The sequence below is a fragment of the Bidens hawaiensis genome, unplaced genomic scaffold (assembly GCF_021521415.1).
Source record: "Bidens hawaiensis isolate Kalapana, Puna unplaced genomic scaffold, B.hawaiensis_p1.1 tig00005481_1, whole genome shotgun sequence".
Taxonomy (NCBI): domain Eukaryota; kingdom Viridiplantae; phylum Streptophyta; class Magnoliopsida; order Asterales; family Asteraceae; genus Bidens; species Bidens hawaiensis.
The window spans coordinates 1-102,325 of NW_027491350.1; the positions used below are offsets into that span (position 1 = coordinate 1).

Genomic DNA, 102,325 nt, shown 5'->3' on the forward strand with positions numbered 1-102,325 from the left:
CGGGTGGGTGTGGATTGTGATGATACCTTTAGCCCCGTTGTTAAACCGGCAACAATTCGCACCGTTTTGACATTAGCGGTGTCTAGGTCATGGGCTATTCACCAATTAGATGTTAAAAATGAGTTTTTACATGGGGATCTACAAGAAACTGTGTTTATGCATCAACCTCCGGGTTTTGTGGATCGCAACCATCCCAATCATGTATGTCGGTTAAAGAAAGCATTGTATGGGCTCAAACAAGCTCCACGTGCTTGGTACACTCGATTTTCTACATTCATCACCAGGCATGGTTTTCATAGGAGTACATGTGATCAGTCTCTTTTTGTGTATAATCATGGCTCGAATCAGGCATATCTTTTATTATATGTTGATGACATAGTATTAACCGCTTCTGATACGACGCTTCTGCATGCCATCATTGCTACCCTTTCAAGGGAATTTGCCATGACCGATCTCGGAAGTTTGCATCATTTTTCTTGGGATTACCGCCACACGGGACCAACACGGGTTATTTTTATCTCAGGCCACATATACTCGTGACATTATAGAAAGGGCCGGGATGACAAATTGCAAGCCATGCGCCACGCCTGTTGACACTACGGCTAAACTTAGTGCTTTCGATGGGGACTTGCTTCCGGGATGGCACCTTGTATCGGCATTAGCTGGCGCTTTGCAGTACCTCACATTTACGCGCCCTGATATTACATACGCGGTACAACAAATATGTCTTTTTATGCATGCTCCTCGGGATTCTCATTTTGGGTTTATGAAGTGTATTTTACGGTATCTCAGTTGCACTATTGACCATGGCTTGCGTATTTTTCCCTCCCCGGTTAACTCCTTGACGGCTTACTCCGATGCTGATTGGGGTGGGTGCCCAGACTCTCGTCGGTCCACATCTGGTTATTGTGTTTTTTTGGGCGGTAACCTTATCTCTTGGTCCTCTAAACGACAAGCCACCATTTCTCGCTCCAGTGCTGAAGCGGAATATCGGAGTGTTGCTAACGCCGTAGCTGAAACTACTTGGATTCGCAATTTATTGCTCGAGCTACATGTTCCCTTGACACGGGCATCGGTCGTTTATTGTGACAATGTCTCGGCGGTTTATTTACCCCATAATCCTGTTCAACATCAACATACAAAACATGTGGAGATTGATATACATTTTGTCCGCGAAAAGGTTCGCTTAGGACAGGTTCGTGTCCTTCATGTCCCATCTTCTTCTCAATATGCTGATATTTTCACGAAGGGATTGCCACGACACTATTTCAAGAATTCAGATCTAGTTTGAACGTCCGGTCATCGCACTCTCAAACTACGGGGGAGTATTGAACGATATATGTTCTAGAATATTCAAGATTTGTATTTGATTCATAATTATCTAGTTTCCTTGTATAGGTTAGTTTCCACCTCCATATATACTTGTATTCACGTAAAGGAAAGGGGGGATTCTATAGAAACCAACACTTAATTGCTAACATTCTTTTTTTTCAATTTTATAATACCACCCATAATAAGTAACCGAACTAATAACGCCCAAAAACCATAAAAACTCACTTTTAAAACCACTAAAACACAATTAATAAGGAAACTTAAAAACCCCTCAAAAATATTATCGTTATCCCATTATCACTCATATTGTCGTGTCTTATAACATTTTTTATATATATTATACAACAAAGCCAAAGTACTCAAGAGAGTCAAGAGTTAAGAGTGAGTAAATACGGTTGTACACTTGTACCTAAAGTCACCAACAATACAAGTTCCATCATGCAGAAACACTGACACCAAGTACTCCTGGTCCCACCTTTTCCAGCTTCAAGTCATAAGTATTTTGCTTTATACCAAGTTACGAACCTACGTAAAATCTTATCTCGATGTTACCACTACTACTGTTGTTTGTTTCGTACGTAGAAAACCAATCTTATAAAAAGCAAAAACAACCAACCCTAAAGCCATAACACCAACACTATGGGAACCATCCTTTACCAAACCCAAACTCCCAACATCATTCAAGACCTCAAAGTAACCATCCATGACACCATCACCATCATCCCGCCTCAACTCTATGTTTCTATCCAACATCGACCAAGCTCTCAACTTTAACGTTGAAACGGTTCATTTCTTTGTCGCCAACCTTCACTTCCCGCCCAAATTAGTGGCAGAAAAGCTTAAATCCGCCTTGAGTAAGGCGTTGGTGCCCTATGATTTCTTGGCTGGGAGGTTGCGGGTGAACCCTGACTCGCAACGGTTGGAGTTTGATTGTAATGGGGCCGGTGTTAAGTTCGTGGTGGGTTCGAGTGAGTTTGAGTTGGGTGAGATTGGTGACTTGGTGTATCCGAACCCGGGGTTTAGACAGTTGATTCAAAAGAGCTATGATGACGTGGCTATGCATGATCGACCCTTATGCATTTTCCAAGTATGTTTATATGCTTCTTAATTCCTATATATTACTTTTTTATAAACGAATAGGTTTATGACTATATATATTCTTTTTAATAATACGTGTTATTATGTTAACAACACGGGTTAATTACCATAATTCAAGATTAATGCTTGACTACATATATGGTTTTGAATATGAATATATCTGGGTAGTCAAAAACTTATGTTACTGGATTAGGAAATAAAGATTGTTCAAAGCATAATTATCATTGATTGTAAATAACATGGTGATGCCAACATAAACCAACCCTATGCTATGCACGTTCCAAGATCTCCAAATTTGGCCAAACCTAATAAAGAGGTTCATTAATGAGGCTTTCTGTTGTAGTGAAAGTGATTAAAGTTTAATATATTGCATTATTGTGATTATAACACTATCTTTATTTATCTACTAATTACCATGACTATTGTTAGTTTGTTACTACTACTACCTATTTAGTTATTATATTTATTTGTTTTCTCTCCACTTGCATGCTAGAGGTGTACTGTTTGAACTGTGCCTCAATCTTTTATTTGGTTTAATTTATACATATGGTGTTCGAGCCGGGGTATCCCCATAGGCAACATCTTCATTCTTCGAGATTAGGGCCGTCTTGTGGGTAAGCTAAATAAGGCAATGGCTTTAGGCCTCGCCTCCATCTTAAACAGGAGTTATGCATTATAAGATTTTGAAAGTTAAATTGTTTTAGAATCAGTTAAAAAGGATTGCTTCATATCTATTATCATTGCATATCATCATATTCTATAATTCTTGTATACTCTTTAGCGCTATGCGCATAAAGAAAAACAAAGATAAAGGCCAGCCATGTTAATCGAGATATAGCTACGGTTTGTTTACATCCCCTTTCCATACTCTGCTAATAGCTTTGCTATTAGTAGAATTTTTATCGGAGTATGTTGTGTTGCTGTGATTATGACACAAATATATAATTAATCATGAAACATTTGATTGGATTTTTTAGTTCTTATATGCTTTGCAAATTTACTTTTTGTTTTCTATAATTACGTAAAAAACTATCCACGATCGTGAAAAAATATAAATAAAAAATGGGTCTTGATGATTTATGAAATTAAAGCTTTTGTGAATGCTTAACACTGTTTTCTTTTTTCTTATCTATTTTTTTTTCTTTCAAGAGGAAAGATTTATCTAACATGAACATTTTCGTGTAAAATGATGAAAAGAATATATTGATATAACATATATAGATTTTTGTTAAATACTTTTATTAGAAGAACATTATTGATCTATTGGTAAAGAAAAACTTTTGAATATCTAGATGAAGGAGGAGGATGTCTTGGGTTGAAGCCGCACAGACAAAAAATTAATTCGCCGTTAAAGATGAAAAGCATTATTGATTAAGAAAGTTAGGAGATAAGTTAAGTGTTTATTAATAATGGACAATGGCCTTTAAAGAAAGGTATATACAACCGTACAATTAGGTCCGCCATAAATATAGCTTGACGAACAATGCATACATGATTAAATAGCTACCTGCCCAAATTAAGTGCCTTCACATGCATGAGCCAGCCAATTGTGTGAAACAATTTATTAATATTATATTCTTATTATCTTTTTTAGAAAAGGCTAACTCATAAGTTCACTAATCTGTTTCTAAATATACATATATCTTCTGTCCACCGAATTCTTTTATATTAATAAAAATAAATGAAATCTAGTAAGTACTAACAAAAATATATTTCTTTCGTTGCATGTATATAAATATTTTTAATTATTTCGAAAAGCTGATAAGAATGTTGGCGGCTCGACTCATGTAATGACTAATGACAAATCAATCATATTGTTATATGTTATATATCTAACACGTTCACTTGTTTCGGGCTTGGTTTGGTCTAAACATGATACATGTACGATCGCTTAACGATCATGATCATTGATACGATCACATAAAATTTGCACATATTATGGTTAGAACATACCCATGTAAAATTGCTAACAGTTATATGCATGTGGTGTAATGCAACAGTTGACATCCTTCAAGTGTGGTGGATTTGCAATAGGTGTGGCAACAATGAACAAACCATGCAACTTTTGATGGCTTAAGCTTCAAAACATTTCTTGAAAATATTGCTTCTTTAGCGGCTGATAAACCACTCGCCACCGTTCCCTGCAACGACCGCCACCTCTTGGCGACAAGATCACTGCCACAAATCCAATTCGACCACCCAGAGCTACTAAAAATCCCTGCCGGAGTAGATCTCCCTAATCCCACCGTCTTTGACTCCCCTGAAGGTCAACTTGACTTCAAGATCTTCAACTTGACCTCAAATGACATAGCCCATCTAAAATAGAAAGCCAAAGATGGGCCGGATTCACCCAATGCCAAAATAACCGGGTTCAATGTGGTTGCAGCCCATGTGTGGCGGTGCAAAGCTTTGTCATCAGGGTTAGAGTATGATCCTGAAAGAGTGTCCACTGTTCTATATGCAGTGGACATCCGGTCAAGATTGAACTTACCATCATCTTTAGCAGGCAATGCGGTTCTTAGTGCATATGCATCGGCTCGTTGCAAAGAGATTGAAGAAGCACCGTTGGTAAAACTAGTGGAACTAGTGACTGAAGGTGCCAAAAGAATGACGGCTGAGTATGCTCAATCGGTGATTGATTGGGGAGAGGTGAATAAAGGGTTTCCAAATGGAGAATTTCTTATATCTTCATGGTGGCGGTTAGGGTTTGCTGATGTGGCATACCCGTGGGGAAAACCGAGGTACAGTTGCCCCGTGGTTTATCATAGGAAAGATATAATATTACTCTTTCCGGATATTGTTGGCGCAAGTAACGACAACGAAGTGAATGTGTTGGTGGCTTTGCCTAGCAAAGAAATGGAAAAATTTGAAGCTTTGTTTCATAAGTTGTTGGCCTAATCACTTGGTGAATAGAAGTGCCTAAGTTTGATATTATTATGAAGCATATATAATGGAAGTACCTAAAAGAGTAATGTACTTCAATACATGACTATATCTATATGTTTTTAAGTAAACATTGAAGCTAAAGTCATGCATATAGTTGAGGTTTATCATGTGCTCTTTAGTGGGTGTTTGGCATCTTGAGATTGTTATTGTAAACTGCTTTTATTTGCATATTAAAGTAGTTATATTTGTGAGTAAAATATATTTTAGATAAAACAGATGATTAATTTTATTTTAACAAAATAAACAATTCTAGACAAGTTCAAGATTAAACTCGTTTCAAGCTATGATCTAAACTCAAGCTTGCCTCTTGAATGAGTTTTCAAGCTCAAACTCGACTTGCGCCTCACTCGCTTTATGTCTATTACATAATTACTTGTTTTATTGGCATACACATAATTATTTTATGATTAAATTTTTACATAATATTATTTATTTTAGTTTATCAAAACTTCTATAGTAATAACTTTTATTTGATTATATTTAATATACTAAATAAAACATATAAGAAGCTTAGGGTCAATGTTGACTACCAAATGAGCTCCAATATAAACCACTAACCAGAGTTCGGGCTCGAGCTTGTTTCATTTTAGCTTGATTTTAGATTTTAGCGAGTTAATCTTCAATAGTTGTAAACATAAATATTGCAAAACAAAATATAAACTCGCAAACCCAAAAGACGATATAATCCATGCAGGTTGACTTTTTACATGACTTGACCACGATATCATAGGCAACACAAAAACATACATGAAAACACCACTAACCATTGTTATATGTACTGCTCACTTGTTCTGCAGCTGGTGAGGTTTTGTCCATTGGTTGAGGAGAGTCTTGATTATGGCTTTGTGTTTTACCAGAAGGGGGCAGGCACCTTTTAGAGAAAAATGCAGTTATAGATTTTGTTCCTTTTGTAGTTTTCTCTGTTTTGCAACAAAACAGAAGGTCAAAGTTAGCACATAACCTACAAGTGCAATTAGCCAATTACATATATTATAGCTTAAAAGCACTCACTTAAAATGTATTTTTAATGCATTTACTTCAAGAAATTAGATTTTTTCAGTGTGATATTGAATTAATCTATTCAATGCTATACTTGATCTACCACTTGATTTAAGGAAATCTGCCGGTTAAAAGTGGCAAAATTTCTACCGCTAATTTATGAATAGATTAATTCAATATAACATTGAAAATTATTAACAAAGGAATCTTGAAAGAAAAGGGTTGAGACTAGAGAGAAATACAAAAAGACTCTAAATGCATAACAGAAATAATACAATTTCTGTAATTAAATTTCGACAAACTAGTTCTTAATAGTTAAAATGAAAAAAAAAAAGTTTCTGGTCAACCGATTTTGACCCAAGACCCAACCGAGTCACTTCTTTTAACTTTTAAATAAAGCTAAAGGCGGTGAGTACCTGGAGAAGATGATAAGCCAAATTTGTTTAGAATTTCTTTCTTCACCTGCAAAAATAGAATGATAATCAAGATTAATAATTACTATTCCTGTTTTTTATGCAGATTATTCATTTCTACCCATTATCACAAATTGTTAACAATTATTCACAAAATTACACTACTTTGTTAACATTGAAGAGTATGTTATTGATAATGCAGTTTCTAAAATCATACTTGCCTTAAGTACTTATTTTATAAAACTTTACTATGTCAACAATGAAACAAGTGACAATCAACAAAATAAAATAATTACAAACCTGCCATCGGTTATCAGCAAAAACAGATATTTCACGCACTTTACTTCCCAACTGACATTTTGGGATATTTGGAAACTTTAAACGCAAATTTTCCACCACTTTGTTAATCCCATGAGGGCAAGACTGAATGACAGAAACCTGAAATAATATTTTCATCAAAACAGTAATAAGGTAACAATTACAAGAGTTTAAAATAAACTGGTCCATTAAGTTCATAAATATGAACCATACAAATGACGGGTAGCAGGTAAAATACATAAAGTCTAGAAAAATAGCTAAAAGAAAATCGAGTCAAAAGATGCCCAAATGTACCAAACAATACATAGTAAAAAGGTAACCGTGGCATTATATATATATATATATATATATAGGGGAGGGTTCAAATGAAAACCCTTAGTTTGGTAAAACTATGAAAACTCCTTTTAACCAATCACATAATTTATAATTCTTTTTACTTTATTTTTGTATAAAGGGTATATTGGTAAATGGAAACACACTATTATGATAGGTTTAACGTGATTTTCTCAAATTTTTATCTCTCATATCAATAGCAGGTGATGGATTCATAGCCAAATCTCCAGCATGTCAAAATCAACCAAATTGTCACCGGTCAAAATCGTATAGCACACAATCGCCGTCTGTAAAAATCGTCCACCAAAGGTCAAGATCCGTTAAGTGGCAGATCTCGATGCAAGTTTGTTTGCTGGTGATATGAAATTGATTTATCCCAAAACTAGATATCTCATCTCATGTAGATGATTAGCCACCTACCAATTTCAAATGTCTTTGTTTTATTTTATTTTTTTTCCAGATATTAAATATTTTTTATGATCTTAAGCATTTAATTATGTATTTGTATTTTATAGTTTACTATCTACTTATAATTTATTCTATTTAAATTGGATATTAGCCTAAATATTTTGTTTGTGATGGATTGGATAAGGTTATCTAATACATACAAAATGATAAATAAGTTACGTATGTGTATCTTAGTAGTTTACACATATGTAACTCCGTAATTTAGTGTTTACATATGTATATCATTAAGTTACATATATGTATCTTAGTATGACCGATTCTAAAATGCAAATATACTACAGCTACATATATGTAAAAGTATAATAAACATGAGAGTACGTAGTTTTAGTATAATTACATATGTGTATATCATTAAGTTGCATATAATCTTAGTATGACCATTTCTAAAATGCAAATATACTATAGCTACATATATGTAAAAGTATATCTGAGCATGAGAGTATGTAGTTTTAGTATAATTACATATGTGTAACTACAATGCTACATATATGTATAATCACCATTAACTTGTTTTAGCATGTACAATGTCAAGTAAAAATAACAATAAAAAGAAAGACATAAAATGCTTCAACTATTTAAATAATAGGAAAATAGGATAAAAAATAGACTTGTGATAAATCGAGATAGAAAGCTGGAAATTTCCTTTATGAATTTTGCTATGTGGCTTTTGTAGCTTTTGATTTTCCAACTTTGTTTTTTCGTTTGGTTTCCAAATTTATGTTTAATTTTGTTACGGGATTTGAGTATCATTTTTCATTTTCAACCTATAATGTTAGTGAAGAAAATAATGAATAAGTAAAAGAAAAAAAATAATACAAGAGAGACTATGAGGATTTTAAGGAAAACATAGTTAAATAATTTTTTTAGTTACCTAATTTACCCTTTTTCCTGTTAATTAATCTCCTTTAACTTTGACTTAATTACCTAATTCCCATTACACATATCAACCGTTGATCTAATAAATAAATGGTTGAAATTGATTTAACTAGTTTTCTAGAAAACCATGGTTCTCATTTGAACCATCCTCTATATATATATATATATATATAGGATTGGGATCGTGCGAGAACCATTTGGAAATTGAGAACTTTGGAAACCATTTTGGACCAAAAAAAACCCTCCAAGAAAATAATAAAAATAATAAAAAAAGCAAAACGTTTATCTAGCATCCCGGTTTCATAATATATATATATATATATTCGGTTTTGATAAATTATGCATATATACATAATACTTATAAACACGTATATACATATATGCATGTTATTTATATACACATATGTACAATTAAGATACCTGATAATGTACATATATGTATATTAATATATGTATATTATGTAACTGGAAATTAAATGATAATATGCATATATGTATAATTTAGCAAAACCGAGATTTTTTTATGAAACCTACATGCTAGATAAACGTTTTGGTTTTTTTACTTTTTTAAAATTTTCATTTTTTTTTTGTTTTATAATATTTTTTTGAAGGGGCTTTTTTGGTCCAAAATGGTTCCTAAAGCTCTCAATTCCAAAAGGTGCTCTTAGGATCCTCACCCTATATATATGATTAACCTTTTATGCAACTTTGGCCAAGTGTGTTATTTGAAGTGAACATTAATGAAGAGGTAGGTCCCAGCAGGGCTCAGTTGGTCCCGCATGACTCACCTTGAACAGGGATGTCTGCGCAAAGACCATCTACTCCCGCAGGACCCACCATGCTCAGAGAAGCCTACGCGCAGTATGCAAGCTGCATACGCAGGGAAAAGCCTCCCAATGGTAAAGTAACCCGCCTGTTCCCGCAGTTGCGGATACAAGCCATCAGGGAAGGCTACCCGCACAGCATAGCTACACGCATAAGGCTTAACACTTACAAATATTCAGTGTCACCTGAAAGAATGAGCAGAGGCGGGAGGGGGAAAACTCCCGCCAAAATGGGCCAGTCTGTATGATGGAGGATCTTTTGCGTGATACCTGACGAGGTAAAGACAAAAGATCTGACCAAGAATGCGACAGCTCACTGACAGCAGCGTGGCAGACAGCACGCCACAGCACTGTGACCAATAGCCGCCGCCTGCCCACCAACTCCTGCCAGACCACGTGCCTAGCCTGCAGTGGGTAGAAGACGAAGAGTGCACGGCACGCCTGCTCTGTGTCAGCCGCTACCTATCCACCACTCACAGGTAGGGCACGTGCATAGGTTACAGTTGGTAGCGTGTTGGGCCGGCTAAACCCCTTGGAAACCCACCTTCGGCTATAAAAGACAGCAAATGGTATTATCATTTCATCATCTACTATCTCGTATAACTTACTTGATAATTGCTCTAATAGTATTCATATACTTTTATATTTAAAGAGCAATATAGACTGATTCTCACGCCGGAGGGTGGTCACAAGGAGGAACCCCCCCCTTCTCAGTGACGAGCTTACGGTGTCTGTTTTGCAGGTTCCTTGAAGTACAACTTACTCTGCTGGACCTAACCTTCGTGGGAAACATTACTTAGCCCCCAGATTACCCATAATCTGCCAGGGGCCACTTAGTGTTTCTTCATTGGCGCCATCCGTGCATAAAGCTAGAACTACATCTTTCTCCAGTTTTTCAAAACTTCCAAGATGACTAGAGAAATTCCGGTAACCGCAACCCCAGCCACTGGGGTAAACACCGGCAACACAATGTTTACAAACACTACCCCAGCCACCCAAGCTGGGGCAAGTGAAGTACATTTTACGAACACTACCCCAGTCACTCATGTAGGGGCAAGTGGAGTAAATATTCCACTGGGATTCACTGATGCCCAGCTGGAAAAACGAACTCGAGCCCCTCGCCAAACACTTGATCAAGTGAAGGCATGGGCCGAGGCACGTCAAAGAGAATTTCAGGCTGAGTTGGACGAACGCTTGCGTTCAGTCCAACAAGCTGAGGAATTCGGTAGTACTCGCCAGCACCTCAACATGAGTAGTGAGTACGAGTACTCAGACGCCGAGAGGGAAGACTCCGACACCGACGCGAACCCTCGCCATAGGGCGAAAGGGAAGCGTAAGGAAACGGATCCCCAGCCAAAAAGGAATTTTGGGGAAGCATTCCAACCAGTCACGGAAAAAAGCTCGCGTGACTTCTCCAAGGCCTTTAGACCTACTGCCACAAACGCAGGAAGGTCAAAATTTGCAAGGGACATTGCAGAAGCAATCGCCCCGAGGAGTGCCAAACAAATGTCCAATATTGGCACATACGATGGTATATCCGACCCAGATGACCATCTGAACAGGTTCATTGCGGGGGCAACCGTCAGTAACTGGACGGAACCCACGTGGTGCTACATGTTCCAGATGACTCTGGTAGGAGCAGCCAGAGCATGGTTCGACCGTTTACCGGTCCACCACATTTATGACTGGGCAGACTTCCAGAACAAGTTCAGTCAACAGTTTAGTCAACAGAGGAAGCACACTGAGGAGCAGTGGACGATCCTCAACTGTGTGAGAGAAGAGGATGAATCCTTACTGGACTTCATCACCCGCTTCAACTCCAAGAAGCTGAGTCTGGGCAACATCAGTGAAGACCTCGTTCGCGCCGCTTTCATTCAGGGCGCTGAATACCCAGAACTCATCCGCACTCTGACGGGTAAAGACGGCATGCCATCCACGTGGGATGCCATAATGACGGCAGCCAAGCGCTTTGCCGAAACGGAGAAACAGCTGGGAAGAGATCTCCCCCAGAATACAAACCTCTACACGCAGAGGACAAGGGAGAACAATGTGAGAACCGCCCGGCTAAACAAAAAGAGGCGGCAAGGTATTTGGCAGTCAAGGATAAACTTTGACACCCCCTCAAGCTCTCGCCCTCTGGTTGGCGGAAGGGACAACACGCACCCTTCGAACCGGAAAAACCGTTGGACGCCACTCACCAAGAGCGTCACGGAGATGTTTGCCACGGAAAAACTGCCATGGCCAAAAGCCCCAGCGATCCGACAGAAACCCAATGCGGATCAAAGCAAGTCTTGTGACTTCCATGGGACAAAGGGCCATAGCACTGAGGAGTGCACATCCTTGAGGGACATCGTCGAGACATTTGTCAAGGATGGGAGGCTCGCACACCTCGTGGCATCTATCAAGAAGGGAGGAAGGAACGACAACAGGTACAGGGGTAACGGACGAAAGCCCGTCGACATTAGCATCAACATGGTCCAGGGTAAGGTCAGAGGAAGAAAGAGACCGATAACCGAACCATGCGCATGGAAGGAAGCAGAAGTGCGCTTCCCGCGAGTGCCGGGAGGCCCAAACAAAGAAGGCCCCATTGTCATTAAAAGCCAGCTGGGGCACTACATCACCTCCCGCACCCTCGTTGACAATGGCGCATCGTCGACAGTGATGTACAGGCAGTTCTTCGACAAGCTCGACGATGAAGACAAGGAACGCCTGGAGACGGTCTACGCTTCAATGGAAGGGTTTGACGGCAGCATGAACACTCCCTTGGGCATCCTATCTTTCCCCGTCACTCTCACCGATGGGAATTATTCACGCACGGAGGATGTGGATTTTGTTGTAATGAAAAAACCACATCATACGTATGACATCCTATTCGGGAGAGACGGGATGGCAAGATTCAACGCCGTGGTATCCTCAGTCCACGGCATGATGGGATGGCCAACAACTGAAGGCGTAGCGATGATCACGGGCATTCCCCAGGTATGCATCGCATCTGTCTCCTCTAAACCCAAACCGAAGATGGCCAAACAAACCATCACTGAACTTGAACAGTGGGCATTCAATGGGAAATATCCCGATCAGGCCGTTACCATTGGCCCGACAATTGTTGATCCAACAAGCACCTTACTCAAGCGCTTACTGCAGCGAAACGCAGACATCTTCGCGTGGACACCAGCCGACATGACTGGTGTACCCCGGGGTAAGGCAGAGCATAAGCTCAAATGCGATCCGGCCGTTACGCCGATCGTACAAAAGCGCAGAGTAATGGGGCCCGAGCAAACCAACGCGTGCAGAACCCAAGTCAAGGAACTCCTTGATGCGGGCATCGTGCGCGTTAGCAAATATCAAACGTGGGTTGCAAATCCCGTAATGGTACCGAAGAATAACAAACAATGGCGCATGTGCATAGATTTCAAAGATTTGAATAAAGCATGCCCCAAAGATTGTTATCCGTTGCCAGAAATTGATCTCAAGGTGGATTCGGTGGCACCATTTCGCCTTAAATGCTTCTTGGATGCGTATAAGGGGTACCATCAAATCCACATGGCTGTAGATGACCAGGACAAAACCGCCTTTCGGACGCCCGATGGCACATTTTGTTATAAAATGATGCCATTCGGACTTAAGAACGCGGGATCCACGTACCAACGACTAATGGACAAAGAGTTTCACGCCCAAATTGGGAGAAACTTGGAAGTCTATATGGATGATTTGGTCATCAAAAGCCCCGAGCCAGAGGCGATGTTGAAAGACATTGAGGAAACTTTCAACACACTTAGAAAGATAAACATGAAGCTCAACCCGAGCAAGTGTTCATTTGGGGTGGAAGAAGGGAAGTTCTTGGGAGTCATTATTACTAAAGATGGCTTCAGAGCGAACCCTGAAAAGGTCGAAGCCATTGTCAAAATGGAATCACCTACCACCATAAAACAGGCTCAAACACTGAATGGACGACTAGTCGCGCTTAACCGCTTTTTGGCAAACCATGCGGATAGGTCGTTCCCATTTGTGTCAACGCTAAGAAATTGTTTAAAGAAAACGCACTTCCGCTGGACACCAGAAGCGGAAGCAGCTTTTCAGGAGATTCGATCACGCCTGATCGAACTCCCAACACTCACAGCACCACAAGCGGGGGAGGAGTTAATCCTATACCTCTCCGCAACAGATAGAGCAACCGGGGCAGTCCTGCTTGTAGAACGAAAAGGCATCCAGATGCCAATCTATTATGTTAGCCGCGTGCTGGCAGACGCGGAAACCCGGTACTCTACCCTGGAAAAACTGGTCTTGGCACTTATTCACGCTTCACGCAGGTTGAGACGATATTTCCAGGGTCACCCAATCACTATTCTCACCAACTTCAAACTCTCAAATGTTCTAGGCAAACCCGAGTTATCGGGACGTCTAGCCAAGTGGGCAATTGAATTGGGAGAATATGCGATTCAATACAAGCCGAGACCAGCCATTAAAGGCCAGGTCCTGGCTGATTTTATTGCAGAAGTCCCCGCTTCACGGGAGAAAGAGTGCCAGGAGGAGGTTCAACCCTCCCCAGCACACGAAATCAATGAGGTCTGGCGACTCTACACTGATGGAGCAGCTAGTAACGAGGGTTCAGGCGCAGGGTTAAAATTAACAAATCCAGCAGGCCAGGAATATACTTATGCTATTCGGCTGGATTTTCCAAGTACGAATAACGAGGCTGAATATGAAGCATTCCTGGCCGGATTGAGGATTGCGCGTAAAATGGGTGTAAAAAATTTGGAAGCCCATGTAGATTCCATGCTAGTGGCAAACCAAATAAACGGGACGTACACGGCTGTGAACGACACAATGGCCCTGTACCTTGCCCAGGCCAAAGCCATCATGCGCGATTTTAATGATTGTAAAGTGATACACGTCAAGCGCAGCGAAAACAAATCTGCGGATGCGTTAAGCAAGCTTGCATCACTGGCCTTCACCCACTTGGGAAAGGACATCCGCGTGGAACTCCTCGAAACACCATCAGTCCCGCACAAGGAAATCTGTGTCATCCAAACCGGTACAGAAACATGGATGACCCCAATAATAAAATACCTTGAAGCAGGAACGTTACCAGAGTCGAAGTCACAGGCAAGAAAACTACGCTGTAAAGCACTGAATTATCAGCTGGTCAATGACATCCTTTACAGACGTAACTTTCTTGGCCCATTGTTAAGATGCGTGGACAACCAAGATGCCGACTACCTCCTAAGGGAGGTTCACGAAGGCATCTGTGGAGTACACGCAGGCCCCCGCGCTGTGGTAGCCAAGCTAAACAACGCGGGATACTTCTGGCCGGGGATGCATATGGACGCGTTGGCATACATCAGAAAATGCAGATCTTGCCAGCTTTACGCACCCAACACGCATCGCCCGAAAAATGAACTTGTTCCTGTCACTTCCTCGTGGCCATTTCAGAAGTGGGCCATTGACGTGACAGGCCCATTTCCTACAGCAGCTGGGAATGTTCAGTTCCTAGTGGTAGCCATTGACTACTTCACCAAATGGATAGAAGCGAAACCTTTAGCCCAAACAACCGCAAAGCATATCAAAAAATTTATTTGGGAATTTATTATTTGTCGTTTTGGACTTCCACAGAATTTGGTAAGCGATAATGGCACCAACTTTGCTGACAAGAAGCTACAGCAGTGGCTGAAAGAACTTCAAATCACCCACACCTTTACCTCAGTGGCACACCCGCAAGGTAACGGTGAGGTGGAAAGAGCAAATAAGAGCATCGTCGAAGGCATAAAGAGAAGACTCTTGGAACATAGATCCGGTTGGGTGGACGAGCTTCCACACGTCCTTTGGGCAAACAGAACGCTGAAGAAGACCAGTACGGGAGAAACCCCGTTCAGTCTCACTTATGGCACTGAAGCCATGATCCCAGTCGAAATCGGTCTACCCTCACCAAGGGTCTTAATCCAACCAGAAGACAATGATGCGGAAAGACGGTTAGACCTTATGCTAACCGAAGAGCGCAGAGACTTAGCCGCCGTGCGTGAAGAAAACTACAAACGACAAATGCAAAAATACTACAACACGCGGGTAAAACTCTGCAATTTCAATAAAGGAGACTACATACTGCGTAACAACGAGGCTTCGAACCAACAACGCCCAGGAAAGTTGGCCCCGATTTGGGAAGGGCCATACGTTATCAAAGAAGTTCTGGGAAAGGGCGCATACCGGCTCGAAAGGCTCGATGGCACTCCCATCCCTAGAACATGGAATGGAGCTCAATTACGCAAATGTTATATGTAGATCAATTCCAACTTGTAAAGGCCTAGAGCCACTTCTAATGGAAATGATTCTCCTTTCATGATGTATTGATAGCTTGTAACCTATGAACTTCCCTTACGGGAAGAAGTAGTTGCGTGTGGAAGGCGGCAATACCCGCATAAACACAACGCCAAAATGTTAAAAAGTTCTAAGGAAAACCTACACGCAGGTCAGATGTAGGTAAAGTTTAGCCATCCTTGTAAGTGCAAGTGACGGTCTTACCCGCACAATCACAAACAAGGAAGCCAAACTTAACTTACCATCTACCACGTTAAAAGGTTAACTTATGAACACTTAAAAAAGGATAAGAAAAACCTACACGCAGGTCAGATATAGGTCTAAAGTTAAAGCCATCCTACTAAGTGCAAGTGACGGTTGCACCCGCACAATCACGAAAGAGGAAGCGAAAACTTTAGTCCATTATCAACCACGTTCAAAGGTTCAACTTAATGCCTTAGAAATTTCGAAAAGGAAAACCTACACGCAGGTCAGATAGAGGGTAAAGATTAGCCATCCTACCAAGTGCAAGTGACGGTTTTACCCGCACAATCACGAAGGAGGAGGCAAAACTTTAACCCATCATCAACCACGTTCAAAGGTCCTTATTCTAAACACTTGGAAAATTGCTAATTCAAACTAAGTATGCAAGTCATAAGTTTATAAAGCAAGGAACCCAAGGAAGGAAATAACAATCTTATACGCAAAAAGATTAATATTTCACAATCTATTACAAGAATGGCTGGGTAACTACCCGCCTAAAAGAAATCTATACAAAGCCAAGTCTATCCTAGCAGTGGGAAAAGATCTTCAGGATCAGGCTTCAGGGCCACCTCCGCTTGGACCAGCACCGTCAGAGCGCGGCTGCCCAAGGAAAGCCTTAAGGATGTTTAGCCCATCATCAGCAGCAGCAGCTTCATTCACCTTTTCCACCACTGGATGCGGGAAGGAAGCGTACTGGTTCACAGCTTGGTCATAAGCAGCTTCAGTATTAACATTGAATAAAGGGAAGTTGGAGGGCGGAAAGCCTCTCTCAGCAAACCCTAGACCAAGCAGGAAGCCAGTCTTCTCCCCATCCTCATGAGAAGCGTTGAGGGCTGCGCTCATCGCATCGTCATAAGAGGTCTCTGAAAGGACCCGACGCACAACCTACAAAAGAATACAAGTTAGAACATTTTCTAATTACGAGCGGAAAGCGTAAAGAAAAAGATAAAGATACCTGAGGCAACGCTTCTCGAAGCAGCCATTGGAGGGTAGCTTGACTTTCTTTGTAAGCACGTTCGGCTCCGCTTTTATCAAGGTTGGCAAGTTGAACTTCCTTGGCGGCAGCCTCTTCGACGCTTTTGAGTTTCCTTTCAGTACGGTCAAGCACCCCCCTCTGGTCAAGGATCTCCTGCAGCTTCTTGGCATCTTCCATTGCCAAGGCGTCATGAGCATGCTGAAGAGCCTTTAATTTGCATTTAAGCTGCTCATTCTCTTCGCGAAGCGGCTCAGCAACAGCTTCAGCCTTGGCAGCCCTCTCAGTTGAGTTTCGCGCAGTCTCCTTAGCCAGCCGAAGCTGTTCATTCACAGCTTGGGCAGCCTTGGAGCGGGCCTCGAGTCGCGCCTGGACCTCAACCTCGAGGGCCTTGAATGCCTTCTCCTTCTCGGCTGCGGCAGCGGCCAACTGCCGGTTCTCCTCCCGAAGAGCCCGCGCTTCAGATACATCTTTGGCGCGAGCTGCTTTTAACTTGTCGTTTTCACGACAAAGCAGCTCGACGCGGGGCTGCGTCCGGGCCTGGAGAACCCGAAGCTCATTGATTAGCCTACCCTCTTGGTAGCTAGCCATGGCTTCCCCCAACGCACCATGAGGAGCAGCGTGGCGAGCCCAGTCCACGCACTCCACAGGGGTACGAAGGGTTGTTCCTCGGCGTATGTTCCATCTTGGAACATACACTTCATTGGAATCCGACACTGCAAAAGAAACAAAGGCAGTTAGGAAAAGATGATAAAAATATACAAAGGAAAAAGAACCCTACGTACCTGTAGGGTCAATAACAGGCCGATAGCCGCCAAACCCATCACCTGAACCTAAAGGAAATCCATCCAACAGGTCAGGTAGACGGGAAGGTGGCATAGATCGGCGGGAAGCCCGGCGCGTACCTGATGGTCCGGCCATCGGTGCCGGTGGCGCAGGTATAGTGGCAGCCGCTGTGGTAGCCATTGTTGGCGCCACCTCCTCAGCAACAGTAACCGCCGGCTCCGTGAAAGATGCTGTAAAAATTGCACTCACGGCCGGCGGAGACAACTTCTCAGCTGGAACAGCCTCAGGAAGGCTGGAACCAGCGGAAGCAGGCACAGACGCCTGGGTCGACGCCTCGGGAAGGCTGACCGAGCCTTCCCTCATTGGCGGGGGAATACTTGCTCCAACTCCACCCTGGAATGCGTCAACATCCACACCTGCACAAGCAAAAGTGTTAGAAAAATTTATTTGAAACAACAAATCTAGACAAGAATTATGGGGGCACTTACGGGGTTTCTTGAGCTTGAACGTACGGACGAGCGGGGGCGAACCCGATGGAGCCGGCCTCTTGACACCGGTAACCGTCGTCGTCGCTGCCTCCCCGGAGGTAACAGCTACAGCCTCCGGAGCGGTGGTCTCCTCACCACCGGGCTCCCCCGCCACCTCTGCACTATCTGACTCCGAGTCAGATAGGACTACCGGGTCGGCCGTAGAGGCCACCTTCTCCTTGCCTTTCCCGACGGCAGCCTTTTTCTTCCGCACCAGTGGAGGACCTTCTGCGGATTCCTCAGAAGAAGAAATGTCAACTCCAGCAGCAGGCACAGCATTGAGAGGTTCAGGGTAGAAGATAGGCTTACCTGGCCGTCGGTGGCTCAGGATCTCTTGGCCTGGCGGGTAAACCTCCACGAACCGACCCGCGGTCTGCTCTAAGATGGGCAACTCGTTCTCGTCCAGAGCACGAGTACCCATCCGCGCGGGACCATCTTCCTCCCGCGGGTTCAGGAGCGACTGAAGATCGTTCCCCTCTGAAATCAACAAGAAAGTTAGAAAAAATCGAAGTCAGCAAAATGAAACAAGACGTACCATAAGGGACAGAGTTCGAACCATATTCAAGGACAATCGGAACCTTATCCGCATTCGCCGCCTTCCACACCCGGCTCATCCCCAGCATCACCATCGCCGACTCCGGAAAACGGAAAACCGGGGACTGGACCCGGGATATCTTCGAGAACCATTCCGCCTCCTCGTAGTTGAGGGCGGGAAGGTTCGGAAGCGCCTGGCCATTCTTGAACTTCATGGCGATGGGGATGGCGCGAGCGGATATGAAGAAGAACTCTCTTCTCCACGAGCGAAGACTCCGCTCGGTGGTACAAATCTTTAAACCCTTGATACGGGTTGTAAGAGTGTACCACCCCTGGATGCACCTCCAAGTGTAGAAGGTCATCAGACGGTCAACGAGGGGCTCAAGGCCCAGTATCCGGCACACCCACTCAAAGTGCCGGACCTTGGCAATGGCCATGGGGTGCACCTCTGTCAGGTGCACACCGTGCCTCTCCAGAACACGGTACACAAACTTTGTCAACGGAAACCTAAGGTTTCCGTAGACAAAGAATGCAGCATAAACCCCGATCTTGCCACTAGGGGCATCGTACACAGTATGGTGGGGTTCAGGAAACTCAGGCTCGAGAGACTCGAGCATGAACTTCCTGACAATATACTGGTACAGATCGACAGGAAGAGAGCACTGGCATTCGCCAGCAGTCTTCTGGTCATCAGCATCATGAGAAGGCATGGTGGAAGAAAGAAGAGATTTCAGAGTAATGCTTTACTGAAAAGAGAAATTCGCCGGAAATTACTGGAGAAGAAGAGATGAAAGTGGAAAGTGTGAATTGCAAATAACCCTCTCCCCCTTTATATAGTAATCGCAATTAATGCGATGAAATTAATACGGAAGAGAGAGAAGTCAAAGGTGCAATGAAACTATGACACGTGGCAAAGGCAAGCTGGCAACAGCTGTCAAAAGGACGTGTGCCAGAGATTTCGCGGCTACGCGCCCGGAATCCCGTGTCCACGCGCCTGAAAAAGCAACTGGAATGACCACATAATGTCATGTCGCCATAACTTCTGGCACGTCCTGACACAGTCAGAAGAAACCGTCGCACGACGTTTGAGGTATTGGGTTGTTATCCATCCACCAACTCTTCAAATTTCAAAATTTAAAAAATTTTTTGAAGACTAAGGTTCAAAAAAGTAAGCGGGAAAATACCCCTTACCTTGGCAAACAAGTAACCATAAGCCGGGTGTGGGTACAGTGTAAAGGCAAAACCCTTCACATACCTAACACCCGCAGGGAATTGAAGCCAAAATATTTGGCAACCAAGTAACCATAAGACGGGTGCGGGTACAGTGTAAAGGCAAAACCCTTCACATACCGAGCACCCGCAGGGAATGGACGCCAGGAATACCTTGGAAGTAAAGTAACCATAAGACGGATGCAGGTACAGTGTAAAGGCAAAACCCTTCACATACCTAGCACCCGCTGAGAATTGAAACCAGGAAGGATCTTCTGGGCAATGCTTGTGAAAACGGAAATAATATCCCCGCATAGCGGGAACATCGAGTACTACGTTGTTTGAGGCTCCAAGATGGAATTGGTGGTTTAAACATAATTGATCACTATGTTCAAAAAACTACCAGAACCACAGGGAGAATCCGCACAACTAAGACTCAATGCTCCTGACTTGCGAGGAGGTTACAGACCTACCCGCATCATACCCAAAGACCAAGCAGGAAACTCGGGAATTTCTGCAAGTGACAAGGACTTCCGCGGGAAGAACCCCCACGGAAAACCTTACAAAAACCCCTTTTCAAAACCCTTTGCTTATAAGTCCAAAAGTTCACCTCACTTTATTAGACATTCGTGAAAAGAACATTGGACTGGGGGGACTTGAAGAGGCAGGTCCCAGCAGGGCTCAGTTGGTCCCGCATGACTCACCTTGAACAGGGATGTCTGCGCAAAGACCATCTACTCCCGCAGGACCCACCATGCTCAGAGAAGCCTACGCGCAGTATGCAAGCTGCATACGCAGGGAAAAGCCTCCCAATGGTAAAGTAACCCGCCTGTTCCCGCAGTTGCGGATACAAGCCATCAGGGAAGGCTACCCGCACAGCATAGCTACACGCATAAGGCTTAACACTTACAAATATTCAGTGTCACCTGAAAGAATGAGCAGAGGCGGGAGGGGGAAAACTCCCGCCAAAATGGGCCAGTCTGTATGATGGAGGATCTTTTGCGTGATACCTGACGAGGTAAAGACAAAAGATCTGACCAAGAATGCGACAGCTCACTGACAGCAGCGTGGCAGACAGCACGCCACAGCACTGTGACCAATAGCCGCCGCCTGCCCACCAACTCCTGCCAGACCACGTGCCTAGCCTGCAGTGGGTAGAAGACGAAGAGTGCACGGCACGCCTGCTCTGTGTCAGCCGCTACCTATCCACCACTCACAGGTAGGGCACGTGCATAGGTTACAGTTGGTAGCGTGTTGGGCCGGCTAAACCCCTTGGAAACCCACCTTCGGCTATAAAAGACAGCAAATGGTATTATCATTTCATCATCTACTATCTCGTATAACTTACTTGATAATTGCTCTAATAGTATTCATATACTTTTATATTTAAAGAGCAATATAGACTGATTCTCACGCCGGAGGGTGGTCACAAGGAGGAACCCCCCCCTTCTCAGTGACGAGCTTACAGTGTCTGTTTTGCAGGTTCCTTGAAGTACAACTTACTCTGCTGGACCTAACCTTCATGGGAAACATTACTTAGCCCCCAGATTACCCATAATCTGCCAGGGGCCACTTAGTGTTTCTTCAATTAACCTTTTTGAAAACTTCTGAAAGTTTGTTGCCCTTTGTTAAATAAATAAAAAAGTAGGCCATCCCAAATAGAACTTTTACATAATTCGCCTCATTATGTATTAATATCATTATCACTAGATTTTATCCCCCGTATTACGGGGGTTGTTTTACATTATTCGTTTTTAATATTTATATATGTATATTTGGATTTTAATTTTATTTATTGTAAGAAAGTTAATAATTAATATACTTGAGGTTTGATGATGAAATGGTTTCACAAATAAATGATATGTTATAATCCGGTTTAAAAATCATCTGGGTTTGGTGATACCCATTACGCGTTTATTTTCTTTATCATAAAATTGTTTCTTAATTATAAATAATATCTTTTTTAAAATAAAATAGGATATTAACTTTTAGTATATTCCTATTTTATAGGATTTTTTCATATCAAATATTTGATGAGATTATTTTTTAATATAATGAGATGTTATAACCCGTTTAAGAGCTATCTGGGTTTGGTGAGACCTTTACCCGTGAATTCGGGTCAAATGCGTGAGAAGCCTTCATTTACAAATAAAGTAATCTGATGGCTTGAGAGAACGGTTGTTTTACATTTTTCGTTTTTCAATATTTATTTTTTGGATTTAATTTTCTTTATTGTAAGAAAGTTAATAATATACTTAGGGTTTGATGATGAAAGGGTTTCATAAATAAATGATATGTTATAACCCGTTTAAAAGCTATGTGGATTTGGTGACCCATGACCCGCTTATGTTTTTTACTATAAAATTGTTTATTAATTATAAATAATATCTTTTTCTTTTTAAATTGGATATTAAATTTTAGTATATTCCTATTTTGTAGGATTTTCATATCAAATAATTGGTAAGATTAATTTTTAATTCAATGAGATGTTATAACCCGTTTAAGAGCTATCTGGATTTTGGTAAGACCCATACCCATGATTTTGGGTTAAATCAATGAGAGGCCACCATTTAAAAATCATGAAATCTGGTGGCTTCCATAAAAGGGGGGAGCGACCACATCACGACACATAGGATTTTTGGGTTTTCGTTTATATATATTATAGATACAAAAAGAAACAAAATTTGGACAAAAGTATTATCCAAAATTTTGCCTCCTTTGGTTTATAATTAAATAAAACCAGCATGATCTCGTCACCTTTTTATGCAATTTTCCTTTTTTGTAACCGAATTGAAAACAATTTATATAAAAAAAACTAAATTTTTTTCCTTTTAGTTTAAATAAAACCAACACAATTGCATTACCTTTTTAGGCAATTTTCCCTTTTTTGTAACCCTATTGAAGACAAATTATAAATAAAAAAAATACAAAACTTGGGCAAAAAGTACTATCCCATTGTTTTCCTCAATTTAAATATAACCAACATAGTTAGATAACCTTTTTTGAAGACAGTTTATATTGAAAAAAACAGAACTTGTTTAAAAATTATCTAGGTCAACCTAATCCAACCTGCTTTGACTTCGGTCAACCCACCAATAATCATCTCCGATAGTTTAAATAAAACCGACATAATTAAGTTGCCTATTTATGCTATTTTCCCTTTCCCGTCACCGTATTGAAGACTAATTATATTAAAAGCCGCAAATTTTGGTCAAAAATTATTCGGGTCCACCTAATCCAACCAGTTTTGATCTGTTCAACCCATCTATTTTGCCGCCTATAATTCAAATTAAAATTTTCAGTTACTTACAAACTCGGGTAAATCTGAATCCGAGATGGTGGTGGGTCCACTTGCAACTGGCAGGACACTACTTTTGCTACTTGAAGGGCAGTCTTCTTGTATCTCTTCTTGCATATCATAACCTGCTATGATCTCAACAGATGGGCCGACAGGGAAAGCACGGATGCACAGAGCTTGCAAGCACATGTATTCAGTTTCTGATGTTGACTTTGACTTTTCATGCATCAGATTCGCAATTAGTACAGGCTTGTTTTTTCGAAGAGCGTGTTCAGTCAATGTGTTGAGGTGCTTGAACTGTTTAAATAATATTGAAAGCTCTTCGGTTTCCATTTGGTCACAATTAGGTGAAGTTTTTGCATCTTCGGTTATCTCACCATGATCCATTCTGTCAACTTCAACACCCTGCAACAAAATGAAACATATTAAATTGTACTAAAAAATAGTACGATTTATTTTTTTTTTCAAGTTTTTAACAAATTCTGGTTATTTATAACTAGATACATAAAACGACAAGAGAATATTGTTATAAAAGAAGATATGTCTAGTAAGATTGGAGAAACAGTTTCAGTTTTAATCAAAAGAAGGGGTAATTGAGCAATTTGACTAATTCCTTTACTGATCAGTTATGTTGCCAATAGTACGAATAATTACATAATCTAAAGCAGAATCGGACTAGCCTACGACAAATGACGACACAAGTTTTTTTAGAAACTATAATAATCATTAATATAGTATAAGATTCTTATTAAGTGAAACTATGAGAAAATAAAATCAATACTGATTTTATTTCAAATCATTAAACGGTCTTAATGGCACTTCAAAACATATAACATGCTACACATGAGAAGCAGACACGTATAAATTTTTTTTCCAGGTTTAATTGCAATTTAAAGAAAATTCGGCTCTTCAATTTATCTGAGGTCCTGATTAACATAAAAAATGAAGGCAAAAATACCTCATTTTCAGAAAGATATCCATCAGGTACAAAGAACCCATCTTCACTTTCATCTTCATCATCAGCTATTGATAAATTTTCATCATCTTCTTCCTTTTCACAGTCTGATAAACTTTCACCAGGTTCCTCCTATATCATCACACATAACAGGAAAGTCAGCATAACGAGTAAAAATAGGTTCGGAACAAAACGGGTCAGGTTTAGTACCTCAAATTGACCCATTCCTAAGTAAATGGATCAAAATCGCCAGCAGTAATTAGCATGTTGTTTTAAAAAAATTAATAAAATAATCCGTCATAAACACAATGCTAAAACAAAATGCTTAATGAATGATTATTAAACAACTGTTTATTTTAAGTATAAAAAAACTTATGTTTTGAAGATCAGTTTGTTAAAATGTTGCATAAACTTAATTTGATTTCCACAAAATGAGAAATAATGATCAAGTGGCAAAAACTTCTAAAAATACCTCTTCCCATTCTTCATCACTATCAATCTCATAATCAAGCTCTGGATCCTTAGCAAGAGGGCAACGAGCTCTAACAACTTCACTGAAAACAGATAAAGGCAAAATTAAACGCAATGATTTAATGGTTGAATAAAAAATATTAAACTAAATGAACAAATAAATTCAATACAAACATTCAATTTCTGTAATCACACAGATAAGTGACTAAATCATAAAGCTCATAAAGATAAGTAAAAATATATACTCGCAATAAACGATATACAAGTACATAACTGGAGCAGATCATTCGATACAAACAGATTTTAATTCTAAAATAAAACTGTGTACACCCTTCTTGTTTTAGTAAGAATGTCCATACGAAACTAGATTTTTTATAATTTAGAAAACAATTCAAAGGTGAGTAATATCAAAATCATATTTTTATCAATAGAATGTCCACCTCTTTTTGGGCCAATAGCCATAAAATGCAGGTCTGTGGCTCTTATCAAACTGTAGCAACTGTTTACACCGACTCAATTTCTGGCTACCAGAAACCGAACCATCTGAGTTTGCGTTATGCTTTAAGTCAGTTTCAAATTTGTCCACCACTGCGTCATCTTCACCCTTGCTGGTTAGTTTAAGCTCCTTGAACAAAACCGTTTTGGGGGCCCGCCTAACACCCCAATGTCTTCCGCTTCTAGAATGATCTAATTGATGCCAAGAATCCAAGTGATCTCTAAATTTTAAAAAGAAAACAAAGATTATAATAAAATCAAATATAATGACAAAAAGAATGTAAAAGAGAAAAAATAACTTACTTCCATAACTGGTTTGCATCAAACTCGCATTTCAATGAAAGAGCATAGTCCATTGACTGAATAACTGAATCAGATTCTTGTCGCTTAAGTGAAATGTTGGTAGCAGATTCTTTGACTGTTGACTGGTCAACCTGCAAAGGTGAATTGTTTTTACCCTTTTTAAGAAATTGCTCCAAGATTGAGGCTTGTTTTCGTAAAGCAAGTTGCTTTTTATGTTCGTTCTCTTCTTTTTCACGGCGCCCCGCTTCTTCTTGCTGCTTTTTTAACTGCTTTTTTATCTCATTTTCGCGGCGTTTTCCCTCTTTTTCTGCCTCGTCTTGTAAACGCTTCTGCTCTTTTTCCTGCATTCAAAATCAAAGCTGATCATCTAAAAGAAAAATAAAATTACTTATTTACTCTTCATTTTAACCTATATCAACAGACTTCTACTTCCATTTCGCAAGATGTTCTCCATTTTTTCAACAGAAACAAAATTTTATCATCTAATATACTAATTCCTTAAACAATCAATTATCTAAAAATCAAACTATTACAACATAAATGCATTTGAAACACGTCCGAACACCCCTTAAAAGATAAACAAGAACTTACATTGTGCAACTTTTCCTTCAAAATTTCTCGCTCCATTCTCGCCTTCTCTTTCTGAGTTTCACGTTTATTTTTCTCCAAATGTTTAGCATCTTCTTTCTCTTCTCGTTTCGCCTCTTTCTCAGAACTTTAACCATAAATAAAATGTAAAATTATTAACCAATAAAAACAACAGTAAACAAATAACCAACTAAAATTATATTAATACTTACACATCACCATTTTTCTGTTCCATTTTTTCAACTAGCAAGCGTATTCCGGCTTCATTTAACACTTTACTAAGCCTTTCGGATGCTTTCAGAACCTTTTGTACACCATCTGAAGTGCTCTGTGGCTTCATAAGTTCAGTTATAACAGCTGAAAATAAGTCAATTAATGTCATTAAACATTATGCAAATCAAGCATCATTTTTAAAGAGGTATTATTAGATATTCCCTGCGCTTATAATTTCTAATGTGTAGAATGTTATCAAGTAACGGGTCAAAACGGGTAACATTTAGTACGCTTCAAAACTGGCTGAACTGCAAAGATTTTTCCCCCTTTTTTCATAATAACAAATTGATGTGTTGAACATGGTTACCAAAAACTACATTATTACCCTATGAATCAATTTTTACTAAATACATTTAAAAGGTTGTGTGAATCAATATATCACTTTCTGAAAAAAAAATATTTACCCATTTGACCTCATATCACTTTTAGCTAGATTATTCGTATTTGAATCATTTGAAATCAAATAAAACCCAAATTGACCCATCAAATGAATCCAAAATGCATAAAAAATAGCATATTGAATCAAGACAATAACGGGAAAAAACAACAAAAAGCATTGAAGAAAATACCATAAAGATCTACTCGGAAATTATTCTGTCTTTGATCAGCATGGAAATAAAGAATGATTTGGAACCTTGATTAAATGCACAAAATTGTCGAATTCATTTTCATATCATGATCAGTATATGGGGTCAAGTTTTGACCATTAACTTATTAACAATGTAAAAAAGGTAAATGAATGAGCACTAACCAGAAACAGCATTTATCCTCTCGTGTATCTTTTTGCGACACGTGCGCCGAATTTTAAGCGCACCACGACAAGACTTTGGAAGCAACTTCAGATCTCTAGTCTACAAAGTCAACATTGGTCAACAAAGTTAGACCAACATAACATCATCATAAGATATCTAAACAAAAACAAGAAATATCAAGAGCCCAATAAATAGAAATCACATGCTACAAACATACTGAAACAGCCTAGGTAAATATCAACAATCAACATATAACTGGAATTGTAAATGTTTGACAAAAGTTAACTAGTTAAATCAACATATCATAAATTATTGACTTTTCACATAACAAAATAGACTGTGATTTGTGAATGCTTAAGAAAATAAGTAATCACATAAGTGATCACTGATAAACAATTTAGTATGAGATCATAAATTGAAGAACTTTCACCTACTGTCCTACCGAAATAGATTTTACATGTTAGGGACCGGTTAATTAAAATGCTTTATCTCTTAAATCATGTATCAAAACGCTGAATAAGCCATTTAAATTAGGAATCTCAAACAAACAATCACCGCATAACCAACCTAAACCTTCATACTCCAAACCACTCTAATTGAACCCTTCAAACAAATACAATAATAAAAATGTAGCATCAGACAGCCCATAAAACAACAAAAGATACTCAAAATCACTCTAATAATATTGAATTAATTAGCATTAAACAATGAAATCTACTTTATAGTTTATAGTTTATATATACCTCCCAGCACCAAAGGCAAGAAGGAGATTCATCCTCCAACACATCAGCATTCAAATTGTGAACTCCATAACACCACCTCTGACCAACAGCAATCGCAGTGTTCTTCACAGCAGCAGCTGTCATACTCATACATCCCTCTTTCTCTCTAATCCAATCCACCAGCTTCGATAACGGCAGACTACTCTCTTCCATCAAACACGCAATCATTTGATTACTCGAACAATTACCGATCTTAACTGAATCCACATTAATCAGCCGGTTCATTCTGCTACAACCTTCATGATAATACTCGATTAAACCGTCAATTTCTTCGCGTAAAACCCTAATTCTCGCCTCGCGTTCTTCTGAACTCAGTGTTAACTCGACTCGCTTCCTCTTCTTCGGTTTCTTTGGAACGTTGATCATCATTGCGTCAGCCATTTTTGCGAAACGTAAACCCTAATTTTTGAGAGTTTGATCAAAGTAAAGTGTATATGGAAGAGTGCATGCTTCCCGCGTTGATGACACCTATGGACACGAATCGGTGCGATGATGTCACTTGAGAACCGAGCTTAAACGAGCTCGAGACTAAAATAAAGTTCGGTTAAGTTTTAATGCGTAGAGATCGTTTAGGCTCACGAGCTGAATAAGATGTTTAACAGTTTAGTAGTCGTGGCCTATGTGGTTTACTATTCTATTATTGCTTACTGTAAGGAAATTAACATATGATTGTTTTACGTGGTTTTGACTCAGAATGACTCGTTGATAAATTGGAGTTTTCCTTTTTTTGCTACCATCGACTAGGATATGCTGTTACAGGAAGCCTTATTACTTTTGGTTTCATCGATTTCCGTTATTTCTTTAGTCCTCGTTGATTTTTTACCACCATTCTTAGTATCTATCACTTAAAATCGGATGTGTATTTGGTTATTTGGATTATGAAGACATCATTCGTCCATACAATCGGCCCTAGTTTAAGGAGGTTGATTGGGATGAGATGATCGACAAGGTACGTAGAATGGACGTATGGTATAATTTTAACCTAATTTGATACCTTTGTACTGTATTGATATAATTTTTTTTGAAAAATTCTCAAAATAGCCATTTTTAGAGAGAGAATCCCCAAAATAGCCCTTTTTTCCTTAAAATTTTTTAGAATTTGGACTTGGTAGACGCATTGGGAAAATATAATAATATAGAGGTAGCAGGCCAAATTTCGAAAGAAAGTGTGGTAGGAGACGAGATTTGGAGAAATAATGAAGGAAAAGTCTAAACTTTTTGTAACCTTTGAGCAAAAGTTCAGATTTTTTCAAAGCTTTTTTTTTTCAAAAAATCGTCTTGAGAGACTGTTTTTTTATGTTTCTTACCTTTGCCGTCCATATTTTCAAATTCTTGGAAAAATATATTTTTGACAATTATACCCCTGAACCACCACCACCTTGAACCACCACCTTGAACCACCACCATCGCCTACGCCGTCACACTAGAATTGTTTGGAACAATAGCATGTCTAACCAACTCTTTTCACAACATAAAAAACCCACTCTTTTCATTCCTTCTGTTCCTAACTCACCTTAAACAACAGCATGTCTAACCAACAAGACAAGCAACCTTTGAAAACACCCTACACCACGTCCGCCATCCCGGAGCATGATCAAGAACACAACTATGAAAACGACGATGTCTCGTCCACCGGCTGTTTCCGCCTCTTTTGTTGCTTTGACAACCACCACCCCTACCACCAGCCATCCGGGGATCTGATCAATCAAGACAGATGGTTCATGAAACGAGCTAAGAGCGTAAAGGAGTATTCGGTTGTGGTGGTGGTTCAGGGGTATAATTGTCAAAAATATATTTTTCCAAGAATTTGAAAATATGGACGGGAAAGGTAGGAAACATAAAAAAACAGTCTATCAAGACGGTTTTTTGAAAAAATCTGAACTTTTGCTCCAAGATTACAAAAATTTTGGACTTTCCCTTCATTATTTCTCCAAATCTCGTCTCCTACCACACTTTCTTTCGAAATTTGGTCTGCTACCCCTATATTATTATTTTTTCCCAGTGCGTCTACCAAGTTCAAATTCTAAAAAATTTTGAGTAAAAAATGGCTATTTTAGGGATACTCTCTCTAAAAGGGGCCATTTTGGGAATTTTCCCAATTTTTTTTCATTAAATGCGTGGAACATCGAAGAGTGGTTGGAGAAGGTGAGGGTAGCCCACAATAACCGGAGCAAGGAGTGCGAGAAGACGATCCCCATAAACATGTGGGTCGATTTTGGGTTAATAGCATCAAAATAGAATAGTACACGTTTATTTTTTAAATATAAAAATATAAATAATGTGTCTATTGAATATATTAATTACCAATATTATGTGGATTCATCTAGAAAGGATGTCCAGCTGGGGTATTGGCTTTTTCCAAAGGCAAAAACGTTTTCTATATGTTTTGCCTTAAATCCTAATGATAAATCATTGTTTTATATGATTATGTATTTGGGTATAGATAGATGTTTCTATTTTGTTGCATTAAACTGTAGGTCATCTATACCTAACGGTTGGAAGAGGCAGTGTCTTGTCACACATAGATTGATCTGGCCACCCTATGGGTTGTGAATAGCGGAGACATCCACTCCAAGGGCCATATTGCCACCACTGGCCCTTATGATACAATTACGTGAATGTTCGGGACATCAAGCACCAGAAGACTGTACATATTTGGTATCTTATTTTATTATAATCCGGGTTTTTAGATGGGCCCTTTATCGAATCATTTCTTTTTTCTAAGATGTGACCCAAGTTCGTTCTTACAGCTCAAATAATCTCTTCTAACATGTTTTCAGTAAGTACCATAGAATTAAATACACTTTGTTGAACTGTGTAATTAAAATACACATTTTTTTATTGCTATTATTTACGAATTAGAACAACGGTTTTTTTCCTAGTGGAATATTTCTTTTGTAAAATTATCTTCTGATTATATAAAGCCAGGTTAAGTTATTCTACAAAGGGAGACAAAAATAAAAAGGATGAGAAAGATTTATAGCGACACAAAAAAACCCCTTAAAAAATTAAAAATAAATAAATAAAAAATCATAACTCAAAATTTAATAAAAAAAGTAAAAACACAAAAATGTTTCCATCGTCTTCCTCGTTCTTGAAAAAAAAAACTCGAAAAAAAAACAATGTTAAGTGAAAAAGACCATTGTGTCTTTTTATTTATCATTATGTTTTGTGTTTATTTTCGTCATTGATTGTGTTTTTTTCCTTGACATTGTGCCTTTTTTTCTTGATATTGTGTTATATTTTATTCGTCATTGCGTTATATTTTACGACTTATTGTATCTTTTTTAGTTATAATTATGTCTTTTGTTCATTTTCGTCATTGTGTATTTTATCTCTGCATTGTCTTTTCAAAGTTTTTTTTGAAACGAGTGACGTGAAAATATTTTTGGTTTTTAATAGTTTTTTTTTTAATTTATATTTTGAGTTATAATTTTTTTTTATTAATTTTTGAATTTTTTTAAAGGTTTTTGTGTTGCAACAAATCCTTCTCACACTTTTCATTTTTATCTCCCTTTGTATTTTAACTTTAAAACTAAAGCAATTTTATGATATCCCATTTTATTTTCATTACAAATTAATTGTCATATTAATTGAATTTATAAAGCCCGTAGATACACAAACGATTAAAAAACAAAAAAAAATTTAACAATATACATGATAACACACCTTTTAGATTTATAAGATATAAATAATAATAAACAAAATTTTACAATTAATAAATCTTTAAAAATCTCTTTTAATACATCATTTAAAAACACAAATTTATTTGGAAATAGTGCTCTCCTATCACAGAAAATTAAAAAACTTAAAAAGGAACTATATAAAAAAAAATCCTAAAAGAACCTTGTTGGAAAATCCATTCAGTGTTTAGAAGAAATATGTACTGTGAAATTATTAGCCAGAGATAGGCTAACTAAATATGTAGGCAGTGTTATGTGATAATTTCCTAAGAACTTATCCAACGCATAAGTTCGTCGGCTAAGTTCCTGCTTTGTAGTAGCGTCAAAACTCTTAGATAAACTTGACTCACCTCTAAACTCAAAAGGAAGACGTTACCACACAACATCATTATTCACAAATTCAGACCATACAAGACACAAGGACAGTTTGTCCCAAAAGTTTAACCTGTTACTTTCAAACACACCTCATTGACAAACCGACTCTGAGTCCCCAACATCCTCACCAACATCTTCATCTCTCGTCACACTCATGCTCGTTGCTTCGGACCTTCTAGTAGTCTCAGCAGGGAACCCTTCACCATACCTCTTCTTGCCTCTATTTTGTCTCCATTGTTTAAGAATATCCAAACCCCGTCCATCTCCCGCACTAACCACCACTTCTGCCAGACCTTCCACCGTCTCATCTGAGGCCCCCAACCTTAGATAGCCGGACATATTTGTCAAGGTGGCTGGGAACAACATGGACCTAAAGAAACAAACGAAAACTAAAAGAAGCATGAGGTAAGTATACAACGATGTCCAAACACTAAACGTCCATTTCCAATTCCGAATCAGTCTTTTCATCCATGGCAGTTCAGAGCTCACAATTAACTTCGCTTCGTACACTTGTGGAAGAAATGGTGTCCCGGCCCTTGGAACTAAAGAAATCTTGATGAATTGTGTTCGGTGGTAGTACCGTTCTTTGTATTTTAGGAGTGGTACATTTACTGTTTGGGTCTCGCTTGTGATGCCTAGAAATAATGGAACCGCCATGACAAATGTCTGCATTAGTCGAACCGGATGGCTTCTGAATCGTAGCATGCATGGGCGGCTCGAGCTAGTTATAATATCACCGTTCATTGACAAAGATTCCGCAACTACCTAAAAGACGCCCGTTACACTTGAATCATCAATAACATTGTCACTTGATTATTGCAACCGGTAAAGATAATAACAATGAATATATGAAAGTTAATCGTGTAATAAACCCATCCATGAATCATAATCCACCATTTCTTAAGACATTATATTAAAACTTGAGATTTTGGTTTCTAAAAAGAAAACAGAATATGAGGGAGCACTAATTTCCACTCTACATAAACTGGCATAATACTATTTTTTTGATATATTGATTATTTTGCACATTTTACTAACGGGTATTTATCATATCAAATAAATTATTGGACTCATTAACACATGAAAGTTAGCTATATATGCAATTCTACAACATTTGAAACCTCAATTATTCACCCCTCATTCAACCTATGTTATATATATCATTCTCCATTCGTATTTTCAAATATATTTTTAATGCTAAAATTAAAAAAAAAAGATAAAGAAAATTAAACCAATAGAAATCTGCAGCCTAGCATGGAACGGAATGGAGGGGCGTTCCATTCCCTCACCATTCACATTCCGGCCACACAGGACTATTCTCTTCAATCTCTCACTAGTCGAGTATATCGCATAGCCTAGTATTGTAACAAACCCATCTATGAATCACAATTTATCATTTCATAAAGCATTCTATGAGGTTAATAAAACTTGAGATTTTGGTTTCTTGAAAAGACCATAAATATAAAGGACCACTAATTTCCACTTAAACTACATAAAACATGATAATCCTTTTATTGGATATATCGATTACTTTGTATATTTTAATAAGGGAATTTTATGTTATCTAATAAATTATTTGACACGTTCATTTTCTATATTACACATTTTAAATTTTATTTTCATTTATTTTACACAACTAATGGTTCATACCTGAAACATCCCAATGTCTCGATTATAATCCGATTCCGGCATAACGAAAACCAACCGAACATTACACGAATGTCCAACCGGCACACTCTTGCCCAGCTTATCATACTCTTCAATTCCAAAATCCAAAACAGCCGAAGGATGCGCCTCTCTATAATCAAAATACAATCTTTCTTGAAGATGCACCGGTTCTTCCACCAAGAACCTAACCAAACCCAGCCCCATGACCATGGACAACAACATCAAAGTCAACAAAGCCAAACACATGTAAGCAACACCAACTAACCCCACTGCTGCTTTCTTTAAGAGGATGCTGCTTGATCCATTCTCCGCCGTTGATGGGACGGAGAAGAGAGAGAGTAGCCAGGTTGATATGGGTTGGTGCTCCTGCGGTGGGCTCATTTTGGGAGTTTGTGAGCGGTGTGATGTGGTGTGGTGTGGTGTGGTGTGGTTAGAATTAGATAATGTGGGTATGTACAGGCAGCGATGTTATGAGGACTGGTGGCATGCTGTTGTTGAATTCATGGGACACGTGCTTCCTTCATGTTGCTTTTTAAAGCACACCTCAAATTTGTTTTATATTTATTGAATTGTGAGAAGTTTATACATTGGAAAAAATAAAATGAATTTGTTAAAAACAGAATTACAAAATTGAAATTACAAGAATGAAATTAAAACGAAGAAAAACTAAAGGTTATGTAAGTTTTAGGTTCTTTTAAATCTAATTCCTTGGATTTTAGTACTTGTATTTAAGGTTATTATCAATGAACAAATTACGAATGCGATAAATCAGTAAACTTAAAAAAAGTCGTATTGTAAAGCTTTTATTTTATGAGGTAAGTTTATTTCATATATTTGGTGTTTGAAACATTTGTTGAGTTTAATGTTGTATAACAAGGTCAATTGTGGTTTTGAACAACTTAGAAGGGTGGGTGGAAGCAAACGGGTTGGTTTTGAAATAAAAGTGGTCAAGATTCATGTTCAGGTGCAACATGGCCGTGCCAATATTCGGTTTAAAACCCACATTCGCCAACAGCAGTGCAACACGACCGTGTCAGTGTTTAACATGGCCGCGTTAGCCATCTGTCCGTATTGAATGAGAAAAGGAAGTCCTAATTAGCTAGACTGGACCATCGTTTGCTTCTTTTGCTATGAATCTTATATGTTATAACACTAGTTGGGATGTTTTGTCCTAGGTAATGTTCACAGACAACATCATGGATGATGATTAAGCGCTCGGGACAGATTGAGGAGACACATCTAAGAGTTTGAAGTTATACTACTATTTGTAAATTGTTTCTCAAGTATCGTCTAAAATTTAAAAGTATATGACTTAATGAATGAGTTAAGTAGACGATAGTTGATGTAACATATATATATAGTGATGCCATTTTAAAAAATAATTAAATAAATTTTTGGGACCATATTTTCCGCATTATAATAAGCATAAGAGCACTTTTGGAATTTAGGGAATTACAACCAAATAGCGACGACATGTCATTTTGAAGGTGATCTATGCCAAGAAAAACTAAAATAATACTAAGATAGAATTGTAATTTGCGTCTTTGTATTTTGATGGTGGGAGCAGGCTGCGTCCCTAAATAAAAGTTTGAACTGGTTGACTCCTTGTGGTTTTCGAAATGGATCATCCGTGTCCCTTCGAAAAAGTACTTGTAGTGACAATAAGTCGTCGCTATAATGTTTTCACTTAGCGCCTAACGTTTTGCCTTTCCCGCTGAATCTATGACGACGACATGCTGTCGCCATAGGTGGCAATAAAAATATTATTTGTACAAAATAGTGATAACAAGTAGTTCTGAAGGTGATTTATGCCAACGACTTGTTTTTGTTGTACTAAGGTCGGCCCGACAAGCTAAGCAAGTAAAGCTAGGACTTTAGGCCCCCAAAATTTTAAGGTCTCGTTTAAAATAATAATAACAATAAAAATATTATAAATGTTTATATTTACTTTAAAGTTATGAATGTTCATTTCCTGTGTTGTGGTGGTAAATGATTTGCGTTAGGTTCATGAAGAGTTAGACCCGTGCTAGAATCTCAGCAGCTTCAAACTCAATTATTTTTGGCCAAAAAATGTCCACCTTCATTACTGCTTCAAATTAGTTTATTTTTTTATATCTTTTCTTTCACTAGCAATCTAGAAATCTAAAATAGCATAGCTATTAGTCATTTTTTTTTCTTTTGATGATTATCTATTTCTCAATGCCTTATGCAATTTATTTATTTTTTGTTTGTGTTCTCTAAGTAATTTTCTTGCTAGCATTTGTATTATAAAGAAATAATTTTTTTTGGTACTTACACAAGTGTGTACTAAGGCATATTTGAATCAAATTATCAACCATAAATTAAAGTTGGATTTTTTTAACCAATTTACTTATATTTTGTAGTTGGGCATAAAAAGATGGATTTGAATTGTGTTTTATAGTTAACGGATCAATTTTTGTTAGTGAATCAAATACATTGAATAATTCAAAAGTTAATCGAATAAAGGCAATACAAAAGGCCTCATGATTTTTATTTCGCTTTAGGCCTCCTAAATGGTTGGGCCATCACTATGTTGTAGTACTTATAAGGTGGTCGTGTCTAGACTAGACTATTAATGCTAAAGACCTTGAGTCTCTAGACCAAGCCAACTTGATTTTATAAATCCAACAACCTTTAAACAGCTAGATGAGCAACGATCATAAATTGAGTTACTTGCAATAAGTAACTTTTTGTTCATTATTAATTAGTAATTATTTTTGGTAGGTAACTTATGTAAGTAATTAAATAAGATGTAGGAATAGTGACTTTTCTGTCTAAAACAAACAAATAAATGGATAAACCAAGATTGTGTCCGGTAGAAATAATCAATGGGCCATACATAGAAAATCCTTTTTGAGAAAAGCATGAAGATTCTTGCAACATCAACATGGAAGACAAATATATTAAGATGTGTTACATATACACTTGAGACCCATATTATGACACTTATAATACACTTTAATTTACAAAGTTATAAAGGTTTGAGTATAGTAGTATACCAAGAAACACAACCTACAAGCTGGATACGGTTGGTCATATTCCTCCTGCACATTGCCATGCAGATGTTGTAATCAGACATTTGTCTTGCCAAGCCAGAGATATGGCATTGCCTTCTTCTCTTTCGAAGGCGGTAAACCCTCCATTTTCACCACCATACTGAATCGGACAGTAAGGGCTATTGATTTTCAACAGGAGCTTCGCTTGAATGATGGTCTTTGAACTTAGACTCAACCCTTCAAATCCATGAGTTTCCATTCTTCCTTTCCATGGATCCATCTTTTCATAGTGTGGCAAACTGACGTCCTCATTATCAAAATCCATTAGCTGCTTTATCTCTTTGCCAAGATGGTTCTTCTCAATTGTAGCCTTTGTGGGCTGTCAAGAGGAAGAAAGTCATCCAGTGAATCAAACATGGCTGCATAATAATGCAAGAACTCGATGAATCTTGATAGAAATGTGCTTGGGCTGCGACCGCCTTCTTGTTCAATCAAAACTACGATCGAAGGGTTAAGCATGCATGTGGATCGTAACAAATCAGATATGCGTTTGAAGTTGCCCAAGGAATTTAAATAAAACACTAAGTTTACGACAAGCGTCTCGTTGTTCCTCTTCCGTATTGATTTCAATCCAAAATTTGATCTTAGGTTTCCTTGGAACTCAAAGCTTAGGTTCATAAAGGTTTTCGCAAAACCAGCAAGCCTTGCCTTAGTCTCTTCAAGTTCCATCAGGGTTTTTCCAAACCCTGTTATTCGAAGAGACACATGGTTTCCATTAGTGGCCTTGTCTGAAAGTGACTGCATTGGGGAAGGCCACTGGAAACCGTAGCCTACATCAAGATCAATCACATGTAATGCTTTATTATTATCGTTTTCTTCCCTTTCAAATGCTTCTAAGATCATTTGGTTCGCAGTAAAATGAGCAAACTGATAATATGGAGACACTTTGTAGAGTTCTATGTATGACAAGAATTCGTCTTCGGGTGTTGGTTCCTTCATTATCATCTCATGAAAGGGTGATCGATGTGTGAGAAGCCTTGCCACTAGTCCATCAGCAAAATAAGCTGCAACCCTTTGCACTGAATCACCATTTAAAGATACATTTTCATACAGTTCCCTTAAATTCTCGATTGCTGAATCGAGTTTGTTCTCTTCAAGGGAAGTAGCGGACATGAGCAATAAATGGATCAAATGAAGCCCTTGTCCATCTTCGCCAGTGGGCGCCGCTTCTCTTCTTGTGTTTCCTTTTTTCAACATCATTTCTCTTGTCTCTAAAAGATTAAACATCTTTCCTTCAGAGAGTCCATTTATATCCAGCGACTTAAAACTTTGCCTTCTCTTTCTTTTCAGCTTTCTCTCGCGACCAGAATCGATCATGATTGCTAGCCCAAAACTTCAAAGACTATCCTCTTCTAAGGCTTCCATCAAGCGCGCTATATGGGTAAAACAGAGATATGGAGATAAACGCCCTGCTTGCGGTGCGCGCATATAATGTATATATGTGTGAACCCTCGGGTGGGCAAAAGTAAAATTGCACTAATTTTGACGTTATTTTACTAATCTCGTGAAAATAACGTTAAAAGTGGCGGAAGGTTAATCAGGCATCATGTGGTGGCGTTGATAGCCGAAAGACAAGGGCACATGCACCGATCAGCCGGTGTCCCGATGATTGAGTGCTATGTGCCTTATGTCCAAGGCTTGATGCAAAACTACTATCGAGCCGGGGGTCTCACCGGAAGCAGCCTCTCTATCCCTATGGGATAGAGGTAAGGCTGTCTACATCTTACCCTCCTCAGACCCTACCATAGCATTGCTATTGGTGGGATATACTGAGTACGATGATGATGATGATGATGATGAGAGATATGGAGATAAAGAAAGAAATAGTAATGGAATTGCGAGTGAGCAGGTAAATGAAGTATTATAGAAGATGAATGGTCGTTTATATAAAGGCCAAATACGAATAGAATCACCATTGAAAGCTACGGCAATTGCTGTAGCCAGGTGCTATGACATGCTGTTACAATAAAAAGATATTGTCCACTTGAGTTAGAATAATTAGTTTTAAGTTATGCTTCGGGTAGTTCAAGAAAGGATATTTAAATGTAAACCTAACAATGAATTTATCTTATGTCCAAATAATTAAAGATGCCGTGAATACTAGATTTTAATTTGCACTACGGCGGTATCTTTCTTTTTACTCCCATTAAATTCTCCGAGCATTAATCAACTCATTATGTCACTTTCAAGCAACTGGATGTTACAAATTTGTTTTCAACGTACTAGATCACCAAGGAAGGATCCTTAAATATCTTCGGGTAGTTCAAGAAAGGATCTTTAGATGCCAAAAGTACGGGGAATCTAACAAACCAACCTAACTATCAGCTTGTCTTATTAGAGTTGTTATGACCAAATTTTTTTGGAACTAGGTGGTTTCTAGAAAAAGCCAGGGTTTTCTTAGGTTGGAAAACTAATCAAATTTAAGGTCGTGTGTAATAGGCGACAGATTGGGGTGAGAAGGGGCGATAAGAGGGAGGAACACCGCTCCCCGTCAATAAGAGGGGTGACAGGGGGCACGTTTTAATTTGTCGCCGACTTTGTTTGAAGAATATTATTATTATATTTTATTGACCGTTGAGAACGGTCAAAAATTAAAAAAAACACACACACATAATATATATGCATATACCCTCTTCTTTTCCAACTTTATCTCCAACAACATCAATATTTCATACAAAAATACATCTTTTCTCTACAAAAACCTACAAAAATGAATCCTAGAAACAACCCGAGCCATCCATCCCTGCTTTCGGGCAATACCATGCTCCGTAAAACCAACCGAACGCAAACTTTCCATAGCTTAGTTTTGGCCAACCCCCTACTTTGCAAAACCAACAAACCAACTTCCTGAAGACTAGATACCAACCAAACCTAAACTATCAATTTCCTTTTCTCAACCCAAACTTAAACATGTATGCCAACTTCCTCAACCCCCAAAATCCCATCCGGTGTTCGAGTCTAGCCAAACGGAGCCGGAGCCAGTGACGGTGCCGGAGACTCAAACGACACGGGCCTCCGGTTCAACCCAAAAGGCGGCCCGTAAAAACAAAAAGAAGCAATTGGGGGAGCCAGGGACACCACGTGAGCAATACAAGCCATGGGACAGAGGAGGGGGAGGAACTAGCTTTCACAAAAGCTTGGATCGTCATTTTGGAGGATCCCGACATTGGTAAGTTATTAATATTAAGTTTTCATTTAACTTTATTTAGTATTTATTTAAAATTAATAATAATTTTGTGAAAATAATTTTAATTGTAACAAACTTTCAAGCCACCGATATGTTTTGGATGAAAAGATTTAAGCTTGGCTCAGGCTAACGGGCAAACTGGAAGAATTCCGGGTAAAGAAGCGGTTTAAGCCTATTGGAAGACCATCAATCAAGAATGCCAAAAATATACCGAGATATACAACTGATTGAGTGAACAAGGTTGGCGTAGCGGGCAAAACGACACCAACATCCAATCTCGAGCGTTAAGCGACTTTCAAACTCAAGGGCAGCCGGAATGGCGGCAACGGAAGCCATTTAAGTATTTAAGTTCTTGGGATAAACTTCGGGTTCGCCCGAAATGGAACGGAGCACCCACCATTCCGGTCGCTCGACGATCCGGGGCATCATCCCGAGCTTCAAAAAAGTCGAAGACCTCGTCTTTGACAAATCCGAGCACACTCGCAACACCCTCCGATTCTCGTAACTTCAACCTCGTTGATGAACACGATGATGACGCGGCTAATTTAGGGGACGACGACGTACAAGAGTTGCCTCGACCGCGGGAGAGGAAGAAAAAAGAATACGAAAAATGTGGAGGGTTTGTTGTTGTCACGAGCCGATGTGGGGCCAATGAAGAAATCAACCGACTAAACGAGGTGTTCGGTCGTTTCGAAACCCGAAACATGGAACGCACCGCTTCCTTCCAACATAGCAAGGAAACCAACGACTGGATTGCCGATCTCTTTGAATTACGACAATGGGAAAAGACCATGACTTCCTCGTCTCAAACAGGTTAAATGAAGAGGTCGCTTTATTGGAAGAATGACGAGTAGAAAAAATGCGCAAATTTTATAGTTTTTAGTTTTATGTTTTTTTTTGTTATGTATATTTATTGGTATTTCTTTTTTTAATTTTAATGTATTTTTTATTTATTTAATTTAATGAGTTTTTATTTGTTTAATTTAATTATAAAAAGAAAATAATAAAAAAAAATGACATGGTGATGATGGGGCTACAAAACCATTATACCCCTAAAACAAAAAAACCCTCATTGCTAACTGGGCGTCACATGTGAAAAATCGTCCCCAATTTTTATCCCCCCACTACCATAGCCGAAGTAGCCCGGAATATTAATGTGATGCACTCAAATCCAAGACTGAACAGGAGAGAACAAACAATATACGAGCAAGACGGTGAGTGAGAATATAATTAGAAGATCATGTAGATCGACCCCTTGATATTGAGCGATAGAACCCTTCATTGTTAAATGATGGAGTCAACGATCAGATGTAAACCACAAACTCAAGCCCATGGATTGTCACAAGTCCATATCTCTCGTAGTTCCATTAAGCCTGTTAATCAGCACAAGCCCATATGCAAAACACAAATAAACATTTATAAGCCCACAAAAATTTTTGGATACAAATTGAAAGAAGCACTACATATTTTAACACATACTCAGTAATATCTCACTTATTTTTGGCGGATACAATTATGCAAAGTGGCTGTTCACTCATTCAAACCTGCTGCAAAGCTGTTGTCCATTCATTTAATGCCTGTTTGGTTCCTTGTTCATCCAACATAGTTCTTGCCAATGAAATGGCAATAAGTTTGAGTCATCTAACAAGCATGTGGCCGGATGATGTGGCAAGGTGAGTCTGCTTCACACCATTTGAATTGGCGATAAACATCCTCATACTCACAAGGTGATTGATACACTATGAGTCTATGACACACCTATACAACGTTTAAGTTATTGGCATTTGAGTTGGCGAGAATCCCCATTGTGAAACTAATCCAGTCGATCTTGACTCCCATTGTGATGAACACTTAACAGATGGAGAACTATCCCGTTTCTAAAAAAATCTTAAAATACTGATTTCTTTGAGCCTTGTAAATAAGTAAATCAATGTTTTTACAAATATGAGTTTTTTATTATTAGTTAATTAAACAGTTACATAAAACATGCATGTAACTACAAATTTATTACATGCGATATGTACTCGGTACCCATATCGTTACACATATAATACATATTAATTTACAAAGCTATGGGCAAACCATAAAAACAAAAACTACATGGTAGATGAGGTTCTTGATCCTCCTCCTGAACATTGCCATGCAGATGCTGTGATCAGGCATTTGTTTTGCCAAGCCAGAGAAATGGCGTTGCCTTCTTCTCTCTCGAAGACGGTAAACCCCCCGTTTTCACCACCAAACTGAATAGGACAATAATGGCTATTGATTTTCAACAGGAGCTTTGCTTGAATGATGGTCTTTGAACTTAGACTCAACCCTTCAAATCCATGACCCTCCATCCTTCCTTTCCATGTTTCCATCCTTTCGAAGTGTGGCGAATAGGCCTCGTCCTTATCAAAGTCCATTAACCGCTTTATCTCTTTCCCAAAATGGTTCTTCTCAATTTGTAGCCTTTGTAGACTGTCAAGAGGAAGAAAGTCGTCTAATGAATCAAACATGGCTGCATAGTAATGCAAGAACTCGATGAATCTTGCTAGGAATGTTCTTGGGCTCCGACCGCCTTCTTGTTCAATCAAAACTATGACCGAAGGGTTCAACATGTGTGCGGATTGTAACAAATCAGATATGCGCTTGAAGTTGCCCAAGGAATTTAAATAAAAGACCAAGTTTACAACAAGCGTCTCGTTGTTACTCTTCCGTATAGATTCCAATCCAGATTTTGATCTTTGGATTCCTTGGAACTCAAAGCGTAGGTTCTTAAAGGTTTTGGCAAAACCAAATAATCTTGCCTCGGTCTCTTCAAGTTCTTCCAGGGTTTTCCCAAACCCTGTTATTCGAAGAGACATGCGGCTTCCCATGGTGGCCTTGTCTGAAAGTGACTGCATCAGAGAAGGCCACTGGAAACCATAGGCAACATCAAGGTCAACCACATGCAATGTGTGGTTATTATAAGTTTCTTCCCTTTCGAATGCCTCCATGATCATTTGATTCGCTGTAAAATGGGCAAATTGATAATAAGGAGACACTTTGTAGAGTTCTATGTAAGCCAAGAACTCGTCTTCAGGGGTTGGTTCCTTCATTATCATTTCATGAAAGGGTGATCGACGTGTGAGAAGCCTTCCCACTAATCCGTCTGCAAAATAAGCCGCCATCCTTTGCACAGAGTCACCGCTCAAAGATACATTTTCATAAAGTTCCCTTAGATTCTTGATGGTTGAGTCTAGTTTGTTTTCATCAAGAGAGGTTGCACACGCGAGCAACAAGTGGATCAAATGAAGCCCTTGTCCATCTTCGCCGGTGGTGGCTTCACTTCTTTGGTTTACTTTTTTCAACATCATTTCTCTTGCCTCTAAAAGATTAAACATCTTTCCTTCATAGACTCCATTTGTATCCAACGACTTAAAACTTTGCCTCCTCTTTCTTTTCAATTTCCTCTCACAGCCCGAATCGATGATGATTGCGAGCCCAAAACTTAAAAGATGCTCGTCTTCTAAGGCTTCCATCAAGCACTATATATGTATACAACAAATTAGCGATACCGAAAGAAGTAATAATAGAAATGGAGTTTAGCAAGTGAATGAAGAATTGTAGAAGAAGAATGGTCTTTTATAAAGCAAAATAAGGAATATAATCATTCATGGAAAGTTTCGACAATTCTTGTCGCCAGGTGGTATGAGATGCTTTTACAAGAACCGGATATTAATTGTCAAGTTGAGTTAGAATTTTTGAACCTAACATTAGTCTACATAATGCTTCGGGAAGTTCAAGAAAAGGATCTTTAGATGCCAAACTTAAGTATGAGGAATCTAACAAACCAACCTAACCATTAACTCGTCTTAAATTTAGGTGTTAGCTAGCATAGATGCCTAAACACTTAATTTTAAATTCTACTGCTGTATATTTCTGTTTAGACTCATAAATTTCTCCGAGCATATCCAACTCATCATGTCGTTTTCATGCGTAGGTGAGACTCACTGTCAAGCGTGAGGCCTCTTTGTTTGATTACAAAAGATCTATCTTACTTGCGGCCGGGCAGAATACCGCGCTCTATATCATGTTTGTTTGGAGATATTAGTTGAATTAATTTTAAATATATATAAACGAAACTTTTAAAAGCTCTTCTTTCAACATTCTCTTCAGCCACCAGATTGTTTTATTTGTAAATAGAGGCTTCTCATTTATTTGACCCGAATTTACGGGTATGGGTCTCACCAAACCCAGATAACCCTTAAACGGGTTATAACATCTCATTATATTAAAAATTAATCTCACCAAATATTTGATATGAAAATCCTATAAAATATGGATATACTAAAAATCAATATCCATTTTTTAAAAGATATTATTTATAATCAAAAACCAACTTTATAGTAAAACAAATAAGTGAGTCATGGGTCTCACCAAACTCAGATAGTTTTTAAACGGGTTGTAGCATCTCATTTATTTGTGAAACCCTTTTATCATCAAACACTAAGTATATTATTAACTTTACTGCAATAAATAAAATAAAAATATTGTAGGTCCCGAAACCAGATCCGACAACGAACGACTTTGCTCTTGATAAACGCTCAAGACGGGTGCGGTATAAACAAACGACCGAACATAAATGATATAAAGATAAAATAAATGAACGATCTCGTTATCGGTTGAAAGATTTAGTATATTAAACACGAACCGACCCACCCAAGGTGAGCTCCCCTTGGGTGGATGTTTACACCATACAAACACACACATAAGAACATACAAATGTCCTATATATAGCCAAACAAAAACATAATCTAGAAGCTTTCCCCCCGTTGAAGCTAAACGCGAGCCCGAAGTTCTTGTCTCGTGTCCAAAATTCTCGCCCACTTTAATTATTAACTTGACCGTGAATATATAATGGGTTTCGTAATTTGATATCGCAAGTCACAACTTTTTGGCCTTACAAATATATATATGTTGGAAACGAAAAATGAAAACAACCCCGTAATACGAGGGATAAAACCTGATTATATATAATTACTTTTGTCATAATTAAGAGGTATTTGATTCACTACAATACATCACTAGCTGTCTTGCCATCAAAAGTCGTCACTACAGAGCCCGATTGTTGTTGCTAAAGGCTTCTCGACACGTGCAGATGGACGAGTTTGATGTAAAAACTGAAAGATGTCATCACTATAGTAGTCATGACATTTGGGTCTACCTATCTCAACGACAAGTTGTGGAGATAGCTGTATCAAATATTTTTATATTATTATTTTTAAATTTTTAGGTTTTCCAACCAAATATATAAATGCAAAAAACTATATATAATATCACACAATTAAAACTATAAAATATTATACAAAATGACTTCAATTCTAATAAAACCACCATAACTCTCAAAATATTAAAAATGGTAAATTCTATTAAATATGAAATTACCATAAGTATAGAGTTTTATACAAATATGAAACCCATAAAATTCCTTTCGTGGCGAGTTTCGACCTTCTTCTATCTACAACGATAAAACAAGTAAAGTTAAACAACATTCTATTTCATCATCTTCATTATATTCAATGAGAAAATATTATTAAATCATGAGCATGCATAGTCATTTTCATCATCTTCATTATATTCATGTCTTGAAGATCCTTGATTGTTTGTTGATTACTTGATTATTGCTAGTATTGGAGGTAACTGAACTTGTATTTGTTGTTGTTCTTAATTGATTTAACTTTTGTTGTTCTTCCCACCATTGCTGCATTTGATTATATTGTGAGGCGTGTGCGTATAAAATAGTTTATATAGAGCAAAGCACTAATTACTTGATTTGTGATGGTGAGAATTGAACCTAGTTTAGAGTTTAGACATAATGAGGGATTAGAAGATAAATGTGTATATATCAGTATATATTACCGCAAACCATGAAAGTTAGTTGTACACATACATATAAATCTATACCTAATTCCAAGAAAGTCAAAACCAACATATTTATTGCTATTCGTTTTATTTTTTAATACGTAATTAACAAAGTTAACTAGCATAACCCAACCAACATAATAAAGCCAATATATATCACAAGCTACTCGTGTTAATGTGCTTATTTTATCACAGGCATATTTGGCAGAGAGCTTTTAGAAGCTTTTTAGGAGCTTTTAGCTTCATGCTTTTAAGAAAAATATCCCACTCAATTAAAAACTTTGTTTGGTTGAACGAGCTTAAAGCTTTTAGGTCATGAGAAAAAGCTTAAAGCTTGAAGCTCATATTAGTAGCGTTTAGAAGAAGCTACAAGCTTTTAGCATTTTAAATTACTTAAATAACCTTCCAAAATAGATACATTTACTATTATATTTTTTAGCTATGCCTATTTTGGTCATTTTATATATTTTATTAAAAGCTCCGGCTACTCTGGCAACCATATAAATATATCTTAAAAGCTCCAGCTACTCTGCCAAATATCTAAATATATCTAAAAAGCTACAGCCACCAGCTAACAGCTTCAAGCCACCAGCTAACAACTACAACTACCAACTAATTTTGCCAAACATAACATTCACCTAACCATAAATCACGTACGTTAACCGGTCAAAAACATACATAAATCTGTACTGATTCCAAAAAAATCAAACATAATAACACTAATATTTATTGCTAGTAGTTTTTATTTTTCTATCCATCATCTGACCATCATAAGTTCATAACATAACCAGACCAATACCGAACGCCACTTGTGTTAACGTGTTTATTTTATCACATTTGCCTAACCAAAAATCACGTACTAAGAGCATTTCCAGCCTATTCTCTACCCTATATCTATATATATCATATAATTACACTAAGAATCACTGTTTTTTCTCTGTATTTAATTAAATAATAATTTGTATATCTTTATTATTATCTTTTCTCTTTCCTTCACTCACAATCACTTTTAAAAAATATTAAAAAATTATACGGCATGAACAGTGAAACCTTAAATTTAACTTTCCCGTATAACATTTTATCCCTCATTTACTCACAACCACTCATAACCATACCATATAATTTATAAACCCCACTCACATATTTTTAGGGAAAGGGCTGAGAATGCTCTAATATCGTGTCAAACACGTACAACCAAACACATGCATATAAGCAATGTTATCGGCCGGTTATACTGGATTTCGGTAAGGCAACCGTTTAGAGCCCGATATTTTTAGGCGGTTTACCAGAACATCATATTGTCGACTTTTTTTTAAAATACCGGTTTAAACTGGTAAACCGGTTTTAAAACCAAGAGATTTTTTATACTTTTTTGCGGCCCATATTTTTAAAAAATAACTTTTAACCTAGTAGATAGAATTATAACGAGTAAACACAATATACAACGATTCATTAATCAACCAATTTTATATCCTACAAATCCAATGTTGGTTTCTTTACATGTTTTGTAATTGATTAATTTCATATATAAAGTACAAACTTTTTATTTGACTCGATCATTGTTCATGTATGATGTTTGGTTCATGTGTGATGTTTATTAATATACTTTAGGCTTATTTTTTGAGTTAGGGTTGTACTTATGTGGTATTACATATTAAACTATTCAACCTTGTTGAACCTCCCAACATATCTTGATTCGACTGTTTGTACCATTTTTGAACCAAATCTGGTACGAATAAAATACTGGTTTTTAAAACATTGCATATAAGTCAATATATAAAACCAAAAAAAACAAAGTTCAATTTCTTCCATATAGGAACCAAATCATCCGAATCACTTGCTCAGGTATGGTAGTTAGGGTTTTGATTTATTTACACTAATGAAGAAAAATGGAAAATGTTATATATACAAAGAGGGTCATGTGGGGGCATGGGGCGGTTTCCTAAAACTTGTCGAAGATGTATGGTAGGCTGGTTTCTAAAACTTGCAGTGGCGGTGGTGCCGAAGATCCACATTGGGCGATTTTCTATAACTTGGTGATATGATATGAGGACCGGGGGATTGAATATTACAATTACAAATATATGTATTATATGTTTTTTAAAGCATTCTCAGTAGCTTTTCTATCTTCATATATATAAATACGTTAAAAATCACTTTATTTTCTTTCTTCTTTTTAATTACATATTCTTTTTACAATTTTATTATTACATTTTCTCTCATTTCATTCAACTACTTTTAAAATTTTTTTAAAAATTATAGAGTGTAAACAGTGTTTCTCCTATTATCGGTAAAACTCTCTTTCCTCTCAAAACAACTTGCGGTTACTCCATACAATGTAGAGAACCTACTCACATAAATATGAAGAATCTCTTTTGAATACTCTTATATACATAATTTACTTATTTACTAGTGATGATATTTTGGTTATTTAATGCTAACTTTATAAGAGTTAAGTGTCATTTTAGTACATGTGATTTGTCCAGTTATGTAACTTTAGTATCGTTTTTGAATTTATTGCATAACTATTATCTCATACTTGGAAAATTGGTGCAAATGATCAAGTGTAGTTAATTGACAATAACTCGATAACTAAGCATGTATTCCTATCTAGAGGAGTCACAACTATCTCTAATATCCAATAATCCAAAATAGAGTGACACGGTCACACAATTATTTCATATAAATACCAGAGAGTTTGTAGCTTAATGTTATTAAGGTGTAAAAACAAGACGTCTATTTCAAGTGATGGTATTATGGACAAATAGTGATACATTTATTATTGCTAAAAATGATTATAAATAATTAAATAATATATTATAGGAGTTAAGTGCAATTTTATCACATGTGGTTTGTCCAATTATATAATTTTAATATCGTTTTTGAATTTATTGCAAATGGCTACCCACGTTTTTAAACTTGCAATTTTAGTACTTTTTCTAACTCTGTTTATCTTGTCTGCTAAGTCAGAGGCAAATTAGTAATTTCGATTATTTTATTAATTTTCTCTTTTGAGCTAATTGTCATTTTCATACCTATGGTTGGTTCAATTATGCAACTGTAGTACCATTTTTTGAATTTATTGCAACTGTATACTTTGATTAGTTTTGGATAGACAAACAAACCAAGAGAGACATTACATACTACAATTAAAAGGTAACTAAAATGTATGATAGAATATGAAAAACAACGATGAAATGTATAACATATTTTTTAGCCTTTTGTTTTTTATTGCTAATTTACTTCTAGTAGCTCAAGATCCAAGTTCATCTTAGCCATTTTTCTTGCATTTTATTTATGTACATTGATTTTTTTAAGGGTACGATAACAGTTGCTCTTTAACACATCGATTACAATCACACAACTTCACACCTCTTAGTATAACTACTACAAAAAAAAGTGACAATCATAGACTAAATTATCAAGGACTGATATATCAGTCTTGAATACATAGTATGTAGGACTGATTTATCAATCACTAATAATATTAGGGACTGGTTTAGTGACTCATAATCAGTCGCTAATAATGTGACACCTTATTTGAGACCAAATTTCAGTTCTATATGTGTTTAGGAAATATAAGGTTTTGGTGGAAACTTAGTGGCAACTGATCTTCAGTCTTGGATATATAATGAAAAATTTCTTAAATGTATGGCGACTCTCTAAAATAAAAGGAACACATTGGAGACTGTGAGTAAAGTATTAGGGATTGATGTTCCAGTCTTATATACTTGGTATTTGAGACTGATTTTTAGTTACCTATAGTATTTGGGACTCATTTCTACGCGACATATTAGACACCATATTTGAAACTAAATATCAGTCTCAAACATATTCCTCTATAATGGAAAAATAGGGAAAATTTCTTCGAGAGTAATTTTCAATCATTAATTTGGAGCAAATGTATTAGGGATTGAATATCAATACTTATTGCTTTTAAAAAATGGGGAAAATTTCTTCAAGAGTAATTTTATTTATGTGCATTGATTTTTTTATTTTCAAAAGTTTGGGTACGATAACAGTTGCTCTTAAACACATTGATTTCAATCACACAACTTCGTACCTCTTAGTATAAATTGATCGAACTTGTAGATGAACGACAGCTGACGAATCACATGGGCAAAACACCATATCGTAATTCATTGACTTGCAGATGAACAATGGTTAGGGTTTGAGGTTTGAAGGATCAATGAGCGCGGGGGTGGGAGTTGATCTATTCATTTAGGGTTAGAGATGATCTTTTAATTGTAATATGTAATGCCTCTCTTGATTTGCCTATATATCAAAAACTAATCAAAAGTATTCGGCTACAATAAATTTAGAAAAATGAGTAAGTTGACGCTAACACCTGCTAAGTACTAACCATCATCACCATATAAAATTTCATTCACATTAAATATATCTTAGCTCACTCGGCCTAATAAAGTAACCTAAAGCATTATTAAGGAATAATATGTACGTATTACAAGAATATATAAAACACGTTATTGAATTTACCCTATGACTTGTTATAAGGTATAAACAATCAGAGCCAAACTAATTATCCCTTCAGATGTGTATTTACCAAATGCATTCATATTTCATAATATTTTGTACACCCACATGTAAAAAAATGTTCAAGAACAATCAAACTGAGATAATTAGCCCTACAAATGCAATGTTTCGAGTATGATTCAATTTACAGATTCTTCAAATGGAGTAAAGTCTGTCAAGACATCTTCGTCTTCATCATCATCAAGAAGTGACATTATTTCCTCAAGGATATCATCATCAGTAGCAGCATCAGTGGATAAGGGTTGATTATAACCACTTTGCATGTTGATTAAGGTTTGACTATCTTGATCAAAGGTGATATGAGCACTCTTCACAGATGCATCACACGGAGTAAAGTTTGTGTGGACACCTTCATCATCATTATTTTCAAGAAGTGACTTGAATTCCTCATAGATATCATGAGCAGCATCCATGTTGACTAGGGTATGACTATCTTCATGGTACGCGCTATGAGCATCTCCAATGGGATGATCCGGATGGGGAGATACTGAAGAAGAACTCGAACCACCACTTGAAAACCGACAACCGTTTGTCGAAGTTGGCATATTAGACTGATTCTCATAATATTCACACCGGTACAAAGACTGGACTTGTTTCGGTGAGAACCCTTGGTTAGGATCTTGAAATGCATTAAATGGTTGCATGGTGATCAAAGCATTTGCTACAAACTGATTATTAGTTTCGCTCGCTTGATATGGTAACACTCCTTGTCTTTTCGCCGGTGAAGGTTCAACATGATTCCTTGTGTTTCCAACTTGTTGATCCACTTGACTATCATTATTTGCTCCGGTTGACTTCTTATATATCATACACAACACCCAATCGGTCAACTGCATGAGAAAAACAAAAGTTGGTTATAAAAGCCAAATGATCTATAAAAAGTAAACACAAATACTTTATTAATATAATATAAATTGTAGCACATACCTTGTTGGCATGGGTTCCATTGTAGGTATACTCTTGCATTAGCCATGGCGTTTTCTTTTTGTTTTCGTCGTGGAAAGCTAAACTTCTTTTTGTCCCAATGTCTCGCCTCGTCACAAAATCATAAACCGGATTCTTTCTTTGGGTAGACCTCCAATGCCCATACTTCTTAGTTAATCTATTCACTCGTGTCCCCTTTGGGTGTTTTAGCTCTCTCTTTGTAAAATAGTACCATTTGTCTTCACACGATCGAAAATGCTCTACATATTATCAAGAAACCATCAGTTAAGATTCAAGAACGATTAATAATCGATTGGTGCTACGTATATAATTAAATAACATCATATGAATATGCAGTATGAATTATGAGATTACATCGATCGTGTGAATAATTGATATATTGACTGTTCTTGTTACGTATATGTTTAATGTATTACTAACCTTTAAGTTCGTCAGGGTGGTGGTCATAAACATTAACATCGTACATTCGGCATCTAGGGTGTTCTCCTAATTCAATCTTTCGTTTGAGGTAGTAACCGATGAGTTCCAAGTCGGTTGGACAAAAACGATAACCTGGTTCAAGTGTATCGTCATAATCTGGCGACAGTTGGTGAGTGTAAGGAACGACTTGCGGTTGCTTTCTGGCCATTATGTCAATCGACGATCAAAGGGTTTGAAGAGTTATGCTTATGCATGCATGAAGACACTACTTACCTTAATATATATAGGAATAAAATAGGCTGTTTTATTTTAACCGAAACTTATGGATGAGAAAATGTTTGAATTAACAAATTTAATACTTCTCTTCGAAGTATTAAAAATTAAACCAATTCCTATGCTTTAAAAAACTAATAATAATAATTGATTAAGCATTTTCTTTATTTTTCAAAATCACATTCAAATATATTTTTTAGTTAGAAGCAATTAACCACCTAAAATATAGGGTGTCTATGTAAATAATGAAACATTGATTGTAGGGGGGGGGGGGGGGGGCGTTATGACTATTCGAGTACGAGAAAATGTTTGAACATATTTTACGGGTCAGAGATGGGTGTATTATTAAATAGATAATAGTTGTGGAGTTACCCAAACTTAATCGCATACATGTTTAGCCAGTTTAAAACCAGACATATACTAGGTTAAGTAAACTCGTGTGTTAGATCGTTAAATAAAAAAATATTAAATAGTTGGCAATGATGATTTATAAATAAAGAAAATGATATTATGAAAAGATACTATTGAAATTATGTATAACTTAGTAACTATAATTAGATATATTTGAAAAAAATATTTGACATAACTTACCATATTTTTTTCTGATAAACAAACATTAATGTATTGACAAAGCTAATCATGTGTAGGCTTGTAAACGAACCAAACGTTCGGTAAACTGTTCGTGAACCGTTCGGCGTGAAGTTCGTTTATGTTCGCTTATTTAATAAACGAGCGAACATGAACACATGTTCCTTTCGTTCATTTATGTTCACGAACGTTCGTTTATGTTCGTTTATGTCTGTTTATTTATGTCCGTTTATGTAGTAATAGAAAATAATTAAATATTATCTGGATTGGTCATCTGCTTGAAGGTTTTATACTTGTTAATTTGTGTTTATTTAAGTGTTTTCATTTAAGTTCCTTTATATTTGTGTTCATTTACATTTGCTCATACATGTTCGTTATCTTTGTTCAGTTATGTTCGTTTAGATTTTAAACAAACGAACACAAATGTCCATTTTTAAATAAACGAACATGAACATAAATATTTGTTTGATTAAGTGTCTGTATTCTTTTAAAGTTAATTGAACGAACACGAACATGCCCTTATTCGTGTTCATTCGATTCGTTTACAGACTTTCATTATTCATGTTGATGAATACATCGGTCTCAATCTCTAGGCTCTGCCAATTTATGTGTGTTCGTTTGTGTTCGTGAACACATTAATTTCCTTAATGAACGAACACGGACATAAAATCTCGTTTAGTAAGTGTTCGTGAACACATTATTTTCTTAACGAACGAACATGAACAAGGCCTTGTTCGTGTCCATTTGGTTCGTTTACAGCCCTAATCGTGTCCACTTATTACCTATATTAATGTCTTGACAAAATTAAGTAAAGAATTAATACATTATCAATGTTGTGATCCATATCAAAACATTGATATGTAATATGTAATGTCTTTCTTAGTTTGTCTATCTATCAAAACTAAACAAAGTATTCAGTTGCAATAAATTAAAAAAAAAGTACTAAAGTTGTGTAATTGAATAAACCATAAGTATGAAAATGGCATTTAGCTCAAAAGAGTAAAATAATCGAAATTAATAATTTACCCTTGATTTAACGGACAAAATAGACGGGGTTAGAAAAAAGCACTAAAATTGCAAATTTTAGAAAAGTGAGGTATCATTTGCAATAAATTCAAAAACGGCACTAAAGTTGCATAATTGGACAAACCACATGTACTAAAATGATAATTAACTCACTTTATAAAGAAGGAATATTGGTTTTAAATAATCCCAACTATACCCTATTGGTAAATATCAGTCTCAATTTCACACTTGCCCGCTGACAGTCCCAACTATTGGTGTATTTGTTTTTAACAGATCGCGACTAACGGATAACTAACTCCACTATTCTAATGCTTACGTGGAAAGCCTGTCAAAAAGATCTACGTGGCATCTGATGTTGAGTAGGTTGCCTTGTTGGACTCTTTGCAACCCACCACCCCTTTAACCATCGCCGGAACACAGCCTCTTCAACCATCACCAGAACGCACGACCACCCCTGCAACTTGTGCGGAACCAGTGTTGTAAAAGTCGGATTCCAAGGCCGACTAGTCGGTCCTCGGACCCCTACCTTAGAGACTTTTTCCAAGTCGGCCTGGATTAGTCGGAGGTGGTCAAATTCGGACTAGTCGGGCTAGGCAGTCAAAAGTCGGGCTAGGAATTTCTAAAAGTTGGTAAAAAGTCGGGCTAGGCAGTCAAAAGTCGGGCTATGGTTCTCTAAAAGTCAGTTAAAAGTCATTCAAAAGTTGCTGAGTCTGCTAGAGTACCCTTGACGTGAATTATGCTTATTTTGACAAATATATAATGTCCAAAAATTAATTTTCATTATAGTTACCATGTCCTAGTACTTTCCGAGTACTCCTCGAGTACTCCTACAACTCCCAACTCTCCAGTCGGCCGCCTAGGGTCCACCTAGCGACTTTTGCAACATTGGCCGGAACACACGACCACAGCCTACCACAACCGTCGCCGACTGCTAATTGGGTGGGTGTTTGATTCCTACCATCACCAAACCCTAGCACCACAACCACATTCGCATCAATCGGAATCAATTATAAGATCAAAAGGCCTAATTCAATTCCTTAACAAAAAGCCCTAATTATATCTACAATGCCAAAATGCATATTCAGATCTCCGCCAGCACCATCACCGGAGTCACAAATCATTTCCGGCTAAGCTACAAAGTACGAAATTGACAAACAACATAGTCCAATCTGCGACAAACCTGCTATCTCTCGGCTCGCCATCACCTAGTAAACTCCTTTGGATCTGCTCGGCAAAATTATAATGTCAAAGCCTGGTACAACGCTCCAGATATGCTCGGCTCACCATTAATCGCAGATTGCAGTGACGGTGGATTTGTAGAGTGGTGGAGGATGGCTGAATGGAGGAAGATGGTGGTGACCAGAATGTTGGAGATGGTGGTTGGTTGTGGTGGGAAAGAAAAGGTTGGGAATTAGATATGTTATTATTATTATTATTATTATTGGTTGCCACGTAAGCTGCCATGTAATCAAGTCTTTGATAACTAGGCGTGCCACGTAAGCATTAGACTAACGGAGTTAGTCATCCGTTAGTCGCGGCCTGTTAAAAACAAATACACTAATGGCAAGTGTAAAATTGGGACTGATATTTACCAATAAGGCATTGTTGGGATTATTTAAAACCAATATTCCTATAAAGAACAACTACCTTTGTTATTCAATTAGATGAAAATAACAAGTTTTAGAAACCATAGGTATAGCTAGGTGGGAAAAATTGGATGAAAATGACAAAAAGTGACCAAATTAATGACAAAAAGTGACCAAATTAAAAAAGCAGAAATGATAAATAAAAAGTTTTGTTTTATCATTTTATACTCATGATGAAATTGATAATGTATCTGAATTCGATTATAATCTGGTTATTTTTTTGTTTATCTTAGGGTAAAGGTAAATAACACACCTGTAAAAATTTTGCAAATTTAACAAGAATTTCAACTAGAAAAAGCAATAATTAAAAACTGGTATTTTAATTATATCAGATTTGGTTCAAAAATGATACAACCAGTTGAACCAGGATGTACTGGGTTGACTAGTTTACCCAATAATTCCATATAAATACAACTCTAACTAAAAAAAATAACATTAAAGTACATTAAAAACATTACACATAAACCAAACATCACACATAAACAATGATGGAGTCAAATAGAAAGTTTGTACTTTGTATATGAAATTAATCAATTACAAAAGATGTCAAAAAATCAACCTCGGATTTGCTGGACACAAAATTAGTTGATCAACGGATCGTTGTTTAATGTGTTTACTCGTTTTAGTTTAATTGTAAGGTTAAAAGCCATTTTTGAAAAAATATGGGCCGCAAAAAAAAATCAAATATCTATTGGTTTTAAAACCGGTTTGTCGGTTCAAACCGGTTTTTTTTTTAAAACCGGTAGTACGATGTTCTAGCAAAACGTCAAAAAATAATGGGCTCTAAATATCGGCTGCATTACCAAAATCCGGTATAACTGGTTCAACCGACGAGTATGTACCGGGTTTTAAAACATTGACATTGTTTTAAAAACCAGTTTTTTTATTCGTACCAGATTGGGCTAAAAAAAGATACAACCGGTTGAACCAGGTTGTACTATGATGTTTAGCAAGGTTGAATAATTTACCTTTTAAGTTGATATAATTGAACTTCAACTTAAAAATGATTCAAAAGCATATGATTTCATAATAAAATATAATCCAAAAGTTAATCCATAATCAAAAAATAATACAAAACACTCAAGTTTTAAAAAATAATTCAAAAGTATAGTCATAGCTAGGTTAAAAGTAATTTTATTTAATTTTACTACGAATCCAATACAGTTGGGCCAACACATAGGTCCACAAGATATTTCATTCTAGCCCAGTTACTAACATCATAATGGACCCTAATCTGGAGTCTGGACCCTTATTATGTTTTTTAGCCTTTGTAAGATCGATAAGCTTCATCAGTATTCTCACCGGTCCGTTGAGCCCAGTTCCTAATTTTGCAATTAAACTCATTCCTAAACTCCCATGCCTACAAATTGTTAGATTTTCCCAAATCAGGAGTATTATGCACATTTCAATAATGATTAAGTAATCTAGAACATCAAATTACTTTCATATTCTTTTGAACTTCATATTTTTCACATTAAAAATTTGTAAATAATTCCCTTGCATACCAGGATTTTGGGCGCAACTTATTTGAATCGTGTTTTGGAATTCTAAATAAATTTTAAACGTTTGAAATTTCAAATAACCCGAAACCGATATAAACATTTACCATGCTTATAAATTATAATCTTTTACAAAAGGGATCAAAATACCACGTGAGCAACATTTATCTACAAGAAACCTTAAGATAGTAGTTAACAACATATATCCTTTTTAAACAATATTTTTTATATTAAAAAAAACAATATGCTTAATTATAAATTACACTAGGGATTATTATTATTAAATATTAATGCATGAATCTAAAACCTCCCCTCAATACTTCCCGGCCAACCATGATCGTTCCAGTTTTCACGCTAACTGATCACGCTCTCTCTCTCTCTCTCTCTTTGTTTGATCCTTATATATTAAAGTCTGTTAAATATGACCAACAAGTGCTTCATTTTAGTCCACTTTAATTTGTGTAGAATATACGTACTGTGTCAGTCAGTTAACTTATTTGAATTGATGGTTTGTGATTCTGATTAGGGGTTTTGGAGAAAAATGTCTGAGAATGAAGACGATGAGTGGGGAGATCTCATTACAACTCCCAATCGTTTGATTCCTGATGAGTTTTTTATTTTGAAAGCTGAAGAAATGGTTACTATTGCAGCTGAAAATGGTGGATCTGATTGCAATGATTCGAGTGCTACTGTTACTGCTACCGCTTCAGAGTCATTGCTTGATTCGCCAACTATGCTCCCTTATTCACAGGTGAAATCCTTGTGATTGTTGGTTATCTAGTTTTATAGGTCGAAGTGTCAAACCGTAAGCCAAATAGTTTAAATCTTAACAATTAACGAAAAAAGTTTCATTTTATAACATGGTAGCAAACTATTAATTATGTTATATGACTAGAATTATTATGGGAATGGTCATGTCTATATATTTTGAATTTCTAAATTTTTATATTAATTTCCTATGGAAACTGAAATGCTAGATTTACTATCTTGTGATTAATATTCATTGTTATATATAGGGGTCTCCTACAACCGGAACCTTTTCATTCCCGCTTGTGAGTCAAGAAATTTTAAGCATGAATTCAGCATTTGATGACAGTAATTCTTTCACTTACCAGCCTTCACTATCATGGCCATGCATTCAACCAAATCAGGTGAATTTATATATATAGATAGATGTTCATAGGGTAAGGTTAAAATAAAAACATACTTTAGTTCTGAAAACTCTAGAAACTCATTCTCAACCATATGTTTTTAATTAAAATTTAAATATTGTGGTCCACAATTAAAGTTAATAAAAAATGTAAATATAAATATAACTTTTTTCTCTCTCCTAAAAACATATATAAAAATTAGTAAAAAAAATGTTAAAAAATAGCAAAACAATTTTTTTTTAGTTTTCAATGTTTTGTATTAAATGTTACAACATATATTAAGTGTGTAACAAAAAAAAACGATTTTACATAGGGTTTTCACAACTCAAGTGGTTTTTCATTTTATACTTACCCGATGTTCATATACTAGTATACCCGTACCCTATCATGTAGTATGATTAGTGAGATTTAAGTTAGTGCACATATACATGTATAATGTTGATGCTTTGATATTAAGACCATCATGTTGTGGTTCACCGTCTTCAATGTGTGGTTGGCTAATAATCATGTTGTTTTCTTTATTGTTAATAATAATATTTTATCGTCATATTTAATTTGTTAAAAACAAGATAACCAACCAAGATAAGTAAAATAAGATAAGTAAACATCTAAGAAGAAAGCAAATATAAGTTTACAGATCAAAATACCGAAAAATATATAAATCAAAATGCATGAACGGAATCTCGTATTGTGTCAAATAATTGGTTGAATCTTGTATCGTGTCAAGTAATTGACTGGTACGTATCTCGAACAATTAAAAGCTTGAACTAGCACGCAAAACCTGAAGTTGATGCGAGTCCTATAGACCTATACTCAGCTTTGTGGAATTGTCGGATGGGTTGGACCGATATGAGTCGTATAGGCCTATACAACTTGTATAAGAGCCACCTGATGTCTGGATCGAAGAAGTGTTCTAATAACATTTACCCATCAAAAATACTTGCTTCAAGGGATTTTAATTACTAAAAGTACAACGAGAAAATTTTAAGGGGCGGTGTTAGACGCACCTTTTTGTCACACACTTGGGCCGGTTTATCTCTATTATATAGAGATGAACCGGAACTGCGCCTCAACACTAAAACTCTAATACTATATCCCAATATCTAAGAATATATCTCATTTTACGCATTTAATTTCCAGTTTTTTATAACTTTGTAAATAGCATTTAACTTTGATCTCCACCATGCAGCCACCATTACCATCTGAATTTCCAGTGGCAATACCTAAAGAAACAGTCACAAAAGAGTCTACTACAGATTTACACTCCTCCAAGGGGTTTAAATATCCAAAAAGTACAAACCTTACTGCTGCAAAACCTTTCCATACTAAGAACCAAACACTAGTACCTATGAAAGAAACAAATACGATGAGGAGTTCAGAAGATGGATATAACTGGAGAAAATATGGTCAAAAACAAGTCAAAGGCAGTGAGTACCCTAGAAGTTACTACAAATGTACCCATCCAAATTGTCAAGTTAGAAAAAAAGTGGAACGATCCCATGATGGTCATATAACCGAAATCATTTACAAAGGTACTCATAACCATCAAGGGCAACGCGAGTCAGCGGGCAATACTAAGCCAGATGGCATTAATGATTTAGCATCACTTCATGATCATTCTGGTTTGATTAATTCACATAGGTCACAAGGGACATCCATTGGTATTTTTGATTATCCAGAGCTTTCATATTTAAACAATGATTATGATGTTAATGAAGAAGATGGGACCCACATTGGAGATGAAGATAAATCAGATTTGAAAAGGAGGTATTCTTTCAATTCTCAGACTCATGTAGATTTACTTAATTTTTTTGTTTTGTTTTATTGATGGATGAAAATTTTAGTAAGTTTGGTTTTATGTTTTGATGAATTGTTTTAGGAAAAAAGAATTTTTTTTGCTGGATTCAAGTTTGGTAACACGAGCTATGCGTGAACCACGAGTGGTGATACAAATCGAGAGTGAGATCGACATACTTGATGATGGTTATCGCTGGAGGAAGTATGGCCAAAAAGTCGTGAAAGGGAACCCTAATCCGAGGTAATTCATTTTAAAATGGTTCGGGTAATTATACTTGATAGTAACCAAGTTTTCTAAATATAATACAAAAGTCATTCAAATATTCTATTAGGCGTTAAAATCGTATGTAACTTCTTATAAATGTTAAAATTAAGTTAGCAAATTAAGCATATATTAATGTTGCTTACCATTTATTGATTTACTTTTGTCAATTTGACTTTAGTATAATTATTATTCACCTTGGTTATTTTACTCGTTAAACCGAGAAAAAAAAACATCAAGTTTTATTAAGTATTAATATTTAATAACCAAAATTCATATATGTTTTAGTCGTCTCACTTAAAAAATTATATACCATTGGAAACCTAATGTAAGTTGAGTGGTTTTAGAGGACTAAAGTGACTTAAAGAAAAGATTTGGCAAACTTGGTTACTACCGGATTTTTCAGATGGGTTCAAGTTAGAATGAGTTAGGTTTCAAACGGAACAAAAAGGTTTGGGGGTCTTAATGGGAGCAGGCTATCTATCCCTTCAGATAGAAGAGAGGTTTGATATCGTCTAGCTCTCACCAAACTATACTGGTAGTTTTAGCTATTAGTGGGATTTAATTGATTAAGTGGAGAGAAATAATGTGTGAAACATTACTATCTCGCTATACTATTAGAATACTAATAAAATGTGTAATTGACAATTTAGCATGTTGTATCATGTATGCATTAAGTATATATTTTTGGTGGCTTTTAACTCGTTTGACTCATTTTGACCTATAATTTTATTTGTTAGTTTTGTTTATTGGATCCATTTGACTTCATTTAGCCTAACTCGACCCATTCGCAAGCAAATAGGTTGATATGGCCGCCCTTACCAGACACTTTTTTCATACATGTTGTATTGTTGGTTGTTCTGAATGCACGTGAAAGCATTTGCCAAGGATCTTTAGCTATTTTATTTTAGTTAAATATTTTTGTCTAAATGATTGTAGGAGCTACTACAAATGCACAACTAGTGGTTGCCCAGTAAGAAAACATGTGGAACGGGTCTCTAATGATTTAAAATCAGTGCTTACAACTTACGAGAGCAAGCATAACCATGAACTGCCTGCAGCCCGAAACAACACTCATGCCCACCCAACCTTGGACACTTCAGCCAGCACTCCTAATCAACCCTTATCCAAAATCCCTAATCAACCCTTATCCAAAATCCCCAAACTCGAACCCCAAATTCAAGATCTACATCGTTGTTACAGTCCTAACTTCAACAATTATTATAAACTTCCATCCAATTTCATTGGAAATTTTGACCCATTATCTTTTAATCTTGCTCTACCTGATTTCCCAATTTCACTACCACCTTCGACAACCACGGTTGGTTTTAGTTATAACGAAAGACTGACCCATGACGATCAATCTTTTATTGGGCAAGTGAGGGACAATAATAGAAGATTCTTTCAACCAAAACTTGAGCAAGATAACGGGTTTTATGACCCTCTCAATACACCATCGAGGTATTACCAAGTGATTCCGAGTTTTCCGTCACAAATTTAAAATTTTGACAATTTATTTATTATTTTTAGAGTAGGACAAATTTCCTAATCTAGGTTCAAGACATTCATTTGGTCATCGTTCTTTTTTTTAACCTTATTATTTCATTATGTACTGAAGAGATTTTGCAACACTATAAATAAAATGCAAACAATTTTGAGTTCCTTCTATCTTATTTGTTGGTTGTGGCTTTAGCCTAGAATTATATGCTCGGATGCCAATCACTTTGATTATGTCTTCTTAATCAAATGTTATGCATCTCTCTTATCAAGATATGATGACGTGATTATGCAGAATCCATTATAGGTCGATTAAACATATGAGGGATTTCAAGGAACTAAAATTATTGTTGGCACCCTAACATGATTTTTACTGGCTGTATCCATTCATCCATTGATTTTAGTACTAGGTTAGGTACCCGTGTTGTAGTTAATCTTTTAAGTCCAAAACATTCGAAAAATCAATAACGAAAAGCCATGATAAATAGATTTGCTTATTAAACATGCATTTCAATTAAATACATAAACTTTTTGACTAATACATTGATCATAAATGAAAATATTATATGATATATAGATAGGTAGGTAGATAGATATCATATCATATGTTTGTATGACAGTAAGGTTTGAAATTTGGCTTCAGTTTAAAAGAAAAACTATGTTTAATCAAACATAAATTATTTCAAAGCATAGCATTTCCTTCCATGCAACGATAAATATTTAAAAAAATATTTACTTTATAATTTATTGGTTTATAAGAGACGTAATTGTATCATAAATGATTATACTATAACAAAAGAATAATTGATGTGTGTTATATAATAATATGAAGACAGTACAAATTATACAAATATACATGTCATAAGTTTATATACAAAAAAGAACAAAAAGATAGCTTATTACATTTAATAGGGACAAAATAAAGTTACAATTATATTTTACAAACTTATAAACAAATCATAAATCTCTAAATATTTCTTTGACACAACATTAGACATCATATTTGTTACTTTACCGTATGTATATCTAATATTAATAAGTTTACCTGACTCTGCTACAACAGTTCATGCCTGCTTGTAAGCTGAATGTTTTAAACACATACCAACTATTGATAGTGATTGTTATTGCCTTTTATCAATTGTCTTTGCGAAACAATGATGAATGGATAGATGATGTTTACTGAAATAGGCCAACCGCACTGCTTGTAAAATCAAAATATGTGAATACAAAATAAAAAAAATGATGGCCATGTTATAACTTCAATATGAGTTCTTACTTCTTACCTTTGAGAATTCCCTATCCATACAATTTTCACCCACAGATCGAAATTGATATGTTGACATGTCATCAGTTTTATTGCTTTGCAAAGATAAAGCAAAAGAAGTTGTGGTACGAATAGCATATATAACATCAATTGCTTCATTGGTATGTATACTCATTGTGCAACTGTAGTCTTGAAGGTTTCACACGTTTACAACCTAAAGTTATCAGTATAGTTGAGGGGTTAATTGAGCAACACTTACAAGTAAAGCAAGAAAAGCAAGAACACATACAACTTCAGCTTGTTGCCCTCTTACCTATCATTTTATTGCATTCTTTTTTGTTTAATAACATAATGAGAATTGACATATTTAAATAGTAAATCAATCAAACGAAATTTTCATACACGCCTAACCTATGTTTAACATTAAGAATACAAGGTTCCAAAAAGAGAGTCAATTGGTCAAACCAAATGTTAAAAACATATTATATTTGACCAAAATTGTCAAATGGATGGACAAATTTAGCAGACATGTCTGATGCTGCAATGTTTAGATGACACGGGCAAATGGGTATATTTTTTATTAGTGGGAAGTATAATCCATCAACTCATAACTAATTGAATCGTACTGTCCTAATGTTATATGCGAAGGAAAATATATCGAAAGTACACAATTATAAACAAATAGTAATCAAAAATATGATAGTGATCGAATATTGGCATTAGTAACATACCGACCTAAATAAAAGATTCCGATTGAATAATCGTCGACGGCGAGGAGCATATATTTAGCCGATGGAGAGGAAACTGAAAGATTTGGTCGCCAGTGATTTTGGTGTTGGGGAATGAGTTCTGAAACATTATGAATGGGGCACAATTGATTTAGGGCTTACCATTAATTACGATGAATCTAATTTTTTTGGTTATAATATCATATTCGGGGTTAAAGGATCTAAAACCGTGATTGTGAAAGAGGCGGATTTTGAGAGAAAAAATAAGCAAGGTTGATGACATGTGGCAAAAGAAAACTCTTATTTATTAAATAGTATAAATAATAAAGTTATACAACAGGTTAAACTAGATCACCATAAATTATACATTATATCATTTTTATTATATTTGCTAACTTAATATTGGTTCAAGTAAAATGATCAACCCATGACCATCTTTTATCTCAGCGTATATGTCTTAACCACTTGTCTATAATCGCCGCCAATTCAACCACCTCCTTAAGGTAACTTTAATTATGGACCACAAGATTTAATCTTTAACTAAAAACATGTGGTTGAGAATGAGTTTTTAGAGTTTTCACAATTCAAATGAGTTTTTATTCTAACCTAACCCTATATATATATATATATATATATATATATATATATAATTAAAGTAAGAAATGTAAAATAAACATGATCATATGTATAATAAATAATAAATGAGTCAAGCTTTCTAGTCAGCTCAAGCTAAGTTCAATCAACCCAAGCTAAGTTCAAGACCAAAAAGTTACTCACGAGTCATGTTCGTGATTAAAAATTACCTACAATTCATCAAGTTGAAGTTTCGGACAAAGAACTCACATTAATTCTCTTAAGTTAAAAGCGTCGAACTCGTTATTTTTTCACTTATTAATAAACTAGGTTAGATCCCGTGTTACACACAGATGGAAAATATATAAAACTTCATATATATTAGTGTGTGTGTGTGTGTTATATACATTTTAACGAATTGTAAACTTCAGATAATCTAGCATTATTATTATTATTATTATTATTATTATTATTATAAGGTATCACATTGTTGTTTTAATTAAAAGAACCCAACATACAAAGAAAAATAGACAAAATAACAATTTAAAACATAATTCTAAGTTATGTCACATATTTCTAACTTATACCATGAAACAAAAAAGAAATATTAGTTAAAACTTCATCATCTACTAAGTCATATGCTGTAAATTATGAAGCGTAAACATGTGGATGTTGTAACATAAGTTGTGTGTTATAAAATCTATTTCTATTGAAATTATAAAACATTTAAGTACACAATATAAAAAATTCTAAAAATATAAATATAACAATGAGATATAATTATAATTTTTATTAAACCGTGCATTTAATGAAACAAAATATAATCCAAACCTGGTGACTTAAACCACCATCTCAATCCAAACATACATAAATAATTTCTCAAAATCCAAAAAAAAAAATAAACTAACAAAGTCTCAAAATCTAAAAAAATAACAATGAAAACAATTAATTGTCTTTATTATTCAATAAATGATGATTGAATTTAGTTTGAAACTTTCTTTAACTTAGAAGTTAATGTTTAAAATTAATGGTCAAATTAACATGTGAAAATTATCTAGATGGAAAATTGGTGAGTTTGAAGCCTATGCGGATATGCTAGTTGAATGTCATGTGGAAACCTTGAATTGGTTTAATAGTATAGTAAAATTAATATAAGGTATCACATTGTTGTTTTTATTAAAAGAACCCAACATACAAAGACAAATGGTGTAAAATAACAATTTAAAACATAATTCTAATTTATGTCACATATTTCTAACTTATACCATGAAACAAAAAAGACATATTAGTTAAAACTTCATCTACTGAAGTCATATTTTGTAAACTATAAGGCGTAAACATGTATATGCTGTAACATAAATTGTGTGTTATAAAAACTATTTTTATTGTAATTATAAAACATTTAAGTACACAACATAAAAATTGCAAAAAATAAAAATATAACAATGAGATATAATTATATTTATTATTAAACCGTGCGTTTAATAAAGCAACAATATTATCCAAACCTCGTGACTTAAACCACCATTTCAATCCAAACATCTAGTCCAAACGTTCTTAAATAATCGTCCAAAATCCAAAAAAAATAATAACAAAGTCTCAAAATTTAAAAAAAATAATAATGAAAACAATTAATTGTCTTAATTACTCAATAAATGATGATTATAACAATATAGTTTGAAACTTTCTTTAACTTAGGACTTAATGATTAAACTTAATTTTCAAATTAACATGTGGAAACTATATAAATAGAAAATTGATGAGTTGGAAGCCTATGTAGTCATGCTAGTTAAATGTCATGTGGAAACCTTGTATTGCCTTAATAATGGTTGCAAAAGTCGCTAGGTGCTCCCAGGGTGGTCGACTCGGGAGTTGCGAGTACTCAGTCTAGGCGGAGAAAACTCGGGGAGTACACGGACGTGGTAAATTATAAAGAAACTAATTTTTGGGAGAGTAAAGTGTCATTTTCTTCCTTGTGGTTTGGCAAATAATGCGAATTTAGTCCAAAAAGTTTATTTTTTGCATATGGACCCTCTACGTTTCTCAATTATTGCCAATTACATCCAAATCACTAACCTCGTTAAATTTAATCGTTAAGTCAGGGGTAGCCATGTCTTTTCACTATTTCTTTATTATATGAGTAAAGTGCCAAAATCGTCCCTGAGGTTTGGTCATATTTGCGAATTTCGTCCAAAAATATTTTTTTTTCGCAAGTAAACCCTTGATTTTTCCCAACCGTTGCCAATTTCTTCCAAATTGTTATCTCGGTCTAAATTCAACATTAACTTATGGGTGTTACTGTCCTTTTACATGTTTGTTTACATTATTGTTATTATGTGTTTGTTTGATGACATATATAATATTTCACGATTCCTATGTTTGAATCCAATATATTATCCGTTTGTTTATTCTTCTTTATTTTTAGTCATATAAGGGGTTTAGCTCAGGGTAATAATAATAATAATGTAAACAAATATGTAAAAGGGCAGTAACACCCCTGAGTTAACGTTAAAGTTAGACCGAGTTAACAAATTGGACGAAATTGGCAACAGTTGGGAAACATCGAGGGTCTAATTGCCGAAAAAAATATTTTTGGACGAAATTAGAAAATGTGACTAAACTTCAGGGACGATTTTGGCACTGTACTCATTTAATAAAGAAAGAGTGAAAAGACATGTCTACCCCTGAGTTAACGATTCAATTTAACGGAGTTAGTGATTTGGATGTAATTGGCAAGAATTGGGTGACGTGGAGGGTCCATATGCAAAAAGTAAACTTTTTGGACTAAATTTGCATTATTTTCCAAACCACAAGGACGAAAATGGCACTTTACTCTGTGTTTATTTTACTATTTTTTATAGGGCTGTAAACGAACCGAACGAACATGAACAAGGCCTTGTTCGTGTTCGTTCGTTAAGAAAATAGCGTGTTCACGAACGGTTTACGAACACTTACCGAACGAGATTTATGTTCGTGTTCGTTCATTAAGGAAATTAATGTGTTCACGAATGGTTCACGAACACAAATGAACACAAATAAAATCGGAAAAGCATAGAGATTGAGACTGATGTATTCATCAATGTGAATAATGAAAGCCTGTAAACGAATCGAATGAACACGAAAAATGGCATGTTCGTGTTCTTTATTTAACTTTAAAAGAACACAGACACTTACTTGAACAATATTTATGTTCATGTTCGTTAATAAAAAGGGACATTTGTGTTCGCTTGTTTAAAATCTAAACGAACATAACTGAACAAAAATAAACGAACATACATGAACAAATGTAAATTAACACAAACAAACATAAACTAACTTAGATGAAAACACCTAAATTAACACAAATTAACAAATATAAAACCTTTAAGCAGATAACATATCTAGAAAATATTTATTATTTTTCTGTTAATACATAAATGAACATAAATAAACGAACGTTCATGAACATAAAAGAATGAACGGAACATGTGTTCATGTTCGTTCGTTTAATTAAACGAACACAAGTTTTTTGTTCAAGTTCGTTCGTTTATTAAATAAACGAACATAGACGAACTTCCCACCGAACGGTTCACGAATGTTCACCGAACGTTCGGTTCGTTTACAGGCCTAATTTTTTAGCTCAATGACCAACTTTGTTTTAATCAAATGAGAGTAAAGTGTCATTTTCGTCCTTGTGGTTTGGCAAATAATGGGAATGTAGTCCAAAAAGTTTATTTTTTGCGTATGGACCATCCACGTTTCCCAATTCTTGCCAATTACATTCAAATCACTAACCCCGTTAAATTTAGTCGTTAAGTTATGGATAGACATGTCTTTCACTCTTTCTTTATTATATGAGTGGCGGATCTAGACTAAAATCTCAGGGGTAACGTCCAAAAATTTTTTTTTTATCGTATTTCGTATAATGTAAACGAAACAAACACGAAAATAAATAAATTTAAACACATGGGGTGTAGTTTCCCCTCTTCTGTTTTTGAATGCTTGAAATCGAGCCATTACATCATCTTCTTTTACTTTATCAAAAGTTTGTTTTTCAACCTCACAAATTAATGCATTGTTCAAATACTCATCACCCATTCGATTGCGCAAATCCATCTTGATAAGCTTTATTTTAGAAGAATATCTTTCAGCGTTGCGGTTGTAGCCGGTAAAACCAACGCTGGCTTCAATATTAATAAAGCAAAGGAAAAGTAACGAGCTTTCCGGTTTCCACCATTACAAGAGTAATGTCACACATTCAATCCAATTTTGTAAATTTATCATATTTGTTTGAAGTGTGATAGAAGGTCATAATATCAACCGAAATAAGCCATCTTTCTTCATTACTAAAATCATCGAGAACATATCAGAAAATGTAACTATCTTGGATATGTCAAATTTAAAAAAGGAATCACAAGGATTTAAACCAGACTATTTTCTAACAAACTAGTTGAGACTTTACTAAATCTATTTCCAAATTTTTAAATTTACATATCCAAAACCGTATTAAAAATTTCAACCTCAAAATGATGTCGATTAGTAATAACATTTTTTTGGTTTCCTTGATTACCATAACTTCAACTTAAAAAAGATGTCAATTAATAATGTAAATAAATGAAAAGAATAGAAGAACCATACAATTTAAAATCCAAACATTTTTTTAACTAAATTAAATAAAAAAAACAAATTAAAAATAACTAAAAAGGAAAAGAAACATTGTACTAAGTAAAATATGCACTGACATTGTATTTGAAAAGAAAACAAATAAGTATTTGCAAAGAAAAATATACATTGGCATTGACTGCTATAGACCTAGAACACATATAACTAGTTGGTTTAATTGTATTATTATAATACTACCCTTGCATTCTCCCATGAGATAACCTGCAACTATTGCTTAGATTTGAAAAAAAAAATTATCCAATGTAGTTTCATGTAGTTCCGATGTTAAGGAGGGGTAACACTATATTTTTTCAGAGGTAACAAAATACAAAAACCTGACCGAAAAAAGATAATTTTACACTAGCGGCTGAATGTTGAGGGGTAGCGGATGTTACCCTGCCTTCAAGGCAAGTCTGCCCCTATCTCTAAGGTTTGGTCACATTTACGAATTTCATCCACAAATATTTTTTTTCGCATTTAGACCCTCAATATTTCTCAATCGTTGCTAATTTCATCCAAATTGTTAACTCGGTCTAAATTCAACGTTAACTCGGAGGTGTTAATGTCCTTTTGCATTATTATTATTATTATTATTATTATTATTATTATTATTATTATTATTATTATTATTATTATTATTATTATTATGTGTTTGTTCGATGTATATAACATCTCACGATTCCTATGTCTGAATTCAATATAGTATCCGTTAGTTTATTCTTCTTTATTTTTAATCATATAAAGGGTTTAGCTCAGTGTAGTAGTGGTAGTAGTCGTAGTCGTAGTAGTCGTCGTAGTCGTAGTCGTAGTCGTAGTCGTAGTGGTGGTGGTGATGGTGGTAGTTAATGTTGAATTTAGACCGAGTTAATAATTTGGACGAAATTGGATACGGTTGGGAAATATTGTAACATTTCGGGTTTCCGTTTAATGCTTTTGTAACTATTACCCGACCCGGTTCGTGTTTGGGTGAGTTATTAATAAAAGATTTCTTTTATTTAATTATTTCTTTTATATAACTATCAAAGAATGACAAAAATCACCCTTAATAACAAAAATTCAATTGTGTATCCAATACTAAAAAACGAGGACCTAAGTGCAACTATTATTCAAAATTATAATAATAAAATAATAATTCTTTCTTCCCCTCTCTTCACCGACGGTGTATACCCCCCCCCCCTCCATTGCTTGATCCTCAATTCTCGGACATAATCAAAATTGCTCGCACCAAATCTTTTGTTGACTAAAACCAATCACACCGACTCACTAATCTTGGTAATGGAATCAAAATCGACAGCTAATTGACCAAAATCAAAACCGCGGCTAACCCGTCCCTTAGACACTATATATACTCGATCAATTTACAATTAAACGTACACACACATTCCTCTCAATCTCACGAACCTAAACCATAAACTAATTACATTTTCGAAGCCATCAAGAGTCAGTTCTAATCTCAAGTTCGACCGTAACCCAGCTGTTGTCGTTAACCCTCAATCCGCGACCACCATAGGTAATTGAAACATGTTTATAATTCGGTTTTGATCCATTAACATTAACCCTAACTTAATTTGAACAAACAACAAACAAATCATCGAATTTAAATTTCTAGGGTTTGTAATTGAAACTGGAACTGGGTGTGTCTGTTTATATACTTTCAGAACTGGGAACTTTCACAAGCTAACACACCAGCACGATGGCTGGTGTGTGAAGGGTTAAAACAAAGGAACCGGTCCAGGGCGCGGGTTCGAACCCCCTGGACCCGGTTTTACTTATTTATTTTATTTTGCTTAGATCTTGTTTTATTTTTTATTATAATCATAATATAATATTAAATAAACCTTGTTTTAACAAAACCGAACCTCGAAAGTATTATTTTGGCCATGACTTTCGCGTCATATTGTTCTTATCTCTTAGTATGTATACATATATACACTTAAACATATATATATTATAGAATATATATATATATATATAACACTATGAAACAAATATTATTTTATTTATTTATTCATTATTTATAGTACTAAACCGATCTAGTTCAAGGGTCTGAATAAATTCCCCAAACATATATATATACATATACATACATATGAATTTGTTTTTAAATTAATATTTCATTTAAATATCGGTTATTATTATTAAAATCTATTTACTTGAAAAATATGAGCATGGATAAAATATAACACTTATATTAGTTACCAAATAATAATATTAACACTGATAGTTATAATAATAATAATAATAATGATGATGATGATGATGATGATGATGATGATGATAATAATAATAAAATAAATACTAACAATAATAAATATAATGTTTTAAAACCCTAAAAGACGCCGAATTTTCCAAACCGATTAAATCAAAATAATGACATTGAAACTAACAGTATCCCATCAAAATCAAATCATTATGTCTTATTAATTCTTTCCTCATTTATTAATTATACTATCGTTAACAATTAGGGCATATTTGTTGATGTATCTCGAAGGCTTGAACGTGTTCATCCGTATTTACTTTTATTATTATGTCATCATCACTAATCCCCTCACTAAAAGATAAGTAATTCACATCCCCCTTTTTTACCGTTTTATATTTTAGGGGCGTTATGCGTTAATCAAATTTTCACTACAATTCCACTATTTGCATTATATGATATTGCTCAATTAGTTATGCGTGCAAATGTGACTATGTGTTTATTTTTATGTTTTGGTGGTTGGTATCTCATCCTCATCCCCATCCTCATTAGTATGATCATACACTGTCGGAGTAGCTCGTTATCCATGGGATTCGAGTGAAAAGAAAACTTTTATATTATTGTTATATTGTTGTTATGATAGTTGTAGTATTTCATATTATCGCAAGGAATTGTCATTTTTATATTATATGTATTCAAAAACCGTGATTACTTGCTCAATTTTATGTTAACAAACTATGTATTTTCCCGCATGGCGCAGGTAGCTATATTGGATGAAGCAAGAGGTTTAAAGAGTAGATTCGACCTTAGGATGCATGAATTAAAGACTTATTTATTTCTTTTTATTTTATTGTAATGTTTATTTTCATGAGACAATGTTTGTGCTTTTGCGTACTTGAATAATATGAATTTAATAATTTAGATATTGACACGTGTATTTATTTTAGTGCCTTTTGAGCTATGATACAATTAAATTTAACAGCGTTAATGATTTGGATGTAATTGGCAAGAATTTGGAAACGTGGATGGTCCATATGCAAAAAATAAACTTTTTGGACTAAATTCGCATTATTTGCCAAACCACATGAACTAAAATGGCACTTTACTCTAAAAATAAATATATACTTTGAAAAACAAAATCTTTCACAGATTCATCATTCCCATCGTGATCTTCTTCAACCACCAAATCGATCTCTAACTAGTATTTACAATGCCTATCTTTCTCACTTAAAAATGAACCATAGGATGTTGGATCTTATCTCAATCATCAAAAAATGAACATACAACAATCGATCTACTCCGGAACCCTCAACTGCTGCTTGATCTAAACCATAACTTGTCAACGCCGCTCGTCAGACTTTAAACCACTGTGAAGAGGTAGGTCCCAGCAGAGCCCAGTTGGACCCGCAAGACTCACCTCAAACAGAGACGTCTGCGCAGTCGAACCCGCAAGACTCACCTCAAAGAGGGACGTCTGCGCAGTTGGACCCGCAAGACTCACCTTAGAGGGACGTCTGCGCAAAGACCAACTGGATCCGCAGGACCCACCATGCTCAGAGACGCGACGTCCTTACACGCAGTACGCAAGCTGCTCCCGCAGGAAACGCCTCCCAATGGTCGACGTACTCCGCCTGTTCCCGCAGCTACGGATACTAGCCATCAGGGAAGGCTACCCGCACAGCAAGGCTACACGCACAAGGCACTAACTCTCAAATAATTCAGTAATGTCACCTGAGGAAGGAATGAGCAAGCCGGGAACACTCCCGCCCAAAGCCGGGAACACTCCCGCCCAAAGCCGGGAACACTCCCGCCCAAATGAGCCAGTCCGTACGATACTGGAGGATCTTTTGTACTGTACCTGCCAAGGAATGGACAAAAGATCTGACCAAAGCTGCGACAGCTCACTGACAACAGTACGACGGGCAGCACGCTCTAGTACTTAAAGTCACTATCAGCCGCTGCCTACTCACCAATCCTTGTCGGAGCACGTCCATAGCCTGCAGTTGGTGGAAAAGGAATAGTACACAGCCGGCCTGGTCACTATCAGCCGCTGCCTACCCACCAACCATCAGCATGGCACGTGCGTAGCCCACAATTGGTAGAACAGGAATACTATTCAGCCGGCTGTACCTGCTTGGAAACCTACCTTCGGCTATAAATACTCCAACACCTTGGAACGGTATCATTATCTTATATCTCCATATATTATCTGATATCTTCTCTCTAGCTATTTCTCTTAATAAACACTTATATTCAAGAGCAATCTAGTCTGATTCTCACGCCGCAGGGTGGTTGTAAGGTCCCGAACCCAGTAGCCCTACTTTCGCGTCGGATTTACTCATAAACACAGTTCTTACAAATCAGAGTTCATTAAAACTTTCGCGGAATATAAAAAACTTTCTTAAAACATTTCATATCAAAACACGTCTTGTCTTAAAACATCATTTTGCCTTTCAAAACAAACGAAACATTAAACTTAAACATCTTGAGTCTTCCGATGCCAGCCTCTTATTCAGTGCCACGTGTCTCCTCAAGCGAGATGCCTCCTCCTACTCACCTGCGTGCATACTAAAAGTCAGCTACGCTGAGTGAGTTCTAGTTAATCAAGCAACTTATCATACAACCACTACATGCATCATATACGTATCCGAAGACACGTAGTCCACTATCTAACCTGCTTACCTTACCACTTAGCCTCTTATTTACACCTACCACCTTACCACTTTGCCACTTTAATAACGTATAACGTTATGCCACTTTGCCCCTTTGCCACTTTAATAACGTTTAACGTTATGCCACTTTGCCACTTTGCCACTTTAATGACGTAGTCACGTATAGGCTTACCCTACCACGTACAATCGTCATGCCACTATCATTCTTACTACACCCTTGCCACTTCTAACACGCTCTACCTCTACTTATCTACAACATGCTTCATATCATTTACATAATAAGCAAGTCACATCATAGCATACATACACACTAATAACCACTTGGCAATCACTGTCCTTGGCGATGCGTGCAATATCCGAAGATCGTTCACGCACCAACAAGTATTATATAATAGCTACCTCGTATAACATCTATAGCATACACTTACCACTTAAGGTAAGTGTATTCACACTTCACATCGAGTATGCACACAGCCCCGAAAACATAGCAAGGAAATGGGGCTAGAAACTCACCTGAACTCTGCCTCTTCCTCCGATAGTTGTAAATCCCTTCTTTAACTGAGCTCGGCTAACTGTATAAGTTACACGTATCAATACTCGCCTGATCTAATCTGGCGGCCTAGTATTAGCTTACTTTTACTTATCGTTTATAATTTATTTTCTAATCGAACTCGACTTTAGGCGAAGTTAAACCTTAGGCGAACTTAGCTTTAGGCGAAGTTAAACCTTAGGCGAACTTAGCTTTAGGCGAAGTTAACCCTTAGGCGAACTTAGCTTTAGGCGAAGTTAACCCTTAGGCGAACTTAGCTTTTAGGCGAAGTTGTCATCAGGCGAACTTAGCTTGCGGGCGAAGTTCATCAGGCGAACTTAGCTTGCGGGCGAAGTTCATCAGGCGAACTTAGCTTGCGGGCGAAGTTCATCAGGCGAACTTAGCTTGCAGGCGAAGTTGTCGGCTGCAGCTACTGTTCGTCCTTAATCATCTTCGTTTCTTAACCAAATAACTCGATTTAGGTATCCACGTAATCGTCTGACCAGCGCCTACAAATCCCAACCATCAAATCGGCCTAACATCGATGTTTAAGGGGTGCGATTTAGGCATATAGGTTACGGGTTCTTTTAGGTTAACAATTAACCTATCAAATGCTAATCAATTCCAGTAATATTTGTTGTTTTAGGTTCGTTTATAACAAACTAACACAGATCTATGATTTCCCAAATCAAACCGAACCTATACGAACGATTTCTAACTATAAACGTACCTTGAACGAGTCGAACTACGAACCCGGTTAAGCCTTGATGTTCTTTTGGTCCGTCACGACGTTCCAGCATCAACAAGCTCGGGTTTTCGCCTTCGGATCTTGGTTCGGGTTATAAGATGGTGTTGTGTGTGTTTTGGTGGTGTATGGAATATGTGAGAATGAGGATTAAATGGTGATTAATGGTATTTATATTTAGGGATCATGGGCTTAAGCCCATGGACTCTCCTTCCTTCTTTCATAACCCAAGTCCATAACCCATATCCATTACCCAACACTAGCCCGACCCATACCAACTCCTACTCTATTTATTTATTTCCCGATAACCCGAGTAAACTTTCCCTCTATTATTAAGTAATACAATTAATATTATTTTGGAAATTTCGGGATGTTACAAGTCTTCCCTCCTTAAAGAGGTTTCGTCCCCGAAACCTAACTTATTCCCTATAAAAGGAAAACTTCTTATATTTACACACTTTATTGAATCGCCTTTGCTTTCTGGGTTATCCCTCTTACTCCTGACTTGTAGTCATCGAGCGGTGATCATGTGTTTTAGCTATTACGGTAGCTTGTCCATGAAGCCCTCGATGTACCAAGTCTCGTATCGCCTTCCCGAGGAACCTTGTTTTATATAATAACGCTAACTCCTAAGGCGACGCGTTACCATCACACAACTATTTATCATAACCAACATGCATTCAAGATAAATTCATAGGTCGTTCATACAAAATCACAAGAAGTCATAAGTACTTCATAACATAAAAGGAAATCATTCAAGCTTGCTAAACAAACATAGGTTCAACTGTAACATAAAACACTCTTCAACTACTAAACATAAAACAACTGTGACATGGCACTTATTCTCCGGCAACCTCCTCAGCAGCTAATAGACCATCCTTTCACGCTTCTCCTCTTCCTTCCCCCACTGCCACGGCTTCTCCACACTCCCTAGCTATGTGACCTGACTTACCACACTTGTAACACTTCTGGTCCTCGGTGCATTCACGGGAGATGTGCCCCTTCCTCCCACATCGGTAGCACTGATTTGGACCAGCCTTGCATTCCCCCAAGTGCATCTTCCCGCACACCTTACATGCTTCCCTTCCTGCCATCTTCTGTGTTTTTCTCCCTGCACGCTCCACGACATCCCTAGCTCTTTTAGTTCCTTTCCCTTCTTCCTCATCTTCCACTTCCACATCATCCGCCGCCAGATCAACATAGACCATCTCCGCCAACTCGACCGCAGACTCAAAGGTAACAGGTTTGTTGGCCCTGACTAACATGCGGACCTTCTGGGGAAGTCCTCTAACGTAGCACTTGATCCGTTTCGCCTCGGTGTTCACCATGTCAGGAACCAGCCTAGACATGCGGTTGAATTCAGTGGTGTATTCACGATGTGTCATCTTGTCCGCCTTCAGATTCAGAAATTTCATCTCGGCCCTCTCAACCTCAGCATTAGCACAAAACCTTTTCATCACTAACTCCTTAAGGTCATCCCATCTCATGGCCTTAATCTCCTCTCGGGTCTTCCTTTGTTCCACAGTTTCCCACCAGTACATGGCCTCATCTTCAAATGACTGAGTGGCATAACCCACTGCTTGGTCGGGACGGCATTCACTAATTCGGATTTTCTTGTCCATTGTGGTTATCCACTGGAGAGTAGTGATTGCGTCTCCCAACCCAGTCAGCTTTGGCGGGTCGCATCCTTTGAAGGACTTATAGTTGCACCCATCTTGGCCTCTTTTCCTGTCACCGACCTCCACAGACTTATCCTCACTCGAAGCCTCTCTTTCTCCTTCCCCATCCTTCCTACCATCACCACCCGCCCCTTCAGCAGTTCGTTCACGGCTTCCAGCAGATCTTTCGGGATTCAGGTTCTTCACAGCAGCAACTACAGCTTGAACAATGGCTGCTTGAACTGCAGGGCTAAGTTGAACCTCCTTGTTGTTGTTCTGGTCTCTTCCAGCTGCGCTTCCTTCATCTTCGGTGTTGGAAGCTTCTTCTACCGAGGGTTGCCGGACAGGACGAGGCCTGCCACGACGTCCAGTGCGACCTCCAGTTCCAACAATTTCTCCAGCTCCAGCCATTAGTATTCTAAAAGAGAAAACACAAACGTCATCACTCTAGGAATTATTTAGCACATGATTTGTAAAGTAAGTAGTTAATGACGTTGATCAAGTGTAATTAACTATTTGCGTTACTCCTCAGGTTCTACATACTTCCCTTCATGATTTCACTTGTGCTTGTTTATACTCTTAAACAGTTAATCAGTTAAGATCAATTAATCCTATCCCTAACCTGCACTCATTCTTCATTTAGCAAATAAGCCAACATTAACATACACCATTTACCAAACACTTTACCTTTACTGGGCTTGCTTGAGTGACACATGGCTATCTTGAACTGGCATTTTTTTTTCTCATTTTAAATCTCATTCTCTGTTCGAGTCTAAGCATGTAGGATGCTTAAATCTCTCGAACTTATGCTCTGATACCAACTTGTAAGGTCCCGAACCCAGTAGCCCTACTTTCGCGTCGGATTTACTCATAAACACAGTTCTTACAAATCAGAGTTCATTAAAACTTTCGCGGAATATAAAAAACTTTCTTAAAACATTTCATATCAAAACACATCTTGTCTTAAAACATCATTTTGCCTTTCAAAACAAACGAAACATTAAACTTAAACATCTTGAGTCTTCCGATGGCAGCCTCTTATTCAGTGCCACGTGTCTCCTCAAGTGAGATGCCTCCTCCTACTCACCTGCGTGCATACTAAAAGTCAGCTACGCTGAGTGAGTTCTAGTTAATCAAGCAACTTATCACACAACCACTACATGCATCATATACGTATCCGAAGACACGTAGTCCACTATCTAACCTGCTTACCTTACCACTTAGCCTCTTATTTACACCTACCACCTTACCACTTTGCCACTTTAATAAGTATAACGTTATGCCACTTTTCCCCTTTGCCACTTTAATAACGTTTAACGTTATGCCACTTTGCCACTTTAATGACGTAGTCACGTATAGGCTTACCCTACCACGTACTATCGTCATGCCACTATCACTCTTACTACACCCTTGCCACTTCTAACACGCTCTACCTCTACTTATCTACAACATGCTTCATATCATTTACATAATAAGCAAGTCACATCATAGCATACATACACACTAATAACCACTTGGCAATCACTGTCCTTGGCGATGCGTGCAATATCCGAAGATCGTTCACGCACCAACAAGTATTATATAATAGCTACCTCGTATAACATCTATAGCATACACTTACCACTTAAGGTAAGTGTATTCACACTTCACATCGAGTATGCACACAGCCCAGAAAACATAGCAAGGAAATGGGGCTAGAAACTCACCTGAACTCTGCCTCTTCCTCCGATAGTTGTAAATCCCTTCTTTAACTGAGCTCGGCTGACTGTATAAGTTACACGTATCAATACTCGCCTGATCTAATCTGGCGGCCTAGTATTAGCTTACTTTTACTTATCGTTTATAATTTATTTTCTAATCGAACTCGACTTTAGGCGAAGTTAAACCTTAGGCGAACTTAGCTTTAGGCGAAGTTAAACCTTAGGCGAACTTAGCTTTAGGCGAAGTTAAACCTTAGGCGAACTTAGCTTTAGGCGAAGTTAACCCTTAGGCGAACTTAGCTTTAGGCGAAGTTAACCCTTAGGCGAACTTAGCTTTTAGGCGAAGTTGTCATCAGGCGAACTTAGCTTTTAGGCGAAGTTGTCATCAGGCGAACTTAGCTTGCGGGCGAAGTTCATCAGGCGAACTTAGCTTGCGGGCGAAGTTCATCAGGCGAACTTAGCTTGCGGGCGAAGTTGTCGGCTGCAGCTACTGTTCGTCCTTAATCATCTTCGTTTCTTAACCAAATAACTCGATTTAGGTATCCACGTAATCGTCTGACCAGCGCCTACAAATCCCAACCATCAAATCGGCCTAACATCGATGTTTAAGGGGTGCGATTTAGGCATATAGGTTACGGGTTCTTTTAGGTTAACAATTAACCTATCAAATGCTAATCAATTCCAGTAATATTTGTTGTTTTAGGTTCGTTTATAACAAACTAACACAGATCTATGATTTCCCAAATCAAACCGAACCTATACGAACGATTTCTAACTATAAACGTACCTTGAACGAGTCGAACTACGAACCCGGTTAAGCCTTGATGTTGTTTTGGTCCGTCACGACGTTCCAGCACCAACAAGCTCGGGTTTTCGCCTTCGGATCTTGGTTCGGGTTATAAGATGGTGTTGTGTGTGTTTTGGTGGTGTATGGAATATGTGAGAATGAGGATTAAATGGTGATTAATGGTATTTATATTTAGGGATCATGGGCTTAAGCCCATGGACTCTCCTTCCTTCTTTCATAACCCAAGTCCATAACCCATATCCATTACCCAACACTAGCCCGACCCATACCAACTCCTACTCTATTTATTTATTTCCCGATAACCCGAGTAAACTTTCCCTCTATTATTAAGTAATACAATTAATATTATTTTGGAAATTTCGGGATGTTACAGTGGTCACAAGGAGGTACCCCCCCTTCTCAGTGACGAGCTCACGGTGTCTGTTTTGCAGGTCATCAAAAGAACAACCATCTTTGCCGGACCTAACCCTCGTGGGAAACATCTATTTAACCCCCAGATTATCCGTAATCTGCCCGGGTCACTTAGTGTTTCTTCATTGGCGCCATCCGTGCATAAAAGCTAGAACTTATTCTTTTTCAGTTTTTTCAAACTTCTGGAAAGATGGTTAAGGTTACTCCGTTGCCAAGGCCAACGAGTGACCAAGAAACCCCGGTAACCACAACCCCAGCTACTGGGGGGAACACCTGCGATTACACAATATTTACGAACACTACCCCGGCTACTCAAGCCGGGGCAAGTGCAGTAAATTTTACGAACACTACCCCGGTTACCCAAGCCGGGGCAAGTGCAGTAAACAATCATCCCCTGAGATTCATTGATACCCAGGTGGAAAGACAACGAACGAGGCTCCCCCACCAAACACTTGAACAAGCTAAAGCGTGGGCGGAAGCACGTCAGAAGGAATTCCAAGCTGAGTTGGACGAACGCTTACGTTCCATCCAACAGGCTGACGAATTTGGAAGCACTCAACAGCTCAACATGAGCAGTGAGTGCGAGTACTCGGACGATGATCGGGAGGAATCCGACACCGACGCAAACCCTCGCCATAGGGCAAAAGGGAAGCGTAAGGAAACGGACTTCCAACCGAGAAGGAATTTCGGAGACACCTTCAAACCAAGGAACGCGGGGGGAAACCCACGCGACTTCTCCAAAACCTTTAGACCAACTGCTGCAAATGCGGGAACATCCAAGTTTGCAAGGGACATTGCGGAAGCAATCGCCCCGAGAAGTGCCAAACAGATGTCCAACATCGGCACTTATGATGGTATATCTGACCCAGACGATCACCTGAACAGATTCATAGCGGGGGCAACCGTCAGCAACTGGACGGAACCCACGTGGTGTTATATGTTCCAGATGACGCTGGTTGGAGCGGCTAGAGCGTGGTTTGACCGTTTACCGGTCCACCACATCTACGATTGGGCGGACTACCAACACAAGTTCAGTCAACACTTCAGTCAACAGAGGAAATATACTGAAGAACAGTGGACGATCCTCAACTGCGTTAGAGAGGAGAATGAATCTTTACTAGACTTCATCACTCGCTTCAACTCGAAAAAGCTGAGTCTGGGCGCTATAAGCGAAGATCTTGTTCGCGCCGCTTTCATCTAGGGCGCCGAATACCCAGAGCTTATCCGCACGTTGACGGGTAAGGACGGCATGCCATCCACATGGGATGCCATCATGACGGCGGCCAAGCGCTTTGCCGAAACAGAGAAGCAACTGGGTGGGGGTCTGCCCCAGAGTACAAACCTCTACACGCAGAGGACTAGAGAAAACAACGTCCGGACCGCCGGGCAAAACAAAAAGAGGAAGCTAGGCATTTGGCAGTCAAGGGTAAACTTTGACACCTCATCCAGCTCTCGCTCTTTAGTAGGCGGAAGGGATAACACGCACCCATCAAGCCGATGCCCCCGGTGGACGCCGCTTACCAAAAGCGTCACGAAGATATTTGCCACTGAGAAACTCCCATGGCCAAAAACTCCAACGGTCCGGCGCCGACCTGATGCGGATCAGAGCAAATACTGTGACTTCCACGGGACAAAGGGTCACACCACTGAGAAGTGTACATCCTTGAGGGATATTGTTGAAACATTCGTCAAGGATGGAAAACTTACACACCTTGTGGCATCAATCAAGAATGGAAGGAAGAATGACAACCGATACAAAAGCAACGGACGAAAGCCCGTTGACATCAGCATCCACATGGTTCATAGTAACATCAAAGGAAGAAAAAGACGGATGACAGAACCATGCGCATGGAAGGAAGCTAAGGTGCGCTTCCCGCGAGTGCCAGGAGGACCCAGCAAAGAAGGCCCTATCGTCATCAAAAGCCAGCTGGGGCACTACATCACTTCCCGCACTCTTGTTGACAACGGCGCCTCGTCAATGGTTATGTACAGGCAGTTCTTCGACAAGCTAGACGACGAAGACAAAGAACGCCTGGAAACGGTCTACGCCTCGATGGAAGGGTTTGACGGCAGCACAAACACCCCCCTGGGTATCCTATCCTTCCTCGTCATTCTCACAGACGGGAAACACTCCCGCACAGAAGATGTGGACTTTGTCGTAATGAGGAAGCCACACCACACATACGACATTCTCTTCGGGAGAGACGGGATGGCAAGATTCAATGCTGTGGTATCTTCAGTCCACGGCATGATGGGATGGCCAACAGCTGAGGGCGTAGCGATGGTCACCGGTATTCCCCAGGTATGCATCGCATCTGTCTCATCAACACCCAAACCAAAGATGGCTAAACCGACCATCACCGAACCAGAAGAATGGGCCTTCAATGGCAAATACCGCGACCAAGCGGTTACCATTGGCCCAACAGTCACTGATCCTACGCGCACCTTACTCAAACGCTTGCTACAGAAAAACGCTGACATCTTCGCATGGAAACCAGCTGACATGACTGGTGTACCTCGAAGTAAGGCAGAGCATAAGCTCAAGTGTGACCCGGCTTTTACGCCGGTCATACAAAAGCGCAGAGTAATGGGGGCGGAACAAGCTAACGCGTGTAGAACCCAAGTCAAGGAACTCTTTGACGCAGGCATCGTACGCGTTAGCAGATATCAAACTTGGGCTGCAAATCCCGTTATGGTACCGAAGTCTAACAAGCAATGGCGCATGTGCATAGATTTCAAAGACTTGAACAAAGCATGCCCCAAAGATTGTTACCCGTTAGCCGAAATTGATCTTAAGGTAGATTCGTTGGCACCGTTTCGCCTTAAATGCTTCCTTGATGCGTATAAAGGGTACTATCAAATCCACATGGCCGTTGACGATCAGGACAAAACCGCATTTCGGACGCCCGATTGCACATTTTGTTATCAAATGATGCCATTCGGACTTAAGAATGCCGGGTCCACATACCAACGCCTGATGGACAAAGAGTTTCATGCCCAAATTGGGAGGAACTTGGAAGTCTACATGGATGACCTGGTCATCAAAAGCCTTGACCCAGAAACGATGTTGAAAGACATCGAAGAAACATTCAACACACTTAGAAAGATAAACATGAAGCTCAACCCGAACAAGTGTTCCTTTGGGATGGAAGAAGGGAAGTTCTTAGGAGTCATTGTTACTAAAGATGGCTTCAGAGCGAACCCTGAAAAGGTCGAAGCCATTATCAAAATGGAATCACCTACTACCATCAAGCAAGCTCAGACACTGAATGGACGCCTAGTCGCACTTAACCGCTTTTTGGCAAACCATGCGGATAGGTCGTTCCCATTCGTGTCAACGCTGAGAAACTGTTTAAAGAAAACGCACTTCCGCTGGACACCAGAAGCGGAAGCAGCTTTTCAGGAAATTCGGTCACGTTTGATCGAACTCCCAACGCTCACAGCACCAGAAGCGGGAGAGGAATTAATCTTATACCTCTCCGCCACAGATAGAGCAACCGGGGCCGTCCTGCTAGTCGACCGAAAAGGCATCCAGATGCCAATCTACTATGTTAGCCGTCTCCTAACAGACGTCGAAACCCGGTACTCTACCCTGGAAAAATTAGTCTTAGCACTTGTACAGGCTTCACGCAGGCTAAGACGATATTTCCAGGGTCACCCAATCACCATTCTCACCAACTTCAAACTTGCAAACGTTTTAGGCAAACCCGAACCGTCGGGACGCCTAGCCAAATGGGCAATAGAATTGGGAGAATACGCGATAAAGTACAAGCCGAGGCCAGCCATAAAAGGCCAGGTCTTGGCCGACTTTATTGCCGAAGTCCCCGCCTCGCGGGAGAAAAAGTGCCAGGAAGAGGCTCAACCCTCTCCAGCACAGGACATCGATGATGTCTGGCGACTCTACACTGATGGAGCAGCCAGCAACGAGGGCTCAGGCGCAGGGTTAAAACTAACCAACCCAGCAGGCCAAGAATACACTTACGCTATTCGACTGGATTTTCCAAGCACAAATAACGTAGCTGAGTATGAAGCATTCTTGGCCGGGTTGAGAATTGCGCGGAAGATGGGAGTGAAGAACTTGGAAGCCCACGTGGATTCCATGTTAGTAGCCAACCAAATAAACGGGACGTACACGGCCGCAAACGACACAATGGCCCTGTACCTCGCGCAAGCGAAAACCCATATGCGCGATTTTAACGATTGTAAAGTCATACACGTCAAGCGTAGCGAAAACAAATCTGCGGATGCGTTAAGCAAGCTTGCGTCATTGGCCTTCACCCACTTGGGAAAGGACATCCGCATTGAACTCCTTGGAGCACCCTCAGTCCCACACAAGGAAATCTGTGTCATCCAAATCGGCATAGAAACGTGGATGACACCAATAATAAATTACCTTGCGGCGGGTATACTACCAGAGTCAAAAACACAGGCAAGAAAACTACGCTGTAAAGCACTGAACTATCAACTCATCGATGACATCCTTTACAGACGTAACTTTCTTGGCCCACTCTTACGATGCGTGGACGACCAAGATGCTGGCTACCTCCTAAGGGAAGTACACGAGGGCATCTGTGGGATACACGCAGGTCCACGCGCTGTCGTAGCTAAGCTAAACAACGCGGGATACTTTTGGCCGGGGATGCATACGGATGCGCTGGCATACATCAGAAAGTGCAGGTCTTGCCAACTTTACGCGCCCAACACGCATCGCCCGAAGAATGAACTTGTTCCAGTCACCTCTTCATTGCCATTTCAGAAGTGGGCCATCGATGTGACTGGCCCATTTCCCACAGCAGCAGGTAACGTTCAGTATCTAGTGGTCGCCATCGACTACTTCACCAAGTGGATAGAAGCAAAACCCTTAGCCCAAACAACCGCAAAACAAATCAAAAAATTTATTTGGGAATTTATTATTTGTCGTTTCGGGCTTCCACAGAATTTGGTGAGCGATAACGGCACCAACTTTGCTGACAAAAAGCTACAACAGTGGCTGAAAGAATTTTAAATCACCCACACCTTTACCTCAGTGGCGCACCCACAGGGTAATGGTGAGGTGGAAAGAGCAAATAAGAGCATCGTCGACGGCATAAAGAAAAGACTCTTGGAACACAGATCCGGCTGGGTGGACGAACTTCCACACGTCCTTTGGGCAAACAGAACGATGAAAAAGGCAAGTACGGGAGAAACCCCGTTCAGCCTCACTTATGGCACTGAAGCCATGATCCCGGTCGAAATTGGTCTACCCTCACCAAGGGTCATGATTCAACCAGAAGACAATAATGCAGAAAGACGGTTAGACCTTATGCTAACTGAAGAACGCAGAGACTTAGCCGCAGCGCGTGAAGAGAACTACAAGTGACAAATGCAAAAGTACTACAACACGCGGGTAAAACTCTGCAACTTCAATGTCGGAGACTACATACTGCGTAACAACGAGGCTTCGAACCAAGAACGCCCAGGAAAGCTGGCCCCGGTCTGGGAAGGGCCATACATTATCAAAGAAGTTTTGGGAAAAGGCGCATACCGGCTCGAAAGGCTCGACGGCACCCCCATCCCAAGAACATGGAATGGAGCTCAATTACGCAAATGTTACATGTAGATCAATTCCAAACTTATAAAGAAAAGGCCCAGAGCCACTTCTAATGGAAATGATTCTCCTTTATCACATTGTGTTGATAGCTTTACCTTTATACTTTCCGCACTGATATGCCGGTATTCACCGCATAAATAAGTGGGGAAGTCGTTGCGTGTGGACGGCGGCAAACCCCGCATAAACACAAAAAACGGCAAACCTTCACGCAGGTCAGTTATAGGTGAAGATTGGTCATCCCACTAAATGAAAGTGAAGGTCCTACCCGCACAATCATGATAGAGGAAACTGAACACTAACCTATTGACAACCGCGCGTCGAACGGTTAACTTATTCAAAACACTCGGAAAATTGCTAAGTTAAACTAAAGTATGCATGCGCGAATCATATATTGTTTATGAGGCAAAACAAGTGCCAAATTAAACTATAATATGCATGAGCAAGTCATACAACGTTTATAACGCAAGTCAAAAAGATTCAAAAGTAAGCGGGACTATACCCCTTACCTTGGCCACCAAGTAACTATAAGACAGGTGCGAGTTCAGTGTCAAGGCAAAACCCTTCACATACTTAGCACCTGCAGGGAATTGAAGCCAAGAATACCTCGGCAACCAAGTAACTATAAGACGGGTGCGGGTACAGTGTCAAGGCAAAACCCTTCACATACTTAGCACCCGCAGGGAATTGAAGCCAGGAATACCTTGGAAGTAAAATAACTATAAGACGAGTGCGGGTACAGTGTCAAGGCGAAACCCTTCACATACTTAGCACTCCGCAGGGAATTGAAACCAAGAAGGATCTTCTGGGCCATGCTTGGGGAAAGGGATATAACATCCCCGCATAGCGGGACCGTTGAGAACTAGATTGTTGGAAGCTCCAAGAAGGAATTGGTTGTTTAACATAATTGATCACTATGTTTAAAACTACCAAAACCCTGTGGAGAATCTACACAAGTGAAACTCAACGCTCCCGACTTGCGAGGAGGTTACACACCTACCCGCATCATACCCAAAGATCAAGCAGAACAGTGGGAAATTCTGCACGTGACATTAGGACTTCCGCGGGAAGAATCCCCATGGAAAACCTTAAAACTAAACCCTTTTCAAAACCCCTGTGCTTAAGTCCAAAAGTTCACCTCACTTATTAACAATTCATGAGAAGAACATTGGACTGGGGGGACTTGAAGAGGTAGGTCCCAGCAGAGCCCAGTTGGACCCGCAAGACTCACCTCAAACAGAGACGTCCGCGCAGTCGGACCCGCAAGACTCACCTCAAAGAGGGACGTCTGCGCGGTTGGACCCGCAAGACTCACCTTAGAGGGACGTCTGCGCAAAGACCAACTGGATCCGCAGGACCCACCATGCTCAGAGACGCGACGTCCTTACGCGCAGTAGGCAAGCTGCTCCCGCAGGAAACGCCTCCCAATGGTCGACGTACTCCGCCTGTTCCCGCAGCTACGGATACTAGCCATCAGGGAAGGCTACCCGCACAGCAAGGCTACACGCACAAGGCACTAACTCTCAAATAATTCAGTAATGTCACCTGAGGAAGGAATGAGCAAGCCGGGAACACTCCCGCCCAAATGAGCCAGTCCGTACGATACTGGAGGATCTTTTGTACTGTACCTGCCAAGGAATGGACAAAAGATCTGACCAAAGCTGCGACAGCTCACTGACAACAGTACGACAGGCAGCACGCTCTAGTACTTAAAGTCACTATCAGCCGCTGCCTACTCACCAATCCCTGTCGGGGCACGTCCATAGCCTGCAGTTGGTGGAAAAGGAATAGTACACAGCCGGCCTGGTCACTATCAGCCGCTGCCTACCCACCAACCATCAGCATGGCACGTGCGTAGCCCACAGTTGGTAGAACAGGAATACTATTCAGCCGGCTGTACCTGCTTGGAAACCTACCTTCGGCTATAAATACTCCAACACCTTGGAACGGTATCATTATCTTATATCTCCATATATTATCTGATATCTTCTCTCTAGCTATTTCTCTTAATAAACACTTATATTCAAGAGCAATCTAGTCTGATTCTCACGCCGGAGGGTGGTCACAAGGAGGTACCCCCCCTTCTCAGTGACGAGCTCACGGTGTCTGTTTTGCAGGTCATCAGAAGAACAACCATCTTTGCCGGACCTAACCATCGTGGGAAACATCTATTTAACCCCCAGATTATCCGTAATCTGCCCGGGGTCACTTAGTGTTTCTTCACACTGTTACCGCCGCTTGATCTGAACCTAAAACTTATCGTCACCGCTTGTCAGACTTCGAACCACCATTTTTGGTTCGATTAATTCGTTCCTGATTTTCTGGCCACGCTTTTCGGCCGCCTGAACCATCTTGGCGACTCCAAAAACGCCAAATTGATTAAACCTGTTCTTATGGAGGGTAACAAAACAAGCATTCCAGCGAGTTTCCGGTACCTTACCAAGGATCCATCTGAGATAATTTTTCTACCATTCTACTAGTCTCTAAATTCCGAACAAGAACTCTAATTTCTCGAGGAATTTTGGGCTTGAATTTGAGAATGTGTTTTTGGGTTGATGATGGAGTGATGGTGTTCTTGGTTTAGGGAGGGAGCGAAAGAGAGAAAAGAAACATTCTTAAACTTTATACATTAAACAAGAAGACCAAATTGCCCTTTGTGTTAACATATGAAATGGATGGAGTTAACGAATTGGACGATACTGGCAACGATTGGGAACCTCAATGGTCTAATTACAAAAAAAGAATATTTAGGACGAAATTCGCAAAAGTAACCAAACCATAGAGACGATTTTGACACTTTACTCTAAAAATTACTAAAAATTAGGGGGTTTAGGCAAAGAACTCACATTGCCTTATATTAAATGAGTTGAACTCTATTTTCCATTTATCAATAGATAACTATACTAATAACCTTACACTATTTTCATGACAAATAACAATTATTATTGAAAAATAGAGTTTTATAGATGATTATAGTCTCAAAACATATGTCAAAATCTAAGATATCATCCAAAATCCGGGTGGCAATCGGGCTGACAAAGGGGTGGAGGTAAGAGAGGAGAAAAACAAAATGGGGTAAAAATGTTTTGGAAATTTGAACGTTTCTAATGGAGAATGTGAAGAGACTGAGAGAGAATGCGACGATGCATGTTAATGTGAATCTATATGGCTACCATATAAATATATAATTATAGTTATAATTAGATGAAAGATTTAATACAATAATCTCTTATCGCATATTACGTACGCGACACCTTTGATTTCAAAAAACACGTGGTGGCAAATTTGTAAATTATTTTAATTCGTTTTCATCCTAATTAATCGTTACGCCGATTCAACCATTTTCACCGACGTCATTGTAGACACCGCTTCAGTTGAATTGAAAATTGGGAATTGATTCCAGTTGATAGTCTAAATACGTTCCATATTTGTTCATATGATGGAATCGATGATCAAATCGATTGTCGATTGATAATTTCTTTTTATGATTACGAGATTATATGAATTGATTTCAGTGTTCAATTTCATGTTATAGAAAGTTTAATTTCATATCTGAGCTTCTGAATGTTTAAAGGTTTGTTCAAGTGTTTTAAAGTTTTTTGTTCTGAATGTTTAAATTTCGGTTATGAACTTCTTACTTTTTGTTCAGAACTTCTTTGTTTTTTGTTTTGAACTTCTTAGTTTTTGTTCTGAACTTATTAGTTTTTTGTTCTGAATTTCTTAGATTTTTGTTTTCTGAACTACTTAAATTTTAAGTTTGTTAGATTTTTGTTCTAAATGTTTTAAGTGTGGTCGTTTTTGTAAGAAATTTGCTTTGAACGTTTTAAATCTTTGCTCTGAACGTATAATTCAACTTTTTTGCACCGAATTAATTGGTTTGCAGGTCTTATACATTGAATTATAGAGAACCGTGAACCTCAAATCAATTAATTGAATTTTGAAAATTATAGATTTATGTTTAATCGCTTGAAATCTGTCATCACTTGAAATTGAAATTGAAGGAAGTTTGTAATCGATGAATTAGAGAGCGACGATGAATTAAATTTAGGTTTAATTACAAATTTGCCACCGTGTGAAATTGAAATCGATGCTCAGAGTGACGCGTACGTAATGCACGATAAGCCATTATTATTATTATTATTATATATATATATATATATAGAGAGAGAGAGAGGATCAAGAGAAAACTCACATTTAGAGAGAAAACTAAAAAACTCCTAAAGAATTATTTTTAATTAAAAGTAAAAAAATATTTTCAAAATTCTGTTTTAGCTATTATTCTTATATTTTCTTATATTTCACTCGAAAAATATAAAAAAAACAAAAAAAAAACCACTGTAATGCACATACGTATTACTGTGCGATACCGTTGTATTACACATGTGTATTACCATGTAGTTTTGAGTTTAATAGTGTTTTATTGCATATATTCAATATTTGTGTATTGTATATGTGTAGTAGTGTTGTATTATATGGAAAAATAATAATAATAAAATAAAAGTCGATGTGGTGCACATGTGTAGTAATGTTGTATTACACATACGTACTAATGTGTATTCGATGTGTGTATTAGTCTTATATTGCATATATACAATAGTGTCTATCAAATATGTGCAATAGTGTCGTATTCTATGCAATACAAACAGTTTTGCATATATGCAATGCACACTATTACATATGCGCACTATACCGACAAGGTTTTTTTTTTTTTGAACCAGTAACAACATATAAGAATAATGAGAAAAAAAAGAAACTTCAAAAAATTTTTTTAAAAAAAGTTAAAAATAGTTTTTAAGAGTTTTTAAGTTTTCTCTTTAAGAGGAGTTTTCACTAGAACCCACCCCTATATATGTGTGTGTGTGTGTGTGTGTGTGTGTGTGATGAATCTTAAATATATAAATGAAACCTCTAAAATCTCTCTCGTTCCACCCCCCCCCCCCCCTCAAGCCACCCGTTTGCTTCATTTGTAAATGGAGGCCTCTCATGTGTTTGACCCGAATTTATAGGCATGGGTTTTACCTAACCCGGATAGCACTTAAACGAGTTATAACATCTCATTAAGTTAAAAAATAATCTCACCAAAGATTTGATATGCAAATCCTATAAAATAGGGTTTAGATATACTAAAAGTTAATATCATAATTTTTAAAAGAGGATATTATTTATAATTTAGAAATAATTTTATAGTAAAAAAAATAAAGAAGTCAAGGATCTCACCAAACCCGGATAACCCTTAAACGGGTTATAATATCTCATTTATTTGTGAAACTCTTTCATCAACATAGTTTAATAAAGGTAAACGAACGTAAATAAACATATATAAACAAACAAAAACGAATATAAATAATCACACTTAGATGAACACAAACGAACAAATATAAAAATTAAGTAGATGATTCATTCAATGTTCAATTAAGGGTGCAAACGAGCCGAGCTACTCGCGAGCTACTCGAGATCGGCTCGTTAAAAATCTCGATCGAGCCGAGCATAATCGAGCCCGGCCCGATCTCGAGCCTTAAAAATAAGCTCGTTTAATAAACGAGCCCGAGCCCGAGCTTCACTTATCGAGCTCGAGCCGGCTCGCGAGCCTAAACGAGCTTGCCATTTGTATAATTATATATATATATATATATATATAATTGTTAATTAATATATATAATGTTATGAAAAAATACATAAAAATAACTAAATACTGTATATTATTTTATACATAAAATTATAATAGAAAAAATATATAAAAATAATTATAACTATATAAAAAATAATTGATAAAGAGCTCGAGCTTCAAAATCTGCTCAGAAGCCAAGCTCGAGCTTTGGAAATAGAGCTCGAAACGAGCCGAGCTTGAGCCTAGTCAAGCTCGGGCTCGGCTCGGCTCGTTTGCACCCTTATGTTCAATCCATAAATGAACATAAGCAAACATAAATAGATCAAAATATGTCCAAGTATATTATAAACATCTTACAATAAATTAAATTAAAATAATGTATATATATATATATATTTACAATATTAGACCTAACAAATGTAGCGGTCATTATGGGCGGCGGTGGGTGGTTAGTGTTGGCGGCGGCGATGGGCTGTGGTGGTGGCGGACGTCGGAGGCGGTGGTGGATGGTGGAGGTGAGAGGGCAATGGGTGGTGGTGGAGGTGAAAGAGAGATGGAAGGAAAAAGGAAAAACAAGGAAGATGAATAGAATAAATTTTTGGGTGTTTTAAGGGAAATGAAATAGACATGGTAAGTGGTGATTCGATTCTGTTGGTGCATAATGTCAGTAGTTCATAGTCTAGTGTCTGTAATCGAGTCTGTAATGTTTAATTATGTTTTGTATGTTTAAGCGAAGTTACTGACAAGTTCGCTTAACAGGCGAACTTGTTAGTCAAGCGAAGTTATGGACAACTTCGCCTGAACATGCCAGGCGAAGTTGTCGTGTATAAATAGTCCTAGGTTACGGCTTGGTTTGTAATCGTGGTTTAAGTTCGTGTCAGTAGTTCGAGTTCATTGTAACGTGAGGACGAGAGTCTGTAACAGTGATATTACATCACGTGTTTGAGTTATAATATAAAACGTGTGTTCGTTTCGTGTGTTCGTGTGATTCGTGGTCTATACTCGTAACGATCTACGCAGGGATTCCGCACCTGAGTAGACCGAGATATCTCGTGCGATCCGTCCAGGGAACCTACAATTGGTATCAGAGCATTTGCTCGATTGTGTGGTTCGGGATATTCACGCGGGTGTAGAAATCGTCCCGTTTCGACTATTCGCTGGACGTGTTTTCTGTGTTTTTGAGTCAACCTTACCTTCTACCATCGTAATCAAGCCTTTTCACCGTCAAAAACCTTGTAAAATCCAGATTTCAGATCTGCAAAAACGTCCGTGTTCATCAGGCGAAGTTGCCGTCAGGATACTTAGGGTTTCGGCGAAGATATAAGGTTAAGCGAAGTTATCCACAACTTCGCCTACCTTCTCAAGTTCGCCTAACTCAGCGAAGTTCTCTACAACTCCGCCTACCTCCTAAGTTCGCTTACCTTAAGCGAAGTTAATCATTTGCGAAGTTCTTCAGCGATGTTAATCAGCGGCGAAGTTAAGGCTTAAGCGAAGTTATCCGTAACTTCGCCTACAGTACTTTTCAGAAAATTTTTAGATTTTTTTCGGGTTACTTACTTTTCGGGAAAGATGTCGTCGATTAACATCTCTGAGTTAGTAAAGATGGAAGTTGAAGCAGGGTCAGCTACTAAGGCCCCAAGATTGCTGAAGGGAACCGATTTCGTTGCATGGAAGGATCGGTTCATACAATACGTCAAATACCAGGATGCGAAGATGTGGGTATGCATCCAGGATGGTTATATTCCACCAGTTATGGAGTATGACATCGTGATCAAATCAAAAGGTATAGCAAAATGGAAGAAGAAGAGAAAAAGATGTATGAGGCCGAGAGCAAGGCTCATGCTGCTATTACTATGGCTCTTCCACAAGAGATCCTTCATACGTTTAGAAAGTACACGTCAGCAAGAGAGCTTTGGGAAGCTCCTGAGAACATATTTGAAGGGAATGTAGGAATCCGTGCTTCCAAGATAAAATTGCTCAAAACCCAGTTCTCAGTCTTCAAGTATTTGAAGAATGAATCCTTAGATGATATTATCACTCGATATTACCATCTGATGACTGAACTGAGCAACTATTCTATTTCCTACCGAGAAGAAGAAATAGTTGAGAAGCTTCTAGATGCTCTCCCACCAAAATGGGAGATGTACACTGTGCTGAAGAGGGAAGACAAAGACTTTCCCACGTATGATCTAGAAACGGCAGTCAACAAGCTCAGAACCTTTGAGCTTAACATGGTCAGAAAAGAGACACCTACGGATCAGGTTCAAGATCCAGGTATGTATGGAGCTAAAGTCAACACTAGCTCAGGATCGAAGACTGAATCTGCTGCCTACTACTCGAAGGGAGAGTCGGGCGCAAACTCATCACATGAGAGTCATGCGTCAGTCAACACAAATGGTGATGTTTGCTATGTAGCAGGTGGATCGAGTGGTTCTCAACCCCAGGTAAGCAAGAGTAGTTACTCTCCAAGTATTCCAAGCAACAACTACTCTAAGATGCCTTTGAGTGTCAAATCTGCTGAAGAGCAGTTTGGTCTCTATGCTTCTTTTATTGCTTCCTATGAGAACTACATTCAGGGGAAGATTGTTGATCCAGCTATGTTGGATGAAGACTATGACCAGATTGATGCTGATGATATGGAAGAAATGGATCTACAATGGCAGATGGCCATGATCGTGAGAAGAGTGAAAAGGTTTATGAATAAGACCGGAAGAAAGTTTTTCGGTGGAAGGCCAGGGTTTGACAAGACGAAGGTGAGATGCTACAACTGTCAGCAAAACGGCCACTTTGCTAAGGAGTGCAGGAATGAGCGTGTAGAACGTGGTCAAGGAAAGTCTACACAGCATAATGAGGGTAGAAAAGATTATAGTGCCATGATGTCCAGAGAAGATGGTGAATACAACTGGAACCTGCATTCTAAAGAAACTTTTGAGCAGGCAAATTTGGCGAAGGTTGAAACTGAAGAAAGTGAGAAGGTTACCGGAGAAGAAAAAGCTTTCATGGCAGATGTTAAAGACCAGCTCTCCGAGGTATGTTCTAAACCTACATGTTCTAAATGTGAAAACTTGTCTGAGCAATTAGCAACTATAACCGATCAGTATGTTAGGTTGGATGCTGAATTTAAAACCCTAAAAGAAGATCATCATTTTACAAAAGCAAGAGAAAATAGCTATAAAGTCAAAATAAAAGCTTGTGAAAAAGATGTTAAAAGTCTAAAAACAAAACTTGCTGAAAAAATTGAAGTGATTGATTTAAGCTATGAAGTTTTGGAAGAAAAAACCAAACTAATTGCTGATAGAGAAAAACAGATTGCTGATCACCAGGTAAAAGTGGTGGAACTGAATAGAAAACTAGAGCAGTTCAGAAATTCCTCTGCTATTCTTGATCACCTTGTTAGTGATCAAGGTTCCTCTGCTAAGAGAGGAGGAATCGGTTATCATGAGGTTCCACCACCTTATAATCACAATTACACTTTTAACCCTAGTGTTCAGAAATCTGTTGACTTTGAGGTTGCTCAGACAGTACCAGTTAAAGTAACTTGTAAAGAACCAAATGTTAGTGGAGGCGAAACAAGTTCGCCTGCTTCAAGTGTTATAATTTCTGATCCAAGTCCAGTCTCATCGGATTCGGATAAGTCATCAGAGTCTGGTAAGGCAAAAGAGGAGGTGGTATTACCCAATGGTGGAGAGAAAGATAAGACGAATAAAAAGAGTACTCCACTAAACCCGTATGTCCCACCATATGTGAGACGAACGGGCTGTAATAAAGCCTCGACATCTAAAACACCGGTTGATAAAAAAGTTGAGCATAGGTGTTGTTTTAGGTGTAATCAATTAGGACACCTTGTTGCAGATTGCCCTCTGAAGCAGCGATTCAGAGGTGTGAGACCTACTAAAACTGAAAATAAGCCTAATAGTAATTATCATGCTGCTAAAAATGAAAACCATTTAAAATTCAAAAATGTGACTAATTCAGGTTTTCATAGAAACAAATCTCAGTTATACACTGCTAATAACCAAACTACAAACTATAATTCTTTCAATTCACTAAGGTTTGGTAGGCCTCACAATCAATCTTCAAGGAGGTCTCCTAATAGGACTTAGAGGAATTATCGAGATACTAACTTTGGAAAGCCAAAGTTTGGGATGTATAGATCCAAGACCAATTGGTCTTGGGTCCCTAAATTCTAATCTTTTGCTTTATTGTGCAGGAACAGTTGAACAGGGCTGCCAACAATCTTTGGGTTGTGGATAGCGGCTGTTCCCGGCACATGACGGGTAACAAATACTTGTTACACGATTTGAAACATGTTCAAGGAAGGAGAGTGAGCTTTGCCGGTGAAAGTGGAGGCAAGATTACAGGAATGGGAACGGTGTCGAACGGAAAGATGACATTGGAGAAAGTTAACTTTGTAGAAGAATTGAAGCACAATCTGCTGAGTGTGTCGCAGATCTGTGATAAGGAGTACACCGTTCATTTTACAAAGAATGAGGCGATTGTGTTGCAACCTGGTTTTCAGATACCAGAGGAGTGGATTGTGATGAAGGCTCCACGTGATAGGAATACGTACATTATGGATATGAGGTCGACTGAAATGGCCACGGAAGAATCATGCCTTATGACAAAAGCGAGCGAATCAGAGTCCGAATTGTGGCATAGGAGAATGGGGCACATTCATCTTCGGAAAATGAACAACATTGTCAAGAATGGACTTTTGCTGGGCGTTCCCTTGAAGAATTTCAATTTTGCAGATATATGTATAGCGTGCAAGAAGGGAAAGCAGCACAAGAAATTCCATCACACCAAGAAGGTCAATTCTATTGTCAGTACTCTAGAGTTGCTTCACATGGATCTCTTCGGTCCCGTGAATGCAAAAAGTCTAGGAGGTACTTCTTATTGCTTGGTGATCACTGATGACTACTCACGATATTCGTGGGTATATTTCCTGAAATCAAAAGACGAAATGGCTCAGATGGTGAAGAATTTGATTACCAAAGTTGAGAACGTTATGGATAAAAGGGTTAAGTTCATCAGGAGTGACAATGGAACGGAGTTCAAGAATTTTGAGATGGAGATCTTCTGCCTTCAGAAAGGGATTGAACACCAATACAGCGCTCCGTATACACCGCAACAGAATGGAGTGGCTGAAAGGAAGAACAGAACATTAATTGAAGGAGCCAGAACGATGCTGCCTGATTCGAAGCTTCCTGTGGTGTTTTGGGCTGAAGCTGTTGCTACAGCCTGTTATGTTCTGAATAGAGTCTTAACTGTTAAAAGACTTGGTAAAACGTGTTATGAGCTTATGCATGGGAGAAAGCCCAACTTGAGTGGTCTTGAACCATTCGGGTCCCCTTGTTCGATTTTAAAGACAAATTCTAAATTTGGTGAAGTAGCCGATGAAGGAATCTTAGTCGGTTATGTTGTTGGGACTCCCAACAGACGTGTCTTTAATACATCGACCAGCAAGGTTGAGGTGGTGTGTAACACCGATATCACAAGTTACCAACCGCCAAAACCAAGCAACGGACCTGCTGAGTTTTTCGACTATGTTAAACTTTTTAAGTCTTTTAACATACCGTATTTGGATATTGCTGAAGAAGAAGAGAGAGTTGCTACGAAGATGATCCTTGATGAGGAAGAAAATCTATTGCAAAGACAGCTGATCGATAAATGTCAACCTTACTCATCAAATGCTGTCGATACCCCTGCTACCTCGACTGAAGAAGAATTTTTCAATCCATTTCACTCTCAGCATGAAACAACCATTGACGAGCTCTCTTCTAACTTGGAAGACAATTTGCATGTTGGTTCTGTTCCGACCACGAGAATTCATAAAGATCACCCTTTGGAGAATGTGATTGGTGATGTGTCCTCCGGTGTACAAACAAGACGTAGCTTGAATGAGCACACTTGTGTTTACACAAGCATTAAGGAGACATGCATAATCAACGAATGCTTGTACACCTGCTTTATCAGCCAGATTGAACCGAAGAATTATCAAATGGCTCTCAAGGACAGCTCGTGGGTCGAAGCCATGCAAGAAGAGTTGGCTCAATTCAAGAAAATGGAAGTTTGGACTTTGGTTGAAAAACCGAAGCATGTGCATGCGATAGGCACAAAATGGGTGTTTAAGTGCAAGAGAGATGAGAAAGGGATTATCATAAGAAACAAGGCGAGGCTAGTCATTAAAGGTTTTAATCAACAAAAGGGGATTGATTATAATGAAGTGTTCGCTCCTGTCGCAAGGTTGGATGCCATTAGATTGTTTTTGGCGTTCGCTGCTTATAAGAAGATGAAGGTATTTCAGTTGGATGTGAAGAGTGCGTTTCTGAATGGGAAAGTTGATGAGGTAGTGTATGTTGAGCAACCTCCGGGTTTTCCTGACCCAGACTTTCCTGATCACGTGTACAAGTTAAGCAAGGCATTGTATGGACTACATCAGGCACCTCGTGCCTGGTATTCAACTTTATCAGATTACTTGCTTGAAAATGGGTTTGAAAGAGGGAAGATAGATAGCACGTTGTTCTTCAAGAGAGATGGAAGCGACTTCCTGCTGGTGCAAGTCTACGTGGATGACATTATCTTTGCTGCATCAAGAGTCTCCATGTGTCAAGATTTTGAGGCCGTCATGAAAACGAGGTTTGAAATGAGTGCTATGGGTGAACTAACTTTCTTTTTAGGATTGCAGGTTGATCAGAAGAAGGATGGGATGTTCATTCATCAGACCAAGTATGTCCATGATATGCTCAAACGCTTCAAGATGGAGGACAGCACTCCATTCGACACTCCAATCTGCGTCAATCACAAATTGGGTGCTGAGTCAGACGGTGATGCAGATGTGGACCCAACTCAATATCGGGCTATTATAGGTTCTTTAATGTACTTAACTGCTTCTAGGCCTGATATAATGTTTGCTGTTTGTCTTTGTGCACGCTTTCAGGCAAACCCAAAAGAATCTCATCTGAAGGGTGTGAAGAGGATACTGAGGTATCTCAAGGGCAAACCGAAGCTGGGGTTGTGGTACCGGAGAGGAGGAGACTTGGAGCTAGTCGCTTACACAGATTCTGATTATGGAGGGTGCAATCAGAGTCGGAAGTCAACAACTGGAGGATGTCAGTTTCTTGGTGGCAGATTGGTGTCGTGGCAATGCAAGAAGCAGACTTCAGTCGCAATTTCAACCTGTGAAGCAGAATATATGGCAGCATCCAACTGCTGCTCCCAGGTTCTTTGGATTCAACAACAGTTGCGCGACTATGGTCTGAATTTCTTACTTACTCCTATTTGCATTGATAACACAGCTGCTATCTCAGTAACTAACAATCCCGTGAAGCACAGTAAAACTAAACATATTGACATACGTCATCATTTTATACGGGATTGTGCTGAGAAGAAACTGATTGTGCTTGAAAAGGTGGATACGCTTGATAATTTCGCTGATCTTTATACTAAAGCGTTTGACAAAACAAGATTTCAAAACCTTATCGGGCTGAATGGGATGATCAATCCCGAGTAACCATGCTTTTCATGTTTCGTTTAAAAAAAAAAAAAACGTCACTATCGCTTAAAAATATGTCGGTTGCCTCAGTTTGAAGGACTTGTCTTCGGATATGTTTTGGTCCTCATTTTCTACTTGTAGAATTTGAGGATAGCCATTAACCAAAGGACTGAAAGTGACCGGGGCGGTTTATGATGAGTTTTCATTCTTTCGCTTAAAATTAGTCGATCATACTTAGTTAGAAGGACACATACTAGTATGTGGTCGGTCCAGCTGATCCATTGGATCTTCGGGATAGCCGTTTACCTGAAGACCTTGTTTTGGTCGGGGCGATTAATGTTAAAATTTTTAATTGGGAAATGAAATTATTTTTCAAGTCTGCTACTTCGTAAGAAGTTCGTTTGCTATGTTTAACAGAAAACTGATCCAACCTTGGAAAATGATAAATATACTGATTCGGTGTACTTAACTAGTGAAGTTATTAGGCTTAAAAGGCTTTAGGACAGTTATTGTATGTCATGGTAGCTTTTTATGGTGCGTAAAAGTAGATGTGATACAAACTAAATCTACTTGATTTTACGGGAAACTCCTTACGAGTTTTGCATGTCTTCATATATATATTTCCGAATGATAGGCTGAAAAGCGATTACCCAGTCATACACGAGCCCATAAGTGTTCTGATTCCCGTGAAGATAGCGTTTCAAGAAACTGCAGTGATCCAGATTCGGGACTTGCAGTTGTTTACTACTCTGAAGTCTATGTAAATGTTTATCATAAAAAAAAAAAATTATTATGAGTTATGAAAACATTCTAGAGCTGAAAATGTCAAGACTTCTCAATCATGGAGTAAGAAAGAGAACGGGAAGCAGATGAAGAGTACTTACAAACTTAATCAGACACTATGGGTCGAGGTCAATTCGGGGTGACTTGGGGAAAGCCAAATATGCTTTGAGAATAGATAGGAGGCATCATAATCTCTGAGTTGTTGCCCACTTAAATTTTGAGGCATAATTGAACCTAACTCGTATCACAGAAACGATGAAAACCATCTTAAGTTATTTACCTGCTTACAACCTGTTTCTTTATGTCATAATATAGCTAAACACGGATCTATGTGACAGTCACGTAATTAGTATGATTTCTGTTCGGATCTTTTCTAAAACGTAGTAGTCCCTATCGAGACTGAAATTTGATCCCTTATACTTTAATTTTTAAAAGTTTCTTGTACTTAGGTAGTTTTATAATTTTGTATCTGGTTACTTGGACTTGATCGTGTTATTTAATTCTTAAAGGGAAGTTTTAAAAGTTAATTGCAAAATGTTCAAATTATAAGGGTTGATTTTGTAAATATAGGCGATGTTGTTAAACAGGCGAACTTGTGAATAACTTCGCCTAGGCGAAGTTAACCGTAACTTCGCCTGTATAACTTCGCCCCTATATAAGGATTTTCAAAGGTCATTCGTTCATTATTTTATATCAGCGAACTTATTCCGAAAATTCCAGCGAACTTGTCTCATAAACAAGCGATCTTGTCCGTCGATTTCATCTCTGTTCTTTTTCTCAGTTTCCGTTACGATTCAAGGTTTGTGGTGTCGACATATCGTATAACACATGTTCTTTCTTGTTTATCTAAGGTCGTGTCGAACCGTTACGAAACCTCGGACCGTCGGATTTTTGAAACCGTTTTTCAAACTTGTTTTTACGTGGTTGTGAACAACCTGAACGTCTAGACCATCATAAAATCGAGTTTTACGGAGTCCACAATCGTTAAAATCGCCAACTGCACGTCGTTCGAAATCCTTACTGTCGCCGATTCAGATTCAGGCGAACTTAAGGTTTGGGCGAAGTTATCCGTAACTTCGCCTGAGTCTAAACTTCGCCTGAGGCGATGTTGTGGTGAGTCGAAGTTAACATTAACTTCGCCTGGACCTTTTTAACTTATCAGTTATTAGACGAACTTAAAGCTGAAGCGAAGTTGTTCCCAACTTCGCCCCAACTTTAACTTCGCCGATACATATTTTATCACAACTTCGCTCATGGTAACAAGCGAACTTGTGTTATACCTTAACGTTTATCTAACTTGCTTCGTTTGTTGCAGATATGGCTGCTGTTGCCGGTGCTGGAGGTGCTGGAGGAGATGACGGAGATAATCAGAGGCAATTCTTCCCGAGTCACAATATGTTTATCACCTTAGACCCGGAAGCGAGTGGTGTGGAGGATTACCGCGAGATAATCACATTCCTCATTCGCTCGAGGATATTCCACGCAATCACTACGACTCTGCCGATTTCCTTACCCAATATTGAGGATTTCTGGCAGACAGTGGAATACAATTGCCGCGTTGAGCCCCCGGTTATGCGAGCAACCGTCAACAATCAAGAAGTTCAGTTCTCTTCTGAACAAATACGGGTGGCTTTACGTTTTGGAGAGGAGACTAGGGATGACCCTACAGAGTTTGTTGCTCCGTTCCGTGATGGAGCGTTTCTCCGAATGGGCTATTCTGGTCCATTAGGTGATACTCAGAGGAGGAAGGGTTTCCTACTCGATCAGTGGCGCTTCCTCATGCACGTAATGATTGTCTGCATGTCAGGGACGAAGGCGGGCACTGACGGGATGGGTGCGACCATGCAGTCCGCAATGACTGCTCTGACTTATAACAAACGTTATAGCTTCAGTCAGATGGTCTTTTATGAGATCGATAGACAGAGGAGAGCGATGGCTCGTGAAAGGTTCATCATGTATCCAAGATTCATTCAGATGATCTTGAATCATGTTGCTCCCACGTTGCCTCAACGACGCCCAATACGATACGTGGAGAGTGTGAGCAAACGTATCTTCGCTCAATGCCGCACATCCAGTGCGAGGAGCAAGCCTGAGCTGCGTCCGAGGCATACTCCACTGTTTGGGTATTTAATCAACCCAGAGTATGTTCCTGCTACTGGGGATGAGTTCAGAGACCCTCAACCACGACAGGTAGGAGCACCTCGAGATGTACCTGCTGTGCCTGTTGTGTCGGCTGAGGAGGATGTAGACCTTGATGCTGCATTTGGCGGCCAAGGATTCTTCGACATGGACCGGTTTGATCCGCAAGAAGAGGTGCAGGTCTCTGCTGCACAGGTTCGGGAAGTGAATGTTACTAGAGCAGCTACGACGGTGGCTGACTCAGATCTTGATGATGTTATGGATGAGGCGAGAAGGATGTTGGTGACACGAGAAAGGACGTTAGGGAAGAGGAAGAGGACAGTTGATGATACTGAGTCAGAAGAAGAAGAAGAGGATATTCATAAGTTGATTAGACGTTCAAGACGGGAAAGGACAGGTGCAGGTATGGGAGCTGGAGAGACTTCAAGAGTTGTACGTTTCGCTCCATCCGCACTGTCAGGTATGTCGATTATTCCTACATCACTACAGGTCACAGGTTTAAGCGTTGCGGAAGTTCCCGTGGTGGCTACATCAGCTGTCGGCATCCCATCCATCACACTACAGATGACGACTCCGGAGATTGTGTCATTACCACCTCCAACGCTTACTCCTTCAGAGGTGGTTGCACAATTTGTAGAGTCGACAGTCGTTGCAACTGCAGGGTTGTCGGTCACGATACCACCTGCGGTTACGTCCACAACTGCTTCTGATGTCCCGGTTACATTCGAGATCCCTGCTGAGTATACTCAAGACACATCTAACACGAGGTTTGATTTCGATGCAACCCTCTCAGACTCGGAGAGAATAGCTGCACTTGAACGGGTCGTGGCAGAGCAATCGAGGATAAACTTTATCCAGACCCAGGCTATTCAGCGCCTTGTAGCAGAGAATCAACTACAGTCGTCCCTCCTGGTTGAACATGGGCGAATTATAGATGCTATGAAGGAGTTCTTGGCATCTCAGGGGGAGACAAGCTGTAAAGGCGACGACTTAAGGACAAAGAAGAGGAATGACAGAGACGATGATCCCAATGCATCGAAAGATGCAGGTGGTGAGTTGCCAAGAACTACTCAAGCTCTTGGGACTTCCACAGCTCAGGGGGAGTCTGCAGGTGCAGTTGGTGGTGATGAGGTGGTGATGGTTGA

At 38.1% G+C, this 102,325-nt stretch overlaps 4 protein-coding genes and 2 pseudogenes across 4 annotated transcripts; 2 read left to right on the top strand and 4 right to left on the bottom strand.

Moving 5' to 3' along the window:
• The first annotated feature begins 1,967 nt into the window (after window positions 1-1,967).
• On the top strand, window positions 1,968-5,427 carry LOC143629866 (acyltransferase GLAUCE-like; annotated as a pseudogene).
• Window positions 5,428-6,096: 669 nt separating this feature from the next.
• Window positions 6,097-28,534, bottom strand: LOC143629896 (chromatin assembly factor 1 subunit FAS1-like). Its single transcript, XM_077099043.1, has 12 exons — window positions 28,070-28,534; window positions 27,326-27,425; window positions 26,514-26,658; window positions 26,305-26,428; window positions 25,714-26,054; window positions 25,356-25,631; window positions 24,917-24,998; window positions 24,448-24,576; window positions 23,502-23,894; window positions 7,089-7,226; window positions 6,792-6,837; window positions 6,097-6,296 (listed from the first exon to the last, which is right to left on the bottom strand). The coding sequence occupies exons 1-12, from the start codon at window positions 28,487-28,489 to the stop codon at window positions 6,136-6,138; spliced, it is 2,355 nt and encodes a 784-aa protein (XP_076955158.1). The 5' UTR covers window positions 28,490-28,534; the 3' UTR covers window positions 6,097-6,135.
• Window positions 28,535-32,238: 3,704 nt separating this feature from the next.
• LOC143629867 (seipin-1-like) lies at window positions 32,239-34,229 on the bottom strand. The gene is made up of 2 exons (XM_077099019.1): window positions 33,817-34,229; window positions 32,239-32,931 (listed from the first exon to the last, which is right to left on the bottom strand). The coding sequence occupies exons 1-2, from the start codon at window positions 34,213-34,215 to the stop codon at window positions 32,257-32,259; spliced, it is 1,074 nt and encodes a 357-aa protein (XP_076955134.1). The 5' UTR covers window positions 34,216-34,229; the 3' UTR covers window positions 32,239-32,256.
• A 2,554-nt stretch (window positions 34,230-36,783) lies between these two features.
• On the bottom strand, window positions 36,784-38,276 carry LOC143629868 (GRAS family protein RAM1-like; annotated as a pseudogene).
• Window positions 38,277-42,053: 3,777 nt separating this feature from the next.
• LOC143629870 (GRAS family protein RAM1-like) lies at window positions 42,054-43,661 on the bottom strand. Its single transcript, XM_077099020.1, has one exon. It carries the CDS (start codon window positions 43,599-43,601, stop codon window positions 42,195-42,197), a length of 1,407 nt encoding a protein of 468 aa, XP_076955135.1. The 5' UTR covers window positions 43,602-43,661; the 3' UTR covers window positions 42,054-42,194.
• A 13,815-nt stretch (window positions 43,662-57,476) lies between these two features.
• LOC143629840 (putative WRKY transcription factor 25) lies at window positions 57,477-61,646 on the top strand. Its single transcript, XM_077099002.1, has 5 exons — window positions 57,477-57,686; window positions 57,952-58,086; window positions 59,276-59,853; window positions 59,966-60,124; window positions 61,085-61,646. Exons 1-5 carry the CDS (start codon window positions 57,477-57,479, stop codon window positions 61,644-61,646), a joined length of 1,644 nt encoding a protein of 547 aa, XP_076955117.1.
• Window positions 61,647-102,325: the final 40,679 nt, after the last annotated feature.

Coding starts and splice junctions, on each gene's coding strand:
- LOC143629896 (XM_077099043.1), bottom strand. CDS start 28,489: ATGGCTGACGCAATGATGATCAACGTTCCAAAGAAACCGAAGAAGAGG. Junction 26,055..26,304: donor TGAAGGAAAAGTTGCACAAT/GTAAGTTCTTGT, acceptor TTTTGAATGCAG/GAAAAAGAGCAGAAGCGTTT. Junction 7,227..23,501: donor ATTCAGATTTACCCGAGTTT/GTAAGTAACTGA, acceptor ATATTATTTCAG/GTTTCTGTCATTCAGTCTTG.
- LOC143629867 (XM_077099019.1), bottom strand. CDS start 34,215: ATGAGCCCACCGCAGGAGCACCAACCCATATCAACCTGGCTACTCTCT. Junction 32,932..33,816: donor GAGACATTGGGATGTTTCAG/GTATGAACCATT, acceptor GGCGTCTTTTAG/GTAGTTGCGGAATCTTTGTC.
- LOC143629870 (XM_077099020.1), bottom strand. CDS start 43,601: ATGGAAGCCTTAGAAGACGAGCATCTTTTAAGTTTTGGGCTCGCAATC.
- LOC143629840 (XM_077099002.1), top strand. CDS start 57,477: ATGTCTGAGAATGAAGACGATGAGTGGGGAGATCTCATTACAACTCCC. Junction 58,087..59,275: donor CATGCATTCAACCAAATCAG/GTGAATTTATAT, acceptor TCCACCATGCAG/CCACCATTACCATCTGAATT. Junction 59,854..59,965: donor AAATCAGATTTGAAAAGGAG/GTATTCTTTCAA, acceptor GAATTGTTTTAG/GAAAAAAGAATTTTTTTTGC.